The sequence below is a fragment of the Astyanax mexicanus genome, chromosome 21 (genome assembly GCF_023375975.1).
Source record: "Astyanax mexicanus isolate ESR-SI-001 chromosome 21, AstMex3_surface, whole genome shotgun sequence".
Lineage (NCBI taxonomy): Eukaryota > Metazoa > Chordata > Actinopteri > Characiformes > Acestrorhamphidae > Astyanax > Astyanax mexicanus.
In genome coordinates, this window is record NC_064428.1 from 37368133 (window position 1) to 37512311 (window position 144179).

The 144179-nt window shown below is 35.5% G+C and overlaps 5 protein-coding genes and 1 pseudogene across 5 annotated transcripts; 3 read left to right on the forward strand and 3 right to left on the reverse strand.

Annotated features, from left to right (window-relative positions):
- Positions 1-29315: 29315 nt before the first annotated feature.
- Positions 29316-30912, forward strand: LOC111197467 (GTPase IMAP family member 9-like; the record flags this gene model as incomplete). Its single annotated transcript, XM_049469727.1, has 2 exons — positions 29316-29482; positions 30185-30912. Coding segments are annotated over exons 1-2 (741 nt in total), but the record flags the coding sequence as incomplete, so codon positions are not given.
- A 10226-nt stretch (positions 30913-41138) lies between these two features.
- On the reverse strand, positions 41139-43448 carry LOC107196967 (GTPase IMAP family member 7-like). Its single transcript, XM_049469503.1, has 2 exons — positions 43433-43448; positions 41139-41944 (listed from the first exon to the last, which is right to left on the reverse strand). The coding sequence occupies exons 1-2, from the start codon at positions 43446-43448 to the stop codon at positions 41139-41141; spliced, it is 822 nt and encodes a 273-aa protein (XP_049325460.1).
- Positions 43449-56010: 12562 nt separating this feature from the next.
- LOC125785606 (GTPase IMAP family member 2-like) lies at positions 56011-57514 on the reverse strand. The gene is made up of 2 exons (XM_049469504.1): positions 57505-57514; positions 56011-56792 (listed from the first exon to the last, which is right to left on the reverse strand). The coding sequence occupies exons 1-2, from the start codon at positions 57512-57514 to the stop codon at positions 56011-56013; spliced, it is 792 nt and encodes a 263-aa protein (XP_049325461.1).
- A 2166-nt stretch (positions 57515-59680) lies between these two features.
- LOC125785607 (GTPase IMAP family member 9-like) lies at positions 59681-62674 on the reverse strand. Its single transcript, XM_049469505.1, has 2 exons — positions 62659-62674; positions 59681-60300 (listed from the first exon to the last, which is right to left on the reverse strand). Exons 1-2 carry the CDS (start codon positions 62672-62674, stop codon positions 59681-59683), a joined length of 636 nt encoding a protein of 211 aa, XP_049325462.1.
- A 15876-nt stretch (positions 62675-78550) lies between these two features.
- Positions 78551-88475, forward strand: LOC125785609 (uncharacterized; annotated as a pseudogene).
- Positions 88476-106759: 18284 nt separating this feature from the next.
- On the forward strand, positions 106760-110666 carry LOC125785610 (GTPase IMAP family member 6-like). The gene is made up of 4 exons (XM_049469506.1): positions 106760-106772; positions 107342-107883; positions 109052-109058; positions 109876-110666. The coding sequence occupies exons 1-4, from the start codon at positions 106760-106762 to the stop codon at positions 110664-110666; spliced, it is 1353 nt and encodes a 450-aa protein (XP_049325463.1).
- The last annotated feature ends 33513 nt before the right edge of the window (positions 110667-144179 follow it).

Sequence of the window (144179 nt, forward strand, 5' to 3'; positions counted from 1 at the left end):
ATAATAAATATAATATCTCTGACAGCTGGCGGTGGAATATTTAGTAGTGCTAAAATATGCATCCTATCACTGCTGATTTTATTACATACCTGTGAACATGGAAGAGAGTGTGTCCTCAACCTTTTCTACCTTACGGCCCACATGTTTACAACTTGAAAGTGTCAAGAATTTCATTTTACATTTCTTACATTCATTATTTTATTTGCATTTAAATGTCCACTGTAAGCAATTGCAGCTTAAGAAGAACAAGTCAAAGTCAAAGATATAGACAGAATATTATCGTGATTAATTGGATTTTTTTTTTTTTATCAAAACCACCTATATATATTTTAAAGCTGTAATTTCATGCTTATTTGGCAGAAAGGAGTTTTGATTTATAGCATTAAAAAAGTGTTTTAAATAAAATTATTCCTTATCAGGGACTACATTTATATAAAGAAGTTTCCACTTTGTAGGTAGGCTCAAGTGTGTCCAACTGGTTTTGTTTTGTATGTGCTCATTTTACAACAAATAAATGTGGGGTGTTACAATGCAATGCTGTCTTATTGCTGCTGGTTTTAGCTAGTTTAGTTTTTGTTTGGTTCACAGGTTTAACTGAAATCTCGTAAAAGGACAAATGGCCTCCAGTGAAGGTATGTGTGATTTAAATTTTATATTAGAATGGTTCTGATAGGCCGAGTCAAATATCACTTGAACTAAATGTGTGCATTAATTGGGGTATCTTTGTATAAATCATTTATGAATTTAGACAGCAGTGTTTGTTAAAATATAGAAAACCATGATCACACTTACAAATATATAAGCTTTGGCTTTTAAAACTAGATCTAACTGACTTATTTGATATTTATTACTGTGAATAGCTAAGCGAGCAAATATGATTTCCAAAACTTGAAGATTGTACACTGATTAGGACAGTTCTTCTTTTGAGATTTTTTTAACCTATTCTCTCTATTAAAAGGTTTAGATAGTGCTTTTATACAGGCATAATTTAAAACTTTACCAGTTCTGCTTTCTTTTTTCCTTTCTTCTTGAGTCTGAGACCTCATGTGAGGGATGTGATGATGGTATACCAAACTATAAACATTCTAATCCTACCTCTATTGTAACATTTGGTGTTGTGGAGTTTCTGAATTGTAAATACTTAAAACATGGCATAGAAAATCAGGATACTGAATATATTGCTCAAGCAGTAAGAATAGTTTTGACTGGCTGCAGATATCTGTCAGTCATTATTATGCTTGTTGCTGGGTGGGGGGCAGGGGAGTGTGGCGGGTGGCGAAAGAGAGAGAAGCTGCTTCATATTGAAATATAACATAAAATACACAATGCAAAATCAGAAGCTATTGGTTGTTGAGCGCAAGGATAGATAGTCTGGGCCCTTGTTGTTTTGACATAAGTGAAATCACATCCTGGCCAAATTCACTCAACTTAATCTGTGTTTAAGATAGCATTCATCATATAAATTGCTTGTCTTAAATTAAAATAATTGCAAAATTGCAAAATTAATTTGTGTCTGTGTTTAAGAGAAATTGAACATAATTTTGAAACAATACAAATTCAGAAACATTAAAGAAGGACTCTTATTAAGGACACTCTGGAAGCAGTGCAAATGAGAGACACAAGACCAAGTGTATGTAAACTCAATATATTAGCAAATTTAGATTTGATTCCACAGTAGAAAAACAAATAAACATTAAAAAGTGTGATGTAAACAAAATGTAAAATATTCCCCAAAAACTATAAATAAAACCCTTTTAACAATTCAGTTCAGTATAAAACAACAAAATACATAAAAATGTCAGGTAAGTACTAGTAATAATCAGAGTAACACAAAGTATTTCAAATAACCAACATAAATCAGAATACCCCAAAATATAAATAGTAAATCAATATTAAACCCAATAGGAATCAATAAACCAGATAGTTCTGAAACAATTAAATAATCAGTAATACACACTTAACGGGATGTATTAAAGTGTTCCTGAGTACAAATAGCTGTTACTCGAACAACTACAGTTCCTGTGATGGTTTTAGTTCCTGCAATTTTTTGTTTGTCCAGTAGGTGGGAGTGTACACAGTTCACTTGTGGGGGAAAAAACTGTCCACGTGGGTGAAAAAATAGGAAAACTCAAGGTTTAAAGCTCAGAAATGGACTTCCACCGGGCTTTGGCTCGCCATCTCGTCTCCTGCACGACTGGGGTTCTTGTAGCCAGGCGGCAGATCTCTATTAGCAAATTTCCATCCACTCAAAACTGGCCTGTTCATAGTTACTAATCACCATTTTCTCTTCACTCAGGACTATACACACACACACACACATATATATATATATATATATATACACACAGCAGTTTCCAAATTAAATAATTACAGTTAACATTCACATACTCAAAAATACAGTATCAACTTACAATAATAACTAATCAGTAAAATAGTGCTCTCAAATTAAAACAATTAGCTTATCCCTCTGATAGAACATTACAGTGTAAGCTTAGAAAAATAGAACTCTCAAATAAACAAGTAGCCTAGGTTAGCCCCTTTGTTTAGCACATTAGATGATTAGCTTAGCAGAAAAATATAACTTTTAAGTAAAAAATAATAAGTTTACCACGCTTTTAACACACCACAGTAAGTTACTACTTTAGCAGTTTTAGCTTTCGTTTTTAGTAGTATTTTACCGAAATTATTAACTTTAACAAGTTTATCATTCACCAAATCCAATCCGGGTGTTTAATTCCCGCCAATCTGGCAACCCGCGCGCGGCAGCGAACAAAGTCACTCAAAGTCGGTTTTAAGTGGCTAAACTAGCCTAGTTAAGCTTCCTAGCTTTACTTTAGCTGAAATTAGCACTTAGTTTTCGAAAATTTACTCTGAAACACTCAAAATCCTGAATAGTTTCTAGCTCTGCTCCTCAGCGAGTAGCTGTGGGGAGATCTCGTCTGCTCGCCCAATCACCAGAGAATGAGGTGCTCCGACGCTGCGAAGCTCATTGACCACACCCACTTGATTCCTAATTGGCTAATATTTTGCGCAGTGGGCGGTCCCAGGGAATCCTACGGGATAAGCTGCTGATTGGTTCACATTTTGCGCAGTGGGCGGTCTTAGTAGTGGCACTCAGTTTAAACACAATTAATATTAAGATATTATTATTAAAACGCTAAATATTACATATTTTTCACAATATTTTTCACAAAATTCACAATAATCAGGATATTTTATAGAGAAATTATTTCTTTTAATACCTTAAATTCTTAATTAAGTAAATTAATAAAAAATAATTATTAAGTAAAATTTATTTTCTAATATTAAGTATTTATTTGTATTGTGTAATAATTCATTATAATTAATTAACTACTTTGAAACCTGGGTTACATTTTAAAATACAGTTTTCTTGAACATTCACGGTAAACTACACATATTTTATATTGTGTAAAGTTTACTATAAAGAATGAAATTATACATTGTAACAACTTATTTGAAATTCTACATATCTGACGTAGCCATGATATTGACATAAGGCTTAACTGTAATTTTCTTGATTTTAATGTTTTAATAATACAAATGTTAAACAAAATGCTTTTAAATATAATCAGACAATCAATATAATTAAATAAAATCTGTCAGAAAATGATGGGACTTTTATTTGGTTGTTTGTTTGTTTTGTACATTTACCTTCATTAAACACACTTTAAACTACTCATGAACATTCAACCTGGAATTTGTATATAGGTGTATCTCGTTTTTCAATATCACATTATATGTGGTGAAATATTCAAAGCTCTTACAATCGCCTACAAGGTGATCACAGAACAGGCTCCTTCCTACCTGCACTGATCACTCCTGAAGACTTACGCTACCTCCCGTCTTCAAAGAGCCTTTACTCTCCTAACTCCTCTAACTAACTACCTTCTACTACCAGATCAGGAGAATCTCTCGCTATCTTTAATAAACTCCTGAAGACAGAGCTCTTCAAAGAGCACCTACTCTCCTAACACCTCTAACTAACTACCTTCTACTACCAGATCAGGAGAATCTCTCACTATCTTTAATAAACTCCTGAAGACAGAGCTCTTCAAAGAGCTCTTACTCTCCTAACACCTCTAACTAACTACCTTCTACTACCAGATCAGGAGAATCTCTCGCTATCTTTAATAAACTCCTGAAGACAGAGCTCTTCAAAGAGCACTTACTCTCCTAACACCTCTAACAAACTACCTTCTACTACCAGATCAGGAGAATCTCTCACTATCTTTAATAAACTTCTGAAGACTGAGCTCTTCAAAGAGCACTTACTCTCCTAACACCTCTAACTAACTACCATCTAACCTCATTTGTTTCTTCTTCCCCTCCTTTCCTCCTCTATCACACTATCCTTACACCATCCTTAAAAAACAAGCATTTAAGGTGGATCTATCTTCTAAGCCTGTAACTTAAGAAAGTAGGATATGTTACAGAGTTTTGGAGGGCAGAAAAGTCACTGTGATTGACACTCCAGAGCCTTTCGATACACATTCTTACAACACAGTAAAAGAGCAAATAAAGTAAAGTGGATTCTGGAAACCCTTGGAGAAGAGGCAAAAAAACACATCATTGTGTTGTTTACTCACAGAAATGTGTTAAAGGAGACAAATATAGAAGAACACCTGCAAGGAGAGTCAGTTCTGAAGGAGATAATTGATAGTGTGGCTGAATATCATGTGTTTGAGAATGAAAATGAGGCTGATGAGACCCAGGTCACAGAGCTGCTGGAGAAAATCAACAAGGTGATGAATAAGAATGAAAAAACAGATTTACACCAGAGAAAAGTACATTGAGGTTCAGAGAAAGAAACAACAAAGTACATATATGGATCATTCTGGTGTAACTAGAGCTGTGGTACCTACAGTATCTACAGTACTAGGGGCAGTAGCAGTAGCAGCAGCAGCAGCAGCAGCAGTAGCAGCAGCAGGAGCAGCCAGGGCTGAAGTTTCTGTTATAACAGGAGCAGCAGCAGCATTGGGAGTATTAGCATGGGCATTGGTGAAAAAAAACAACTGAGGACAAAGAATAATAAAAAAAGATGAGATAAACGATCTTCTTCTCAGGGTACTCATTTAGAAGATTACTGTGTAAAGATTACTATTAAGTATGAAATTATAAAATGTATTTTAATATTACAATAACAGTCTGTAAGCATTTTTGTTTGCATCCATTAACTGATTTTTTAATTCTATCTGTCAGAATTAACCATGATATAGGTATGACACTGATAATAGATATAATGCTTAACTGTCATTTTCTTTCTTGAATTTAATGTTTCTTTTTTTGCATGATGTTACTCACTATACAAATGTCATGAGATTAATTGTGTTACTGAATGCTGTACATTATAATCAGATAATCAATATAATCAATAAAACCTGTCAAAACACAGTTTGTCTGTTTTGCTATCTGTTTGTTTGTTTTTCTTCATTAAGCATACCTAAAAGCACCTGTGAATATTCATCCTCTAAACTGTATATACTTGTCATATTTCTTATTATATCATTATATGTGTTATATATTATTTGGACAGTGACACAATCTTAATTTTTTGGCTCTGCATGACACTACGCTGGATTTAAAATTAAATAAATGAGACGCAGGTCAAGTTTAAACATTTAGATTTAGTTCAAGGGGTTGAACAAAGAATCTTAAGAATCGTTTAGAAATTACAACCATTTTTTCATAAATCCTCCTCATTTCAGGGACCTAAATGTAACTGGACAAATGAACTTTACTATACATAAAATGATAATTTTTAATACTTTGTGGAGAAACTTTTGTAGGTGATGACGGCCTGAAGCTTGGAACCCATGGAGATCACCAAACACTTTTATAATGCTTTACCAGGCCTTTACTGCAGTGTCTTTAGTTGTTGCTGGTGTGTGAGTCTTTTTGTCTTTAGTTTTGTATTAAGTAAGTAAAATTCTGCTTAATCAGGTTTAGATCTGGTGATTGACTCGATCACTGCAGAATATTTCACTTCTTTACCTTAAACCTGGGTTACCTGGGTTGTTTTCTCAGTATGTTTTGGGTCATTGTCCATCTGTACTGTGAAGCACTGTCCAATCAGCCTTCTGCGTTTGGTTGAATCTGAGCAGAAAGTAAATCTCTTTACGTTCAGAATTCATCCTTCTGCTTTTATCACATCTTCAATAAACACTAGTGACCCAGTGCCAATGGAAGCCAAGCACATCCATACCATCATACTACCACCACCATGTTTTACAGAGGATGTGGTGAGCTGTTCCAAACCTTCTCCGTACATTCTTCATTCACAACAAGCAAATGTAGCCTCCAACCACTAAGCCTACAATGCACCTTCCATTAATTATTCCAAATAATCAACTATAAACCACAGCACCCCCTTGAGGTCGTAGTAAACTAATCAATACTATTAGTTCTATTAGGATTTGGAGGGTTACCGAAGGTGAATTAATGAGAGAATGATGACTTTTCACAAAATATTTTATTAGAAAAAAAATCTAAAACTTTACACCAGTAGGAGAACTGACAGTGTTACAGTACAACAATCTTAGGCATCAAATGACCGTGAGATTAACATATCCAGTAGAACAGTAGGACAACCATAAAATGAGTGATAAACAAGGGTTTAAACAACAAAAAAACACCAAAACAAAGTTAAATGGCAAAAAATAAAAATAGAAATAAATAAATAAATAAACATAATCATAAAAAGCTGTTTTACTTACTACTGCCACACAATCTAACCAATAAGTGCATGCTTTAATAAAAGTCAAACCATTAAATGGTAGCTCAATACAATTTTGGCTGCTTATGCACTGCAAAAATCCATTGGCGAAAACTAGACAAAATATATGTAAATCGAGATGTTTATGCTTATGTTAAGCAAAAAAAACTGCCAGTGGTGTAATCTAATTTTTCTTAGTAAGATTTATTATAACAAGCAATCGCAAAGTCTCAAAATGAACGAAATTACGCCAAAATCAAGCAAATATCACTGTTTTTTTGCCTTACATTATGACACAAGCACTTGTGTGTGACTAGTGACTGTTTGTGTTTGTTTTAATTTAAATTACTTAAAATAAGGTAAAAATTCTAAGTGAGTCTGATTAAGATCATTATTCCTAAAACAAGCAAAATAATCTTACATTTACACAATGCTTAGTAAGACAAAAACTCTTATTAAAATAGGACAACATATTATTAAATATTGCATCTGTTTAAGCAGAATTAGTTTGATATCATCATGTACTTTAAAGATATGTGTGACGATAAGTAGATGATTTACTGTGTTTTTGGAAAATTATCAAAACATATAATCAATAAGAGGTTATATAATTTACCACATAGTCAAAAATCGAATGGGTCTATTTTTGGCGCCCAAGTACCTAATTTCACATGAGTCATTAACCACAAGGGTATGGTGTATTTTAAAAAATATATTCTGAACAGAGGGACATAAATTGCATTTTATAAAAAAAAAAAAAAAAAAAAACATCTCCACTCTCTCTCTCTAATGAATTTCTTATTTAGTTTTCAGGCTTATGATAATCTAAATGCTTCCAAATGAAAATGCTATACCTGAAATCAGCTCCAGATCTTTTAATTATTAACTGATGATTAGTACATGTTTCTACATTATCCATATTATGTGCACATCACATTTTTTTGGCATTCATAAATTAGTACCTGTTACATTAGCATTAGCTATAGCTCCACATTATCTCTCTGTTATGTTATTTTTTATTTGGTTGTACTGAGCAGGTCTACCTGAGCAGGATGGGTTCCCTTGACTGAGTCTTTGGTTCCTCCTAAGGTTTCTTCCACTTAATTTAAGGGATTTTTTTCCACAATAATCTTTTTTTCTGTAAAGCTGCTTTGTGACAACTTCTGTTGTAAAAAGCGCTATATAAATCAAATCAAATTGAATTGAATTGAATGATGGATTAACGAGGGAACAGCTCAATAATATACTTTATTATCATATACTTTACTAATGTTTGGTAAACAAGTAACAACTGCATTAGTTAATCTTCATGTCATATTTATATTTAAGTAAATATTAGTCAGGATGGTGATCATGCTTCATTACATCACATATATGTGTTTTGTTTGTTTGTTGGAATTCAATTTACATATAGAAATTGTAAATATAAACCATGATTAACCAGTAATGCCTTTGTTAAAGCATTATTAACATCTGTTAAACGTTACTAAGCACGTATAAATATAAATATAAGTGTAAAATAAATATACCTGATGTAAATTGAAATTTAAATAAATCTAATCTAAGTAAAAATGTAAAATATATAATACTATATTAGTTAACTGACATCAGTAAATAAAACAAGTGACTGGCTACCACTGCATAAGTGTTATCACAGCCAAATATATTTATAACTAATTTATTTAATTAATAAATATTTAACAATTACTGTATTTATAGCTGCAGCATACTGTGTAAGTAAATGAAAAGAAGAGCAGTTGTTACTTGTTTACCCAACATTAGTCAACATTATTAATAAAGTGTATGATTTATTTATTTATAGATAATCTTAACAAATGCTTTACTTCTAATGTTAACATGAATTAATGCTGTACTTCCGTGTTTAACTAACATTACCTAAGCATTGTTAATGTATTACCTCATGTCTTATTCATGGTAACTAATGCATTAATTCATGTTAGTTAGTCAAGAAGGTCACTTAAAAGTGATTAAGGGAGCTCCTCAGGGAGAAGTGCACATGTGAAGGGTGGAGTAGAGGATTGGGAGGGGTCCAGCCCCGCACGAGGAGAGAGAGAGAGTACGGCGGGGAGTAAAAAGTTCCTCACAGGCTGAAGTAAATTCACTAATAATCAGTATTTATTTGCTCAACCGGTAATTTTAAGGACACTAAAATGTGAATACTGAAAGAGTGCTGGTGGATAAAGCTGGGAAAAACTATCTTAGCGAAGTTCTGTTAGCTCTTAGCACTGTTAGCTTAGCCAGCGCGGCTAGCTGTGTTTAGCCTTGTGTATTAGCTGCTCAGCGCTAGCCGTGAACTCTCCGCTGCAGCGACGCTCCGACAGACTGTTCCCCGGACTGAGTCCTGCTCTCTCCGCCTTCACTGAACACCAGGACCGCTAACACTGCTAACCAGATCATTTAAAGTTCCTCTGGCTCTGAGGGAAAAACGCTCCGTGCTGCAGGACCCCGCGCTCTGCTCTCGCTCATATCCACCGATTCTGAGGTAAATCTGAAACTCTTATTTCTGCTCGTTAGAGTGAAGCGGCTATTTAAGGAGAACTCTGGTGTAAAATGGACTTTTGTTGTAGTAAAACATGATAAAAGTTCTTATCTTTGATGAATAGCACACCTCCGTTCTCCCGCAGCGTTCAGAGACCTTCAGACTGGGTGATACGGGACATAATTTACCCTGATAAATCACTTTTTACACCGTTATCCAGCTTAAAGTAGCTCCACACCTCCTTACTAGAATCCGGAGAGCCCTGACATTTAAAACGAGGCATTAAAAACTTAAAAAAGTGCAGAAGAAGCTTATTAAAAAACTATTTACATCCTATAACGCTAGCCTTAGCTCCGAGTGTAGACTCCCGCATAGTGTAGCAGCCAGCGCCAGCTGAAGCTAGCCTTATAGGATGTAAACAGAGGTTTTTAACAAGCTTCTTCTGCACTTTTTTAAGTTATTGGTGCCTCATTTTAAATGTCAGGGCTCTCCGGATTCTAGTAAGGAGGTGTGGAGCTACTTTGAGCTGGATAACGATGTAAAAAGTGATTTATCATTTTATGTCACCCAGTCTGAAGGGTGTTTGTACAAACTGTTAAAATTTCTGGATCTCTGAACGCTGTTAGAGAACGGAGGTGTGCTATTCATCAAAGAAAATAACTTTTTTTTATCATGTTTTACTACAACAAAAGTCCATTTTACACCAGAGTTCTCCTTTAAGTTTCAGGCCACAACGCAGGACAGCTTCGAACCAGGCCCGCTTTGTTTTGTTTTAATTTTTTTGCTTATTCTGGTGTTTGAGTGTTTTTCAGAGTGGGCCCACATATATAATTTAAGGTGCTATTTTTATATTTACAAACCAACTATTTCAAGGTACATTTCTGATTAAGGGTGTAAATATATAGCTGACAGTGTAGTTCTAAAAGAAAGATAAAGGGGTAAATTAATCTAAAGCTAATCCTAAACTAAAGTCTAAAATAAGATCTAAACCTGAAGCATAATTCCTGCCCTATAATAATAATTAAAATAATATATATATTTTTTTATAATTAGTGTACTGTAAGAAAGCTAGATTATTAATTGGTGGCTTAAATTTACATTTGAGTATTTATACACTGAATTTATGTACTGCATCTGGAAAAGGTCTTAAACTGCTCTGTTTTGAAAAAAAAGACACTTTATTATTTTAGATTATTTGTAGTCTGCTATTTTTTGTTGGGAGTACTAAAAAGGACACTCGGTTCTATACCTTATTTGACTTACAGCTTTGATACACTCAGTAAACTACTGTCAATGTTTATATACCTTTGTGGTAGGTCTTTTATTGTCTTTTATATGTTTTGTTATTTTATTTAATTGACACAAACATAGAAAAGGAAAGAATAGATGTAACTCGGGCCCTTAACACCAGGGGGAAGTGTTGCTCTTGACTTGATGGTTTTAACTTTTCTTTTAGGCTTTAAGCTTGATGTTTAGACAGGATGTGTGATTCTAATTCTCTAATTCTAAAAAAATATCTTTAATACTCTAAAAGGTGTCTGAAATTTGAGATCTCAAATGCTTTTAACTGAATTGTAAAAGCAACCCAATCCAAGTTCACTTCTGTCGCAGCCCACCAAGAAAAAACCTCTTTCTTTGGTCACCCCAAACAACAGTTCAACATCAGTGGGTCCAGTTGCAAGCTTTTTCTCATCTGCCTCTTTTCTGCCGGGAGATATCAACCCCTACTGCATCTAGAAGAAGGCATGCTTAGTTTTAGAACCAATTAAATCTAAAGATAAGAAAATTAAAAACGCTTAAATATTTCACGCTCAGAAATTGTCTCTAGAACGGGATGTTTTACAGGTGAGTTTTTGATAACAGGTTCTTGAGTTCTTTCATTTCTGGAATTTCCCTTTAAAAAGACTGAAAGCATAAGGCAGCTTTTTTTAGAACTGGTTTGACCACACATTGATTGGATCACATACTGCTGCCACCTTAGTCACAGTTTCACTGCTGGTGTGGATAGTTATTGGAGAGTTGTTTGTTCTTGAAATATCTAGCTTTTTTCACCTCCAGCTTTTCAGATTTCTTCTGTCCTTTTTTGAGATGCTTTATTTGTACTGGGTAAGTATTTCTACTGAAACTATTCTACATTTTCACTTCTATTGTTCGATTTATGTGTTCTGTATACGCAGCCATGCTGATTTGGGAACTGACCAAAAATCATGTTGTACTATGTCTCTACAGCCCCATCAGGACAGGACTAGTTTCTTAGGGAGTTCTTGGGTAAGTTTCTCTTTTATGGGGGTTTTATCCTCTGTGATTTTATTCCCGTCCGGAACAACCATGTACGTGTTTAATTTAAGTCCCGTCCGGATGCATCTCTGAGTTTCGTCTCCTTGCGTTTAATAAAATAGCTATTTGTCCACTTTTTTTGCCACTCACCGTAATTACACTTTGGGAACACAGTTCCATGGAGATCCACATAAACACAACAGTGAGTGGAAATGGAGGAGCTACTGAACATGATGTGATGTGACCGAGAAAAAAAAAATAAACCCTCACTGGTCCTCCTGTGTTTTTTCAATTGCAGTCAGGATACAGGATTCTTTTACTGAGTAGAAGTATGGAGCTCCCCCTGAGAAACTAATCCCATTCGGGTACGGCTTAAATAGTCTAATATTGTCTAACTGTCAGGTAAGAATATGTTGTTGAAGTTGTTGTCAATTATCAGTGTAATAATTACTTCCTACTTTAATACAATTACTGAATTTCTCTCTTGTAGAGATCAATTTTCAGTAAGTTTTATGGGGACAAATCTGTGGAAGAATGTAACTTGGCCAAACACACAGTTTATTAATAAAGGATTAAGATTTACAGGGGAAAGTCGGAGACAGGCAGGGACAGAAACAAAATGGCAGCAATAAATAACAACACACCAAAGTGAGAGAGCAGACAAAAAGGGTCATACATGTGTAATTCAAACAAGAGAAGGGCAAGGCAAAAAGAGAAGTCTTATAACAGAAATAAGAGTCTGAATAAACAATACCTACTAGGGCTAGGCAAAACGAAGTAGTCAAAAATAAAAAACAGCAGTAAACAAAAGAAACACAAGATAGAAGAGCTAGACACTTGATGTAATACCGGGCAAGGAGGAACAGAAACAGGGAGTATTTATACTAACAAGACTCAATGTGGGTAATCAGAAGCTTGGCGAGGTAGAATGCCATTGCATCACATGATCAGCAGAGTCTGGAAAGTCTAGGGTTATTGCATGCTGGGAGTTGAAGTCTTTAGTGTCTGTGCAACAGAAAAATTATTTTAACCATTTGGCAAAAAATGTTCATCTACAAAACATTCTAAAAGATATATGTATATGATAAATGTATTGTAATTACTTTTCTTGTATGCATATACATTCACTCTTAATGCTTTTTTTGCCTTATATAGATGGAATTTAATATTCATTTGTTGAAGTTATGTTTGTTATAATTTTTTTTATTTTAAATATTATTAAGGTATCGGTTTTGTATAAGCCCTTATCAGGTCTTTGCCGCTACCTACACTGTATGTTATGCTAAATAAAAGAGAGTGAATTATAATATTCATACAGTTGCTCTTAGAAAAGTCATTTCCCCCTCTCACTGAGAATGTTAACATGTTGTGTTCAATAAAACCATGGAAACATAATGTTTTGTGTGGTTTTAGTTTAAGCAGACTGGGTTTGTCTATTGTTGTGATTTAATTAAAGATCAGAACATATTTAAAGACCAATTTATGCAGAAATCCAAGTATAATCCCAAAGGGTTCACATACTTTTCTTGCAACTGTATGTTTATACACAGTCATTATTATTAATGTATCTGTGAACTGAGCATGTTCACAGATCTCCATGAATGTTCTTAGTTCATGATATTCAGGCTCTTTCTGTAGCAGTATAAAGGCATCAGTTGGTTTAAAGTAATGTATGCGTCCCAGCAGTCCAGTATTAATTCAAGATGGAAACCTCCCAGACCTCACTGGGCTACACTGCATGCATCCACTTCATCCAATTCATCCACTTCGCTGGATCTGTTGAGCAACTTTAATCATAAAAAATAAGTATGAACTCACAGCATAAATATGAACATATGTATTTCTTGATGATCTATATTATTTTAAAGCTAAGAAATCAAAAAGTCTACTCACATCAATTTTCTGCTGGATCTGCTGAACATATGGATTTTCCTTGTTTTTATCGAGTTCTTCCTGGATCATCTGGAACAGATTCAGCATTCCATTTCTGTTTGTCTCAAAGTAGATTCTGGCCAACATTTCTGCATTTCTGTCAGACTGATTTCTCATCAATGCTTCAGCAAATTCCTTCAGATATTCTTTACATTCCTTCAGATATTCTTCTAGATGAGGATTCTGTGCAGCCGCCTCAATGAACTTAAACATCACATCCAAAGACTCTCTGGAAGCCAACTGTTTAATAATGTTCTGAATGATGGAGTGGAGGGGAATTCCAAACTCAATAATATGCTCTTTGTTTCCATCAGTTAAAAATCCTCCAGTGTGCATCGCAACCAGTTTGCAGGGTTCATCAAAGACAGGAGATCCAGAGGAGCCGTGAAGAAAGCAGGTGTTGTATGTTGCGATGAAGGAATGTTCTCCTATGACTTCAAACTCTGAGTAATTAGGAGAGAATTTCAAACTGACTCGAATACTTGAGTCTCCTGGAGCTGATCCGGTTGCTTTATGTGGAACAATGCAGGACACATCCATTCTTTTCACGTCAGATCCAGGGTGACCAATGATACAAATTCCTCCAGCATGTTGATTTGAAGTGTACTCTTTCAGAATTCTAGGCAGATTAGGAATGTCTTCATTCTTCATTATTTCTTCACTGTCCTGCAGCTTTAGAAGAGCAAAGTCAACATATCTTCCAGCATCATCTCGTCCCTTTAAAAACGCAAAAACATCTGTGCACAATAGAAATTCTCTATCTAAAGATGTTCCACTTCCCTTGTTGAAATTAACTGTAGCTTCACTTTTAAGAGAGAGAGTTTCTTCAATGACGTGAGCGTTTGTGAGGATGAAATTATCAAACAGAAGAAAGCCTGTTCCCTGCATATTTGCAGTCTTGACCGTACAGACTGAAGTTCCCACATTTACTAATTTCTCCAGTTGACACATTGTTGAGAATGCTCGTGTGCTTTGAGCAAAGTCCTCCTTCCTCAGTTTTAGGTATTCTTTAGAGAGTTTAGAGGACTTTCTTGCTTCCATGCACTTCACTAATTCAGGAAACTGGGAACGCAAGATGCCATAAATTTCTCCAAAGTCCGGCATGTTGCTTGATTTCTTGTGTGTCTTCTTTTCTTGATTGTCGGTCTTCCCTGATTTCGTCATTGTGGACTCTTCTCTACTTTCAGATTCAGTGTCACCAACTGTAGAACTCAAATTTCATAAGAATGCCCTTTAAGAGCTCTGACATTTTGACGGATCTCAAATGTTGTTTTGTCATTAAGATGAAATTCACATCTGTCGTCAAATACAATGTCAGCAAACCGTCCGTCTCTCTTTAAGGCTTCTTTGATGGTGTCCTCACTGTACGCGTACACACCGAGAGTTTTAAATTTCTTCAAAATTTTATTTCTTACAATTTGTTTGGTCTTTGTGTCTTTACCCCCCTTTGATTCTACAGTAAAGGTGATCAATTCACCACTAGCTGGTTTTGTCTTCTGAGCATCCTCAGCATCTTGTGCTCCTTCATCCTTAACTTTTGTGCTTTCATCTTTTTGATCTTTCTCCTCTGTAAATGTGTGTATGCAAAGCAATTCTTCCTCTGTGATTAAGTGACAGGGAAAGTGATCTGCGATGACGCCACCAGTAGAGCTTTTTTCTCTTTCAATGATAAGTCTGGTTATTCACAAGTTTTGTGAAATGGCGACTTGTTTGAAGAGCCTGTAGTACAGTTCCAGATGAGGTACAGTCTTTTTCACAGAACTTAAAAGAATGAGAATGTGCCATCTAATAGAAACAAAAAATAAAACATGAAAAGGTAAATCGCAGCTTAATACATATGATAAATATATTGTTTGTATACACTCTAATCCAGAACAATGGAACAATGAGGCCAATCTATTTATTTCTACTGGAGACTGAAAACATTTAGGTTTGACATTAAAAGATGAATATGAGACAAAAGACCAACATTATAGCTTTTTATTTTTATTTACATCTGGATTTAATACACAGTCCAGAAGATACCACCTTCTGTCCAAACCCAACCATTGTTTGTGAGCAAAAGTTTTGAAACAGATAAACATAAAAAAAGATTGCAGTGAATATGACTTAATATTTATCTGCTGCATCAAGCCAGGGATCCACTGACATCACTTAACTTCTGCATTCTTCTTTTGTGATTCTTTTCCAGCCTCTTTTAAATGCTGTTTGTTTTGGAGAGTTACTCCCTAGGTACAATAGGTAAAATGCATACTGTCTGGAGTCTGGTTGCCTAGGCCAGCCTAAAATCTTTCACTTTAAGACCCTGATAAATTTATTTTTAGTTTTGAAGAACAATATACAATGCAAGCCAAAACCATGACATAACCTGCACTGTTTCACAGAGCGGGTTTTTTGAAGTCATAAGCAGATCATTTCTTTCTCTAAACTTAAGCCTTTCCAGCACATTGGTAAAACTTTTCCCAGAATATATCAGGCTTGTCTCTGTACTTCTTGGCTAATTCCAGCCCGGCCTTCTATTCATCTTACATTAGCACTTACATTGTTTCTGTCATCAGCTGCTGTGGTTTTTCTTGATCTACCTGTTCCAACATCTGTTGCTTAGTACACCAATGATGACTTTCTTCTTCAGTATATTCCAAAAGAGTGTTCTGGCTATGGCCAATATTTAAACTCTAATAACTTGGATTGATTTTCCATCTTCTCTCAGCTTTACAGCTGCTTGTATTTCACCTATAGACTATCACGGCTCTCTGGTTTTCATGTTACTGGTTACTCCTCTAACTATAAATGCACAGCACAAATAAAACCCAAATCTGAAACTGAGCGTTCACACTTTCAGCGCTGTTTATTGTTTTGAATAATTAGTGTATCAGGACCCACCTGGACAATAAAACACATCTGACTGTCACATGATGTTCCAATACATTTACCAAGAATAAAAATGGGTGAGTTCAGACAGAAGCTTCTGCATTGCAAAAAATCCATTGACAAAAACTAGATAAAATCTATTTAAATTGAGACATAAATACTTAAATTAAATAAAGAAATCTGCCAATGGGGTAAGCAAAATTCCCTTATTAAGTATTCTTAAAATAAGCAAAAGACAAAGCCTCGAAATGAGTGAAGGAAAACTCAAATCAAGCAAAAATATTTTATTTTCTAGCTTACATTTATCAGAATAACTTGACTTGACTTTTTTACTTAAAATAATGTAAAACTTCTAAGTAAGACTGAATAAAGATAATTATTCCTAAAACAATCTTACATTAACAATGCTTCGTAAGAATTAAAATTCTTATCAGAGCAAAAAATAAGATTTATTGCTTTGAAACTACATAATTTCACTTGCTAAGACTGAATCATTTTAACTGTGTATCAGATCCAAATGTAAATACCTGAAAATAAAAACTGTATTGTGGATATTTTGTCTCATTTATCTTTTAATGTCAGAACCTATTGTTTTCAGTCTACTTGATTGGAACAGAAACCAAACCCAGGAATCTGAACCATTGTCTGTAGGTCAAGTCAACACACACTCTACAGTGTAGCGTACGCAGATAACCTACACCACTTGGAGTGAATGGTCCGTTGAGCCTCGTGTTCTCTCTATCTCCATCTCTCGTGTTCTATATCTCTATCTCTATCTAATTAAAGTCAAAGTTTAACTCATCTTACGTCTGCTGTTTGGCAGCTGCTGCACAACCCGTGCCATCAACAACCTTTTACCAGGTTGGCAGGGACAGTGGGTGTGGAGCACGAACCACAAGATAATGTAAAACGATGGGATTGGACCACGTTCACATCTATGAAATCAATCATTGGCCAGATCTTTACAGCCAGATCAAAGGTGACATGTTAATGGCATCTTTTACAGAAAGGTGTGTTCACTGAGAAGAAATATATCAGACACACAGTAGATAGACTGGCTATAATATCATTAAAGTTAAATTCCCAGATATATATATCATATATAATCAAGAGGAAGATGGATGATCACAAGCCATCAAACCACCAAACTGAACTGCTTGAATTTTTGCACCAGGAGTAAAGCAGCATAAAGTTATCCAAAAGCAGTGTGTAAGACTGGTGGAGGAGAACATGATGCCAAGATATGGATTTCTGAACTCTTTATGAACTTTATGAATATGAACTTGTCTTCTTTGCATTATTTGAGGTCTGAAAGCTCTCAGGCATTTCTCATTTTCTGTAAATAAATGCTCTAAATGAGAATATACGTATTTATTTATAATTTATGAGAAATGTTGTCTGTAGTTTATAGAATAAAACAACAATGTTCATTTTACACAAACATAAACCTATAAATAGCAAAATCAGAGAAACTGAAGTGATTTCTTAATTAAATTAAAAGATCTGTATGTGAATATATATATATATATATATATATATATATATATATATATATGTGTGTGTGTGTGTGTGTGTTACAAATTGATAACATTTTCACAAATAGTAAAAATAATCGTACAAAGTATCACAATTATAATCGGATATGGCGTCACATCAATGTCAAAAGTTGTGGCTCAAAAATACCAGGTGAAAAAAAAATGCGTGTTTTAATATTTAGCATGTGTAAATTTACTTCTTGCGTAATAACCAAATAAAAAGAATTGTGTGCACGCTGAAAAAAAGCTTCACTTTTTCCTCTTGAATTCACAGTTCACAGAATCCTGCAGCTGTTGTTTTTGCTCGAGTGAGTTTTTTGCGCTTGAGTTTGGAAAGGGCTGGTTTTGACAGTTTGGGGGCGGGGTCAGGGTCGTCTCCCTCAGCGAACGATATTGGCTGATATCTCCAGGATTCGCGATGGGCCACCTACTACCAACAGCCGTGGGAGGGCGGAAAAGGGCGAGAAAGAAGGACAGCAGGAGAGTTAGCTAACCATGCTAAAATCCAAACTTAAGCACCTGAAACGAGCCTCTCTCTCTCTCTCTCTTGCTGTTAGCAGCAGGTCGCTCCAGGCGCTGAACCCAAGCAAAAAGCTTTAACAAAAATGAGCGACAATATTTTTGTAATAAACATGGGAGCTAGGGAATGCGGAGGCACATGCTGAATGTAGAAAGAGAGTTTATTTACAAAGTAAATCAAATATAAACATAACAGGGCAGCAGTAAAACAGGACATACCAAACTCATAGTGGGACAGGCAGGGGTTCAGCAACAGGGAGACAAAAACAACAAAGAAGGACTAGGCTAAGAGAGTAGTCAGGAAAAAGAGCAGGAGGTCGATAACAAAAGATATTAGCTAGAGGACTAAAGAGTGATCTAATAACAGAAACAGGTCAGGAACTAGAAAACAGGAAAGCAATGGTGGAACACGCGTTGTATAAGAGCTGGAGAACCAGGTAATACTCAGCGGACAACAAGAGGAACTGGGGGAACTATATATATAGGAGAGTAATCAAGTAATCAACCAATCAGAACACTGGAGAGGAAGAGCGTGACAGTGTCACACTCTCAGCAAAGTCATTGTAGTTCATAACAGGAGCATGCTGGGAGTTGTGAGGCAACGAAAAACAAACTAGTATTCAATCCTTTAAAGTCCACAAGGCTTTACAGTGAAACATGGGAATGTGGCTTGCAAAATCTTGGTTTGATAACATTTTCTTTCCAATAAATAGTCACTATATAATTATAAATAAATAATATTGTCAAAAGCGTATAAACAATCGTGTTAGATCTCGTTTTAAGAATTAATCCAAATTGTTCATTGTAAAGGGCTTTTAATATTATTATTTAATAATATTATAAATTACATATATTAATAATGATTTAAATTACAAATATAACAGAAGCCTGTGCCTCATTTCTTGTTGTTGACCGAAATATGAAATGTTTTCACTACCTGAAATAACCGTAACTAAAATAAACATAACTTGTAAAGTTTAAGTGGATTATCTCCGCTTTTATCAAGAAGATGGTACATACGTACATAAGTCCCAATAATTCACTTCCCTACCTGATTATTACCCTAAACCCAATAGCCCATTTTTTTGTATAAACATGTATAAACACAAAAGAGACTAAATGCTGTTGCATTTTTTAAATGCACCAATGTAATGAAGTACCATAACAAACAGCACACTGACATATTTAGACAGTTACTAAGTTGTCTATTACTCACAATTCATAATGATGGTTTATATGATTATGATTTAATTTGATCCGATTATGTGATTATTATTATTATTATTATTATTATTATTATTATTATTATTATTATTATTATTATTATAAACAATCAAATCCAAAAATAACAAATGCAATGACCGCTTAATATACATGTACGGCTATTATGAACTAAGACACATGATACAAGGGTAGGGCCGAACAGAGTACATTAAGATAAAGGGTCACATGATTGAAGGGAAACTGGTTTTTATGACTGCCCCGAACCTTTGACTGTAACACAGCACCACAGGAGTCAGTTCTGCCATCTCTGCACTTCACAGTGAGTATTCAAACATTCAAACATCACTTTTTATTGTGGATCATGCTGAAGATGGATGGGATTTCACTGTTGTAAAAACACAAAATCGTATTTCAGTGTTTTATGACTTATTTTTATTATTTTACTACTATATATTTGGTGTAAACATGCTTCTAAGATTCATACAGAACTTGAAACTGTATATATAGACCGTCTGTTAATTAAATATAGGTGCACAGTAAAATTAGCAGTGCAGGATCAACACCTAAAGTGTTAATTTTACACTACTTCAGAGCATATATATGGTCCCAAACTACAGAAAGTAAAAATGACACTGATAGCAGTGTTTTAAATGTTCAGTGTTAATATCACACTGTGCAGTGTACCATTTATTCATGCTAGTGTTATTCATTAGTATAAAAGCAACACCTATTGAGTTCATTTTTACACTGTTTGGTGTATATATGGTCCCACTCTACAGAAAGTAAAAATGACACTGATAGCAGTGGTAAATGTTCAGTGTTAATATCACACTGAACTCCCGCCCACTCTCAAATCTGATGGGCTGATAGAAACGGAACACAGAATCTTATTGGCTCAGGAAGAGAAAGAAAATAAAGTCTATTACTAGATTCGAGCAACACATACAATGTACTGGAACACGTATCAGAACATATAACAGTTTTTAAAATAGAAAAGATATAAGAAGCAAAACCTTAGTTTTAAGCAACATTATATATGCTAAGAAAAGCCTTTTGAGTTTTATTTTTTGGTTTGGGTTACAGGTTTCAGTGGCACCACTGCTTCACTGCTCCTTTATCTGAAATCTGCAAAAAGAAAAAAAATGAATCCAAGAAGTAAGTAAAATAATATTTATACATAAATACACTACTTACCATTACATTTTGAAATGTAAAAACTAGGTAAAATTCTTTGAATTTGATCATTTAAGATCATTTAAGTTGCATTTTCCTCTAAAGAATACGGAGCACTGTGGATGTGGGTAAAGCAGCCATGCTGTATTATAGGTTTATTAGAGGTTTAATCACTTTCCACAGATAACATAGAATACGTAAAAGATAAAGAATGTTTGACAGAAACATATAAAGTCACAATATTGTAACCTAAGCTTTTTATTTAAGTAAATGTATTTATTAAAGAAGGAATGGGACTGCACTTTCTTTATAGTACCGGATCTGAGGATTGTACTGCTGGGTAAAACTGGATCAGGAAAAAGTGCAGCAGGAAACACCATCCTTGGTAAAAGATTATTCAAGGAGAGTATCTACCCTGAGTCTGTGACCAGTAAATGTGAGAAGCACCAAGCCGCTGTGGAGGACATGACCATCACGGTGATCGACACTCCAGGACTCTTCCATACATCACTTTCTGAAGATGAGCTGAAAGCTGAAATAGAGAGATGCCTCTCTCTGTCTGATCCTGGTCCTCATGTGTTCCTGCTGGTGATCAGAGTGGGGAGATTCACTGAAGAGGAGAGGAACACTGTGGAGTGGATTCAGAAGAACTTTGGAGAAGAAGCTCTGAACTTCACCATGCTGCTCTTCACTGGAGGGGATCTGCTAGAGGAAACTGATGAGATTCTTAATCATTGTCCAGACGTGAATAAAATCAGAATTCAGCACATTTTCAACAACAAAGAGAAAGAAAGTCGCACTCAGGTCACAGAATTACTGGAGAAAATTCAGAGTTTAGTTAAAAGCAATGGAGAAATGCACTACACCACCGAGATGTACCAGAAAGCTCAGAGAAAGCTTCAAGAGGAGGAAGAGGAGCGCAGGAAAACAAATACACAAATAATAGAAAAAAAAGAGGAGAATAAGTGGAAGCGTATTTACAAGGGAAAGAATTTTAAGTATATGTTTATAGCAGGACTGATAACAAGCTTAGTGCTGAGCAACTGGAATTTTTTGTGGAGGCCTAAGTCTAACATGGCAAATTTTAATTGGTTTTAAATACAATGGGTATAAGGAGTTCAGAAAATAAAATAAAAATGAAGTATAAATAAATGTAAGTTAACATAATGACTAATAAACTAAAATCTAAAGTCCTGCTCGGATGGAACTAGTTTTACATGAGGAGGAGGGGAATTTGTGTATCATTCATTCTGTTGATATTTAATTAAGAATCCAAAAACGAGATTTTTCATTTTTCGGCTTTTCACTGTTAAAATCCGCCATCTACAGGCAGCCACATGTAACTGCAGTAAGCATTTAAGGTGACTGGTATTTTATTTATAAAACTGTTTTAAGAACGCAAAATAGAAGCCATTATTATTATTTTTTTTATATATTATATTCAAAAACTAAATAATGAATAGTTTTTTTAATTTTCTGTGTTTGGATTCTAAATTGAATATCAAAAGAATGAATGATGCATGGTTTAAGGGGTAGTGTAAATATAGAGTTTCTCAACATTTATAAGTCTGTTAGAATGCACCATGTCAGTCCTTTTTTTGTCATGTTAGTTTGCAGGCTCTTTTATCAATACAATTTCCTGCCTTTTGATTACTTTTAAACTTATTAAACTTAATGGACATTTAGAAAAGTATGTTAAATGTATCAATCTGTGAAACATGATTGATTTATTTCTCATCACTGCTTAAAATGGCAATTAAAAATATATTCTACAATGTTGACCTATAATGAATTAAGAGATTGAGTAAGTGGAGGCTAAATAAACATTACAATCTTCCTGCAGAGTCTGAACTGAGGATTGTTCTGGTGGGTAAAACTGGAGCAGGAAAGAGCTCAACAGGGAACACCATCCTGAACAAGAAGAGCTTTACAGCCTCATGCTGCTCTGAGTCTGTAACGAGGAGGAGTCAGAGTGACCACAGAGATCTGAGTGGAAGAAGAATCATTGTGATTGACACTCCAGGGATCTGTGATACATCTATGAAAGAATCTGCAGTGAAAGCTGAAATTAAACGCTCTGTTGGGCTTTGTGGTGGTGGAGCGGATGTAATTCTACTAGTTATCAGAATAGGTTCAAGATTTACAAAGGAGGAAAGTGAAGCTGTGGAGTGGATCAAGAAGAACTTTGGAGAAGAGGCTCCAAACTACACCATGGTTCTGTTCACTTGTGGAGAATTATTAGAAACATCAATAGAAGACTACCTGAAACATGGGGAACAAATCGACAAGCTAGTTGGTCAGTGTAAAGGGGGATACCATGTTTTTCAGAACAGAAGCAATGATCAGACACAGGTCACAGAGCTTCTGAAGAAGATAGATAATCTGATCAGAATGAATGCAGCCAAGAAGTATGATAAAGAAATGTTTGAAAAGGCTCAGAGAAAAATACAGGAAAGGGAAAACATAATGTTAAGTGGAGCTGCTGGAGGAGCTGCTGGAGGATTAACTGGAGGTGCAGGTACAGCATTAGCTGGAAAAGCTCTAGCAGTGGTAGCTGGAGCAACAGGAGTCGGATTGGCAGTAGGAGCAGTAGCAGGCGCTGGGGCAGCATGCACATACTATTATTTTAAATCAGACAGCACCAAACAGGAAAGTAAAAAAAACAACTGAAAGAATGTGTGATATTTCTACATCACCCATTGTTTCACTTTGTGCAAAATGCTTCCCACTTTCTGTCACAAATTGGGTGATGATATAGAGCTATATACCTATAATTTAGAGTTTCAGTCATGTGATTTTTCTTTTTTTACAATATTCATATTTGAGATGACATTTCTGGATTTGTTATTCTGTGTTAATGTCGATGGTGAAAGATAGATTAGATCTCTTAAATGATCACTGTATGTAGTCAAAAATGTAAAAGTTTTTACATATAATGTTAAATATATGGAAGGGAAATGTGAACAGGAAACTAAAAATATGTTATGCTGCAGTAGAACCTAATGAGTAATTAGTTACTCAGATGAGTAGTTTTACACCATTGAACTGGCCTGTTATAATTTTTTATGGTAAGACTTATTTTCTATCTTTTTATTGGGCTACTTTGAAAATGAACAATAGCCAAGCTTTCCTACATCTCCCCTTCACATTTAATACTTTACTAACAGAGTCGAGATATAGGCTTGATGAATTAAAATTTAATGACGAGAAAGCTGATGAAAGATAGCATCCAATAGCATTGTGTGCGTTTTACACACAATACATTATACATTATACATTTTTAATTAAAAAAAAAACAGATGATTTTGGATCATCAAGTTCTTGACACATATTCTGTTGATGATGATGTTCTGGTGATGATAATCTTTATAATCTTCAAAAAAACATGGATACAAAAAAGGTACAGCCTTAGCGACAAGCTTTGTACTCGTTTAAGTACAAATCTGTGCTTATTTTTATTAGTGTGTAGTCTGAATGTTCTTTAGAGTCCTAATCTAATGGAAATGTGCTTCTTAGCAGCTCTATGCATTGACACACCTACAATGTTGTTATGGGTTTTTCACGCTTTTGTTTTTCTATGCTGCATAAAGGCAATTTGACACAGAATGACCTAATCTACCCATCTTACACATTAGTGCCCATTCCACCAGTAGAGAAATTACACATACAACATATCAAAAAGCATATTGGATTTTTATTAGCTTAACTAAGGACATTTGGCATTAAAATGGTGGTGAAAGCTGAAATTTCAGAATCAGAATCAGAATTGCCTTTATTGTCACACGGTCACAAGTACCAGCAAAATTATCCGTCAACCCATCCATACAATAACATACAAGGGGAAAACAGGACAGGACAGGAAGTCAGGGTAAGTCGCAGCGTGTGCACGCACAGCCATCATTTCTTCAGTTAGAGGGATACAAGGGGAAAGAAGAGGGTAAAAAAACATACCCCTAGACTGTGCCCTAAAGAGCACAGTGTAGGAACATCAAAAAACCTCAGCACATAGGCACATACAATATACACAAGAGACCAAGCAATGAAGGCGTGGGAAAGGGTACAGGAGGTGGGGGGTCGTTAGGTAAACAGGGAGAGATTCAAGTCACAGTGTTCTTTGGAGGAATGTTCCCTATCATCCACAAGGCCGAGTGCTGATAGGGCGGGAGCCGAAAGCAGATAAGACTTCAGTTGTTTAGGCGAGTGACCGCTCTCCAGTTTAGCATGGTCACTCTCTATTGTCCATCATGGTCTCAATTTTCTCCACCTTCCTTTGCAAAGCCGTTTGCTTCTCCGAGATGTTTTCCATGTTGCGGTTAAGAGATCATTTGATCAAATCCATTTCTTTTGGTTTGAAGAGCAGTGTGAAGAGAGTCTCTTAAGGAATAGCAGTACCAGACGAGACAGGAGAAGCCAAGCAGGAGTGATAAGGGGAGGAGAGGGAGAGAAAGAAAATGCGACCGCCTTCAACGAGAGCAAGAGCAGAAAGCCTGCGTGGCCGTTCTTAGTTGGTGGAGGGTTTTGTCTGGTAAATTCCGATAACGAACGAGATTCCTCCGTGCTAAATAGTTACGCGGCCCAGTGCAGCGACATTTCTGTGTAAATGCTTCCCCCAAGCTTAGCAGTGATTCTGAGTCACATATTCTGTTACTGATCATTCTTAGTCTTGAACATATATGTCCTACTCTTCCCTCCACTCCAGAGACTATTTAAGTTTGTGGTGGGAGTCTATCGAGTTAGTCTGGGAGAGTTGAAAGGTCGGAGAGTCGGGGAAAGCGCTTGGCTGCACTATCACTATACTATCAGGGTTCTTAGCTTTGAACAAATCATCTAATAAATCTGTAACAACATCCTGCACTGAGGGCCTCCTTTCTTCTGCAATCTACATCTGCAAATGTTTGGTTAGATGAACAGCAGATGACTAGATGACCACAAGGTCAGAATCATAAAATAAATACAAAGATATGTAAGCTGTTTATTTTTTTTTCTTTCGAATAGCACCATCCATGGTCCACCCAGAAGGTTGGTTTACTTTAAACACTGGGAGATTTTAACATTCATTATAAAATTCATACTGTTTACTGTTACTATACAAATTAAAATATCTTTGAAAAGTTACTTTATTTCAGTAATTCAGTAAAAAATGTGAAACTCATATATTATATAGATGTATTACATACAGAGTGATCTATTTTAAGCGTTTATTTATTTTATTGTTGATGATTATGAATAACATGTCTCCCCAAACCATCACTGATTGGTGGAAACTTCACACTAGACCTCGAGCAGCTTGAACTGTGTGTTTCTCCACTCTTCCTCCAGACTCTGCTCCCTTGATTTACTTTAAATGAAATGTAAAATTTACTGATGATCAGTGATGGTTTGGAGAGACAGGTCTGTCATCTGCTGGTGTTGATCCACTGTGGTTTATTATCAAGTCTAAAGTCAGTGCAGTTTTGTTTCCCCACAAAATCTTACAGCACTTCATGCTTCCCTCTGCTGAAAACAACTTTTATAGAGATGTGGATTTCATTTTCCAGCAGGACTTGGCACACTGCCCACACTTCGAAAAGTACCAGTTGGTCTTATATAATATAATATAATATAGTATTCTTATTTTCTGAGACACTGATTTTTGGGTTTTCATTGGCTGTAAGCCAAAATCATCAACAATAAAATAAATAAACGCTTAAAATAGATCACTCTGTGTTTAATACATCTATATAATATGAGTTTCACTTTTTGAACCGAATTACTGAAATAAAGTAACTTTTCAAAGATATTGTAATTTTTTGAGATAGCCCTGTATTTTAAAAACTTGTTTGATTTAATCCAGTAGTGTTACAATTTGAGTGCTGCTGGGTTTTGAGGCAAATTCTTTTATGGTACCATTGTTGTGTCTTCGCTTTATCTTGATGTTTCTCAAACCTAGTCCTGTCGGTTTAAAATATTTCGTGACACTGACAGGCAGTGCGTGTCTGAGATGAATTTAGGTTCAGGTTTTACGTTTGAAGATTTAGAATAATCCTTATCTTCACCACTTATCACAACAGACTATCAGTGCAGGTGTAGTTTTATTTTCAAATAATGGAAAACACCCTCAATCTACCTTTTATATTTAATAATGTTAATCTTTTTTTTAAACTTAACTTGACATGTTTCTCTCCTGTGCCAAACAGAGACAATGAGTAATGAATAAATGTATCTATTTAACTTTCACAAAAGGAGATCCTTGGGATGTCAAACCAATGGTAAAATACACAAAAAATATATGTTTTTATTTTGCTATTGGTTTGATTTCCCAGGGTCACATTTTAAGAAAGTTTAATGGTTTTATAAATTGCTTATTTTGTCTGTTATGCCCTGAAGACGTGGTGTGTGGCAGGACTGTGCCTAAATCTTGGTCAAATATAATAATAAAAAGGTTAAGTTTAGTCAAATTAAAGTTCAGTAATGATGGTAATCACAGTGTAGCTGCTTACTAACATTTGAACCACTCTCTGACGATCTTTAAGAGTTCCAGTCCCAAACACAGTATAGCACCACTCTCACAACACCCAGGTTAACAACTGCACTCTATCTGAAGTTAAAGGATATTAGTTAAGTCATTTAATATCTGTACCTAACACAAATCTGATGATGTGAGACAATTTCTCCAAATAGTTGTCATTTACTGCTGTTTCCACTTATTGTCCTTTTGTTTATGTAGGAGCAATCCTCAGTTCTTCTAAATAAAGAAATAGCAATCGACAGATGTCTTGAAATTTATAAATGAAGAGCACTGTAACTTTTGAACATTTCAGTACAGAGGGATCAGAATTACATTTTTCAGAGCCTGCTGGGATGATGGCCATGAGATAATAGTTACTCGCCTTACTGGTTACTGCAAACCAAAGCTGCACAGAGTTAAATCTAATCTAATCTATCACACAATCAGTATATAACCTATTGTTTTGTTGACAAAACTCGTGCTTTGGCCTATTATCTTTGACGACTTGACCTTGAATCTTGAATCTGATAAAGTCTGAACCTGATATGCAACATTTTGGTATGACAGTATGAACCCAAGATATTTCATCTTTGATCTGCTCAACTGAATTGTGTTTGCTAATATACATCTAGTCCTGAAAGTTTGTGCATCACTACTTATAATTTATTTAGTCTTTTACCATCATGGCTGCTTCAGGTGAGTATGGAGACAGAGGTAGAAATGAGATTAAATGTCAAAAACAGCATTTTATGATCAATGTTGAGAAGCCTTTAGTGCATTTACAAATCATGTGTGCAGTACCTAATAAAAACTTTGGCTCAGAGTGGTCCAGTGGGCTAAATGCTGCACTTTGATTGTGAGATTTCTTGTTTTGAATCCTGCTGTCAGCTGCCGGAGCCCCGAGAGAGCACAGTTGGCCTTGCTCTCTCTGGGTGGGTACAGTACAGTAGATGGCGCTCTTTCCCCTCATCACTCCTAGGGTGATGTGGATCAGCACAAGGCTGCATCTGTGAGCTGATGTATCAGAACCGAGTCGCTGCGCTTTCCTCCGAGCGCGCTGTGTGAATGAATAAGACTTTTATACACAGTGTTACTCAGTTAGAAACAATAACCATTGATGTCAGAATTTGATAATCAGTCATTTATGTCTGAAAAAAAATCCAACTCTCAAGGTTTTTACATTATTTCAGTGTGACTTTTTTTCAAACAAGTAAAATGAACTTGAATCTGACTTATATTGGTGCCTGATATGTTTATTCATACAATTAGGATTATTTACTTATAATTACCAATATTTTCTGAAGTTATATGAGTATGCACGATTGAAAGCCTGAAGAGACAAGGCGGCAAAAAGCATTATAGTAAAAAAAATATGTAAGCAAACTGGAAAAATGAGTCATAAATAAAACCCAAAGCCAGGAAACAATTTTCATTATGCACCAGGAGACACAAACAAAAAAATACTGCACAGCAATGTAGATGCTATACCTATTGGTTGGAATTGGAGTAGAATGGTAAGTATAATGGTTGATGTTAATGCAATAGTACAAATGCATCAATAAAAAATGGTATGCTTTTATTGAAGTAACTGTCTCTACTGTCCAGGAATATCAGTCAAGCCATTGCCTGTCTACAGTTTAAATCTAGCCCAAATGTTCGATTCACATCCAGGCATAGTGCACTATGTACCCTAACCCTGGTTGCTGAGTATAATAAGACATTTTGCTCCACTTGATTCACTTGTGCCAAGTCTTTAATTGCTGAATATAAAAGTTCCCATAAAAGCTCCCAGGAAGCTCAGTCACCTTTTCTTTGTTGTGTTATGTGTATATTAAATAGCTATAAAAAATTAAACAAAACAGTGTTATTAACTATCACCTTAATAGTACTCTTCATAGTATAATTAATCATTTGTATGCATGTGGGTATTTGCATGCTTTCAGTGTGTGTGTGTGTGTGTGTGTGTGTGTGTGTGTGTGTGTGTGTGTGTGTGTGTGTGTGTCTACAAATAGTAAGGTTGAGTTTCAGTTGAAACACTTGAGGAACTGACAGCTGTATCAGACACATCTCTAATAGCAGAGAAAGCTTTATTATTACACCAGAAAGCATTACTGCTCAGACACCTGGACAAGATATCCAGCTCATCTTCAGTCTATTACAACAGGCTGCAGTGACTGCTATCCCCTCAACTAAGAATAAAAAGAAGAAGAAGATAAAAATGGCAGCTTATGGTGAGTAAGAAGGGTTAAGATAAATCAACGTTGCTTAACTGAATTTAAGTTTACAACATTTTTGTTTCTAACATCTGTTATGCAGTATACAGTTATAGCATGATACTAAGTAATCAAAGAGTAAAAATACATTTTAAAGTGTTTGAAAACTAAATAGAAAAACAAACAAACACTGCTTTATAGACCAAGCATGTATAAACCGCTCCCTTCACAATGTTATCAACAAGTTCAGGTATAATCCAACATCCTTCAAAACAGCATTCAAACAATATATAAAAATATATTAGGTATCACTTAGCCATTTAAATATTAAATATTAGACATTTCATTAGATATTAAAATTCACAATACCTTGACAGACCTCAGGGTTTTTACAGGCAAGGGTTTTACCATTACCAAACTTATGAAGTTAAATGTTGGTATCATGTCCCAAATTATTAAAGCTACCCTGAGATTTTTTAACTTTATTCCAAGTTTGTGTTTTTCTTGTTTGGTTTTACCGTAAAGTTATGATATTTTGTCATTACAATTAGACTTTTCTAATTAATGCTATTTTAGAGGTGCCTTATACCTGAAACTTGCTGATAACATCCATAGTACTGTTGGCTGGTATATTGTACAGTAATCATGTGGAGGAATGCATACAGACATTCTAATCTAATCTAATCTTGAGTTTTGATGTTGTATTTGTATAATATTCAGGTTCTGATCTGAGGATGGTGCTGGTGGGTAAAACTGGATCAGGAAAGAGTGCAGCAGGAAACCTCATCCTGGGAAGAAAGGAATTTAGTGTTAGCATGTCGTCAAAGTCGGTCACCAGGAAGTGTGAGAAACATGAAACCACAGTGGGCGGCAGGAAGATCTCAGTGGTTGATACTCCAGGACTGTTTGATACTGAAATTACTGTAGATAAACTGAAAGCTGAAATAGAGAGGTGTGTAGAGCTATCTGTTCCTGGTCCTCATGTGTTCCTACTGGTGATCAGACTGGATGTCAGATTTACAGAAGAGGAGAGGAACACTGTGAAGTGGATTCAGGAGAACTTTGGAGAAGAAGCTTTAAAGCACACCATCGTACTGTTCACTCATGCAGACGCGTTAAAGACAGTGCAGATAGAGCAGTATATTGGAGATGATAAACACTTAAAACAGCTTGTTGCAGAGTGCGGATATCATCTGTTTAATAATGAAGACATGGAGAACCGTTCTCAGGTCCGGGAGCTTCTGAAGAAGATTAATGTTTTATCCAGCACCTATTACACCAACAAGATGTACCAGGCAGTTCAGAAGAGACTAGAAGAAGAAAAAGAGAAGAAGAGAAAAGAGGAGGAGGAAAAGAGAAAACAATGGGAGGAAAAGATTCGAGCAGATGAGAGAAAGAAGTTTAAGGAGAAGGTACACAAACAAAAACAACAGAATCAAGAGGAAGAAAAAAAGAAAAGAAATAAAAAAATTGCTTTAGGAGCTGGAGCTGGATTAGCTGTAGGAGGTGCTGCATCAGGGGCTGCAGTAGCAGCAGCAGTTGTAGCAGAAATTGGATTAGTGGCAGTAGCAGCTTCTGTTGCACTCGTAGCATTGCCTGCTATAGGGGCAGTCATTGGCTGGGCTGCATATAAGAAAAGTAAGAATAAGAATGGTTATGAGCGTTTATCAAACTCTCAATCAGACATCTCTGAAACAGAAACACAGGAATCACAGAACTAAATCGGCAACATCTTGTTAGATATTGTGTTAACTTGATTTGAATTGTGCATAACTCTCTAATAAAATATTAGGTACACTGGTACAATAACATGGAATAGCATAGAAGCATTGTGAACCCTGAAATTTCTGCCTTATAAAAGCCTTTTTACATCAACATGTTTTAACAGGAATAACTGCTTTATATCGTATACCCCATATTACACATTTTATATACAAATATAGATTTCACATTTTACATTGAATAAAAAAACAATATTTAATTTTTTATCTTTATTTAGCTTTACACACTGATTTATGATTTATGAAATATGTATTTTAGGTTTTAGGTGTAGGAGTGGGACAGTAGAGTAAAGGAGGGGGAATTGAATGGGAATGGGTCATATAAATGAACTTTTTGTTATGTGCAGGATTTTGTCCTTTATATATTTTTACTTGTTTTTATAACCTCAATAAAATGGCTTTACAAACTCGTTTGGTGTGATTTGTGTAATATTTATCATCTTTTAAAAGTTTAGGAATGTTTTGAAAAATGTTAGCCAAAAATGTGAACTTTGGCTAAGGAAACTAAAATAATAAAATAATGTGAATGTGAATAATCTGAGTGAGTACTGTAGTTTAGCATGCCGTCCATATTACTTAACGTTCAGATTAAAGAATTAAATACTTTTCCTGAAAGTGAATTATACTGTAGTGGTAGAATGTATCAGAATGTGTTAGTTAGCCTTTATTCTGACATTAAATAGATAGAGACAAATATATGCTATTATTTCAAATATTGGTGACAATTAGTATATATTGATATATTTAGGTATATATTGGTGCCCGGAAATATGATGTGATGGAATTTCTATTATTGCAGTGTTTTTAAGCGTCACTAGAGGGCGCTCTTTGATCAATTTTATGCAGTTTGAACCAAAATGAAACTGAAAGTAATATTTGAAATGTCTACTTTTTCTGAAGATATAAAGTATTTTAAAAAAACAAGTGCAGTGCATATGGGTGGTTGACATGACGTGATCTTTTTTGGTCCAGTCTGTCAAATATATATGAATTATAGAAGAATATGTTAAAACTGTGATGATATTGTTCAGAAAGTGCTGTTTTACATGAGCTTACAGAGCATTCATGGAATTAATATAATTTAATTTTTCACAATTTTCAGTCAAACCAGAAAAAGCTCATATGGGGTGAGCTTCCCAAACACATTTCACAAAGTTAGATTTTGAATAAACACAAGCAAATTAATTTATTATTCAGTCATATATTAGTAACCAAGGTGTCTACTTGTGGGTCTACTTGGCTAAAAGTTCAGACTTAATATTTTAAAGCCACCCTTAACTATAACATTTTGTCCCAAAAATGAATATCATATGGTGTGACGCCATACTCCTTAAATGGGCAATTAGACCTTTAGGGAGTGGGGGTCCTCCTTCTTTCAGGAGGAAGAACAACACCTCAGAGGGACACTGAAAGTTACAGGGTGTGTTATCGCTCTTTATTCTTTTAGAAAAATCAAGTATATCTAGCACTCCTGCTTCAGTTCTTGCTTCAGTCGTTTGGTGTGACATATTTTACAGAATACATAATTCAGTCAATATTAACTTTAAAACTATAATTTCATATTGAAGTTCGTATGGTTTTATGATGCTAGCATAAAGCCCCATTGCTTAAAGTCATGCTAAGAACATGAAACATCACATGGTGTGACACAACGACATACGGTGTGACAGGGGTTTCTTGTCACACCATATGACTGTTTTGTCACACTTTATGATAAAAACTGCATTTAAATACATAAATAATGCTCTTAGATACACACGTTATAGCTAATAGATAAGTGTTTTAAATATATAAATCATATTTAACACATTTTTATAGTAAATTCTTCACAAATGTAATGTTTATACAGCAACACTCACTCATTCATGCAGATTCAGTTACTCACTCAGACTCAGTTACTCCTGAAAGTAAAAGTAAAAGTTCAGATTGACCCAGCTGCAGTTCACTGTAGCACCTGAACATCCAGCTTTAGCAAAACACCAGGAAATTTATAATTTATAAATACATGGTTCTTCTGTTTATTTCTTTAAGTAGAAGCCAAATGTGTCACAATATTTATTACCAAACTGTTTTTATACATCAACCGTTTTCTGGTCTATCATTGTTTTGCTCATTATCTTTTTAAAAATAAATGATGCACTAAATATAAAAAAGTTCAATGATTTACTAAAGATTATTAGAATTCCTGTAGCTTACATTCGACTGATAAAAAATAAAAAGTGCAACATTTAATAAATACAGTAAGTGGATTAGTTAATGTCTTATAAACGTTCTTCACTATGCTGAGTAGAATTCACTTGTTCTTCAACAGTTTTGTGATTCTGCTGTAACTAAAAAATATTTCAATCACTTGTATGGGGAATAACACCAGCAAAGGTTACACAAATTTTGGTACTTTTATAAATAGGTATTCCCAAAATAATTAAAAGTATAGTGAAAGAATTCAATTAAACGTCTTTCTATGTTTTAGATATGCAAAAGCAATGTGAGCAATGCTTTATTTTTATATAGTAATGATAAAGAACCAGGATAAATTGACTTACATTATCACATTATACCCAATTTTAATACACAATAACATTCATGTCACACCATATAAAATAAGAGTTGGTAGAATATAACCCAGTGATTTCCGTGACTTAATTTAGATTTTTTTTTCAGCCAAATATATTACCAACCCATATACTATTGATGAAAATCTTTTTTTCAGCACAACAAATAGCAATTACAAATACTTTTTATGCATTGCACCAATAAGCAAGGATTTTTTTTTGGCTAAAACCATCCCTGAAGTTTTTGGCTTCCACAATGAAAAACAAAACAAACAAAAAAATAAATAAATAAAAGTTTAGTATCTTGTGTTTGGTTAGGTTAGGGGGAGACACATTTGGAGCACAGCTAAATAAAAAAACATATACCCTTACTCTTCTAATCCACCCAATAGAATGTGAGCCTGGAAGTTGAATTTACTTAAAAACTTGAGGAAACCGGTTGCCTTAAAAAAAAGTTAAGTAATGGGGAATAAAAACTTGAGTTAGCATAAATTAAAACATCAAGTTTTTACAACTAAAGGGGAAGTTGATTTATTTGTAAGGTAGCCCATGCGGAATCACTATGGTCACACTGATGGTGAGTGTTAGTCAGAAACTGTTGGACACGCCCAGTATGCAAATAGATTGTGACAGAATCCAATAGAAAAGAAGCTGTTAATGACAAAACAGACTAAACTCAGTTATTATAAATTGTTTTAACTCAAAGATCTTAGTTTGAATAGTACAGTATCTGTGCCCACAAATGTTCAACTAACTCAAAATAGTTGAGTATTAATTAGAAATCTCCAATTTAATGTAAAACAGATTCAGTTCCACCAACATATGGGTTTACAGTGTAATGCCAGACTCTTCTTCCTCCTGTTTCCTCCGTCTCTCCTCCATCTCTCTCAGATTTTTCTGGGCCTCTTCATAAAACTCTTTCCTGTAGAGATGATTTCCATTTGTCTTCACCAGCAGATCAACTTTCTCCAGCAGCTCTGTGACCTGAGACCTGTTACCTGTCCTGTCCTCGTTACTGATCGCCTGAAATCTCCCTCCACACTTATTGATAATTCTGCGAAGGTCTAAACTTCCTCTGAAATAATCTTTCACTGTTTTATCCTTCAGCTGATCAGCGTGGGTTAACAGAACGATGGTGTAGACTGAAATATCTTCTCCAAAGTTCTCCAGAAACCACTTCACAGTGTTCCTCTCTTCCTCAGTGAATATTAATATTAATATTAATATGTTGTTGTTTTTTTAAAGTAGATAAATTTACATAAAAACATTGCATCACAAGAAGCCTAAATGTTTCCTATCATATTGTTTATAAATAATTTCCATTCCCCCTTTTTGTTGTTATGACTAAAATCATTGTCAATGTAATTAGCTTTATTTAACAATGATTTTATAAAACAATAATAAAGTAATTGCCACTTAAATAAAAATAAATAATGTGATATAAATAATTGTATAGATATTTACCCCCTTTAAAGTGACTTGCATAACTCATTGGAGTTTTTTCTATAAATAAATTAGCATTGTTTAATTAAACAATTAATACAATTTACAAACAGTAAAATGATACCATAGAGATTTTTAATGTTCAACAAATTACTCTTTAGTTATCAAGCAAAAATCACAGCAGACATGATAAACACTAACACAAGGAAAATACATCACAAATTAAAGTACATGTAAAATGTAATGGATCTATGTTCAACATCTAAAAATCTACACTATTTTAAAACTAACACATTCAATTATTTTTACGTGACTTTATTGTTTTTTTTATATACATACACAATTTCTATTAATGATGCGTTAATGTTATGATTAAATATAAATATTTTTGAGTTAATGATGAAATGTTGATTAAATATAATTGGACAGTGCTTAAAACTTGGATCTGTGCACACAACTGAGAACTGCCAAATTCACCAATAAAATTTGCCAAAGTCAGAATGTCATAAATTTAATTTTATAAGCACTAAGAAAATAGCAGAATTCGTACACAAGTTTTGAAGGACAGAAGAGTGCTTTTATTTTTAATGATAACTTGATTTTTCATTCTTTTCAAAAAGTATTAAATTGTAATCTACCAGGGAACAAAATAAGCTTTTATACTGTTGGTGTTTTGTTGTTTTGGGTAGTCTTTTTCAAAGAAGTCTTCCTTATAGTCTAGATGGAAACAGGGGTCCACGAGCACATAGTGGATTTTTTTTCGCCACCTGTTTTTTCTTAATCTTTGAAGTGTCTATTTTAAGGTTCTGACAGGTAACAGGATGAAATAATGTCCCATGATATTTATTTTTAACCCTTTAATGCATCTATGCTAATTCCGAACCGGAAAAAAATTATGAGGAAAATGCCATATCTCCTTGAGTTAACAACCTATACAGACAAATGAGCACACTTTTCCATACAATTCTGGGCCAAGGAATTTAATGGAATGGTTATTTTAAAGTTTTTTTTTTTTACATATTTTGACTTAATTCTGGGACAAAAATATAAAAAAAAATCAGAAAATGATAATTTTCCTGTATGTTTTCACATTACACTAAAATCCTGTGCATTAAATAAAAACATCTTGGGATTTTTCTTAATCTTTGAAGTGTCTACTTTAAGATTATGACAAGTAACAGGACAAAAAATGTCCTGTGGGGCTTATTTATAACCCTTTACTACACCTATCCCAATTTCGAACCTGAAAAAATATGAATTAATTGGCATAGCTCCTTAAGTTAACAACCTATACAGACAAATGAGCACACTTTTCCATACAATTCTGGGCCAAGGAATTTAATGGAATGGTTATTTTTAAGTTTTTTACACATTTTGACTTAATTCTAGGACAAAAATATCAAAAATTTGCAAAAAATGTTAATTTGCCTGTATGTTTTCCTATTATACTAAATTCCTGCACTCTAAATATAAACATCTTGATATTTTTCTTAATCATTAAAGTGTCTACTTTGAGATTCTGACAGGTAACAGGACAAAAAATGTCCTGTGGGGCTTATTTATAACCCTTTACTACACCTATCCCAAATCCGAACCTAAAAAAATATGAAGACATTGGCATAGCTCCTTCAGTTAAAGCCCTATACAGACAAATGAGCACACTTTTCCATACAATTCTGGGCCAATGAATTTAATGGAATGGTTATTTTGAAGTTTTTCACACATTTTGACTCAATTCTGGAACAAAAAGATCAAAAATTAGCAGAAAATGTTATGGTCGCCTGTATGTTTTCACATTATACATTATATTCACATTATGAAAAGTCTACTTTTAGATCCTGACAGGTACCAGGATGAAAAATGTAATTAGCTGCAGAACTAATTGATGATAAAATCCAACAATGTACTAAAAATAAAAGTATTAGCATAGTGTGGTACTAATATTTTTAATCCTCATTATCACCATTGAAGAGATCATCAAAGTCTATCTTTTAAATCTCTGTCCCTTCCTCCTGATCACCTGTCCCCTCTCCAATCAATTCTATCTCTTCTGCTCTTGCAAAAATGTCAACAAGAGAAGTAGGGAAGATAGTCTTCTCCCAACCCGTGCCCTGATCGTAAGGGTTTGGCCTTTCAGATTTTGGCTGATCTGTCCTTTTTTAGCAGGCATCCCTGTAGTTTACGCTGTCTACTTTAAAACTTGCACCCAGGGCTCTGTTAACACCCACCATCTTTTGCAGCATCTTGGTTCTCACAGCATCAATGGAGGTCAGTTGGCCAATGGACATACATAACATCATCTCCTGCTGGAGCTCACTGTCCTGCCACAATGTACAAAGCTGCAGCTTCTTCAAGGGAGCAATTTTGCCCTTGAGAGCACTGGTGCAGCGTAGTGTCCCAGAAGAGTGTTTCAGTATTTAGATCCCAGAGGTTCAGCTAGCTCAGAGACATTAACAAGTTTACTATGCAAGCCAGTTCCGTGGTCAAGAATCATGGTAAGGTTGACACTGCTGACATGGTAAAGGAGGTTCAGTAATATGTCGGTGTTCGGGGTCCTCATCACACTGGACTTGCTTGGTGGAGGTACAGGACAACACGGGTGTCTGTCTCCTCCTTGTTTGACTGCAGGGCATGGACCTCTGAAGCCTGAACCCTTAACAAAATTTACAATTTTTAACACATACCTGTATATTGAAGACGCTACTACTCTAGCGCTCCATTCAAATGTTTTAATACCGTTGGATATGTGATGACAGCTACTGTTAAGCACCGATAACTGTAGTCTGAGCCTTTTTCAACTTACTTGGACATTTGTTGAAGTTAGGCAATAGGATCTCATATCAACCCATGATGAGGAGGTCACCTACCCAAAGGATGCACTCTTCATACTAGATGTCAATGCTCTTTTCCATATGTTGACTAACTAACACTGAGGCAGCATCTGGGCTAGAGAAGTGAGGGCAGTGGTATGGGTTGATATGAGATCCTATTGCCTAACTTCAAAAATTGTAAATTTTGTTAAGGGTTCAGGCTTCAGAGATCCACGCCCTGCAGTCAAACAAGGAGGAGACAGACACCCGTGTTGTCCTGTACCTCCACCAAGCAAGTCCAGTGTGATGAGGACCCCGAACACCGACATATTACTGAACCTCCTTTACCATGTCAGCAGTGTCAACCTTACCATGATTCTTGACCACGGAACTGGCTTGCATAGTAAACTTGTTAATGTCTCTGAGCTAGCTGAACCTCTGGGATCTAAATACTGAAACACTCTTCTGGGACACTACGCTGCACCAGTGCTCTCAAGGGCAAAATTGCTCCCTTGAAGAAGCTGCAGCTTTGTACATTGTGGCAGGACAGTGAGCTCCAGCAGGAGATGATGTTATGTATGTCCATTGGCCAACTGACCTCCATTGATGCTGTGAGAACCAAGATGCTGCAAAAGATGGTGGGTGTTAACAGAGCCCTGGGTGCAAGTTTTAAAGTAGACAGCGTAAACTACAGGGATGCCTGCTAAAAAAGGACAGATCAGCCAAAATCTGAAAGGCCAAACCCTTACGATCAGGGCACGGGTTGGGAGAAGACTATCTTCCCTACTTCTCTTGTTGACATTTTTGCAAGAGCAGAAGAGATAGAATTGATTGGAGAGGGGACAGGTGATCAGGAGGAAGGGACAGAGATTTAAAAGATAGACTTTGATGATCTCTTCAATGGTGATAATGAGGATTAAAAATATTAGTACCACACTATGCTAATACTTTTATTTTTAGTACATTGTTGGATTTTATCATCAATTAGTTCTGCAGCTAATTACATTTTTCATCCTGGTACCTGTCAGGATCTAAAAGTAGACTTTTCATAATGTGAATATAATGTATAATGTGAAAACATACAGGCGAACATAACATTTTCTGCTAATTTTTGATCTTTTTGTTCCAGAATTGAGTCAAAATGTGTGAAAAACTTCAAAATAACCATTCTATGGAATTCATTGGCCCAGAATTGTATGGAAAAGTGCACTCATTTGTCTGTATAGGGCTTTAACTGAAGGAGCTATGCCAATGTCTTCATATTTTTTTAGGTTCGAAATTGGGATAGGTGTAGTAAAGGGTTATAAATAAGCCCCACAGGACATTTTTTGTCCTGTTACCTGTCAGAATCTCAAAGTAGACACTTTAATGATTAAGAAAAATATCAGGATGTTTTTATTTAGAGTGCAGGAATTTAGTATAATAGGAAAACATACAGGCAAATTAACATTTTTTGCTAATTTTTGATATTTTTGTCCTAGAATTAAGTCAAAATGTGTAAAAAACTTAAAAATAACCATTCCATTAAATTCCTTGGCCCAGAATTGTATGGAAAAGTGTGCTCATTTGTCTGTATAGGTTGTTAACTTAAGGAGCTATGCCAATTAATTCATATTTTTTCAGGTTCGAAATTGGGATAGGTGTAGTAAAGGGTTATAAATAAGCCCCACAGGACATTTTTTGTCCTGTTACTTGTCATAATCTTAAAGTAGACACTTCAAAGATTAAGAAAAATCCCAAGATGTTTTTATTTAATGCACAGGATTTTAGTGTAATGTGAAAACATACAGGCAAATTAACATTTTCTGATTTTTTTTATATTTTTGTCCCAGAATTAAGTCAAAATATGTAAAAAAAAAAAACTTTAAAATAACCATTCCATTAAATTCCTTGGCCCAGAATTGTATGGAAAAGTGTGCTCATTTGTCTGTATAGGTTGTTAACTCAAGGAGATATGGCATTTTCTTCATAATTTTTTTCCGGTTCGGAATTAGCATAGATGCATTAAAGGGTTAAAAATAAATATCATGGGACATTATTTCATCCTGTTACCTGTCAGAACCTTAAAATAGACACTTCAAAGATTAAGAAAAAACAGGTGGCGAAAAAAAATCCACTATGTGCTCGTGGACCCCTGTTTCCATCTAGACTATTAATCTTTTTTCTAGTGGTACGAAACTGCAGAATAGAAAAAAGATTAAGCAAAAATCTATGTAGCTATTATGTTCTTTACCTGGCAACCTGGAATTAGGACTGGTTGCTGAGGTGTTGCTAGGTGGCTGATAAAGCATTGCTATGGTGTCCGGGGTGGTTGCTATGATGTTGCTGAGCAGCTGCTTGGTGGTTGCTAAGCAGTTGCTAGGTGGCTGCTGTGGTTGCTTTGATGTTGCTAAGCAGTTGCTAGCAGTTAAAGCATTTCTATGTTATCCATGGTGGTGGCTAAGGTGTTGCTAAGATGTTGCAAGGTGGTTGCTAAGATGTTACTAGGTGGTTGCTAAGGTGTTGCTATGGTGTGGTTAAGTGATTGGTAGGTGGTTGCTAAGTAACATATTTGCATAATTCAGGTTATAATGTGTTTGGCATAGCTATGTCTATATGTCCATAGCTATGGACGCTAGGGTGCTCTGGCCATGTGGGGTGTCCAAACTTTTAACTGATAGCTTGTTTATCCAATAGCTCCTCCATACACTCACTATACTAGAGAGCAGGGTACAGAATGGGTTTAGTGGGAAAACTTTGTACGACAATTGTATGAAATCTGTGCATCGTATTGTTTCATACAGCATATTGTCGGAAAGAATGCGATAAGTTCTATAGGTTTTCAAATTTGGTCTTTGTGATGTACACAGCCTTGCAAATTTTCTCCCCATTCATTCTTAATGGACCCAAAAATTGTACGTTTACAAAGTTTTAAGAAAACTGTACGTCTGATCAAAAAGCTGTATACAAGCACACATTGCACCATCAGACCGCACATTCTGGAGTTGGAACATGTAATGCACAACCATGATGATTATGATTACAAGAGAATTTACTAAATTGCATTCATTTTTCCATGAATATGTCTACAGCTTGTGCAGCAGGCTTGCTAATTGTTTTTCTTTGCTACCTCATCATAAACTATCTTTCCTACTGCTGCCCCAACAGTTGCTATGCCAGAAGTCACTGCAGCAACAGCTGACAGTGCAATAAGCTCTGGAGCAGCCAGCGCAACCACTCCAGCTATTATTCCTGCTCCACCTAGTACTCCTGCTCCCAGTGCAGTGTTCTTTGCATATTTCTTCAACTTTATCTCCTGCTGGGCTTTTTTGAACATCTCATTAGTGTAGTACTCTCCACCATTAAATTCCACCATCTTATCTATCTCCTCCAGCAGCTTCATGACCTGAGTTCGGTCATTTCTCTCATCGTTATTAAATGCGAGATATCTGTTTCCGCAGGCGTTAATTAAGAGCAGAAGATCTCTGTTTTTGCTGATGAACTCATCCAGAGGTTTCCCCTTCAGCTGATCAGCGTGGGTGAACAGAACGATGGTGTACATTGAAGCGTCTTTTCCAAAGTTCTTCTGAATCCACTTCACAGCGTTTCTCTCCTCAGGGGTGAATCTTCCTATTCTGATCACCAGCAGGAACGCATGAGGACCAGGAACTGACATTTCCACACACTTCTGCATTTGCTCTGTCATTTCCTTTCCTTTCATTCCACCAAAAATCCCAGGAGTGTCAATAACTGAGATTGTTCTATCTCCATTTATCTGATGCTGTATTTCACAGTTTTCCGTAACTGAATCTGAAGACATTTCTGATCTAAACACATCTTTATCCAGGATGGTGTTTCCAGTAGCGCTCTTTCCTGCTCCAGCTTTACCCACCAGTATAATCCTCACATCAGTCTCTGTGAATTAATCAATTACAAGTAAACTTGTTATAAAACCACACCACAGATAAAACCGAAATTGAGGCTTCTGGCAAGAGACACAAATACACAACAAACTGTGAAGGAACAGTTTTTACTGCCTGATGGGAAGATGCTTAGTTAACAACTTCACTGGTTAATTTAGTCTAAATAAGGCTGCACTGGGGCACTTGTTCAGACCAGGAATAATGCATGGTTTTGTACTGTAATTGGGCACAGACATACAGCTACTGTATCTACATTATGCTTCCTTTTTGTCTCTGCTTCTTAACTTTCTGTTTTCTTTTTGTGGAAATTTCCTTGCATGACATATTTCTTTGTATTAATACACCGCTCAAAAATCAACAGAACATTTTAATCACACTCTGGACCTCGATAAACAAAAGATTACAGTTTAACCCTTATGCCCTCCTCGGGCATTTTTGTACGTTTTTGTCTACTTTTTTTTCATTTGCTGATAATTTTGGCTGTGTTGCAGCAAGTGCCATGATTTTTTGCAGAAAACCTCCTTTTTCCATTATATTTTTGAAATCTAATGTCTTTTACTCGTACACGTCATTTATACTCTCTGGATGCATTTTGCACCCTCTGGACACCTTCGTTGCAAAAATGTACACACCCCAAAAAATAAATCATTATACATTAATATTTCTTTTTTTTTTTTTTATGCAAAATTTGAAATCTGGCACTACATAAAAAGTAATAATGCAGTTAAAACAATTTTGTTGCAAATCTTTGACATTTCCAAGACTCTAATTACCACCAATGCCCCATTTGTTTTATGAAAAATAACTTTGTTTTTTGCAACAAAAAAATGCAATAATTCAAATAATTAAACTGTCATTTAAAGGGTTAAAATCCTAGTTGTGAGTAGGTATGAAATTTGATTTAGTGAATTTATAAATATATATATATATATATATATATATATATATATATATATATATATATATATATATATATATATATATATATATTAATGTATAATGATTTAAGAGCAGTTTTTCGGGGCGTGTACATTTTTTGCCACGAAGGTGTCTAGAGGCTGCATAATTTAAGGAGGGTATGAGGGTTAAATATTTTTAAATTATGTATTTATCTAAGAATAAACAGACCTGTTGACTTTTCATTTGGTTGGTTCAGGACTATTGCCAACAGCAACATGCATAATCAGGTTATTGCTATTTGGTAATAGTAGAAATATTACATAAAAAAATACAAATAAAGAACCTCCAGAATAATTTATTCTTTGATTAATGTGCATGTATGTTAAAGTTTGCACAAATTAAAAAAATTAAACTTGGAATCTTACCTGATGATTGAGCTTCTTCACATCTTCCATTGTCAAATAGGGGTTCTGTTATTTATATATACTTATATTAAAATTTGCAATTGAAACATGAAATATGTGTAATAAATCAGATTTTTGGTCTTGCATTCTGGATAATTATAGAAATATGTACTTACGTGAATCTTCTGACATCAGGTCTCAAGTGCCTTAATCGAAATTCTGAAAGTTGAGGAGCTGCTACGGTCCTTTACTTTCTTCAGTAATGAGGAAGCGTTTGTGCTGGACACTTATCTAGTGTCATCAGACTGTCATACATAAAGAAATCTTGGGGTCAGTTTGATGGTGTATACACAGCATTTTAGTAAAAAGAGCGCTGATCTAGAATCAGTGTTTGTGACCATGATTGATCTGGGGTGTTGTTAAAGAGTGTTTCCCAAACCCGTGCGTAACTAAAGTACTACGTAAACTCGCTCACAGATTAACGAGTCCCCTGACCCAGTCGTTAATCAGAAAGAGCTTCTTTAAGGGATTTTTGCTTGCAGTTCAGCACCTTAAACACCAGGGACTGGCAATTTTGAGGAAGAAAAAATATTATTTCCGTGGTTGATTATATTATATTATATTATATCATTTTATAATGCCAACTTTGTCTGATGCTTGTAGTCTAAGTGGGCATTTTGGAATTGACCAATCAACCCCACAAATAAATATTTAAAATCCAGATTAGCGATGGTAGAGTTCTTGACATTAATGCTGAAATGAACGCAATCAATGAATTCCTGCAGATGATGCTCACGGTCTTAGCAAGTCCGTGCATTCTGTAATCAGGCTGTTACTGTGGAATACACACATACAAACCGTATTCCAAAAAAAGTTGGTACACTAAACAAATTGTAAATAAAAACTGAATGCAATGATGTGGAGATGGCAAATGTCAATATTTTATTCAGAATAGAACATAGATGACAGATCAAAAGTTTAATCTGAGTAAATGTAACATTCTAAAGGAAAAATATATTGAATCAAAATTTCACAGTGTCAACAAATCCCAAAAAAGTTGGGACAAGTAGCAATAAGTGGCTGGAAAAAGGAAATTGAGCACATAACGAACAGCTGGAAGACCAATTCACACTAATTAGGTCAATTGAAAACATGATTGGGTATAAAAAGAGCTTCTCAGGATGTCAGTGTCTTTCAGAAGCCAAGATGGTAAGAAGTTCACCAATTCCACCATTGTTGCGCCAGAATGGTGTTACCCAGCATAAAATAGCAAAGACTTAAGTTATCATCATCAACCGTGCATAACATCATCAGAAGATTCAGAGAATCTGGAACAATCGCTGTGTGTAAGGGTCCAGGCCGTAAAACTCTACTGGATGCTCGTAATCTCCGGGCCCCTAAAACATCACTGAACCTCAAACAGGAATGCCACTGTCAAGAAAATAACAGAATGGGCTCAGGAATACTTCCAGAAAGCGCTGTCACTAAACACAATCCACCGTGCCATCCGCCACTGCCAGCTGAAACAGTGCAAAGAGGAAGCCATTTCTAAGCAGTGGATTATGGCAAAATGGAAGACTGTTCTGTGGTCAGATGAGTCACGATGTGAAGTTCTTTATAGAACACTGGGGCGCCATGTCATCCGGACCAGAGAGGACAAGGATAACCCAAGTTGTTATCACTGCTCCGTTCAGAAGCTGCGTCACTGATGGTATGGGGTTGCATGAGTTCTTGTGGCTTGGGCAGCTTGCATGTCTGGAAAGGCAGCATTAATGCAGAGAACTATGTTCAGGTTCTAGAACAAAATATGATCCCATTTAGACGTCATGTCTTTCAGGGAAGACCCTGCATTTTTCAGCAAGATAATGCCAGACCACACCCTGCAGCAATCACAACATCATGGCTACGTAGGAGAAGGATCCGGGTAGTGAAAAGGCCAGATCTTTCACATATAGAGAACAATTGGCGCACACAGTGGAGAAAATGGCCTTGTCCCAACTTTTTTGGGATTTGTTGACGCCATGAAATTTTTAAACAACATATTTTCCCTTAAATTGATACATTCTCTCAGTTTAAACTTTTGATTTGTGTTCCATTCTGAATAAAATGTTGACATTTGCCATCTCCACATCATTGCATCCAGTTTTTATTCGCAATTTGTTTAGTGTCCCAACTTTTTTGGAATCCGGTTTGTACTTATATACAATTCACACCAGCCCGGGAATTACAGCACAACACAATATATTTCCATGCTATTGGGAAAATCCCTGGTACTGTAGGTCCGGTGCAGGGGACGCCTGCGGTGTCTTTAATCACACCTACACGTATTGTAAAGGGTATCGGTGAATGTGCAGGTAATATTTAATATTATTCCTTAATCAGGTGCTTCTAACCAACACTGTGGCCGTTCATCTGGGTAAACTCTGGGGTGTGTCAGCTCCCCAGAATAAACAAAATTTTTATGTCACTTATTTTCGACATTGTAGATTAATATTAAACCCATGAAAACTATTAATTGACTCATATGAAATTATCTAGTAAACAAAAACGTGCATGGCCTCCTCAATCCCCTGACCTAAACCCAACTGAGATGGTGATTTGAGGTGATTTAATTGGGATGAGCTGGAGCTTCACAGCATGAAGGAAAAGCAGCAGCTATTGTTCAGCACCTTCAGGAACTCCTTCCTTCAAGATGCTGAGAAAACTATTCCAGGTGACTCTAAATCATGAAGACACTGAGATTAAAATCTCACCAAGAGTCTGCAGATCTGAACTCAAAGATAAATGTATGAAGTAGAAAACATATTCTGGTTGGTTTAAAGTTTTTGTTTATAAAATCATGTGTTCCTGTAAGTAAGTAAGCAGGTGAGTAAATAAATAAATACATTTAGTACATACTTAGTTCGTTCATTATCTGCTAATATTGATCGTTTTCGGGAAATCCACCCCTGAGCCTGGCTGGTCTAGGCTGGTCTAAAACCTGTAATGTCATGCTGTCGTATTTTGCAGTATTAAATTAATTGTACTGTTAGATTGTTGCTCCATTGCTAACACTAAAATATCAGTCTATACATCAAGTAAAAAGTAGATGTAAGATTATAAGATTCTCTTTTTAATTTTTTTTTTGGGAAGTAGAAACGTGTAGAATATTCTCTGGTTATATAGTCCATTGTTGTATAATCACATTAACCTAAACCGAAATACCTATTAACCTGACTGTATACACTTTTACTTTCCATATTCACCCATCTCAGGACATTGGTACATTGTTTTGTAGTGGTAGCTTGGTTCTGTTAATGCATATTCTTGCAAGTTAACCCTGAAGAAAAAAGTGTTTTAAAGAAATACCTAAATAACCAGCATATATGGGTTCACTGGCTTGGTACAGTAAGTTTGGCTGCAGTTTGCCTCTACCGGCCATCTTTAAACCATCCAGATAATTATCATGTATACAAACTCTAACCTTTTTTATGATGTACAAGTTAAACTTCCATTTTCAACCCATGGTATACTCAAATCACTCAGTTCTTTACACAACTAAACTCAACCAGTCAACTGCTCAACTTTTCAATTACTTAAATAGTTCACTGTTTTCCAAAATCTCTGATTTAAATATAACTGTAGAGCATGGACAAACCGAACTATTACTTCTCATTCACATCAGTCATTTTAGAACATTTATAAAAGATTACATTACATTACACTACATTACATTACATTACATTACATTACATTTGGCAGACGCTTTTGTCCAAAGCGACTTACAATAGTAAAGTACAATGTAAAATAAGTTTAAAGGAAAAACATCTTTGGATAGGGATAAAAGGAGGAAAAAGGGGAATAATAGGATAGAGGAGTGAAGGAGGAGAAGAAGGAAATGAGGTTAGAAGTAGTTAGTGTGTTAGAGGTGTTAGGAGAGTAAGTGCTCTTTGAAGAGCTCTGTCTTCAGGAGTTTATTATTAAAGATAGCGAGAGATTCTCCTGATCTGGTAGTAGAAGGTAGTTAGTTAGAGGTGTTAGGAGAGTAAGTGCTCTTTGAAGAGCTCTGTCTTCAGGAGTTTATTAAAGATAGTGAGAGATTCTCCTGATCTGGTAGTAGAAGGTAGTTAGTTAGAGGTGTTAGGAGAGTAAGTGCTCTTTGAAGAGCTCTGTCTTCAGGAGTTTATTAAAGATAGCGAGAGATTCTCCTGAATGTTTGATGTTTGATATTTTAGTTTCAACTTGCAGAATTCCCAGAATCAAATGATAAATAGATCATGTCATCCCAGTACATAAGGGAGGGGAAGGATCAGATCTTAAACAAATATTTAAGTTCCTTGACAGGATTGTTTATTCAGCTTTAACATTAATCACTGGACACTCCCATAAAACTCATCATTACACACTGTACCAAAATGTCTTACACAATGTCTTAACTGAGATTTGTACAGGAATTCTCTAAACCTTCACTAGCTTTAAAGTATTTTTTATGTAAAAGTTTTAGCTTAATATTTACTGTTTTTTAATTAATGTATAATTTTGTATCAATAAATAATCTTCTTTTAATCTTAAATTCTTATCAATTAAAACTCAAGTTTTATTTGTTTCTATTTTTCTTTTGTTCACTGTTATTATTTTTTGTAATTTAAAATGATTAAATGATTTATACTTTATCATGTTTAATTCTTTCTGTATAAGTTTGGCTACACTGAAAACGAGCTTTATGCATGGTCATGTCTTCTGAGTTTTAAAAAAAGGTGCACTGGTTTATTATGTAATTTGCAAAATTATTGGGGAATTTATAATATAGCTAAATTTAATTGTCAAGCGGTTACTTACCCTAAAGGAATTGCGTTTTTTCAAACTTTAAATTCTCTTTTTTTCTTACCAATCTTTCAGTATGGTTTCAGTAGAACTGTGCAGATCCTCCCACCTCTTTATCACCTGAAAACATGTAGTACAATTTAAATACTTATAACCATGTCTGTGAATTTCAAACAAATGTAATAATAAAGCATTACATGATATTAAGCACAATCTACTGTCCCTTCCCATGCGTAGTTTCATTTTTCATTTATAGATTAAAACAATGTTCATTTTACTGAAACGTGTACCTATAAATAACAAAATCCGAGAAACTGATTCAGAACATTTTCTTGTAAAAAAAACAAAGCTGCATTAAACTGTGGGCACTGGTTACACAGCAAACATCCACCTCAGGGTTTATAGCAGGACAAAGGAATTTTAAGGTATTTGCTCTATGGATCCAGTTGAAAGTGTAAGTTAATTCTGAATAAAATGTAATGAAGTGTGAATAAAAAATGCTCATATAAATATATATATATATATATATATATATATATATATATATATATATATATATATATATATATATATATATATATATATATATATATATATATAATATGAGGCCAGTATTCTACGCCCACCTGACATAAAACAGATTATAGATAATGTTTTTTGCAACAAAGATTGACTGATTATGCAAATCTATTTTTACACATGTTTCTAAATGAAGACACCAGTAATATGTTTAATATCATATACAGTGCAGTTCTAACAGTTTCTGGACTGTTTACTCTTCAGTACTGTGCTTTGTTTCAAATCACAATACATTTTTAGTTCCTACTAATTATAATGTATATGTATTATTGCATATATTACATGTATATGTAAGTCCAGCTGGAATGTAACTAAATTTAAAATATGAAATATAAACCTACCTGAATGTTCAGATGCTGCTCCTGATGCTTCAACTGTCTCTAATAATAAGAAACTGATAGACACTCCCCGACTGCATCAGTCTTTATGCCAGGTTGTTGAGTAAACAAAACATGTAAAGTAGTCTGTGCTTTATTTCCGTATATTTACTGTTTACACATAATTTAATAATGTAAAAGGTCTGAAAGTGTTACTTAAAAAAAAAATATATATATATATATATTTATATATATTCTTTCATATTAACAATAATCACTGCAGAAATCAACTTGAACTTAGTAATATTGCAAAGCCTTCAGTTACTCCAACAAAAGTAACATAAACTCTTTTAAATAACCTTGACTTTAGAGGAAACAATGAATAATGAGCAAATGCACATATACTTTTGTTAATATTGTATATTTGTGCATAATGAAGGAGAAAATGCCATGGAACCATTAACAACCATCGAAAATACCTTCTACTAGATAATCATCACTTAAAGTGATGCCTCTTTAGGATGTTAAATATTGTCCAATATAATCTAGATTTTTTATTTTGTAGTGTATATCTCTATTTTTCTGCACAAATAAAAAAAGGCCTACTTAGCATGTCTTTCAGAGATTTCTTCTGTCCAAATTTTTGTTTGTTGTCAAATTTCTTCTTTTCCTTTAAACTCGTATTTATTATGCAGAAACGTTGTGAGCGAATAATGAATAAAAAAGGAAAATGTACTTGTGGTGTTGAATATGTTTTGTTACACCAGTTCACCACTAGAGAGAGACAAAGACTTTTTATAACTTTCTCTTTTTTTGTCCTCTTTTTTGGGTTAGATTTCACATCTAAAAGCTGGATGACTTAAAAGGGTGCTAGATTTGTAAAAATACATTTTAATAAACGTTTTACTGCTATTGGCATCATTATTTAACTGCGTCTGTGTAAAAGCGTTTTAAAAAGTTTTATAAACATTTTAATAGAAGAACCACCAGCAGTAGAGATTTCTATTTTATGTCAAACCCTAAGGTGGGAAAATTAAGTCAACATGTAGAAGGTTTAACATAATTTTATATTTTATATAAAGAGTCACGTGATGCATTTCCTGGTGAGTTAACTAGTTAGATAGTGGCAGGGACGGAGTGGGCCCCTTTTTCAGCCCGGGAGTTTCATGCCCAAATCCAGCCCATTTTTTCCATGGAGCAGGAATTTGAATAAATGAAACAGCAGCTAGATCTTCCAATGCCTTTTTATTGCATATAAGTACAAGTATATGTTGGTAAGTTAACAGAACACCCTTCACTTAAACATGTTTCATTCAAATTTAAATCAGATATAAAATTGTAATTTTATGGATTAATATTACTTAGAAGTAGTGCTGGGCGATATGGGAAAAATCATAAATCAGTATATGGAATTTGTTATATCACGATAACGATATATATCAAGATATACCACATTTATATTAATCAATTATAAATAAATGAACAAACACGAAAATTAGGGTATTCAATCTGTAATTTCAGTTCGTTTTAGTTTTTCTTTTAATTACCGTTTTTATTAGTTTCAGTTAAGGAGAATTATAATATATAATATATAATATATAATACTTGGTTACTTAGCTACAGTGAGTCCAAGAAGTATTTGATCCCTTGCTGATTTTCTTTGTTTGCCCACTAATAAAGACACTATCCTTCTGCACTTTTAATGGTAGATATATTCTAACATGGAGAGACAGAATATCAAGACAAAAATCCAGAATATAATTTTAAAGAATATATTTTAATTAATTTGTATTTCAATGAGGAAAATAAGTATTTGATCCCTCTTGCCAAACACACTCAATACTTAGTGGCAAAGCCTTTGTTTGCAAGCACAGCGGTGAGACGTTTGTTGTAGTTAACCACAAGTTTAGCACACGCACCAGGGGGAATTTTGGCCCACTCTTCTTTGCAGATCCTCTCTAAATCATGAAGGTTGGTGGGCTGTCGCTCGGCAACTCTGACCTTCAGCTCCCTCCATAGATTTTCGATCGGATTGAGGTCTGGCGACTGGCTGGGCCACTCCATGACCTTAATGTGATTTTTCTTGAGCCAATCCTTTGTTGCCTTTGCTGTATGTTTAGGGTCGTTATCATGTTGGAAGACCCAACCACGGCCCATTTTCAGATCCCTGGCAGAGGGGAGGAGGTTGTCCCTCAGGATTGTGCGGTACATGGCTCCATCCATCTTCCCAGTGATGCGGTGAAGTAGCCCTGTACCCTTGGCAGAGAAACACCCCCAAAACATTATGCTTCCACCTCCATGCTTGACGGTGGGCACAGTGTTCTTGGGGTCATAGGCAGCATTTTTCTTCCTCCACACATGGCGGGTGGAGTTGAGGCCAAAAAGTTCAATTTTGGTCTCGTCTGACCACAAAACCTTCTCCCAATAACTTGGTTCATCTTTCAAATGATCATTGGCATGCTTGAGGTGTGCCTCCACATGTGCTCTCTTCAGCAGGGGTACCTTTCGGGCACTGCAGGATGTGAATCCATTGTTGCGCAAAGTGTTGCCAATTGTTTCCTTGCAAACTGTGGTCCCAGCTGCCTTCAGGTCATTTGCTAACTCCTGCCGAGTGGTTGCAGGACGATTTCTGACCGTTCTCAGCATCATTGCCACCCCACGAGGCGAAATCTTCTTTGGAGCACCGGGCCGAGGTCTGTTGATTGTCATGTTATACTCTTTAAACTTTCTGATAATTGCACCAATAGTTGTTACTTTCACATCCAACACCTTACTAATCTTTTTGTAGCCCATTCCAGCTTTGTGAAGGTCAACAATTCTGACTCTGAGGTCCTGTGACAGCTCTTTGGTTTTACCCATGTTGGAGACTTGAAATCTGTGTGATCTGTCTGAGTCTGTGGACAGGTGTTTTTCACACAAGTGATTAGTGAGAACAGGTGGCTTCAGGTCAGGTAACAAGTTGATTGGGAGTGTCTAACTGGTCTGTAAAAGCCAGAACTGCTAATGAATACTAAGGGATCAAATACTTATTTCACTCCATGAAATACAAATCAATTAATATATATTCCTTAGATTTATTTTCTGGATTTTCTTTTTAATATTCTGTCTCTCCATGTAAGAATACATCTACCATTAAAAGTATAGAATGATCATGTCTTTATTAGTGGGCCAACGAAGAAAATCAGCAAGGGATCAAATACTTCTTGGACTCACTGTATATGGTGAGGAAAGTGACGCGCTCATCCGGGCATTTAAAGCTCCGCAGGTGGATTAATGGGTGTGTGGGATCTGGCGCTAATTCTACTGCTTTGGGGCTGCATGACGTTCAGTCTCTCAGCCTGCCACTCATACTACAGTGTCAGCATATAAATCAGGTGCGTTTTTGTACAGGACAAACCATTCAAACATTAAAAAATCACACAGTGTCTGTCTGGCTTAGATACAGCTATTAAATGAATAAATCAACATTCATTTAAAAGACCAGGGAGACGTTCTGTATGCTAACAAGCTAGACGCTAATAAGCTAATAACATTTACAGTTTTTCCCAAATGTTTACACAAAAAATGTGGAACTATGCACACAAATCCAAAAACATGAAGCTCATGTGTCAACATTGTGACTCCAAACTGCTAAACTCTAAACACAATTCCACACGTTCTCACTCAAATATCATTCTAAATCACAGCTTTGCAAATCACTAAACACAAATTTCATCATTTAGAAAACATTGGTCACCTAAGAATCACTGACCTTCAAATACAAAACCCTTATTACCAAATAGTCTCACACAAGTTGCAGCTATATAAACTTAAATAGCAGAACGTTTCAATCATTTGTCAGAGTATAAAAGAGGACTCACGTGACTGATACAGCCCTCCTATGTTTTCATCTGGGATAATGTAAGTTTCTACTGGGCAGCTCTGGTCAATGATTGGTTCTCTAAATCCACAGTTTGTTGTGCTGCACCTTCCACCATATTCCCCATTTCTCAATCCAATAGAGGAATTCTTTTCTGCATGGAGGTGGAAAGTGTACGGACACAGACCCCACGAGCGTGTGGCGCTACTTCATGTAATGGGGGAGGCATGTGATAAAATCCACGCAGATGATTGCCATGGATGGATCTGTCATGCAAAGGCATTTTTCCCACACTGTTTGGCGAGAGAGAATATTGCAGCTGATGTAGATGAGGTCCTCTGGTCTGACTGAGATCAGGGGTCTGATGAACAGTGATCTGTTTCTTTGCATTTTGCAATAAATATATTTTTGTGTCCTCTTTGTATGTGAATTTTCCTTATCATGTTTCTCATTGTGAAAATAGGTGAAAATTACAGTTTTGCAACATTTTACATACAGCACATATAGCTTATATTTGTGTAGTACTGTAAATGGGGGGGGGGGGGGGTCCTACACCACAACAAATAAATAAAAACAACAGAAAGACAACATATTTCCATGGACTTGTATGCATTTGAATTTGTACAGCGGCCTCATGAAGTCAAAAACATAACCAAATACTTCTGATAACAGTGCTCTGAATTGATCTTGTCAGTGTTTATTTGATGCTCTGTAAGAGATAAGCTTAAAATAGTTGTGTGTGTTGTTTTGGTGGAAGGAATCAGTTTTGCTGGAGATTTGTGGAGTTTTAACAAAGGAGTTAATAATTTTCAGTTTGTGTTTAGAGTTTTGAGAAACTGAGCCAAGTTTTTAGAAATGCGTTTAAACATTTGGGAAAAACTGTAATGATGTGTATTGGACTCTACAAAATAAACTACCCTAAGTTGAGGTTGCAAACGTTGTGCAATAGCTGACAATTCAAGATTATTTCCATCTCTGTTTACCGGCTGCAGCTGGAGTCTGTCCTCTGGAAAACTTTGGAAAGTTTGTTAATTTTGCACATTTGGCTGCTTCTTCTTCCATCTTCTTTCTTTTTTTAATCTGGCCTTTTTTCGGCTCAACTGGCCACTTTTTACCCTCCATCTGAGCCGACTGAGCTTCGTGTTATTCTGTTGCTGAATTTAATTTAAAAGACCACTCGAGGGCGCAACCAACTCAAACATTTGGGAGAGGAGAATTCCCTCAGATGGTTAAACCCATCTAATCTACTGCGAATAGGGGCTGTGCTGTCAGACGATTAGATATAGATTGCACAACTTAGGTGTTCCTGAATGTCTTCACAGGTATATAATAGGATAGGATGCATATTTTAGCACTACTAAATATTCCACAGCCAGCTGTCACAGATATTATATTTATTATATTTATTATGGACTTGGTATAAAAGTGAGTTTTCACAACAAATGTTCACACACAGCAGCTTTACAGAGATACGGGTCCAAGCCTTTTATGAGTAAACACCAAGGTGGTGGCGACAAATCTGCAGAGGTTGCCAACTTTCTGCAGCGTCAATCACTACAGACCTCCAAAATTTACACAGAGAGACAGAAAACTAACTATGTCCCCATTTAGATTTTATTCAGTTTAGACCCAAATCACCAAAGTTATAGAAACAAAATGGATAAAACACAAAAATTATTCAGAAATTCTTTTAAAAAACTAAATCATTAAGGGTTATAATCTCACAGTTTAGATGAAGGAATGTCAATACGTGGTTTTAAAAATACCTTATGAAGGGAAATGTACAAAACACAAAGGAAACATCGTTTTTATTACAGATCTAATTTGATTATATTGCATACCTGTCAAGTTTTAGATTTATAAATAAGGGATATTTTCCTATGTACGCTTACAGCCGTCCCACCAGCCCAAGGAAGGTTCAGTATCCCTTACATTTTAAGACAGGTTTACAAAAATTTTTTTGATACAGCCAAATTAAAAACCCTTTTCTATATATTTTTTAAAAAAGTTAAGATTTCATGTCTTTTTTTGGCATAAATGCACTCTTTTATATGATATATTTTTTATTTATTTAATGGATTTAAAATTGAACAAAGAGTGCACAAATTCTGCAAAATGACTGTAGGTGACCTAAAAATAGTATTATGAGCTTTTACTAAAAGGACATGGACCAGATATATTGCATCAGTAAAAATTAGTCCTAAGTGGCCTACACAATTAATCATTTTTAATTAATACTTCTTCCTTTTGATCACTCCACCCCTGATCAGTTCAGTTAATTTCGGTCCTCGCCACATTTCTAGTTAAACCGAGTCACAAGCTGTATTTTTTTATTTTAAAAGGTTTAATCTGTGTGTTTTATTTTGGAGACGAGTATTTTTAAGCAGCTGTCAGAAAAATCTCATCACAGTTTACATGATTAACCTACCGTTACCTTTCTTTTAGAAAAATCGCTGTATATCCAGATATGTTTTAACATCAGCAGCTCCGACGAGCTGCCTGAACTCACAGCGACGGGGGGGGGCTTCCCCACACTGACCCTCCTTTGCAAGCTGATTGGCTGTTTCTCCTGAAAGGCGGGACTTTCTCCTTGAACCGGCTCCACGATTGGTTAAGAGAAACAGAGCAGTCAGTGCCCTGTCTCCTCAATAATATATATGTTTTTTTATCTTAATATAATACGGGAAATTTACGGGAAAATACTAATACGGGAAGACGGCGGGAAAGAGGAGTAAAATACGGTAGTTTCCCGGCCAAAACGGGAGACTTGACAGGTATGATATTGATTAACTGATTACATTGTACAGCATTTGCAGATCTGTTTGATTATGATTAAACTATAGTGTAAATACTGTACATCTACATAAGAAAAGCTTAATTCAATAAAACTCTCCATCCTATTTAATTTGTATATTAAGTACAACCATGCAGTAACTGAAATTAAAAGATTAAAAAGAAAAACAAACAAAAAACAACAGTTAAGTCCCATTTTTAGAATTCCAAAATCAATTAACAGATGTAACAAGAATGTTCACATGCTTCAACATTATTACCCATAATAAGCTGTTGCATTGTTTAATTTCATACTTTTAATTCATCTTTACAAAATAAATGTCAAAAAGTCTGTAATATTGAATGTTCAAGCAATCTATTTAAGAAAATCCTGATTATTTCATCTTAATAATTTTATTTTTAATTAGCTGTCTTTTTTCACCCATGCCATTACCCCAATTGCTACTGCTGCTACTGCTACTACTCCTCCTACTGCAACTGCTGCTCCTGCTGCTGCTCCTACTACTGTCCAAAGTGTACCACTGACTGCTGCTGCTGTTGCTGCTGTCCCTGTTACAACACCTCCCACAGTTGCAATATATTTTACTTGTTTCTTTCTCTGAACCTCAGTGGACTTTTCTCTGGTGTACATCTGGTTTCCATTCTTTTCCATCAGGTTGTCGATCTTCTCCAGCAGCTCTGTGACCTGAGTCTTATCATCCTCATTATCATTCTCAAACACATGATAACCAGCCATACTATCAACTATTTCATACAGAACTGAATACTCTTGCATGCATTGTTTTATAGTTCTCCCCTTTAACTGGTTTCTATGAGTGAACAACACAATGGTGTGTTTTTTTGCCTCTTCTCCAAGGGTCTCCAGAAACCACTTTACAGTTTTCCTCTCCTCCTCTGAGAATCTCACACCCAGTCTGATCACCAGCAGAAACACATGAGGACCAGGAACAATGGCCTTCTCTATCTGCTCTTTCACTGTGTTGTAAGAATCTGTATCAAAAGGACCTGGAGTGTCGATCACAGTGATTGTTCTATCCCCCAGTTTCCCGCAACATTTCTTACTTTCTTTAGTTACAGACTCAGAAGATAGCTCCACCTTAAATGCTTGTTTTCCAAGGATGGTGTTTCCTGTTGCGCTCTTTCCTGATCCAGTCTTACCCAGCAGCACAATCATCAGCTCAGAATCTGTAGAAGGAGAATTTATTCAAATTATAATCACCAAACTGTTCACTAAGCTTTAGCTGTTAAATCCAAGAAATCCTAATCTTAACAACCCCTAAATTCTTCAAATCTATTTACTGTAAGTATTGAAAGTTAAAATGCCATGTTTTATTACGGATATAATGTCAGATTGTCACTCTCACTTTATCAATCTTTTAATAGAATGTCATTAATGATCATAAGTCAGGCAATGATCATAAACACAAAACACTGATTTTAAAAACTTCCATTTATCATAAGAAACAAGCTGATTATTTTTACTTTTTTAAAGTTTGAGTCACAGATTTATTTGTTGTAATTTAGTTACGAGTTTATGTTTAATAAAACATTTAGCTTACACATAAAATTAAACCTGGATTCTAATAAGTATGTTCTGTTCCTCCTTAAAAGCTGAAGACAAGACAGTTCAAAGCATCTAAAAATGCATCTTTAACCTGAATCTGTTTCACCACAGCAGCATTTAAGCTCATCTTCATTTCTTATTATGAAGCCCTACACCTTGTTTTCCAGCGCCACTGTTACCCAGGTAATGGGAACTATAAAATAATGCTGTGATCTGTGGTACAGTGTATAAATGGTACACTCTATTTAATCTGTATATTCCCTGTGTTGCAGTAAGCTTTCTTTTTCTTTTGTTTAAAAGTCATTTTTCACCAGCTGGTATTGTCTTTCTTACATGACCACATCTTTCTTACACAAAGAAAAAACATTAAACTTTGCCCTGAATCCGTTCAGAAGTGTGTTTCTTGCCTATACAATCATGATGACTCAATTTCTAACTGTAGGGGAGCCCAGGAGCAAGAACTAACATCTCTACAGTAGAAACGCCTCCAGAGGTGCTTCCACAGGTCGGAGCTGTATTTATGATTTAGGACGGTGTTTTTAAGTTATTATTTTGAGATATTGAGCCAGAGAGTATGAATAATTATTCTGAGCTGTTCTGTCAGAACCATCAGCTTCCTTTGTTGGAAGTGGCTGGAGCTTTAATTTGCTGCTGGTCAAGCTCCACTGTAAATTATATCATCATAAAAAAAAACTAAAACCAACAAACAATGACTTCAAATTCATCACATTCTTATATTTACATGAAGAATGGGTCACCTTCATAAATGCAATGGAATTGCTAATATTTATATTTTGATAGAATATTTTGTAATATTATTAATATTCACAATATGTTTTTAAGTAATTGCATTTATTCGTTAATTATATTAATAATATTAATTCAGGTGGAAATTACAATGTGAATAGCCTTAAAAATAAAACAATACCAAGATGTAATTTACAAATGTATATTTTGGCATAATAGTGCTCAGCTTGTAAGCTTTTGCAGAAAACCTTGTGACCGAAATTATGCTATTAATATTATTATTAAATATTATACTTATTATAATTTATCTTATACTTAACATTATCAATATTAGAATTAATTATTATGTAATGTTATAATTAACATGATTGGGGTCAAGCAGATCTTCATCACTGAAGACCAGAGTAACATCATTCTGATATAAATATAAATATCTTTTATTCTGGGCTTGATCTTACGGATATTTGGTAATGGTTTTATAGATCAACATTTCTTCAGTCTCAGGTCTCTGCACTCTATCAGTAGAGTAAAGGGAATGCAGGATTGTATGAGTTTCTCCTGCAGGTGAGAAAGAATGATGAAGTTCTGTTTAGGATGCTATTCTAATAGAGGAGTGCCACCGGTGGATTAAATCCTTACACACACACAAACCAACAACATCAACAATAAACAGAACAGTAAATAAAATATCATTGCTGTTCCCGTAAATGAGCTGCTGGAGCTCCTTCACAGCGTCAACCAGCAGCTCAGTTTCCTCTGCTGAGAAGAGTTTGTTGAACACGTCCAGGTAGCTGCACCGTTACAATAGCAATCCACCAAAGACAGAGCTCACCTGATCTACTCTTAAAGAGAATGATGAACAAGAGACACTCTGATTGATTTATTTCACGTTACGTGACCCATTATACTAAACTAAACACAGCATTATACATTTCACCACATATAATCTGATATTAAAAACGAAACATGTCTATACAGTTTAGAGCAGGAATGTTCATAAGTGGTTTAAAGAATGTTTAATAAAGGCAAATGTACAAAACAATCGAACAAAAAAAGATCCATAATGTTCTGACAGATTTTATTGATTACATTGATTGTCTGATTATATTGTACAGCATATGCAAATTAGTTTTTGTATGATTAAACTATAGTATAAATGTATCCTGTTACCTCTGTGTAGTGATTAACACCATGCAGTAAACTAAATATGTAGAATTAAAAAACAAACCATTACACTGTATAATTTCATCCTTTATAGTAAATGTTACACATATTCCATTTAATTATCTATGTACACCATGTATGTAGTGTACAGTAAATGTACAAAAAAACTGTATTTTATATCTAAATCCCTGAAGTGCTGTAATAAACTTTACTCTGATCACTCTGAATGTAGAGTTTATTTCATTTGATCTTTTTCTGCTAATCCTATTGCTGCTACAATTACAAATATTCCACCATTTCCCACTTTGCTAGTATTGACCCACACCCTTGACTGGGCAGAGAAGAAGAAAAGACGGGGAGTGAACTCAGAGTATTGGGGTGGAGTTCAGGGCAGCTTCACTGTAAAGTGTGAAGCTGAACCCCCCCCCCCCCACCCCCTCACACGAAGAGAAACATGAGGAAAAAGAATAAAATGAAAGAAGGAGGAAGATGGGGAGGAGGTGGGTGCGAGGTTGGTCAACGAGCAGGTAGAGAGGAAGTGACGGTTTATAAAGGGAAGGAAGTGAGAGGAGTGAGGGCGTGGATCAATCTCCCAAACCTAAGCTAAAATACACACTCTTTGACTCTCATTGTACATTTTCCTGGTGTAAGTCTGATTTGTATTATTTTCTACTACCTCATCAATCTTCTTCAGCAGCTCTGGAACTTGAGTCTCATCATCCTCATTTTCATTCTCAAACACATGATAACCAGCCATACTCTTCACTACACCTTTCAGTTCTGTGTTTGAACCCAGGTGTTGTTCTATAGTTTTATCCTGTAACACGTTTCCATGAGTGAACAACACAATGATGTGTTTTTGGATCTTTTCTCCAAAGTTCTCCAGAACCCACTTCACAGTTTTCTGTTCCTCCTCTGTGAATTTCACATCCAGCCTCATCACCAGCAGAAACACATGAACTCCAGGATGTGCCAGATCAATGGCTTCTTCTATCTGAGCTTTCAGTTCATCTTTAGTCGTTTCTCCATCAAACAGTCCCGGAGTATCAATCACCGAAACCATTCTTCTATTAACAAGCCTGTAACCTCTCTTACTTTCCTTGGTTACATGCTGAAAGGTAGAGTTCACATCAAATTTATTTTTATTAAGGATGGTGTTTCCTGTTGCGCTTTTTCCTGATCCAGTCTTACCCAACAGCACAATCCTCATCTCAGAATCTGTAGAAAGGATATTTATTGAATCAAAATCCAAAACTGCTCACTGAGTTTTTTGCTGTTGACGTAGTAATGACTTTCACATGACTTTGCAGCTTTAAAAAAAAATTAATAAAAAATTCTAAATAATGTAAATGTATTTTTTTAACATTTAAAAGTCTGGGCCCTGTTTGTTACCTTCTATTGTGTATATATGTGAGAAAAGATACAGTTTGTTACTGCTTCTTTTACATATATGTTGTGACAGAATAATACAACAATAACCAACAAACAGTATTTATTTATGGATTTTTATAAAACGATTTGATAATGTCATATTCAAATGTGTATATATTAATATTTCTAATAATAAAATACTTTTTTCTTGAATATAAAGCTGTTTGTGGGACAAAGATATTTAACTTTAAAGTTTTTAACACTGAATTCAGGTGAACGTGAGGACAGCAAACCCTAAACTCACTTAAGTTTTACATTCAAACATGTGTTTGATGCCATGACTCACGCAGTGATACTAACAGAAGTTCTAATTAATTTATTGAGCTTGTTTTGGTTATGAGTCTCCATTTTCCTTCTTTCTTTTATTTTCTTCGACCTTTTCTGGGCATTCTAGCTTTCAGTTTCAGTTTTTCCTCAGTCAGTAAAGTATTAAACAGGCTTGGGGCTCTATGTTAGTGATCTATAGGCTAGATGTCAATTGTGGATCGTGAAACGCAAAATTCATGTACTAATTCTCTTAATTAATCATGGGTGTGGTTAATTTTGGGCGTAACGTGAAATAAACCAATCAGAGTGTCTCTTGTTCATCATTCTCTTTAAGAGTAGATCAGGTGAGCTCTGACTTTGGTGGATTGCTATTGTAACGGTGCAGCTACCTGGACGTGTTCAACAAACTCTTCTCAGCAGAGGAAACTGAGCTGCTGGTTGACGCTGTGAAGGAGCTCCAGCAGCTCATTTACAGGAACAGCAATGATATTTTATTTACTATTCTGTTTATTGTTGATGTAAAGACTGGGTTTGTGTTGCTGTGTGTTCATGTGTGTGTTTCATGAGCAGGGATTTACAGTTCAGCACATGGGTGAGGCTGTACAGAGACCTGGGCTTCAGCCACTGAAGAAATGTTGCTCTTTGAAATCTTTACCAAATGCCCATAAAGTCGAGCCCAGAATGAAACATTATATTAATATGCAAAGACACTTTAGAATCCATGATGTTCACCGGAATATGCACCATTTTTTCCAGCACACATCTCTTTTTCCAGCATTCATAGAAAGCATGCAGTCTTTTTGCATTTGTGCCAAAACTATGCAAAATAATCTAAATGTTGTTTTCACAAATAATATATTTTCTGATACAATTTACACAAGGTAATGAAGATAAAATACCACATAAACCCCACACTATGTCATAGGATCAAGTAATGTAAAAAATGGTTTAAGATTTAGTACCTCTTTAAACACTTTACTGAAATGCAGATAATATAGATCAGAAGAATCAACAACCGGACTCAGACTAGACTCTACAACCTGATTAAAGTCTTCATTCTGAGGGGAAGATTCACGGTCTCTCATTATCTGCTGTGTCAGAACATGATCTCTGCTCAATAACCATTGAGTTTTTGTGTTATATTCCAACAAGAAGCAGCTTCCCTGTCTTTAGTCTTACACCGCACTTCCCTGCCCCCATTCAAGCATAACAATGATTGACAGATATCTGCAGCCAATCAAAAATGTTCTAAATTCTTAAGCATTATATTCAATCTCCTAATTTTCTATACAATTTAAGCATGTTTAAAGTGATACAGAAACTCCCAGTGTTACAATGAGTAGGATTAGGATTTTCATAGTTTGGTATATCGCCATCACATCCCTCACATGAAGTCTGAGAAGGCAGTGCTGGTATAGTATAAAATAATGCCTGTATAAAAGCAGTCAGTGAAGTTTTTAATAGGAAGAATAAGTAAAAATCCCCCACAGAACTAAGATACTCTCCTTATCAGTGTCTCATCTTTAAGTTTTGGAAATCAGGTCATCTTTTGATCGCTTAGTTATTATATCAGTTAATATAAAATCAGTCAATTAGGTCTAATTTTAAAACACAAAGATTTAGGGTAATCATAGTTTCCCATTTTGTAATTAACATTGTCTTCTGAACGCACAAATAATTTTATACAAAGAGACACCAATTCATGCACACAGTTAGTATGAACATGAATTATTTGTGTAATATTAGTCTCTTCTTATCAGAACCACCTCTCTCTCTCTCTCTCTCTCTCCCTCTCTTTCTCTCTCTCTCTCTCTCTCTCTCTCTATATATATATATATATATATATATATATATATATAAACTGGAAATCACACATACCTTCACAGGAGGCCATTTGTTCTTTTATCAGATTCCAGTTAAACCTGTGAACCAAACAAAAACTAGCTAAAACCAGCAGCAATAAGACAGCATTGCATTTTAACACCCCACATTTATTTGTTGTAAAATTAACACATTATTATAATAAAAACACAACCCACCTCCAAATGTATTGGAAATTTCTTTATATAAATGTAGTTTCTGAAAAGAAAAACTTTCATTAAGATGATTTTAAAATACCTCTTTTTAGAACATTAGATTTCAGAGTACTATAACGTGTTAAGATAAGGAAAATAAAAGTACTATAACATGTTAAGATAATGAAACTAGAGTACTATAACGTGTTAAGATAAGGAAACTAGAGTACTATAACGTGTTAAGATAATGAAACTAGAGTACTATAACGTGTTAAGATAAGGAAACTAGAGTACTATAACGTGTTAAGATAAGGAAACTAGAGTACTATAACGTGTTAAGATAAGGAAACTAGAGTACTATAACGTGTTAAGATAAGGAAACTAGAGTACTATAACGTGTTAAGATAAGGAAACTAGAGTACTATAACGTGTTAAGATAATGAAAATTAGAGTATTATAACGTGTTAAGATAATGAAAATTAGAGTATTATAACGTGTTAAGATAATGAAAATTAGAGTACTATAACGTGTTAAGATAAGGAAACTAGAGTACTATAACGTGTTAAGATAATGAAAATTAGAGTACTATAACGTGTTAAGATAATGAAAATTAGAGTACTATAACGTGTTAAGATAATGAAAATTAGAGTACTATAACGTGTTAAGATAATGAAAATAAAAGTACTATAACATGTTAAGATAATGAAAATTAGAGTACTATAACGTGTTAAGATAAGGAAACTAGAGTACTATAACGTGTTAAGATAATGAAAATTAGAGTACTATAACGTGTTAAGATAATGAAAATTAGAGTACTATAACGTGTTAAGATAATGAAAATTAGAGTACTATAACGTGTTAAGATAATGAAAATAAAAGTACTATAACATGTTAAGATAATGAAAATTAGAGTACTATAACGTGTTAAGATAATGAAAATAAAAGTACTATAACATGTTAAGATAATGAAAATTAGAGTACTATAACGTGTTAAGATAATGAAAATTAGAGTACTATAACGTGTTAAGATAATGAAAATTAGAGTACTATAACGTGTTAAGATAATGAAAATTAGAGTATTATAACGTGTTAAGATAATGAAAATTAGAGTACTATAACGTGTTAAGATAAGGAAACTAGAGTACTATAACGTGTTAAGATAATGAAAATTAGAGTACTATAACGTGTTAAGATAATGAAAATTAGAGTACTATAACGTGTTAAGATAATGAAAATAAAAGTACTATAACATGTTAAGATAATGAAAATTAGAGTACTATAACGTGTTAAGATAATGAAAATTAGAGTACTATAACGTGTTAAGATAATGAAAATTAGAGTACTATAACGTGTTAAGATAATGAAAATAAAAGTACTATAACATGTAAAGATAATGAAAATTAGAGTACTATAACGTGTTAAGATAATGAAAATAAAAGTACTATAACATGTTAAGATAATGAAAATTAGAGTACTATAACGTGTTAAGATAATGAAAATTAGAGTACTATAACGTGTTAAGATAATGAAAATAAAAGTACTTTAACATGTTAAGATAATGAAAATTAGAGTACTATAACGTGTTAAGATAATGAAAATAAAAGTACTATAACATGTGTTAATAAGATTATAACAATAATATTATTTTACTCTAGGTGTAGACCTGTATTATAAGGAATGTATCTGATATCACAGATCAGTTTCACATAGTCCTGATGTTTCACTCACTTAATAACAGGACATTATGAATAAGATTTTTATAGCATTTTCTATTCTTCTGTGTTTTAATTTATGTTATGTACTGTCGGTTTCACTTGACAGTACAACACTTATATTTGTCACTCACTTAGTAGCAGGTCATCATTATGTCTATTTTCAAAATAAAGCCAATTTAAATTGTTCAACTTTTATCATTTTATCTTTTTTTTTATTAATCATAATAATCACAGTACCCCCTGTTTGGTATTTAGTAATTGTTATAATTTAAAGGGCCTTTAATTTAAATATACACATCCAAATGTCATCCAAAAAGTGCTGTACTATCAGGACTAAGCAGAACTTATTTTTTAATGTTTGAATACTCACTTTGAAGTGCAGAGATGAGTCCTGTGCTGTTCTATTACAGATTTCAGAGACGTTAAAGGTTCCCTGACAGCATGAGCATTTATATATATATATATATATATATATATATGTACTCTGTTTATGTAAGAATAGTTTGGCCCCACCCCTTTGACTCACCCCTTTGACCCACCCCTGACACCCACCTCTGAGACCCACCCCTGAGACCAGTGATGTCAGTAACGCGTTACTTAGTAACGCGTTACTCTAATCTGACCCTTTTTTCCAGTAACGAGTAATCTAACGCGGTACTATTTCCAATCCAGTAATCAGATTAAAGTTACTTATTTAAGTCACTGTGCGTTACTCTCTCTCACTCTCTCTCTCTCTCTCTCTCTCTCTCTCCACCTCATCTCCTCCACACACACACACACACACACACACACCGCTCCCTTATCCCCCTCCGCTCTTCCCCAATCACACGCGTCTCGCTTTCTCTCCTGTCTCTCTCTCTCTCGCGCTCGGCGTGTCTTTAGTTTCCGCCCGTTTTCGTTTTTCGCCAGTTCTCGGGTTTCGCCAGTGTCTTTTTATAAAGGCGTTTTTTTGCGGCCGCGTCCCAATTCACTAGCCAGGGCAGCGGTCTGCCACAAATTTCCGGTGCTTTAAATGAACACTGTCAGAATTAAATCCTTCTCAGTAGTTGGGTCCGGTATGGGTCCGTATTGGACAACGTCTGGGTCCCGACCCGGACTGCAGTCTGCAAATATGTGATCCCTGGTCTAGACCATATACACGGTTCTGTTTTATAAAAGCAGTCCTTGCTGCCCTGCAGAGAACAACAGGTTCAATGTTCAGTTTTACAGTGTTAAATATGTCAGGTCAAGAAAGACTTTCTTTATTTTATATATTTTTATAAAAACAAGTATTTATGTTTAGTAAAATCAAGAAAGACCATATATGTTTTTTTAATATGTTAAGTTAATTTATTTATTTTTATTAAAAAATATATATATTTTTTAGGAAATAGTTCAACTTAATAGAGATAAATTGTTGCTGTTAAAAATGCATTTTCCAATAAAGGGAGTATTGGCAAAACTGGTTATAATGTTTATGTTAAGGCGGTGCCGCGGCGGGAGGTGGTGTCTGCAGCTGCTGAAAGTAACTAATAAAGTAACTTGTAAAGTAACTTAGTTACTTTTAAAATGAAGTAATCCATAAAGTAACTAAGTTACTTTTTAAAGGAGTAATCAGTAATCAGTAATCGGATTACTTTTTCAAAGTAACTATCCCATCACTGCCTGAGACCGACCCCTTTGACCCACCCCTGAAAGTGGCTTTTAAAACTGTCAGAATATCTTGCTTGCCTTAAGTATCGTGTGGGTGTAGACAGCCACAGCCTCAACCATAGTTGAGGTGCTATGTATTCCACCTCTCAGATAAAAATAACTTGCACTAGTATAAAAAGTGAGGTAACTCACTTAAAGCCTTGGTAGTCATAGCTGCTAGGTCTGTGCTGCGGGGCTTTACTGCCAAGGGGTGTTTGCTTCGGTTTCAAAGATGCAGATGTGCTCTGTCTCTTCTCCTTCCTCACTGTAACAGTAGGCTATATTAGCACCAGCATAATTGCATGGTGGTGTGTGGCTGGGTGTTTTGCCAGAGGAATACACTCCTGAAGGTGTGTGGGATTGACGTGCCAGAATACAGGTGTGTTTGGGTGTCTGCCTGCTGGAATACAGGTGTGTTTGACTGTCTGCCTGCTGGAATACAGGTGTGTTTGGGTGTCTGCCTGCTGGAATACAGGTGTGTTTGGGTATCTGCCTGCTGGAATACAGGTGTGTTTGGGTGTCTGCCTGCTGGAATACAGGTGTGTTAGGGTGTCTGCCTGCCGGAATACAGGTGTGTTAGGGTGTCTGCCTGCTGGAATACAGGTGTGTTTGGGTGTCTGCATGCAGGAATACAGGTGTGTTAGGGTGTCTGCCTGCCGGAATACAGGTGTGTTAGGGTGTCTGCCTGCTGGAATACAGGTGTGTTTGGGTGTCTGCATGCAGGAATACAGGTGTGTTAGGGTGTCTGCCTGCCGGAATACAGGTGTGTTAGGGTGTCTGCCTGCTGGAATACAGGTGTGTTAGGGTGTCTGCCTGCTGGAATACAGGTGTGTTTGGGTGTCTGCCTGCTGGAATACAGGTGTGTTTGACTGTCTGCCTGCTGGAATACAGGTGTGTTTGGGTATCTGCCTGCTGGAAAACAGGTGTGTTTGGGTGTCTGCCTGCTGGAATACAGGTGTGTTTGGGTGTCTTCCTGCTGGAATACAGGTGTGTTTGGGTGTCTTCCTGCTGGAATACAGGTGTGTTTGGGTGTCTGCCTGCTGGAATACAGGTGTGTTTGGGTGTCTGTCTGCTGGAATACAGGTGTGTTTGGGTGTCTGCCTGCCAAAATACAGGTGTGTTTGGGTATCTGCCTGCTGGAATACAGGTGTGTTTGGGTGTCTGCCTGCCAAAATACAGGTGTGTCTGGGTGTCTGCCTGCTGGAATACAGGTGTGTTTGGGTGTCTGCCTGCTGGAATACAGGTGTGTCTGACTGTCTGCCTGCTGGAATACAGGTGTGTTTGGGTGTCTGCCTGTTGGAATACAGGTGTGTTTGGGTGTCTGCCTGCTGGAATACAGGTGTGTTTGGGTGTCTGCCTGCTGGAATGCAGGTGTGTTTGGGTGTCTGCCTGCTGGAATACAGGTGTGTTTGGGTGTCTGCCTGCTGGAATACAGGTGTGTCTGACTGTCTGCCTGCTGGAATACAGGTGTGTTTGGGTGTCTGCCTGTTGGAATACAGGTGTGTTTGGGTGTCTGCCTGCTGGAATACAGGTGTGTTTGGGTGTCTGCCTGCTGGAATGCAGGTGTGTTTGGGTGTCTGCCTGCTGGAATACAGGTGTGTTTGGGTGTCTGCCTGCTGGAATACAGGTGTGTTTGGGTGTCTGCCTGCTGGAATGCAGGTGTGTTTGGGTGTCTGCCTGCTGGAATACAGGTGTGTTTGGGTGTCTGCCTGCTGGAATACAGGTGTGTTAGGGTGTCTGCCTGCTGGAATACAGGTGTGTTTGGGTGTCTGCCTGCTGGATTACAGGTGTGTTTGGGTATCTGCCTGCTGGAATACAGGTGTGTTTGGGTGTCTGCCTGCTGGAATACAGGTGTGTTTGGGTGTCTGCCTGCTGGAATACAGGTGTGTTTGGCTGTCTGCCTGCTGGAATACAGGTGTGTTGGGTGTCTGCCTGCCAGAATACAGGTGTGTTTGGGTGTCTGCCTGCTGGAATTACAGGTGTGTTTGCGTCTGCCTGCCAGAATACAGGTGTGTTTGGGTGTCTGCCTGCTGGAATACAGGTGTGTTTGGGTGTCTGCCTGCTGGAATACAGGTGTGTTTGGGTGTCTGCCTGCTGGATTACAGGTGTGTTTGGGTATCTGCCTGCTGGAATACAGGTGTGTTAGGGTGTCTGCCTGCTGGAATACAGGTGTGTTTGGGTGTCTGCCTGCTGGAATACAGGTGTGTTAGGGTGTCTGCCTGCTGGAATACAGGTGTGTTTGGGTGTCTGCCTGCTGGATTACAGGTGTGTTTGGGTATCTGCCTGCTGGAATACAGGTGTGTTTGGGTGTCTGCCTGCTGGAATACAGGTGTGTTTGGGTGTCTGCCTGCTGGAATACAGGTGTGTTTGGGTGTCTGCCTGCTGGAATACAGGTGTGTTTGGGTGTCTGCCTGCCGGAATACAGGTGTGTTAGGGTGTCTGCCTGCTGGAATACAGGTGTGTTTGGGTGTCTGCCTGCTGGAATACAGGTGTGTTTGGGTGTCTGTCTGCTGGAATACAGGTGTGTTTGGGTGTCTGCCTGCTGGAATACAGGTGTGTTTGGGTGTCTGCCTGCTGGAATACAGGTGTGTTAGGGTGTCTGCCTGCTGGAATACAGGTGTGTTTGGATGTCTGCCTGCTGGAATACAGGTGTGTTTGGGTGTCTACCTGCTGGAATACAGGTGTGTTTGGGTGTCTACCTGCTGGAATACAGGTGTGTTTGGGTGTCTGCATGCTGGAATACAGGTGTGTTTGGGTGTCTGCCTGCTGGAATACAGGTGTGTTTGGGTGTCTGCCTGCTGGAATACAGGTGTGTTTGGGTGTCTGCCTGCTGGAATACAGGTGTGTTTGGGTGTCTGCCTGCTGGAATACAGGTGTGTTTGGGTGTCTGCCTGCTGGAATACAGGTGTGTTTGGGTGTCTGCCTGCTGGAATACAGGTGTGTTTGGGTGTCTGCCTGCTGGAATACAGGTGTGTTAGGGTGTCTGACTGCTGGAATACAGGTGTGTTTGGGTATCTGCCTGCTGGAATACAGGTGTGTTTGGGTGTCTGCCTGCTGGAATACAGGTGTGTTTGGGTGTCTGCCTGCTGGAATACAGGTGTGTTTGGGTGTCTGCCTGCTGGAATACAGGTGTGTTTGGGTGTCTGCCTGCTGGAATACAGGTGTGTTTGGGTGTCTGCCTGCTGGAATACAGGTGTGTTAGGGTGTCTGCCTGCTGGAATACAGGTGTGTTAGGGTGTCTGCCTGTTGGAATACAGGTGTGTTTGGGTGTCTGCCTGCTGGAATACAGGTGTGTTTGGGTGTCTGCCTGCTGGAATACAGGTGTGTTTGGGTGTCTGCCTGCTGGAATACAGGTGTGTTTGGGTGTCTGCCTGCTGGAATACAGGTGTGTTTGGGTGTCTGCCTGCTGGAATACAGGTGTGTTTGGGTGTCTGCCTGCTGGAATACAGGTGTGTTTGGGTGTCTGCCTGCTGGAATACAGGTGTGTTAGGGTGTCTGACTGCTGGAATACAGGTGTGTTTGGGTATCTGCCTGCTGGAATACAGGTGTGTTTGGGTGTCTGCCTGCTGGAATACAGGTGTGTTTGGGTGTCTGCCTGCTGGAATACAGGTGTGTTTGGGTGTCTGCCTGCTGGAATACAGGTGTGTTTGGGTGTCTGCCTGCTGGAATACAGGTGTGTTTGGGTGTCTGCCTGCTGGAATACAGGTGTGTTTGGGTGTCTGCCTGCTGGAATACAGGTGTGTTAGGGTGTCTGCCTGCTGGAATACAGGTGTGTTAGGGTGTCTGCCTGTTGGAATACAGGTGTGTTTGGGTGTCTGCCTGCTGGAATACAGGTGTGTTAGGGTGTCTGCCTGCTGGAATACAGGTGTGTTTGGGTGTCTGCCTGCTGGAATACAGGTGTGTTAGGGTATCTGCCTGCTGGAATACAGGTGTGTTTGGGTGTCTGCCTGCTGGAATACAGGTGTGTTTGGGTGTCTGACTGCTGGAATACAGGTGTGTTAGGGTGTCTGCCTGCTGGAATACAGGTGTGTTTGGGTGTCTGCCTGCTGGAATACAGGTGTGTTAGGGTGTCTGCCTGCTGGAATACAGGTGTGTTAGGGTGTCTGCCTGCTGGAATACAGGTGTGTTTGGGTGTCTGCCTGCTGGAATACAGGTGTGTTAGGGTGTCTGCCTGTTTTATTGGTTGTATATTTGTTTTATCTTTTGCTTTTTTGTATATTGGCTGCAGTGTTTTGAGGGTCTGCTTAATGTAAAGGTAGCTTATATTTAGAGATGTATAGTAAGGAAGTAAACTAGTTCATTACTGTACTTAAGTAGTAAAATGCTGTATCTGTAACGGAGTGAATCTTTGTCTGCTACTTCGACTTTTACTTCACTACATATTTTCACTGAGTTTAATACTTTTACATTTTTAACCATCTGCCTCATTACTGGTTACCAGGGGCTTCACCAGTTCTTTTTAGGAGCTTAGAAACCGCCAATGATAATGTACGTTTTCTCTGCTGAGCACACGCACGCACACTACATTAAACAGCGCTCTTTATACTGTTCTGTCCCACTCCTTATACGTCCTGATTGTGCCCGAATGTGTGTGTGAGCGCATGTGTGTGTGTCTGCGCATGTGTGTGTGTATGCGTGCATGTGTGTGTTCGCACATGCGTGATATGTGTGGGTCTGAGCGTACGTGTGTATGCACAGGGATTTGTGTGTGCCTGTGTGTGTGTCCAGCCAGTCAGTCAATCATGGATATTGGGCTGATTTTCCAAAATAAAGGGCCATATTGAGGTTCACGTATATGAATAAGATAAAAAAGGTAAAGAATAAACAGTATTTCATTACTCAGTGTGAGCAGATGTCCTGAATATTCCATACTGTTTTGAGCAGCTTTCCACTTTTAGCTATTTAAATTTGACCAGATAACGAAGCTTCAGAAGGTATTTTGATAGAAATATGATATGATATATATACTTTAAGTGCTTGGAAAGACTGGTTGTGTCCCACCTGAAATAATGCCTGCTTTCAACAAAGAACCAATCTCAGTTTGTCTAAAGGCTGAACAGGTGAACCCAATTCATCCACAGTTGCAAGTTACTGCAAAAGCTTGATTGAAGTTGTTCCTGCTAAGAGTGAATTAAGGGAGCAAACACTTTTTCACACAGGTCCATGTAGGTTTGAATGTTTCTCCCTTAATAGTGAAAACCTTCATTATTCACCTTCATTATTTTGTGTTTACTTGTATTGTCTTTGACTTTATATTTAAGTAAGTTTGTAAAATTGGAAGTTTAAACATATGTTTTATTTGATATGAACATCAGTTTGCTCTGAAAACAATTTAACACAAATTATTCTTTATTAAAACCATATATACAGTGAAACAGAACACAAGAATCTGATAATCTGAGAATGAAATAAATTTGTCCCTACAAGTGATAATGCTCCACTTTGCCCTGAGCTGAAAAATTCAGTTGAAAAAAAGTAGTGAAAATAAAAATTAGAAACAAAACTCTTTATAATATTAATAGTTTTATTGCTTTTCACATTGTTTTGCAGTTGTGTTTTCTGTTACCAAGATAGCAATACAGAAATGTACCTGAACACACCTCACACCTCATTTCCAGACCACCACGCTCATTAGTGTAGATATATTCAGAAGCTCTGCTAGAATAGCAATGAGCATTGTGACATGCCTTGCACAGAGTGTAAGGTTTGGGCCCAATTTGTTCTAAAAATCTATTTATTTAACAGGAACACTCTAATACAACAAATACACATTTGATTGTACCAATTTGTATTTTTAGTATTTATTTAGATTGTAGGGTTTAAAATATTTCACGAATATTGTAGGGCATGGGAGTTTAACATAATCTTTTGCTTTGTACCAAATATATCTAACAAAAATTCCACATCTAAGTAAATAGACTGAAATAATCCACCTTGCAAACCAGAGCAACACTGGGAGAGTCACCATCATGCAACTGTACACAACTCAAAACCCCACAGTGTCAAAATAAAAGACCCCCAAACATAAATAATGCATTAACTAAGTTAAATTTAATCTAGTCTATTACACACTCAATCTGGCTCATTATTTAAACATATTGCTTGGGAAATCTAAACGGTGCCTCTGTTTATTCGGCCCATTTCTCAACCGAAATGCAGAAACATCATTTATTTCAGACAGATCCAGTTTCAGTCGTGGAACTTCTGGAACTTTCCATCACCAAGTTCCTGGTTTTGAATCATTGGTTCCTTTATGGGTTTGTGGGCAAAAACTCGTGCCTTTGTTTAGTTGTCTTTGATGTGTTGACATTAATCTGAAAAAGCAGCGTTGCTGATATGCAGCATTTTAAGATAAAAAGATATTTAATGTTTTATCTTCTTAACCTTATTTAATTTATAAATATACTGTACATCCATTCCTGCATTTCCGACCTGCAATATATTCCAGGATAGTTTAAACATTTTGGAGCATTTGTACAACTTTAAACACTGGAACTGTTGGAACTGAGTAAAGTGTTTTAGGTGTTTTGTTCATTCCTTTTAGTAGCAGTATATATGGCCCATTTTCATTTCAAAATTGCAGTCAGATCAGGACTGCAAGCAGGCCAGGACAGTAGCTGTACCGTCTTTCTCCACAGCCATGTCTTTGTAATGTGTGCAGCATGTGGTTTGTCTTGTTAAAAAAATCATGGACATCCTGTAAAAAATTAAGTCTTAAAGGCACCTTATGTAGCTCAGTGTATTTTTCTGCATTAATTCTGAATCACAGATGTGTACTGAGAAGCCCCCAAACCATGACAGAACCAGGCTTTTGGACATGTTGCTAAGAACAGATTGGATGCTCCTTTTCAGTTTGGTGCACACAGCCAGTAGTGGACTTAGCAATTTGGGGCCTCAAGGCGAATTTAGCTTGGGGGCCCATTAATAAAAAAAAAATATTGATCAATAAAATACTAAAAATATTGAAAATGAATAAAAAATAATTAATATAAAATAAAAACTCATTTAAAACACAATCAAAAGCTATCTAATAGTGCGCAGAATAATATCAGTTTCAGTTAGTTTCCGTTTCAAATAATTGAAACAGCCCCCCAAAACCTCAACCTATCCTTTATATTTGACAATATTTGATTAACTTTACAGGTCCTCACTCATCTTAATTTATTTAACTAAACTGAGTTTTCAAATTATTTCTAGCCTCCCGCTGAATTCAGTTCCGCGCTGCGGGAGAGAGAGAGAGAGAGAGAGAGCAGCGCGGTGCATTTTGCCTGATTTCTCTTGTTTAAATATCAATAAATATGTGAATTCAATATTTTTTACTACCATATATTTTACTTCACTTAAGAGGACCTTATTTATTAAAACTTTTTTTAAATGCAGCGCGCTTTCCTTGTGACTGATGCTAAACTGTTTGATGCAGCTGTTATATTATATTATGTTATATCAATACCATTTTAAAGTTTTTCGTTTCTATGTTTTAAAATTCGTTAGATTATATTTTTGTCAACATTTTGGGTTTATTTTCGTTTGTTATTTTTCTAATAATAATAGAATTTACATAATTTAAAGTAAGTCAATTACTTTTACTAGTTACATTTATAGTGCGGTAACTCCGTTAGTAACTAGTAAATATAACTGATTACTTTTTCAAAGTAAGCCCAACACTGGTTAACAATGAGCAAGTTTCCAGACGCACAACGAGCATGCTTATTCTATTTGCCTGAATAACATGAAGTGTTTAATATTAATACAGACATGTAGAAAAAAACGAAGACAAGCTGTAACCTAGATATAAATAATAATATCTTAATAATAATAGAATAATAATAAATAATATAATAATATGCCAATTAGGCATATTTATAGCAGTAGGGTATTTTCATTTTCATCCCTGACTCTAATTCATATAAGTTATATACCTGATTTGATATTTTTCCATACAATCCCTGCTAAAGTTTTAGGTGAAGGAGACCCAAAGAAGGTCAGTGCATGTTTCTGGAAAAACAAAAAAGTGGGCGTGGCAGCACAATGGTTACCATCCATCGCGATGTTGGGTCATAAATGACGATATGGCACCTCCTCGTCCTCCTCCTCCACCAAAACCTTTGGGTCCGGTGGTGCTGACACACTAAAAAAAGCTTATCAGTTTTGGAAGAGCATCTGTTTTTAGTTTAGCCTCTTCCTTCTTTTTTCGCTCACATCCCACTTGTACACTTAATTTCACCTTAATTCCGTCTTTCACAAGCAGCGCGTGGCGGTTCATGGCATGGCCACAAGGCATGGATGGAATATTCCATTTTAACGTGAAAGGAGGGTGTGGACGGAATCTGTATTTCTTTGTAATTTATTGTGTTGTCTTTGTTTCCATTTTAAATATACAAGAATCACCATTTATGAACGCACTATGAATTATCTGTGAATTACTGTCCAAAGGGCCCCAATTACCAGCTGTAGGCCTATGGGAAGTTTGCAGCTAGTCATGGGGCCCCTACAGTGGGCTGCAGTGGGAGGGGCCCAAGGCAGTTGCCTAGCAATGCCTCTATGCAAAGACCGCCTCTGCACACAGCAATTTATTCACTTGAAAGGACAAACAGAAAAACAGAATGCTTTTTCACAAAGAGGTAGACCGTGCTTAAACGCCAGGTCTGTGGAAACCAAACAATTGAAATCATAATTTTAATGAATCTACTGAAATTCGACCCAAAAAGTGGTTAAATATCCAATCAGAATTCTTGTTGGCTACCAAAAGCATCTGATCATGGTGCAACAAAATATTTGTTCTTAAATGCTGCATATGATTAATAAACTTTTATTATGTTTGATAGAGCGGGTCGCTCCGAGAACTAAACTCCGGCACGCTGGAGAACGGGTTGTTTGGATGTTAGCATAGCCAGCTAGCTAACTCTCCTGCAGTCTCTCTTCCCCCCCTCCTCCGGCTCGTGGAGGTACGTGGTCCGTCACGAACCCTGGAGATATCAGCCAATAGTGTTCGCTGAGGGAGGTGACCTTGGCCCCGCCCCCAAAATGTCAAAACCACCCCTTTCAAAACTCGAGCGCAAAAAACTCAGCCGAGTACAAACTGATGCTGCAGGTAATTCACACAGCGCGCGAGGGAAAAAAAACACCCGAGAGGAGAAAAATGAAGCTCGAGAGCAACATTTTCTTTTTTTTTTTTTGCTTGCTATTTTCACATTTCATTTCACACAAGTTCATTTACACACGCAATCTAACCCAAATGTTTTCAGTCTCCTGCAGAAATTAGGGGATTGTCCTCACTCTTCCAAAACTTTTACTTTTACTTTATAACCGTAATGACTCTTTTTATACACGTAAATTGAGGTAAAACCCATCTGTCCAAAGGTGATTGTTTTTTTTTTCATGTATGTGCACTGATGGGCATTAACATTTAAAACTGAAAGATTTCAAATGTCAGAGGATTCATTTAATACATTACTTATGATACATGGAATAAATGATAAAACGCCAATCTCTGACTTGGTTTATGTTGGGGAAAGTTGAAATATGCAAGAAAAAAAAGGGTTTAAAAACAAGAAAACCAGCTTAACAAGAAGCAAAGCCACCTGTTCATCATTCAGTCTCTGAAAACCAGTTTAGTAACATTCATATTCACCAGGGTAACATCAGGAACTTTTACTGGTCGACTAAACCGGATGGTGGGACTCAGCTCTAGAGTGTTTTTAGTTTAGTTTTTGAAGAGAGTAGAGGATAATACACTGGATGTTTACACTGCAGATAATACAGGCTAATATACAGTAGCTTATACACTATATATTTAATGCTGTTGTGTATTTAGACATTATAAGGGGATGGGATTTGATTTTTGTGTAATTTTTGTGTACTTTTTGAAGAGAAAACAGTCCACATGCCAGTAAAGATCCAATAAGAGTCGCCCATTCTGTGGTAAAGGTGTGATTTTTATTTGGAAGTAATCAACACCTGGACGGCTTCAGGTTACCTGAACAAGACTGATTCAGAAGCAGTTTAACAGTTTATTCATCTACCAAACATTGTAAAGTAAGTACCATAACGTAAAGATTTCTTGTTTTCTAATAACTTTTAATAGTAGTAGAGTTAAAAATTATTAAAACATGAATGTATAACATGATATTATTGTAGTATTACTGTATTATTAATGATGTATATCAATTTAATACACAGATATACAGCAATAACTGCCTGTCAAATATTATGTTCTTTACATGAGGTCCAGTGATGCCATTGGGCGTTGAGTAGAGGATTGCATTTGATTATTATTTCATACCTAAATACTGTATAATAACATATTTACTAATCTTTACAAAAGCATGATGTTTAGACGATGCTAAGGAAGTTTCTATATTTTAAAAGTGTTTCTTAATTTTTGAACTTTACAGTATGGAGAATATGAGCTGGTTTTAGGATTCAGTTTGTCGGCCATTATGCTTATTTAGCTAGTTACTTTAAACATGTTGCGTGGGAATTGTAACATATGTTTCTGTTTATTTAGTATTTGTGCTCAACCGAAATAGCAGGAACATCATTTATCTCAGATCCTGTTTCAGTTGTGGATCACCTGGAATTTTCCATCACCAAGTTCCTCTTTTTAAAGTCACTGGATACTTTCATTGGTTTGTGGGCAAAACTCGGGCTTTGGCCAACAGTCTTTGATGTCCAGCAGTCTGTACCTCATTTGCAACATGTTAAAAATATTTTCTAAAATGTTTAAAAATATACATAATAATGGAAAGAGAGTTAAAGCTATAGATGGAAGCATCAAGTTACAGAATGAATCAGTCATGTAACCGCACACGCCGCACAGGGAGCGGATAGCTTCCACACCTGCAGTGAAACCGGCCAACATCAGAGCCAGCTTAACCCGAATCCCTGATCACTGATTTCAGGAGAACCAGAATTCAGTACTCTGGACCATTCCCAATATTCAAATCAACTTTTACACTTTACCACATGTTCAGAACATATGGAGAAAATAACCAATACAGTTTAGCCTCATTAGCATGTCTTTCAGAGACTTCTTCTGAGCACATTCTTCTTTGTTGTAAAATAATTTCTCTCCCTTTAAACTCGTCAATCAATCTCAATCAATAAAACCTTTATTTTGATGTACATTGAAGAAAACCCTCATTTTTAAATGTAGCCGAGCATTTACAAAAACAGGGATTGACATGATGAAGAAAATAATAATAATATAATAATAACTAAATTTAATCATTTTAAAATAGCAGTAAATACTAGATAAAAATAGATCAAAATAAAAAAAATAGAATTAGAATAATAATAAAAAAAATAATAAAAAACTTGGTTTTATTGATAAGAGCTTAAGAACAGAATAAGATTAATAAAAGATTAATAAAAACTGTTAAAATGAAGCTTAAACTTTTAATAATAATAGCAATAATAATAAAAGAAAATATAAATAAGTTCAAAAGCAATAGTACAAAACTATTAATTGACTATTAACTCTTGATTGATTGATTGATTGATTGATTGATAGAAACTTGTCTCTATCAACCATAAACGTTGTTTGTGCTTGCTTTTCTATAAACAATAAAAAAGAAAGAAAGGAACAATGTATTTGTGATATAAAACAAGTTTTGTGACATCAGATCACCATTAAAGAGAACCAAGGGACTTTTAAAACTTTCTCTTTTTTTATTGGGTCAAATTTCACACCTGTAGGCTAGATAGCCTGAAAGGGTGCTAAAGTTATTTGTAAAAGACATTAAAAACATGCTGTTGGCACCAATATTTAACTATATATGTGTATAAATATATGCTAAACTTTACTTTTTACATGTAAAATGTCTAAAAGTTTACATTAACATAATGCTATTCAGACATTTGAGATTAATGTCCTTTAAACAGTGGCAGGTGCATTCAAGCTAGTTAATAGTTAATAGATTTTTCAAAAGGATCGTACAAAATTATTGACTTTTATCAAACTGGATCAATTGAAAATATAATTGATTAGTGTTAATATAGTCTTGAGATATATTAAACTACATTTACGCAAATATAAAAGTAGACATGATAGCTACAGTAGATATGGAAGATGAATAATACACTGGGTCTAAAAGTCAGGATAAAACTAAACCTTTTATCTAATAGATTTGAGATTAGAAACCAACTATAGGCAACAGTAAAAGTCTAAAAGCTTGTCCTGTATAAAGGTGTTAAAGGTCTTGCGAGTGTCTTGTAGTTGTTTTAAGCCAAACGTCTCTCTTGAATCTTAAAGAATTGCTGCTACGAATCAGATTTTGAGCACCAGGTACATTAGGGCTGATCTGCAGATTGGGTTTGAGATTGAGTTTCACCTTATTTAAAAAGTACATTCTGTTCTTTGCGCTGATCATGAGCACCAGAATAACAGTGTTTCCAGGAGCACCAGGTTCAAGGTTAATTCAAGGTCAGGTTTGATTGGCAGGATCACCTGTATCAGGAGCACTTGTGACCTGATGGATATCAGTTGTTATCAGTGGGTGAGAACATCACGCCTCATTGAATTTAAAGAGATACGGGCGGGTTGACCGTTTTTGTAATTTTCCCCCTACAAATTACAAGTTTTTATTATACTTAAATTTTTCAGATTATCAAACAAGCTTTAATATATAAGACAAAATAACCTGTGCAAATTTAAAAAGCATTTTTTTATTATATTTTCATTTATTCAAGTAAAAAACTATCCAAACCAATCTAGTTTTTGACCCCTAAATCGAATAACTTGGTTGTTTTACTCTTGGCGGCAACAACTGTAATCAATCTTTACTGATAACTGGTAACGAGTCTTTCTCATCTCTGTGGAGGAATTTAGTTCCACTCTTCTTTACAGAATTATTTTAATTCAGATACATTGGAGGATTTACCAGCATAAACGTCCTGATTAAGATCATCCACAACATCTCAATCAGACTTTAACTAGACCCTCCTAAACCTTCATTTAGTACTTTTTGAGCCAATCAGAAAGTGGACTTGTTTGTGTGCTTTGGGTCATTGTCCTGTTGCAGAACCCAAGTACAGTCATATTCTTATTATTGAATTATTAACACTGTTCTTAACTGAGGCGAGTGAGACCCTACAGTTCTTTAAATGTTGTTCTGGGTTCTTTTGGGATCTCCTGGATGAGTTCTTCATGCCCTTTTGGAGTAATTTTGTTCGGCTGGTCACTCCTGGGAAGGTTCACCACTGTTCCATGTTTTCTTGGTTTTCTGGGTTTGTGAATAATAGTGAATCACTGTGGTTCTCTGGAGTCTCAAAGCTTTAGAAATGACTCTAAAAGTAATTTGTAACCTTTTTCAAGATTCATTTCTTTAGATCAGGGCATAATTTGTTGCTTTTTGAGATAATTTATCTTGCTTTATGTTGTCAAACAGGTTGTATTTAAGTGAATTCTTGATTTCTTTACTTTTTTGGAAGTTTGGTTGAATTGATTATTTATATTACAAAAGATTCGAAATCTACATTTATTGTAAATAAAGGGAAGTGCTTTGTTCACACAAATACATGGTTTTCAGGGGATACATCTGTTTTAATATCCAGGACTTTAAAAGTAAATGTTTTTTTTTTTTTTTTTTTTTGAGAATTACAGTTTTTGTTACTTAGGCGCCCCCCAGTGGCAAGACCTTTGGAATTACAAGGGTATTAAGTGCCAAGCAGTGCAGTGATCGGGCTTTCTCTAGGCTTGCTCCCTGACTAAGGAATTCTCTTCCAACTCTTCCAATATTTAAATCAAATCTTAAAACTCTTTTCTCTCTTGCTTACGGTCTTTCTTCTGCTTAACATTCATTATTATAGGCGGAACTGGCCAATAATAAGGGCTGCATGTTTTATTTATGCTTTTATTGTTTTTTCTCTTCATTTTTAACTCTTATAACACAGTAATTATATCAGACAGACACATGCCCTGATCTCTTTTACTCCAGAAGTCATTCGGCTGCTCAAAAATATCATCATTTAAAATGTAAAAGGAAGCAGAATTGTTCTATTTTCCTGGAACTGATCATGTTTTGCTCAAAATTTTACCAAGTGCCTGTTTTCCTTATTTTTGAATGTATAGACTTTTAGTATATTTACATCTAAGATATCTTTCAAACATGGTTAGACTAAAGTGTTTATGAGTTTAAACAGCATAAGAATATTGATGATTTGAGTTCATTACATGGCTTATTAATTATTACTTTGATAAAATACATAGAGAAACAGCATCAGGTGGAGTTATTTGTTTTTCTTGATAATCAATAATCACACCTATAAGATACATGTAGATTAACTTATTAAAAACCTGACACTCAGAGCAGCCTATGCCTTTAAGCATTTTGAGGATCAGGACACACTACAATACAAAACTACAATATATACAAAAATGTAAACTTTTTTTTTTTTAGTCTATAAAAATTTAGTTTAGTGCAAAAGTAACTACTTAGTAAAAATGTGCAGGACAAACTATATAAAGTAGTGCGCACACCATACCTAGCTTTAGTTTGAGTAAAGCAGGTAGTTTCACACTGTTTTTTCTGTGGACACGTTTGAGTCTTTATTTGCTGATATTATTTGGTTTGAAACATCATATAAATATGTTTGAAGCACTAAAGGTAAATAATATTGGTTGGGGAAGGAGATTTTTCACTTTTTTATGTTTTTTTTCTCAATGGGTTTCTTGTAGATTTAGCTTTACTGCATCTATTTTTAGAAAGAGTAAGCTCCGCCCTTTCTAACCATATATGGATTATGTTAATGTGTGAAGGGATTCCTGAGTAATTAAGCTGAGAACACAAGATGCGATTTTGGACGGAAAATCCATCCGAATGGTTTTAAGGGTTAATATAATTTTAATTATCGTTTTTTTCCCACAGTGTCTGTGTTGAATATTGTACTGCTGGGAGAGAATGGAGAAGAACAGCGCTCTACAGGAAACTCCATCCTGGGAAAAGCAGCGTTTAGAGAAGATTTCTCCAGCGGTTCTCTGAACAGACAGTGTGAATCCGAGAGACAGGAGGGAACGGTGGACGGCAGGAGCGTCTCGGTGATCATCTCTCCAGGACTCTTAGACTCTTCAGTGTCTGAAGAAGATCTGAAGGCAGGATTAGATCAGTGCTCCTCCCTCCTGGCCTCGTCTCCCGGTCCTCACCTGTTCCTGCTGCTGATCAGGGTGGGGAACTTTCTAGAGGATCAGAGGAACACTGTGAAGTGGATTCAGGAGAACTTCGGGGAGGACGCTCTGAACTCCACCATGGTGCTGTTCACCGGCGCTCTTCACCACTTTCTCACTTTTACACTCTCTCTCTCTCTCTTAAGTTTTGTCTTTCACTCTCTTACACCTCTCTCTTATGCTTTCTATCTCTTACACTCTCTCACGCTTTGTCTTACAATCTGTCTCTTCTACTGTCTAGCCCTACACTCTCTCACTCTTTTACACTCTTTCTCTCTTATACTTTCTCTCTCTCTTATACTCTCTTTCTCTTACACTCTCTCTCTCTTACATTTTGTTGTACACTTTCTTTTATTCTCTTTTACACACTCGTTTTTATGCTTTGTCTAACACTGTCTCACACTCTTACACTCTCTTACACTCTCGGTCACTTACACTCTCTTTCACACTCACTCTCTTACACTGTTTCTTACACACTCTCTCTCACTCTTTCTCTTTCACCACTGTTCTCAAGTCTCACGCTTTGAGCATGTGTCATGGTATTTCTCACGCTTGCCAATCCATCGGCTGTATATTATAATGTACTCTCGTTGAGCCAATCGGAATATAGATCGCTCTGTTGTTAGGCAGACCTAGTCAAAGAGGGTGGAGTTTCAGCCAGAGTGTCAGGCATGAAGAACTGTCCGATTCAAAAGTTCTGAAACACACGTAAGATCAACTCATGGATTCACATTATGATAAAAAGTGAGAGACAGAAAACATGGAAATACAAGCTTTTTGCACAATAGAGAATTCGGTACCACTTTAAAATAAGACTACCTTTATAAAGGGTTTACAATAAGTTTATTAATGGTTATTAATTAGGTTGTAAATGCCTTAAAATCATTAATAATCAGTTATAACACATACATAAAAAGGACAACAATATAGATGGCTGTGGGTTCACTATTTGGCAAACAACAGGTCATTGTTGTTATAAGTGATTATAACAAGTGGTAATATATAACAAGTGATTATATACAAGTGTTATAACTGATTATTAATTACAACCTATTTAGTAGCTATTAATAAACTAATTATAAACCCTTTATAAAAGTAGTCTTATTTTAAAGTGGTACCGAGAATTCTTGTATATATTGAAAAAGTATTAAAAAGTATTGAATAATTATAAATGGATACTGTACTATTTGGACAAACAGATTGGGACACCTGATTGCATTGTGCATTATAACTCTGAAATCAAGGGTATTAAAAAGATTTTACTGCTAATCTTCTTGAAGGTTTTACTAATATATTCTTAATATTTCTTAGTTTAAAGCTGATGTCTGTAAGTTTTGTGATTTAGAGGATTTAGTGCCTCTCTGGTGAGAATGGGTAATTTAGCACTGAGCATGCGGAAGAATCATTTTAAACTGGGCGGGTGTGATGAGGTCTCCTTCAGAGCGGATGAATCCGAATCCAGGTTATGTTCAGTCAGAGAGAGACAGAGAGAGAGAGAGAGAGAGAGAGAGCTCAGTCAGAAGCTTCACTCCTTCATTTCTTTGGTTTTACTCTGAGTAAATGAGCTACTGAGCTCTGAGTTTCCTCTTCTGAAGTCTCCATTGCTCCACCAGCCGCTCGCGTTCAGTAAAACTGAGCCGGATCTTCTTTTAGAGGCTGTACGTGTGACGTAAGCACGTAAAGACGATGCGTTACATGACCAGAAGACCAAAAAGTGACACAACACCCCAGAATGAATTTTTAAAATGAATATATTGAATATATTATTAGGTTTACCAGGGATGGTACATTCAGCACACTGATACCATTAAACACAATGTTTTATCCATATTCTTCTCCACTCAGAAATGCTTCTGCTTTCAGTTTTGAAACAAAATAACATGAACTTCCACTTTAAGATTATTTATCTTAAGAAATATCATAAGAAAAATTAACTTACTTTTAATTTTATTTGTACTTGTTTACTATAAAATATCTGTGAATGGAATACGACACTTTCAGTAGATAAAATAACTTAAGTAACTAAAGTCAAAATATGCTACTAATATGCTGAGGAATATTTAGTTATGCATAATATTCAGACCAAAACTATGCAAACGTGAAACTAAACTAAATATCACACTTTTAAAGCTAAGAATTCACTTTTTTACAGTGTTTATCCTTATTTTGTTGGAATGTGACTATCTGTAACTGTCTTTAACTGTCTGTAATTGGATGAATTTCTATTAGATTTGTGATTAGAGCATTGCTGTGAGGATTTGATTGCCTGCAGTGTTAACATAAGAGCATCAGTGCTCTAACCACTGTTGCAGCAGTTCAGGATATATAGTATCCTGTGTATATGAATGTGAGTTCTGTACTATTCATGTATCATTTAAGGTTTAAACTGTTTTTTTTTATTATTTGATTGTTATGAAGTTTGATCTGACTAATATAAAACACTTTAACACAATATTATTCTTTATAAACCACATATACAGTGTATCTAAATGAAGTTCTTTGTTTTCTGTATAACCAGTAGGGGGCAGTGTAGACTAGATTGTAGTAAACAGCGCTTCAAAATCGAAAGTGAAACTAATGTCAGGACGTTTCAGAGAAGAACAAACCTTCGTGAATTTCTCCCTAGAAGTGATAATGGTCCACTTTGCCTTGAGCTGAATAGGTCAGTTGGAAATGAGGGAAAATAAAAGTTAGAAACAAAACTTCTTATAATACTAATAGTTTTATTTCTGTCTTATTTCTTTTGAAGCTCCTGCTCATCCCAAATCACCATCAGTTCATCAGGTTTAGATCAGGGGATCAATGTGGAGGAATACCTGTTTTACTGTTTACTATGTAATTCCATATGTGTCCCTTAATCATTCTCATGTCTTTAATATTAATCTACAATGTAGAAAATAAACTAAACAAAGAAATAAAGATAAACACTGATTGAGAAGGTGTGTCCAAACTTTTGACTGGTACTTTGTGTAGTTTTTTTTTGGTATTAAAATGCAATATTATCAAACAAAATATCTGTGTTTATTATGTGTACAATAATTATTGGGTATATATGTTGCTTGACAGTTGTAGTCAGATGTTTTAGCAGTTTCCCATTTGATAAAATAGAACTACAATATTCCACCCCTTTAAACTGTTGATCATTTATTTTCTGTATATATACAGCCCTGGAAAAAAATGAAGAGATAACTTCAGTTTCTGAGTCAGTTTCTCTGATTTCCCGAATTCCAAATAAAAATATTTTAGTCATTTAGAACATTAATTTGCAGAAAATGAGAAATGGCTGAAATAACAAAAAAAAAGATGCAGAGCTTTCAGACCTCAAATAATGTGAAGAAAACAACAAGTTCATATTCATAAACTTTTAAGAGTTCAGAAATCAATATTTGGTGGAATAACCCTGGTTTTTAATCACAGTTTTAATTCATGCATCTTGGCATCATGTTCTCCTCCACCAGTCTTACACACTGCTTTTGGATAACTTCATGCTGCTTTACTCCTGGTGCAAAAATTCAAGCAGTTCAGTTTGGTGGTTTGATGGTTTGTGGTCATCCATCTTCCTCTTGATTATATTCCAGAGGTTTTACATTTGGTAAAATCAAAGAAACACAATTTTCAACTGGTCTCTAATTTGTTCCAGAGCTGTATATATATATATGTATTCATAAATGAGCTGCTGGAGCACCTTCACTGCGTGAACAAGCAGGTCAGTTTTCTCTGCTGATGAAAGTCTGACTGTTGATGTACCTGTTGAGGTTCAAACTCCAGAAATGTACCTGAACATCAGTGTAGATATATTCAGAAGATCTGCTGCTATTTAAACCAGACAGGAGGAAGGAGTGTAAATTGACTGTTGGTGGGGTGTAAGATAGGAATGAACACCACAATGTGTCTGGTGCAGAGTGTAAGAATGGGCCATATGTGTTTTTGAAAATGAATGGCAATGAATCAGAGGAGAAATGGAAAAAAGAGAGCTCACTTACCTGAAGGAGTTCATGACATTACGTTGTTGAGAATGTCTTGAGCAATTCTTAATTGATACTGATTAAGGCAATTTTCATCAATGCCATAAACATGACTTAACAACTTAATGTTTATTACTAATGTAAGTACTGGCACTTTTGACTCTTATTGTGAAGTGTCATCGCTTCATGGTTACAAGATATTTTAAGATAACAAGCATTTAAATATTCTGTTGGAGGTTTCAGTTTTTACTGTAGTGTGTTCATGAGTTCATGAGTGTTCACCATACGGGAATGTTCTTGGTAGACGACGCTGCTGCTGCTGTTTAAAGTAAGTACATGACCATTAAAATCAAAACTATTTCTAAAGTCTTACTTATAAAGGAAAGTGCCTAAAATTAGTTAAGCACTCACAAAATGTAGGTAGTTTACTGGTGTGGGGACTTAAAAATAATACAAAAATAAAGTAAAAATAATTGTGTGCACAGTGATTACCTACATATGTGTTTATTAATGTAATCTTGGGAATATGGAGTCATTTTAACTGTAGTTTTATAATGAATAACACACAATAGTGAGTGCAATATTTTACACGCTTCAAAATGTGCATTATGATGCTCATTGCTATCTTACACCCCACTAACAGTCTATTTTCACTCCTTTCACTTGTATTGTTTAAATAGCAGCAGAGCTTCTGAATATATCTACACTGATGGGCGTGGTGTTCTGGAAATGAGGTGTGTTCAGGTACATTTCTGGAGTTTTATCTTGTTTATCTTGGTAACAGAAAACACAGGAGCTCCACTGACTGAATACAACCTAGACAGACGCCAACAGTCAGACGTTCATCGCTATCTCGGCAACTTTTACATCAACAATAAACAGAATAGTAAATAAAATAACATTGCTGTTCCCGTAAATGAGCTGCTGGAGCTCCTTCACAGCGTCAACCAGCAGCTCAGTTTCCTCTGCTGAGAAGAGTTTGTTGAACACGTCCAGGTAGCTGCACCGTTACAATAGCAATCCACCAAAGTCAGAGCTCACCTGATCTACTCTTAAAGAGAATGATGAGCAACAGACACTCTGATTGGTTTATTTCATGTTACGCCCAAAATTAACCACACCCATCATTAATTAAGAGAATTAGTACATGACTTTTGCACGTTTTTACATAAATGGAAATGACAAACTGGGACTTCAAACACACAACCTGCAATTCACACTATGAATTTATAAATGAGTAATCCAAATATTATGTCTGGAGTGGTGTACTGCAATGCATGCTGAAAATCTGAATTTAATTACTTAAAGAAATAAGAAATTACATCTTTCCACGCATTTGAAGCATAGCAAAAAGATCCAGACCTTTAAAATGTAAAATATGAAAGCGTTTTTAGAAAATGTGAGTTACTGTGGTCTTAATTGTTAGTCCCAACATTAGAAGCTCGGTAAACAGTTCAGTGATTCTGTTTTCAATAAATATCTTTTCTACAGAGCTGAGGATTGTTCTGCTGGGTAAGACTGGATCAGGAGAGAGCTCAACAGGAAACACCATCCTTAGAGAAAAGACATTTGAAGTGGCTTCTACCCTTCTGGGAGGAAATAAGGAAAGTTTAAGAGTTTGCAGCACTGGAAGAAGAGTCTGGTTGATTGATACTCCAGGACTTTTTGATCCAGGCATGCCTAAGGGTGAAGAGCAAGTTCTGTTAGAAGAAGCTGTTGATCTGGTGTATCCTGGTCCTCATGTGTTTCTGCTGGTGATGAGGCTGGATGTGAGATTCACAGAGGTGGAGAAAAACACTGTGAGGTGGATTGTGTAGAACTTTGGAGAGGAGATCCTAAAACACACTATTGTGTTGTTCACTCATGGAAACGTGTTACAGGATAAAACTATAGAAGAATACCTTTGTTTAAACGCAGAGCTGAAAAGGGTAGTGGAGAGTATGGCTGGTTATCATGTGTTTGAGAATGAAAATGAGGATGATGAGACCCAGGTCACAGAGCTGCTGGAGAAGATCAACAAGATGATGGATAAGAATGGAAACCAGGCGTACACACAAAAAACATATGAAACATACAAGAAAACAAGGACACAAGAAAATACATACATGCAATATGTTAAACAGGCCATACATGTAGGACTGGCAGCACTAGGCATCGCAGCTACAGCCACACTTGTCCAACAAGGTGTTCCACTGGATTTAGCTGGGGTTGTAACTAGAGGTGTGCGGATCGATCCAAATATCGATAATATCGATACCAACGCTGGTATTGGTATTGAGCAATACTCGTGTAAAAATATCGATATTCAAGCTTTTTTCTCTGCCGCACGCACTGACTGCTGCGCACGAGGATTCACCACAGTCTACTCTCTGGTCTCTTGTTGTTGCACATGCGTCACATGGCTCAGCAAAGCCAGCCAAACCGCCACGCAGGTAGGCTCAGCCTGGACCCGCCCAGAGTCGACACGCCTCTACCTCAGGAGATTTGTGTTGAGTGATATTTTTTTACACTCTGTTTATTTAAGAAAAACTTGCATTTGAATTGCACTGAAAGGAAGACAATTCCTTATTTTTTATTGTTTTTCCAAATGACAATTCTATTAAAAAAAAAAGAAACAAAGAACTAGAAAAGATGTCTAGTGAGGGGAGAATTTTTATTTTTTTAATATTTTTTTATTTTATATTTAAACTTTGTTTTGTTACTCTTCCATTGTTTCTAAACAAAAAATGTTGATTGTGATACTAAAGTATTTTGTTATCACTTAAAATGTTTGGTGAAATTATATCCTAGGTTTTTGGATCATTTGGATCTATAAAGCTTAAATATTAAAAAGTATCGGTATCAGTATCGATATCGGCAATACTGGCCCTGCGTTTACTTGGTATCGGATCGATACCAAAATTCCCGGTATCGCCCACCTCTAGTTGTAACATGTGCAGGGGCACTAGCAATCGGAGCAATAGCATGGGTAAAGAATTGGAGAAACAACAGAGGAGGAATGAAATAATAATAAAAACAGAAGCTAAAATAAGCTAATTTAGATATATTGTATCCAGTAACTGTATGTGTATATTGAAGTTGGCTATGATATAATGCTTACCTGTCATTTTTGTATTTGTTTTTGGTTTTCTTGATATTATGGACAGTTTTGTCGGATAGGGATTGAGCCTAGTCTTGGGCTACACAGCATTTTTAATAGAGATTTTCCCTGGATAGGAAAATACAGTCTAGGACTAGAATTAATCTCTGTACGGGAGACTGAGGCCTCCCGTAGCCGGATATTTTTAAAAATGTTTTCAGAAATATCTTTGTCCACACAAAAACGCCATACCACTCAAAAACGCTGAAATGTTCAGGGATTCTCTAGACATTTGGGCGTTTTCTCGTCATTCCTCAGCAAAAACTACTACAGAGTTTTCAAAAATCTCCACCTTGAGGCGTTTTCGAAAAACCTCCGTTTTCAGTGACCGAAAACTCCATTTTTGTGTGGACGGAAGGCCAAAAACAGAGACAAAAACCTCAGTTTTCAAAAATACCCGGGTTCGTGTGGACGGGGCCTGAAGCTTAGTCTTTTACCTTTAGTTTAATACATGGTGTTAATCATTATATAAATGTAAGAAGAGTCTATTTTAGAGTTTGATTGTTTGTATGTTTTGTTCATTTACCGTCATTAAAATTTCTTAAAACCTGAGTTTATCATAAATTGTATACCATTGTCTTATTGCTCAATATTTTATTTAGTATGTGTGTTGCATTAAACAGTGTTGTGGTTAGAGTCACCACCTTCCTCATGGCCAGGGCTGGACTGGGAACTAAATTCAGACCTGAACCAGCTCACTACAATCACAGAAACTCCAAAGTAAAAAGAAAAAAAAAAACAGTTCTCTCCATCAGCCCTTGAATATGTGCATAAAGAAGTAGAACACAAGTAACTAAACGACCAAACATATACTATAGTACAGCCGGAGAACGGATAAACTCAAGAACAGGATACCATTATAGGCCATAGTGTATTTTATTGTGTCATTTGTGTTTCCCCATTATTGTATTAGTAAACTTCTAGACTCTGTCAGAAACAAAGCCTTAATTTTCATGTTCGTCAGAAACCACTAAGCCTTGACACGTCTTAAATCAAACTGCACAGTGTACTGTTGACAGCTCTCCTACAGATCACTAAAATAAAGTTTCTCTTTAGTGAGTTTTCTGGTTGTCAGTTTCAGTGATAAAAGAGTTCAGCAGGGGGAGCTATTTCTACAGTGTTAAACATTATGTACAAATATATGGTTAAATAGATCAACATAACATTTTGGTGTTTATTTTCTCCTTTCAATGTTTAACATTCCTAAAATGTAAATATGATAATATGATAAACATATTTATACAATATTATTCTTTATTGAAATCACATGGACAGGCTTTTCCTCTGTTCTCTGTTCTCTGTTTAATATAGTAACCAGTAGGTGGCAGTATAGAGCTGGTTACTTTAAAGAATGCTTAAGAACTGAAAGTGAAAGTACAGTCAGATACTGTTAGAGAGGAACACGCAGCCATTTACTGTACATCACTAGTTTATTACTATGTAATAAGATGCAATAAGTGTAAAATAAGACTGTATTCTGTGGTTTATTCTGATTATTTGTATCAAGTATGTTTACTTTTGTTTTATGTGTATATATTAGTAACACAGAAGCAGATTTTAAGATTTTATTGTTCCAGGGAAATATATAAATATATATAAATATATGTATTGAATATCTTTTTAGGAATACCAGTATTGCACATTCATAAGGTGCACTACAGCATGAATAGGTCTTTAAAAATGAAGCCTTCGTGTTGATTATTTAACCGTTATTAATTTTAAACATAAATTATGTAACTTAAAGTATATATTCAGAAATAATTCAACAATTTACATTACATTACATTACATTTGGCAGACGCTTTTGTCCAAAGCGACTTACAATAATGAAGTGCAAATAATAGAAGAGGTTAAGTTAAATTAGTTAAATTCAACTAATTTAATTCATTAATTTTTAATTTAGATAAAAAAAATGGTAACAGTAAAAAAAAAAAACAACACGAAAGCAAAATTTCATACAAAATTTCATAGATCTTGGATCTATTAGAAATCGAACTTTCCACTGATTTCGTAAACCAAACCAGCATTTCAGCAAAAAACCCTGTATCTACTGTGAAGCATGGTGGTGGAGGTGTCCTGGTTTGGAGCTGATTTGCTGCAGCCGGGCCTGGAAAGCTTTCTATCATAAAGTCCAGTATAAAATCTACACTGTATCAGAGGGGGTATCGGAGGCGGAAACTGGATGTGGACTATGCAACATGACAACGACCCAAAAGATCACTGTCATGAAGCAAAATCATCAAGGAGTAGCTCAAAAGATTGAACTTGAGAGCTCTGGGATGAACAAATCAAAGTCTGGATCTTAATCATTTTGAGATGCTGTACACTAAAAAAAATGATGAGTAAAATTTATTTAAAAAAAGTTTTGCAACTTTCTGCATTTGCTTTTTTTAAGTAAATTTAATTTCAGATAAATATAAGTAACTTCAACTCGGTTTCAAGATTTAATGTTACACTTATTTAATGTTAGTAAATAAATGAACTGAACTTCAATCAATCCTTCAGTCAATCCTTTCTTTTAGCAAACTTTACTTAATATCTGCATACAATATTACCTAATTACAATTACTTAAGTTATACGGTATTACTAAAATTTAAATATTTTTAGTTAAAACACACATTCAAATATTTACATAATCTCAAAGATTTATTTTGTAAACAGACCAAAGTCTAAAAAAAAGTAAATTTTACTCATCATTCTTTTCAGTGTGAGATGATGTGTAGCACAAATAACCCCTTTAAACATCACACAGCTGAAAGAATTCTGCATGGAGGAGTAGAAAAAACAACTAATAGAGCATGCAATGTCCTAACCTTTCTCTAGTACTTCTGTTCTTTACTATTCACCTAATATGTTCATTTCTAAGTTCTTCTGTGCCCAGGTTATAAAGCCCTCAGGAATACAAAATATTATGTCCCGCCCATTAACAAACACAGTTTTTATATTAATTGATATTGCACTTTTTTTTAGAACTACAGGTTCAAGCCTCTTTTGAGTAAGCAGAAACACACATCTTACTGTTCCTAAACTAAAAAAAAAAACAAAACAAAAAAACACAAAACTTTCTACAGATTGCAATAATTTATAAGGATATGTATGGGCCTTTTGTGTCTTTATATATTTGTATATATTTCTGAAGACTCTTAGTCTGTGGGATCTTCTGGTTCTTTTGGTGAAGCTTCTTGGGCCTCCTGCCCTCCATGGGTGCCTGGCATCTCCAGCCATGGAGGAGTAGGGAAATCTATGTCTTCCTGCAAAGGCTGATGTGTGTTGGGCTGTTCTCTCCTCTCCTGGGGTTCGGCAGAGTTTTGATCATTTGGAGGAGGAGGTGTGGCCATGATCACAATGAAAACCCTGAAGTTTAGAACAGGAACAGAAAAGATATGATTCTGTAATTGATGTGATTATTCAGTAATTATAACTAGACTAACCTGCCTACATTTAGTTGCTTGTATTTCAGGTCAACCATCTACTGAGATGTGAATTTTTAATGTTTTAAAAAATTGTGTCGTGTTTTCTTGCTGTGCGTCGAGAAACACACTGTATAATTTTTATATTTAAAGCTCTTTCTGGCCATAAGCTACCGTTCATCACAAAAATGCTTATTATTAATAATAACACAACTTATCAGACTTGCTCCAGTGATTGGATCACCTTTACAGAGGTACCAAGAACTTTTACAAGAACTTTTAGTAAACTAGGAGAATCTGTTTTTAGCTACAGAGCAGCAGGAAGCTGGAATTCACTACAGGAAACTGTAGTTTACAGAAAACTCTAAAATTATTTTATACTCCTAGTCTCCAACCATGTTCAGACAGCCTGTCACTGTTATAGTTCATTTTAGGGGTTTTTGTTTTGTCATATTTCATTTTAGTTCATTTTTTATTTTGGTTTGTTTTAGCAGTTTTTTAAATTGTTTTTAGTTAATGCTTATTATATTTTTACTCTTAAATGTTCTCAGTTTTATTTATTAATCTGTAGTTGCATTCTTATCATTTTGATTACCTTTTATTTTGTTACCTATGATTTCATGATTCCTACTAAATTCTTATTTGTATCTTTTATCTATTATTTTTTATCTTCTTTTAAAATATATCTTATACATCTTATTAAAATGCTGGGTCTTTTTATTTATTTATTTGATAATCACTTCCCTGTGTATTGGCTGAGATACACTGTAAATGAGGGAAACCCCTTCATGTACTGGTTGATTGATTGATTGATTGATTGATTCATTGAGTGCTTATGTTACTAATATAGTCAGAATTTATTACATTTAATTTATTTGACTAACAGTCAATATGAAAAACAACATTTAGTTACAGAGCTGAAAATCATCTCTGATTTCACAATTAAATTAGATTTCTGATTTGATTTAGATTCAATATTGATGCTCTGAAACACATTAAGAGACAAGAAATGGATTTCTTTACTGTCCCATAATGTATAAGAATGTATAACAATAATAGAGTAACAGTTGTTGGACCAGTTTTTAAGTTGGTAAAAGAGGAGGAGCATTGTTTGCAAACAGGTTTATTATGGATACATCTTTTAATCCCTTAGAGACTCAGACCTTCATCTGTATTGCTTTTGTTCTAAAGCATGATCACATGATCTCCTGTTGACATTAACTAACTGAAATCATGCTTTATTTCTTTATTTTGTTCTACTTTCTATATACACAGTTACATAATAATTTACATTTAGCAGTGCAAACAGTATTTAAACAGTAGATAGTGAATAAACTACTACTCTCCAGTTAATGTCAACAGGAGATCATGTGATCATGCTTTAGAACAAAAGAAATACAGATGAAGGTCTGAGTCTCTAAGAGATTAAAAGATGTATCCACAATTAACCTGTTTGCAAACGATGCTCCTCTTTTACCAGCTTAAAAACTGGTCCAACAACTGTTACTCTACCATTTTTATACTTTACATGGCTCAATACATCAAAACAAAAATACTAAACGTTGTATACATCACATACATGTTATTACTAAAAACAAAACAAAAAAACAACAACATAGCAACCAAGAAGATCACACAAATTAATATCCCACAATATCCTCAATTTGTATCGATAGCATAAAAAATTTAATTCTCAGTGTAGTCCATGTGCACTCTCATATCAAAAAACCCATAAACAATAAACGTGTCAGAAAAGTCATGGTTAATCACTGCCTCACTGTGAACTAGTGAATTATGCTACTGAACTCTAAGTTAATTCCTTATTTTTCTTATCCAATGCACTCTGTACTGTAAAACACTGTATGTTATGCTATGAGATGCTTATTGATACTGTTCAGTGTGTCACAATTTCTGAGGGCATTTCATCCCAAAGCCGAGACGAGACAAACTCTAACTGGCATCGAGATCGAGACATGACTGAAACCGCTTGTTTACTGTAGATTATTATCTGATGCACTCATATTTCAGGATATGATCTCCACTAGCAGTATAGGGCGTTTCCAGTAAAAGGCTGGTACAGTCCTGAGGCATGCATGAGAAGAGCCTGCACACGGATGTGCCTCGAGAAGTTTGCATAAGAGTCCTTTCATTGTTTGTTTTGCATTTGGCTTCAGAAGGTACAACTAGATTTGTTTATGTAAAAAAGATCCTGGATGAAAAACTGAAACCTCATGTCTAAACAAGTAGGGACATATTAAAAAAAACATTTAATTTATTAAAGCTAAACATAGCAGAAAAAGTAAGAAAATGTGTTTTTGGTAGATTGTTTCCTTGTTGGTTCTTGGTAATAAATGTTATGCCACTGGAAAGTCTGTTATTCTCCCTTTTATAGAAATATTAGCTTATTTTATGTTAGTTGCCAATTTTAAAAATTCCTGCATGAAAAGAAGAATTCTGTTGTGCAAAGCTGCAGGAGCGGAACAGCAAGTTTGGTCTGTGATTCTAGTATGGTATATTGTCATACATATTTATATAAGTTTTAGAAAAATGTTTAAAGAACTAAGGTTTCAAGAAGAATATTTTTATATAGTTGTAGAAGTTAGTTATGACCCATCTATCCGTTATGGTTGGGCTCACTCTAGTAAGAACTCTGAACCAGATACTAAACAGACCCAAGTGCAGAACAAAAGACCTTAAAGCAGGTAAACTTGAAAATAAAACACAGAACCCAGATTGGGATGTGGCTGAGAAAAGCAACTCAAGAGGAGTTGATTCTCAAAATAGGTGGACAGACAAAACATCACAATGAGCGCGGGGAAAGCATGTGGGAAAATAAACATAAGAACACCAGGGGAGGACTGGCTGCCCTTTATCTCCTGGGGTAAACGTAAATGGAACCTTTCCAAAACAAACTACTAAATTAATGGGTGCTCTTAGAAACTTAGGTAGTGATCCCCTTCCTAACATGGGTGAGGGGAAGCTACTAAGAGTAGTGAAAGAGAGAGGGAATGCCACTCAAACTCTCAGAAAGAGAAAAGGAAGAGAGGAAGCTCGAGAATTAACAAGTGCAGGGGTGTCCAAACTACGGCCCGCAGGCCATTTGCGGCCCGTTTCCTTTTTTGGAGCGGCCCGCGAGGTATTTTAGAAATAGAATGAAAGTTGGCCCGCTGTTAAGCAGGTTTTTATAATGTGAGATTCAAAGTTTGAACGCTAGGTGTCAGAAACGGGCCAAAGAGTCTAAAAGCGGAGAGAGTGCGCATTTCTAGCGCAGAAAAACGGGCAAAAGAGTCTAAAAGCGGAGAGAGTGCACATTTCTAGCGCAGAAAAACAGGGCAAAAGAGTCTAAAAGCGGAGAGAGTGCGCATTTCTAGCGCAGAAAAACGGGCCAAAGAGTCTAAAAGTGGAGAGAGTGCGCATTTCTAGCGCAGAAAAACGGGCCAAAGAGTCTAAAAGCGGAGAGAGTGCGCATTTCTGTGGCCCGTGACTTCAAATATATTTCTCCTTCTGGCCCCCAACAAAAAAAGTGGAACATGGAAGAGAGGAAGAGAGGAAGCTACTAAGAGTAGTGAAAGAGAGAGGGAATGCCACTCAAACTCTTAGAAAGAGAAAAGGAAGAGAGGAAGCTCGAGAATTAACTAGTGCAGGGGTGTCCAAACTACGGCCCGCGGGCCATTTGCGGCCTACAACTTTACTACTGTACACAACACACGCCTTATGTTCACCATGACCAGAAGAAGCTCCGCCCACTTCTCTACTACAATACAGAGTTACTATATTCATTAATACCACTTTACTACAACTTTACTACTGTACACAACACAAGCCTTATGTTCACCATGACCAGAAGAAGCTCCGCCCGCTTCTCTACTACAATACAGAGTAACTATATTCACTAATACCACTTTACTACAACTTTACTACTGTACACAACACAAGCCTTATGTTCACCATGACCAGAAGAAGCTCCGCCCACTTCTCTACTACAATACAGAGTTACTATATTCACTAATACCACTTTACTACAACTTTACTACTGTACACAACACAAGCCTTATGTTCACCGTGACCAGAAGCTCCGCCCACTTCTCTACTACAGTACAGAGTTACTATATTCACTAATACCACTTTACTACAACTTTACTACTGTACACAACACAAGCCTTATGTTCACCATGACCAGAAGAAGCTCCTCCCACTTCTATACTACAGTACAGAGTTACTATATTCACTAATACCACTTTACTACAACTTTACTACTGTACACAACACAAGCCTTATGTTCACCATGACCAGAAGAAGCCCCGCCCACTTCTATACTACAGTACAGAGTTACTATATTCACTAATACCACTTTACTACAACTTTACTACTGTACACAACACAAGCCTTATGTTCACCATGACCAGAAGAAGCTCCGCCCACTTCTCTACTACAATACAGAGTTACTATATTCACTAATACCACTTTACTACAACTTTACTACTGTACACAACACAAGCCTTATGTTCACCATGACCAGAAGAAGCTCCGCCCACTTCTCTACTACAATACAGAGTTACTATATTCACTAATACCACTTTACTACAATTTTACTACTGTACACAACACAAGCCTTATGTTCACCATGACCAGAAGAAGCCCCGCCCACTTCTATACTACAGTACAGAGTCACTATATTCACTAATACCACTTTACTACAGCTTTACTACTGTACACAACACAAGCCTTATGTTCACCATGACCAGAAGAAGCTCCGCCCACTTCTCTACTACAATACAGAGTTACTATTTTCACTAATACCACTTTACTACAGCTTTACTACTGTACACAACACAAGCCTTATGTTCACCATGACCAGAAGAAGCTCCTCCCACTTCTCTACTACAATACAGAGTTACTATATTCACTACTCCCACTTTACTACAACTTTGCTACTGTACACAACACAAGCCTTATGTTCACCATGACCAGAAGCTCCGCCCACTTCTCTACTACAAGCCTTATGTTCACCATGACCAGAAGAAGCTCCGCCCACTTCTCTACAACAATACAGTTACTATATTCACTAATACCACTTTACTACAACTTTACTACTGTACACAACACAAGCCTTATGTTCACCATGACCAGAAGAAGCTCCTCCCACTTCTCTACTACAATACAGAGTTACTATATTCACTAATACCACTTTACTACAACTTTACTACTGTACACAACACAAGCCTTATGTTCACCATGACCAGAAGAAGCCCCGCCCACTTCTATACTACAGTACAGAGTTACTATATTCACTAATACCACTTTACTACAACTTTACTACTGTACACAACACAAGCCTTATGTTCACCATGACCAGAAGAAGCTCCTCCCACTTCTCTATTTCAATACAGAGTTACTATATTCACTAATACCACTTTACTACAGCTTTACTACTGTACACAACACAAGCCTTATGTTCACCATGACCAGAAGAAGCTCCTCCCACTTCTCTACAACAATACAGTTACTATATTCACTAATACCACTTTACTACAACTTTACTACTGTACACAACACAAGCCTTATGTTCACCATGACCAGAAGAAGCTCCTCCCACTTCTCTATTACAATACAGAGTTACTATATTCACTAATACCACTTTACTACAGCTTTACTACTGTACACAACACAAGCCTCATGTTCACCATGACCAGAAGAAGCTCCGCCCACTTCTCTACTACAATACAGAGTTACTATATTCACTAATACCACTTTACTACAACTTTACTACTGTACACAACACAAGCCTTATGTTCACCATGACCAGAAGAAGCTCCGCCTACTTCTCTACTACAATACAGAGTTACTATATTCACTAATACCACTTTACTACAACTTTACTACTGTACACAACACAAGCCTTATGTTCACCATGACCAGAAGAAGCTCTGCCCACTTCTCTACTACAATACAGAGTTACTATATTCACTAATACCACTTTACTACAACTTTACTACTGTACACAACACAAGCCTTATGTTCACCATGACCAGAAGAAGCTCCTCCCACTTCTCTATTACAATACAGAGTTACTATATTCACTAATACCACTTTACTACAGCTTTACTACTGTACACAACACAAGCCTTATGTTCACCATGACCAGAAGAAGCTCCGCCCACTTCTCTACTACAATACAGAGTTACTATTTTCACTAATACCACTTTACTACAACTTTACTACTGTACACAACACAAGCCTTTTGTTCACCATGACCAGAAGAAGCTCCTCCCACTTCTCTACTACAATACAGAGTTACTATATTCACTACTCCCACTTTACTACAACTTTACTACTGTACACAACACAAGCCTTATGTTCACCATGACCAGAAGAAGCTCCGCCCACTTCTCTACTACAGTACAGAGTTACTATATTCACTAATACCACTTTACTACAACTTTACTACTGTACACAATACAAGCCTTATGTTCACCATGACCAGAAGAAGCTCCGCCCACTTCTATACTACAATACAGAGTAACTATATTCACTAATACCACTTTACTACAACTTTACTACTGTACACAACACAAGCCTTATGTTCACCATGACCAGAAGCTCCGCCCACTTCTCTACTACAATACAGAGTTACTATATTCACTAATACCACTTTACTACAACTTTACTACTGTACACAACACAAGCCTTATGTTCACCATGACCAGAAGAAGCTCCGCCCACTTCTCTACTACAATACAGAGTTACTATATTCACTAATACCACTTTACTACAGCTTTACTACTGTACACAACACAAGCCTTATGTTCACCATGACCAGAAGAAGCTCCTCCCACTTCTCTACTACAATACAGAGTTACTATTTTCACTAATACCACTTTACTACAGCTTTACTACTGTACACAACACAAGCCTTATGTTCACCATGACCAGAAGAAGCTCCGCCCACTTCTCTACTACAATACAGAGTTACTATATTCACTAATACCACTTTACTACAGCTTTACTACTGTACACAACACAAGCCTTATGTTCACCATGACCAGAAGAAGCTCCGCCCACTTCTCTACTACAATACAGAGTTACTATTTTCACTAATACCACTTTACTACAGCTTTACTACTGTACACAACACAAGCCTTATGTTCACCATGACCAGAAGAAGCTCCTCCCACTTCTCTACTACAATACAGAGTTACTATTTTCACTAATACCACTTTACTACAGCTTTACTACTGTACACAACACAAGCCTTATGTTCACCATGACCAGAAGAAGCTCCTCCCACTTCTCTACTACAATACAGAGTTACTATATTCACTAATACCACTTTACTACAGCTTTACTACTGTACACAACACAAGCCTTATGTTCACCATGACCAGAAGAAGCTCCGCCCACTTCTCTACAACAATACAGTTACTATATTCACTAATACCACTTTACTACAACTTTACTACTGTACACAACACAAGCCTTATGTTCACCATGACCAGAAGAAGCTCCTCCCACTTCTCTATTTCAATACAGAGTTACTATATTCACTAATACCACTTTACTACAACTTTACTACTGTACACAACACAAGCCTTATGTTCACCATGACCAGAAGAAGCTCCGCCCACTTCTCTACTACAATACAGAGTTACTATTTTCACTAATACCACTTTACTACAGCTTTACTACTGTACACAACACAAGCCTTATGTTCACCATGACCAGAAGAAGCTCCGCCCACTTCTCTACTACAATACAGAGTTACTATATTCACTAATACTACTTTACTACTGTACACAACACAAGCCTTATGTTCACCATGACCAGAAGAAGCTCCTCCCACTTCTCTACTACAATACAGAGTTACTATATTCACTACTCCCACTTTACTACAACTTTACTACTGTACACAACACAAGCCTTATGTTCACCATGACCAGAAGCTCCGCCCACTTCTCTACTACAAGCCTTATGTTCACCATGACCAGAAGAAGCTCCGCCCACTTCTCTACAACAATACAGTTACTATATTCACTAATACCACTTTACTACAACTTTACTACTGTACACAACACAAGCCTTATGTTCACCATGACCAGAAGAAGCTCCTCCCACTTCTCTATTACAATACAGAGTTACTATATTTACTAATACCACTTTACTACAACTTTATTACTGTACACAACACAAGCCTTATGTTCACCATGACCAGAAGAAGCTCCGCCCACTTCTCTACTACAATACAGAGCTACTATTTTCACTAATACCACTTTACTACAGCTTTACTACTGTACACAACACAAGCCTTATGTTCACCATGACCAGAAGAAGCTACGCCCACTTCTCTACAACAATACAGTTACTTTATTCACTAATACCACTTTACTACAACTTTACTACTGTACACAACACAAGCCTTATGTTCACCATGACCAGAAGAAGCTCCTCCCACTTCTCTATTACAATACAGAGTTACTATATTCACTAATACCACTTTACTACAGCTTTACTACTGTACACAACACAAGCCTTATGTTCACCATGACCAGAAGAAGCTCCGCCCACTTCTCTACTACAATACAGAGTTACTATTTTCACTAATACCACTTTACTACAGCTTTACTACTGTACACAACACAAGCCTTATGTTCACCATGACCAGAAGAAGCTCCGCCCACTTCTCTACTACAATACAGAGTTACTATATTCACTAATACCACTTTACTACAACTTTACTACTGTACACAACACAAGCCTTATGTTCACCATGACCAGAAGAAGCTCCTCCCACTTCTCTACTACAATACAGAGTTACTATATTCACTACTCCCACTTTACTACAACTTTACTACTGTACACAACACAAGCCTTATGTTCACCATGACCAGAAGCTCCGCCCACTTCTCTACTACAATACAGAGTTACTATATTCACTAATACCACTTTACTACAGCTTTACTACTGTACACAACACAAGCCTTATGTTCAACATGACCAGAAGAAGCTCCGCCCACTTCTCTACTACAATACAGAGTTACTATATTCACTAATACCACTTTACTACAACTTTACTACTGTACACAACACAAGCCTTATGTTCACCATGACCAGAAGAAGCTCCGCCCACTTCTCTACTACAATACAGAGTTACTATATTCACTAATACCACTTTACTACAGCTTTACTACTGTACACAACACAAGCCTTATGTTCACCATGAGCAGAAGAAGCTCCGCCCACTTCTCTACTACAATACAGAGTTACTATATTCACTAATACCACTTTACTACAGCTTTACTACTGTACACAACACAAGCCTTATGTTCACCATGACCAGAAGAAGCTCCGCCCACTTCTCTACTACAATACAGAGTTACTATATTCACTAATACTACTTACAACTTTACTACTGTACACAACACAAGCCTTATGTTCACCATGACCAGAAGAAGCTCCGCCCACTTCTCTTCTCTACAATACAGAGTTACTATATTCACTAATACCATTTTACTACAACTTTACTACTGTACACAACACAAGCCTTATGTTCACCATGACCAGAAGCTCCGCACACTTCTCTAAATCTGACACAGGATACAGAGGTGGGGCCAAACTGTTCTTAAATAAACAGAATGATAAATGATCATATGATAAAAGTTACATTGCTTGTTGTGAGAGATCTTTAACTTCTCTGAAATCTGCAACAGAACATCAGAGCGCAGGACTCTGCCATCTCTGCACTTCACAGTGAGTATTCAAACATCATTTTTTGTAAAGTCTCTATCTTTATATATATGCCATTCAGTTTGGTCAGTAATGTAATATAATTAAAAATGGTTAATCATGTATATCCAGTATAAATGCAATACATTATTGCCTACACTATAGTCTATAACTATAAATAATCAATACAGTATTATACACCACTTTCAGAGGGCTTATGTCTCATACTTTCTGGTATTGTATTATTTGTATTGATTTTATTTAGTTTTAAAAAACACAATTGTGCTTACTTTTTTTTTATTTCCAGCTTCTCTATACCAATTAGAATTTAACAGGATGTTAAGACTAATATTAGTGTTACATATTGATAAACTAGAGGCAACCATTACCCAAAATTTAGAAAAGTGTCTGAGGCTGTGTGCTCAGTACTGAGTGTTTGTGTGTTTCATGGAAATGTAAAGGTTGGTGTGAGTGAAAATGATTAAATAATAATAAAAAAAAAATAATAAAAGTAAATAATCCCTGTTCTGGTTGGCTCTATATTTTAAAACCATGTTGGGCTAAAAACGTGATATCACAAAAAGATTTTTTCAGATTTGTTTCTTCAGATAAAACAATGTATCATTAGTTTGCAACAAGGTGCTGAGTAAACAGCACATACAGTATGTACTGGAATGCATAAACACACTGAATTACATTTTAATATATATATTATAGTAATTTTCATTATCCTAATATATATTATAATAATGTCATTTTCATTATTCTAATATATATTATAATAATGTAATTTTCATAATTTTAATATATATTATAGTGATGTAATTTTCATTATTTTAATATATATTATAATAATGTAATTTTCATAATTTTAATATATATTATAATAATGTAATTTTCATTAATGTAATATATATTATAGTGATGTAATTTCCATTAGCTTAATATATATCATAGTAATGTAATTTTCATTAATTTAATATATATTATAATAATTTAATTTTCTTTATCCTAATATATATTATAATAATGTAATTTTCATTAATTTAATATATATTATAGTGATGTAATTTTCATTATTTTAATATATATTATAGTGATGTAATTTTAATTTTTTTAACATGTATTATAGTAATCTATGTTTTGTCATGATCTTGCTATATATTATATGAGGGTTATTTGTGAAAATGTTATATAAATACATGAATAAATAAATAATTAATTCAAACGTTAAATAAATATCTAAAATTAGATTTAATTAATTACATTACTAATTTAAATGTAAAAACTAAGCATAAATAATTTAATGTAATTATTCTTTTGTTAGTTGATTGTGATATTTATATTTAATTAAAGTTTTAACTTAAATAATTTAAATAATTATTTAATTATTTTATGCACACCATTGCACTATGGAATATTTCAATCTGTCAACATCAACCATCAAACTCAGTGGGCGGGACATCATGATGTGTCATTTCAAAATAAAAGCCCTTTAGATTATAACAATAATATTATTTTACTTTAATAAATGTATTAAAATGAATCTGTTTTCACAGATCAATTGCACTTAGTCCAGATAGTAGAGTGTTACTCACTTAATATCAGGACACTGATGTGTAAATTCTAAATAAATGTTTAAACTGTTATTAAAAGGAGTTCACCTGTTATCACAGATAAGTTCTACTTAGTCCTGATAGTACAGCACTTTTTGTGTCACACACTTAATAACAGGACATTTGGATGTGTATATTTAAAATAAAGGCCCTTTAATTTAATTTGATTATTATTATGATTAATAAAAAAAGAGATAAAATGATAAAAGCTGAACAATTTAAATTGGCTTTATTTTGAAAATAGACATAATGATGACCTGCTATTAAGTGAGTGACAATAGATAGATAGATAGATAGATAGATAGATAGATAGATAGATAGATAGATAGATAGATAGATAGATAGATAGATAGATAGATACTTTATTGATCCCAAAGGAAATTTAGGCATCCAGCAGCAACAACACAATATAATAATAAACATATTTAACATAAATTAAACACAGAAGAATAGAAAATAGGCTTGTTCGACTTAACCCGGCGCTGCGCAGTCCGATCGCCGCCTGGCTCGGTATGGTGCATGCTGGTTAGTTTTTTTGTCCGACTTGCGTCTGCGCCTTCATCACGTGACGATGACTTCCGGCGTTATAGTCCCGCGAGTGAAATCTGCCTGCAGCCGTCTGACCCAGGCGCTGCAGTTGCTTCCCACCAACTGCGGGAGCCTAGAGCCGCCCTGATGACGACAGAGCTTAATCCCTATTGGTTAGAAGATCCACCGACACCTATCACGTGTGAATCTTTTTATTTTAAAATATATATCTCCTCTAAAACCCCTTAAAAAACACAGTATTGACACTGTCATATCTAGTAGCAAGACAGTTCATTTTCATGCAGTATTCAAAAATATTTATTTGTTCATAATCTGCATTTTATATCATAATAAAGCTCAACTGCTATCATTTTTACTGTTTTATAAAGCGCCCTGAACTGCTCTTATTAATTATCTTTAAACCTACATAACTATTATACTGAGATCTACTTTTCTTTTCTTCTATTGTTTTTGTGTTGTGAAATGCGCTAAACAATTAAAGCTGTGTAAATGAGCATGATGTATTTATTTCCAAGAACAAAGGACAGAAAAGCTGGTCTGCAAATAAAAATTTAATCCCATTATTAATTTAGTGCTACACAATACATCTGTAACATGACAGTATGTTTTGGGAATATTTATAACAAGTTTTTATCTCAATTTAATAACACTCATGTTATCTCTGTTTCACTTTTGCGATTTTATTCACACCAGAAGTAAACAAACAGCGCATTCATCGCGAGATCCTGTGTTGTTCACGTGGGCTGCAGGTGGAGACTGTCCGACCTGACTTCTCCGCTCCTCCACCCCGCCCACCTGCACGCGGCTGCTCTCGCTGACCAGCAAGGCGAGGCGCAGCCGCATCTCAAACAAGCCTAATATATAAGGCTATAAAAATCTTACTCATGATGTCCTGTTATTAAGTGAGTGACACATACACAGGGTCTACTATCAGGACTATGTGAAATATATCTGTGATATCATATAGATTCCTTTTAGTACCACACCACAACAGAATAACTTGATATTGAGAAAGGGGGCTTTTATTTTGAAATTTTCATTATCTTGACACGTTATAGTACTCTAGTTTCCTTATCTTAACACATGTTATAGTACTCTGAAATCTAATGTTCTAAAAAGAGGTATTTTAAAATCATTTTAATGAAATTTTTTTCTTTTCAGAAACTACATTTATATAAAGAAATTTCCAATACATTTGGAGGTGGGTTGTGTTTGTATAATAATGTGTTAATTTTACAACAAATAAATGTGGGGTGTTAAAATGCAATGCTGTCTTAGTGCTGCTGGTTTTAGCTAGTTTTTGTTTGGTTCACAGGTTTAACTGGAATCTGGTAAAAGAACAAATGGCCTCCTGTGAAGGTATGTGTGATTTCCAGTTTATATATATATATGTGTGTGTGTGTGTGTGTATATATATATATATATAGAGAGAGAGAGAGAGAGAGAGAGAGAGAGAAAGAGAGAGAGAAGGAGAGAGAGAGAATGGTTCTGATAAGAAGAGACTAATATTACACAAATAATTCATGTTCATACTAACTGTGTGCATGAATTGGTGTCTCTTTGTATAAAATTATTTGTGTGTTTAGAAGACAATGTTAATTACAAAATGGGAAACTATGATTTATGAAATATGATATGATTTGTGTTTTAAAATTATACCTAATTGACTGATTTGATATTAACTGATATAATAACTAAGCGATCAAAAGATGACCTGATTTCCAAAACTTAAAGACAAGACACTGATAAGGAGAGTATCTTAGTTCTGTGGGGGATTTTTACTTATTCTTCCTATTAAAAAGTTCACTGACTGCTTTTATACAGGCATTATTTTATACTATATCAGCACTGCCTTCTCAGACTTCATGTGCGGGATGTGATGGCCATATATCTTAAACTTGTATAGAAAACTAGGATCCTGAATATAATGCTTAAGAGTTTAGAACTTTTTTGATTGGCTGCAGATGTCTGTCAATCATTGTTATGCTTGAACTGTCCTTATTGGTGCTGGGGGGGGGGGGGGGGGAGCTGCTTCTTGTTGGAATATAACACAAAAAAACTCATTATATTATCTGCATTTCAGTAAAGTGTTTAAAGAGGTACTAAATCTTAAACCATTTTTTTAACATGAATTGATCCTATGACATAGTGTGGGGTTTATATGGTATTTTATCTTCATTACCTTGTGTAAATTGTATCAGAAAATATATTATTTGTGAAAACAACATTTAGATTATTTTGCATAGTTTTGGCACAAATACACAAAGACTGCATGCTTTCTTTGAATGCTGGAAAAAGAGATGTGTGCTGTAAAAAATGGTGCATATTCCGGTGAACATCATGGATTCTAAAGTGTCTTCGCATATTAATATAATGTTTCATTCTGGGTTTGACTTTATGGATATTTGGTAAAGATTTCAAAGAGCAACATTTCTTCAGTGGCTGAAGCCCAGGTCTCTGTACAGCCTCACCCATGTGCTGAACTGTAAATCCCTGCTCATGAAACACACACATGAACACACAGCAACACAAACCCAACTTTTACATCAACAATAAACAGAATAGTAAATAAAATAACATTGCTGTTCCCGTAAATGAGCTGCTGGAGCTCCTTCACAGCGTCAACCAGCAGCTCAGTTTCCTCTGCTGAGAAGAGTTTGTTGGACACGTCCAGGTAGCTGCACCGTTACAATAGCAATCCACCAAAGACAGAGCTCACCTGATCTACTCTTAAAGAGAATGATGAGCAAGAGACACTCTGATTGGTTTATTTCATGTTACGCCCAAAATTAACCACACCCATGATTAATTAAGAGAATTAGTTCATGCCTTTTGCGTGTTTTGAGCCCCACAAGGTGTATTTTTTTGTTCATCACGATACCAAAGACACTCCCACATGCCCTAAATCCAGCTGCACGATCCACCATTGACATCTAGCCTATAGATCACTAACATAGAGCCCCAAGGCTGTTTAATACTTTACTGACTGAGGAAAAACTGAAACTGAAAGCTACAATGCCCAGAAAAGGTAGAAGAATATAAAAGAAAGAAGGAAAATGGAGGCTCACAACCAAAACAAGCTCAATAAATTAATTAGAACTTCTGTTAGTATCACTGCGTGAGTCATGGCATCAAACACATGTTTGAATGTAAAACTTAAGCCAAGTGAGTTTAGGGTTTGCTGTCCTCACGTTCACCTGAATTCAGTGTTAAAAACTTTAAAGTTAAATATATTTGTCCCACAAACAGCTTTAAATTCAAGAAAAAAGTATTTTATTATTAGAAATATTAATATATACACATTTGAATGTGACATTATCAAATCGTTTTATAAAAATGAATAAATAAATACTGTTTGTTGGTTATTGTTGTATTATTCTATCACAACATATATGTAAAAGGAGCAGTAACAAACTGTATCTTTTCTCACATATATACACAATAGAAGGTAACAAACAGGGCCCAGACTTTTAAATGTTAAAACAATACATTTACATTATTTAGATTTTTTTTTAAAGCTGCAGTGAAAACCATTACTACAGCAAAAAACTCGGTGAGCAGTTTTGGATTTTGATTCAACAAATATCCTTTCTACAGATTCTGAGATGAGGATCGTGATGTTGGGAAAGACTGGATCAGGAAAGAGCGCAACAGCAAACACCATCTTTAATGAAAAGAAATTTGATGTGAACTCTACCTTTCAGCATATAACCAAGGAAAGTAAGAGAGGTTACAAGTCTGTTAATGGAAGAATGGTCTGGGTGATTGATACTCCGGGACTGTTCGATGGAAAAACCCCTAAATATGAACTGAAAGCTCAGATTGAAGAAGCCATTGATCTGGCTCATCCTGGAGTTCATGTGTTTCTTCTGGTGATGAGGCTGGATGTGAGATTCACAGAGGAGGAGAAGAACACTGTGAAGTGGATTGTGGAGAACTTTGGAGAGGAGATCCAAAAACACATCATTGTGTTGTTCACTCATGGAAACGTGTTAAAGGAGAAAACTATGGAAGAATATCTGTGTTTAAATGCAGAGCTGAAAGGTGTAGTGGACAGTATGGCTGGTTATCACGTGTTTGAGAATGAAAATGAGGATGATGAAACTGAAGTCACAGAGCTGCTGAAGAAGATTGATGAGGTAGTAGATAAAAATACAAATCCGACTTACACCAGGAAAATGTACAATAAGAGTCAAAGAGTGTGTATTATAGCTTAGTTTTGGGAGATGGATCCACGCCCTCACTCCTCCCACTTCCTTCCCTTTATAAACCGTCACTTCCTCTCTACCTGCTCATTGAACAAACCTCACACCCACCTCCTCCCCATCTTCCTCCTTCTTTCATTTTATTATTTTTCCTCATGTTTCTCGTCGTGAGGGGGGAGGGGGGGGGGGGAGGGGGGTGAGGGGGGGCTTCGGCTTCATGCTTTACAGCGAAGCTGCCCCAAACTCCACCCCAATACTCTGAGTTCACTCCCCCTCTTTTCTTCTTCTCTACCCAGTCAAGGGTTTGGGTCAATACTAGCAAAGTGGGAAATGGTGGAGTATTGGGAACTGTAGCAGCAATAGGATTAGCAGAAAAATATGAAATTAAAAAAACTCTACATTGAGTGATCAGAGTAAAGTTTATTACAGCACTTCAGAGATTTAGATATAAAATACAGTTTTTTTTGTACATTTACTGTACATTACATACATGGTGTACATAGATAATTAAATGGAATATGTGTAACATTTAATATAAAGGATGAAATTATACAGTGTAATGTTTTGTTTATAAATTCTACATATTTAGTTTACTGCATGGTGTTAATCACTACACAGAGGTAACAGGATACATTTATACTACAGTTTAATCATACAAAAACTAATTTGCATATGCTGATCAATATAATCAGACAATCAATGTAATCAATAAAATCTGTCAGAACATTATAGATCTTTTTTTGTTCGATTGTTTTGTACATTTGCCTTTATTAAACATTTTAATATCAGATTATATGTGGTGAAATGTATAATGCTGTGTTTAGTTTAGTACAAAGGGTCACGTAACGTGAAATAAACCAATCAGAGTGTCTCTTGTTCATCATTCTCTTTAAGAGTAGATCAGGTGAGCTCTGACTTTGGTGGATTGCTATTGTAACGGTGCAGCTACCTGGACGTGTCCAACAAACTCTTCTCAGCAGAGGAAACTGAGCTGCTGGTTGACGCTGTGAAGGAGCTCCAGCAGCTCATTTACGGGAACAGCAATGTTATTTTATTTACTATTCTGTTTATTGTTGATGTTGTTGGTTTGTGTGTGTGTAAGGAGCGGGGTGAATGCTGTTTATCCCATCAAGAGGCACCTATCTGGAACCACATCACATTTAATCCACTGGTGGCACTCCTCTATTAGAATAGCATCCTAAACAGAACTTCATCATTCTTTCTCACCTGCAGGAGAAACTCATACAATCCTGCATTCCCTTTACTCTACTGATAGAGTGCAGAGACCTGAGACTGAAGAAATGTTGATCTATAAAACCATTACCAAATATCCATAAGATCGAGCCCAGAATAAAAGATATGTTTTATTTATATCAGAATGATGTTACTCTGGTTAGTATTAAGTATAAGATACTTATACTTGTTACTCTGTTAAGTATAAGATAAATTATAATATGTATAATATTTAATAATAATATTAATAGAATAATTTCGGTCACAAGGTTTCCTGCAAAAGCTTACAAACTGAGCACTATTATGTCAAAATATACATGTGTAAATTACATCTTGGTATTGTTTTATTCTTAAGGCTATTCACATTGTAATTTCCACCTGAAATAATATTATTAATATAATATAATATAATATAATATAATAAAAATATAAATATTAGCAATTCCATTGCATTTATGAAGGTGACCCATTCTTCATGTAAATATAAGAATGTGATGAATTTAAAGTCATTGTTTGTTGGTTTTAGTTTTTTTAATGATGATATAATTTACAGTGGAGCTTGACCAGCAGCAAATTAAAGCTCCAGCCACTTCCAACAAAGGAAGCTGATGGTTCTAAGATTTCTTGGATTTAACAGCTAAAGCTTAGTGAACAGTTTGGTGATTATAATTTAAATAAATTCTCCTTCTACAGATTCTGATTCTGAGCTGAGGATTGTTCTGTTGGGTAAAACTGGATCAGGAAAGAGCTCAGCAGGAAACACCATCCTTAGAAAACAAGAATTTATGGTGGCTGTATCCTCTGAGTCTGTAACTAAAGAAAGTGAAAGATGTTACAGGAAACAGCGAGATGGAGCAGTCTGTGTGATTGACACTCCAGGGCCCTTTGATACACATTCTTACAACACAGTGAAAGAGCAGATAGAGAAGGCCATTGATCTGGCTCATCCTGGAGTTCATGTGTTTCTGATGGTGATGAAGCTGGGTGTGAGATTCTCAGAGGAGGAGAAGAAAACTGTAAAGTGGTTTCTGGAGACCCTTGGAGAAGAGGCAAAAAAACACACCCTTATTTTGTTCACTCATGGAAACGAGTTAAAGGAGACAAATATAGAACAACACCTGCAAGGAGAGTCAGTTGTGAAGGAAATGATTGACAGTATGGCTGGTTATCATGTGTTTGAGAATAAAAATGTAAATGATGAGACCCAAGTCACAGAGCTGCTGAAGAAGATCGACAACCTGATGGATAAGAATGAAAAACAGATTTACACCAGAGAAATATACAGTAAGGTTCAGAGAAAGAAACGAGTAAAACATATTGTATCTGGAACTGTGGGAGCTGTTGGAACAGGGGCAGCAGCAGCAGCAGCAGCCAGTGGTAAATTTTCTGGGATAGCAGTAGGAGTAGCAGGAGCAGCAGGAGCAGTAGTAGGAGCAGGAGTAGGAGTAGCAGCATCAATGGGGTTAATGGCATGGATGAAATAAGACCGCTAATTAAAAATAAAATTATTAAGATGAAATAATCAGGATTTTCTAAAATAGATTTCTTGAACATTCAATAATACAGACTTTTTTTACATGTGACATTTATTTAGTAAAGATGAATTAAAAGTATGAAATTATACAATGCAACAGCTTATTATGGGTAATAATGTTGAAGCATGTGAACATTCTTGTTACATCTGTTAATTGATTTTGGAATTCTAAAAATGGGACTTAACTGTTGTTTTTTGTTTGTTTTATTTTTAATTTCAGTTCAGCGCATGGTTGTACTTAATATATAAATTAAATAGGATGAAGAGTTTTATTGAATTAAGCTTTTCTTATGTAGGTGTACAGTTTTTACACTATAGTTTAATCATAATCAAACTAATTTGCAAATGCTGTACAATGTAATCAGATAATGAATATAATCAAATTAGATCTGTAATAAAAACGATGTTTCCTTTGTGTTTTGTACATTTCCCTTCATAAGGTATTTTTAAAACCACGTATTGACATTCCTTCATCTAAACTGTATACGCTGGTCTTGTTTTTAATATTACATTAAAAGTGGTGCATTGTACAATGCTGTTTTTAGTTTAGTAAGGTATATAATAACACCACTTTCCTCATGGTAGAATAGGATGAGATTTCTCTGTCAATAAAGCTCAACACATTAAGAGTTCTTGAGTTGGTCATTCTACATCCTCCTGGCTGACATTTACATTATTCTCATTTACAGATCTGAATAATATTTTGTAATAAATGCTGTAAATGTAATGAGATTATAACCCTTAATGATTTTTTGTTTTAAAGAATTTCTGAATAATTTTTGTGTTTTATCCATTTTGTTTCTATAACTTTGGTGATTTGGGTCTAAACTGAATAAAATCTAAATGGGGAAATAGTTAGTTTTCTGTCTCTCTATGTAAATTTTGGAGGTCTGTAGTGATTCACGCTGCAGAAAGTTGGCAACCTCTGCAGATTTGCCGCCACCACCTTGGTGTTTACTCATAAAAGGCTTGGACCCGTATCTCTGTAAAGCTGCTTTGTGTGAACATTTGTTGTGAAAAGCGCTACATAAATAAAATTTTATTTGAATTGAACCTCAGCATCTGCTCACTTTTATACCAAGTCCATAATAAATATAATAAATATAATATCTGTGACCGCTGGCGGTGGAATATTTAGTAGTGCTAAAATATGCATCCTATCACTGCTGATTTTATTACATACCTGTGAACATGGAAGAGAGTGTGTCCTCAACCTTTTCTACCTTACGGCCCACATGTTTACAACTTGAAAGTGTCAAGAATTTCATTTTACATTTCTTACATTCATTATTTTATTTGCATTTAAATGTCCACTGTAAGCAATTGCAGCTTAAGAAGAACAAGTCAAAGTCAAAGATATAGACAGAATATTATCGTGATTAATTGGATTTTTTTTTTTTTATCAAAACCACCTATATATATTTTAAAGCTGTAATTTCATGCTTATTTGGCAGAAAGGAGTTTGGATTTATAGCATTAAAAAAGTGTTTTAAATAAAATTATTCCTTATCAGGGACTACATTTATATAAAGAAGTTTCCACTTTGTAGGTAGGCTCAAGTGTGTCCAACTGGTTTTGTTTTGTATGTGCTCATTTTACAACAAATAAATGTGGGGTGTTAAAATGCAATGCTGTCTTATTGCTGCTGGTTTTAGCTAGTTTAGTTTTTGTTTGGTTCACAGGTTTAACTGAAATCTCGTAAAAGGACAAATGGCCTCCAGTGAAGGTATGTGTGATTTAAATTTTATATTAGAATGGTTCTGATAAGCCGAGTCAAATATTACTTGAACTAAATGTGTGCACTAATTGGGGTATCTTTGTATAAATCATTTATGAATTTAGACAGCAGTGTTTGTTAAAATATAGAAAACCATGATCACACTTACAAATATATAAGCTTTGGCTTTTAAAACTAGATCTAACTGACTTATTTGATATTTATTACTGTGAATAGCTAAGCGAGCAAATATGATTTCCAAAACTTGAAGATTGTACACTGATTAGGACAGTTCTTCTTTTGAGATTTTTTTAACCTATTCTCTCTATTAAAAGGTTTAGATAGTGCTTTTATACAGGCATAATTTAAAACTTTACCAGTTCTGCTTTCTTTTTTCCTTTCTTCTTGAGTCTGAGACTTCATGTGAGGGATGTGATGATGGTATACCAAACTATAAACATTCTAATCCTACCTCTATTGTAACATTTGGTGTTGTGGAGTTTCTGAATTGTAAATACTTAAAACATGGCATAGAAAATCAGGATACTGAATATATTGCTCAAGCAGTAAGAATAGTTTTGACTGGCTGCAGATATCTGTCAGTCATTATTATGCTTGTTGCTGGGTGGGGGGCAGGGGAGTGTGGCGGGTGGCGAAAGAGAGAGAAGCTGCTTCATATTGAAATATAACATAAAATACACAATGCAAAATCAGAAGCTATTGGTTGTTGAGCGCAAGGATAGATAGTCTGGGCCCTTGTTGTTTTGACATAAGTGAAATCACATCCTGGCCAAATTCACTCAACTTAATCTGTGTTTAAGATAGCATTCATCATATAAATTGCTTGTCTTAAATTAAAATAATTGCAAAATTGCAAAATTAATTTGTGTCTGTGTTTAAGAGAAATTGAACATAATTTTGAAACAATACAAATTCAGAAACATTAAAGAAGGACTCTTATTAAGGACACTCTGGAAGCAGTGCAAATGAGAGACACAAGACCAAGTGTATGTAAACTCAATATATTAGCAAATTTAGATTTGATTCCACAGTAGAAAAACAAATAAACATTAAAAAGTGTGATGTAAACAAAATGTAAAATATTCCCCAAAAACTATAAATAAAACCCTTTTAACAATTCAGTTCAGTATAAAACAACAAAATACATAAAAATGTCAGGTAAGTACTAGTAATAATCAGAGTAACACAAAGTATTTCAAATAACCAACATAAATCAGAATACCCCAAAATATAAATAGTAAATCAATATTAAACCCAATAGGAGTCAATAAACCAGATAGTTCTGAAACAATTAAATAATCAGTAATACACACTTAACGGGATGTATTAAAGTGTTCCTGAGTACAAATAGCTGTTACTCGAACAACTACTGTGATGGTTTTAGTTCCTGCAATTTTTTGTTTGTCCAGTAGGTGGGAGTGTACACAGTTCACTTGTGGGGGAAAAAACTGTCCACGTGGGTGAAAAAATAGGAAAACTCAAGGTTTAAAGCTCAGAAATGGACTTCCACCGGGCTTTGGCTCGCCATCTCGACTCCTGCACGACTGGGGTTCTTGTAGCCAGGCGGCAGATCTCTATTAGCAAATTTCCATCCACTCAAAACTGGCCTGTTCATAGAACACAGGGCCTTAGTTACTAATCACCATTCTCTTCACTCAGGACTATACACACATATACATATATATATATATATATATATATATATATATATATATATATATATATATATATATATACACACACAGCAGTTTCCAAATTAAATAATTACAGTTAACATTCACATACTCAAAAATACAGTATCAACTTACAATAATAACTAATCAGTAAAATAGTGCTCTCAAATTAAAACAATTAGCTTATCCCACTGATAGAACATTACAGTGTAAGCTTAGAAAAATAGAACTCTCAAATAAACAAGTAGCCTAGGTTAGCCCCTTTGTTTAGCACATTAGATGATTAGCTTAGCAGAAAAATATAACTTTTAAGTAAAAAATAATAAGTTTACCACGCTTTTAACACACCACAGTAAGTTACTACTTTACCAGTTTTAGCTTTCGTTTTTAGTAGTATTTTACCGAAATTATTAACTTTAACAAGTTTATCATTCACCAAATCCAATCCGGGTGTTTAATTCCCGCCAATCTGGCAACCCGCGCGCGGCAGCGAACAAAGTCACTCAAAGTCGGTTTTAAGTGGCTAAACTTGCCTAGTTAAGCTTCCTAGCTTTACTTTAGCTGAAATTAGCACTTAGTTTTCGAAAATTTACTCTGAAACACTCAAAATCCTGAATAGTTTCTAGCTCTGCTCCTCAGCGAGTAGCTGTGGGGAGATCTCGTCTGCTCGCCCAATCACCAGAGAATGAGGTGCTCCGACGCTGCGAAGCTCATTGACCACACCCACTTGATTCCTAATTGGCTAATATTTTGCGCAGTGGGCGGTCCCAGGGAATCCTACGGGATAAGCTGCTGATTGGTTCACATTTTGCGCAGTGGGCGGTCTTAGTAGTGGCACTCAGTTTAAACACAAATAATATTAAGATATTATTATTAAAACGCTAAATATTACATATTTTTCACAATATTTTTCACAAAATTCACAATAATCAGGATATTTTATAGAGAAATTATTTCTTTTAATACCTTAAATTCTTAATTAAGTAAATTAATAAAAAATAATTATTAAGTAAAATTTATTTTCTAATATTAAGTATTTATTTGTATTGTGTAATAATACATTATAATTAATTAACTACTTTGAAACCTGGGTTACATTTGGATTTGGATTAAAATACAGTTTTCTTGAACATTCACGGTAAACTACACATATTTTATATTGTGTAAAGTTTACTATAAAGAATGAAATTATACATTGTAACAACTTATTTGAAATTCTACATATCTGACGTAGCCATGATATAGACATAAGGCTTAACTGTAATTTTCTTGATTTTAATGTTTTAATAATACAAATGTTAAACAAAATGCTTTTAAATATAATCAGACAATCAATATAATTAAATAAAATCTGTCAGAAAATGATGGGACTTTTATTTGGTTGTTTGTTTGTTTTGTACATTTACCTTCATTAAACACACTTTAAACTACTCATGAACATTCAACCTGGAATTTGTATATAGGTGTATCTCGTTTTTCAATATCACATTATATGTGGTGAAATATTCAAAGCTCTTACAATCGCCTACAAGGTGATCACAGTACAGGCTCCTTCCTACCTGCACTCACTCCTGAAGGCTTACGCTACCTCCTGTCTTCAAAGAGCCTTTACTCTCCTAACTCCTCTAACTAACTACCTTCTACTACCAGATCAGGAGAATCTCTCACTATCTTTAATAAACTCCTGAAGACAGAGCTCTTCAAAGAGCACTTACTCTCCTAACACCTCTAACTAACTACCTTCTACTACCAGATCAGGAGAATCTCTCGCTATCTTTAATAAACTCCTGAAGACAGAGCTCTTCAAAGAGCACTTACTCTCCTAACACCTCTAACTAACTACCTTCCACTACCAGATCAGGAGAATCTCTCGCTATCTTTAATAAACTCCTGAAGACAGAGCTCTTCAAAGAGCTCTTACTCTCCTAACACCTCTAACTAACTACCTTCTACTACCAGATCAGGAGAATCTCTCACTATCTTTAATAAACTCCTGAAGACAGAGCTCTTCAAAGAGCACTTACTCTCCTAACACCTCTAACTAACTACCTTCTACTACCAGATCAGGAGAATCTCTCACTATCTTTAATAAACTCCTGAAGACTGAGCTCTTCAAAGAGCTCTTACTCTCCTAACACCTCTAACTAACTACCTCCTAACCTCATTTGTTTCTTCTTCCCCTCCTTTCCTCCTCTATCACACTATCCTTACACCATCCTTAAAAAAACAAGCATTTAAGGTGGATCTATCTTCTAAGCCTGTAACTAAAGAAAGTAGGATATGTTACAGAGTTTTGGAGGGCAGAAAAGTCACTGTGATTGACACTCCAGAGCCTTTCGATACACATTCTTACAACACAGTAAAAGAGCAAATAAAGTAAAGTGGATTCTGGAGACCCTTGGAGAAGAGGCAAAAAAAAAAAAAAACACATCATTGTGTTGTTTACTCACAGAAATGTGTTAAAGGAGACAAATATAGAAGAACACCTGCAAGGAGAGTCAGTTCTGAAGGAAATAATTGATAGTGTGGCTGGTTATCATGTGTTTGAGAATGAAAATGAGGCTGATGAGACCCAGGTCACAGAGCTGCTGGAGAAGATCAACAAGGTGATGAATAAGAATGAAAAACAGATTTACACCAGAGAAAAGTACATTGAGGTTCAGAGAAAGAAACAGCAAAGTACATATATGGATCATTCTGGTGTAACTAGAGCTGTGGTACCTACAGTATCTACAGTACTAGGGGCAGCAGCAGTAGCAGCAGCAGCAGCAGGAGCAGCCAGGGCTGAAGTTTCTGTTATAACAGGAGCAGCAGCAGCATTGGGAGTATTAGCATGGGCATTGGTGAAAAAAAAAAAACAACTGAGGACAAAGAATAATAAAAAAAGATGAGATAAACGATCTTCTTCTCAGGGTACTCATTTAGAAGATTACTGTGTAAAGATTACTATTAAGTATGAAATTATAAAATTTATTTTAATATTACAATAACAGTCTGTAAGCATTTTTGTTTGCATCCATTAACTGATTTTTTAATTCTATCTGTCAGAATTAACCATGATATAGGTATGACACTGATAATAGATATAATGCTTAACTGTCATTTTTTTTCTTGATTTTAATGTTTCTTTTTTTGCATGATGTTACTCACTATACAAATGTCATGAGATTAATTGTGTTATTGAATGCTGTACATTATAATCAGATAATCAATATAATCAATAAAACCTGTCAAAACACAGTTTGTCTGTTTTGCTATCTGTTTGTTTGTTTTTCTTCATTAAGCATACCTAAAAGCACCTGTGAATATTCATCCTCTAAACTGTATATACTTGTCATATTTCTTATTATATCATTATATGTGTTATATATTATTTGGACAGTGACACAATCTTAATTTTTTGGCTCTGCATGACACTACACTGGATTTAAAATTAAATAAATGAGACGCAGGTCAAGTTTAAACATTTAGATTTAGTTCAAGGGGTTGAACAAAGAATCTTAAGAATCGTTTAGAAATTACAACCATTTTTTCATAAATCCTCCTCATTTCAGGGACCTAAATGTAACTGGACAAATGAACTTTACTATACATAAAATGATAATTTTTAATACTTTGTGGAGAAACTTTTGTAGGTGATGACGGCCTGAAGCTTGGAACCCATGGAGATCACCAAACACTTTTATAATGCTTTACCAGGCCTTTACTGCAGTGTCTTTAGTTGTTGCTGGTGTGTGAGTCTTTTTGTCTTTAGTTTTGTATTAAGTAAGTAAAATTCTGCTTAATCAGGTTTAGATCTGGTGATTGACTCGATCACTGCAGAATATTTCACTTCTTTACCTTAAACCTGGGTTACCTGGGTTGTTTTCTCAGTATGTTTTGGGTCATTGTCCATCTGTACTGTGAAGCACTGTCCAATCAGCCTTCTGCGTTTGGTTGAATCTGAGCAGAAAGTAAATCTCTTTACGTTCAGAATTCATCCTTCTGCTTTTATCACATCTTCAATAAACAGTGACCCAGTGCCAATGGAAGCCAAGCACATCCATACCATCATACTACCACCACCATGTTTTACAGAGGATGTGGTGAGCTGTTCCAAACCTTCTCCGTACATTCTTCATTCACAACAAGCAAATGTAGCCTCCAACCACTAAGCCTACAATGCACCTTCCATTAATTATTCCAAATAATCAACTATAAACCACAGCACCCCCTTGAGGTCGTAGTAAACTAATCAATACTATTAGTTCTATTAGGATTTGGAGGGTTACCGAAGGTGAATTAATGAGAGAATGATGACTTTTCACAAAATATTTTATTAGAAAAAAAATCTAAAACTTTACACCAGTAGGAGAACTGACAGTGTTACAGTACAACAATCTTAGGCATCAAATGACCGTGAGATTAACATATCCAGTAGAACAGTAGGACAACCATAAAATGAGTGATAAACAAGGGTTTAAACAACAAAAAAACACCAAAACAAAGTTAAATGGCAAAAAATAAAAATAGAAATAAATAAATAAATAAACATAAACATAAAAAGCTGTTTTACTTACTACTGCCACACAATCTAACCAATAAGTGCATGCTTTAATAAAAGTCAAACCATTAAATGGTAGCTCAATACAATTTTGGCTGCTTATGCACTGCAAAAATCCATTGGCGAAAACTAGACAAAATATATGTAAATCGAGATGTTTATGCTTATGTTAAGCAAAAAAAACTGCCAGTGGTGTAATCTAATTTTTCTTAGTAAGATTTATTATAACAAGCAATCGCAAAGTCTCAAAATGAACGAAATTACGCCAAAATCAAGCAACTATCACTGTTTTTTTGCCTTACATTATGACACAAGCACTTGTGTGTGACTAGTGACTGTTTGTGTTTAATTTAAATTACTTAAAATAAGGTAAAAATTCTAAGTGAGTCTGATTAAGATCATTATTCCTAAAACAAGCAAAATAATCTTACATTTACACAATGCTTAGTAAGACAAAAACTCTTATTAAAATAGGACAACATATTATTAAATATTGCATCTGTTTAAGCAGAATTAGTTTGATATCATCATGTACTTTAAAGATATGTGTGACGATAAGTAGGTGATTTACTGTGTTTTTGGAAAATTATCAAAACATATAATCAATAAGAGGTTATATAATTTACCACATAGTCAAAAATCGAATGGGTCTATTTTTGGCGCCCAAGTACCTAATTTCACAAGGGTATGGTGTATTTTAAAAAATATATTCTGAACAGAGGGACATAAATTGCATTTTATAAAAAAAAAAAAAAAAAAAAACATCTCCACTCTCTCTCTCTAATGAATTTCTTATTTAGTTTTCAGGCTTATGATAATCTAAATGCTTCCAAATGAAAATGCTATACCTGAAATCAGCTCCAGATCTTTTAATTATTAACTGATGATTAGTACATGTTTCTACATTATCCATATTATGTGCACATCACATTTTTTTGGCATTCATAAATTAGTACCTGTTACATTAGCATTAGCTATAGCTCCACATTATCTCTCTGTTATGTTATTTTTTATTTGGTTGTACTGAGCAGGTCTACCTGAGCAGGATGGGTTCCCTTGACTGAGTCTTTGGTTCCTCCTAAGGTTTCTTCCACTTAATTTAAGGGATTTTTTTCCACAATAATCTTTTTTTCTGTAAAGCTGCTTTGTGACAACTTCTGTTGTAAAAAGCGCTATATAAATCAAATCAAATTGAATTGAATTGAATGATGGATTAACGAGGGAACAGCTCAATAATATACTTTATTATCATATACTTTACTAATGTTTGGTAAACAAGTAACAACTGCATTAGTTAATCTTCATGTCATATTTATATTTAAGTAAATATTAGTCAGGATGGTGATCATGCTTCATTACATCACATATATGTGTTTTGTTTGTTTGATGGAATTCAATTTACATATAGAAATTGTAAATATAAACCATGATTAACCAGTAATGCCTTTGTTAAAGCATTATTAACATCTGTTAAACGTTACTAAGCACGTATAAATATAAATATAAGTGTAAAATAAATATACCTGATGTAAATTGAAATTTAAATAAATCTAATCTAAGTAAAAATGTAAAATATATAATACTATATTAGTTAACTGACATCAGTAAATAAAACAAGTGACTGGCTACCACTGCATAAGTGTTATCACAGCCAAATATATTTATAACTAATTTATTTAATTAATAAATATTTAACAATTACTGTATTTATAGCTGCAGCATACTGTGTAAGTAAATGAAAAGAAGAGCAGTTGTTACTTGTTTACCCAACATTAGTCAACATTATTAATAAAGTGTATGATTTATTTATTTATAGATAATCTTAACAAATGCTTTACTTCTAATGTTAACATGAATTAATGCTGTACTTCCGTGTTTAACTAACATTACCTAAGCATTGTTAATGTATTACCTCATGTCTTATTCATGGTAACTAATGCATTAATTCATGTTAGTTAGTCAAGAAGGTCCCTTAAAAGTGATTAAGGGAGCTCCTCAGGGAGAAGTGCACATGTGAAGGGTGGAGTAGAGGATTGGGAGGGGTCCAGCCCCGCACGAGGAGAGAGAGAGAGAACGGCGGGGAGTAAAAAGTTCCTCACAGGCTGAAGTAAATTCACTAATAATCAGTATTTATTTGCTCAACCGGTAATTTTATGGACACTAAAATGTGAATACTGAAAGAGTACTGGTGGATAAAGCTGGGAAAAACTATCTTAGCGAAGTTCTGTTAGCTCTTAGCACTGTTAGCTTAGCCAGCGCGGCTAGCTGTGTTTAGCCTTGTGTATTAGCTGCTCAGCGCTAGCCGTGAACTCTCCGCTGCAGCGACGCTCCGACAGACTGTTCCCCGGACTGAGTCCTGCTCTCTCCGCCTTCACTGAACACCAGGACCGCTAACACTGCTAACCAGATCATTTAAAGTTCCTCTGGCTCTGAGGGAAAAACGCTCCGTGCTGCAGGACCCCGCGCTCTGCTCTCGCTCATATCCACTGATTCTGAGGTAAATCTGAAACTCTTATTTCTGCTCGTTAGAGTGAAGCGGCTACTTAAGGAGAACTCTGGTGTAAAATTGACTTTTGTTGTAGTAAAACATGATAAAAGTTCTTATCTTTGATGAATAGCACACCTCCGTTCTCCCACAGCGTTCAGAGACCTTCAGACTGGGTGATGCGGGACATAATTTACCCTGATAAATCACTTTTTACACCGTTATCCAGCTCAGTGTAGATCCACAACTCCTTACTAGAATCCGGAGAGCCCTGACATTTAAAACGAGGCATTAAAAACTTAAAAAAGTGCAGAAGAAGCTTATTAAAAAACTATTTACATCCTATAACGCTAGCCTTAGCTCCGAGTGTAGACTCCCGCATAGTGTAGCAGCCAGCGCCAGCTGAAGCTAGCCTTATAGTATGTAAACAGAGGTTTTTAACAAGCTTCTTCTGCACTTTTTTAAGTTATTGGTGCCTCATTTTAAATGTCAGGGCTCTCCGGATTCTAGTAAGGAGGTGTGGAGCTACTTTGAGCTGGATAACGGTGTAAAAAGTGATTTATCATTTTATGTCACCCAGTCTGAAGGGTGTTTGTTGGACAAACTGTTAAAATTTCTGGATCTCTGAAGGCTGTGGGAGAACGGAGGTGTGCTATTCATCAAAGATAAGAACTTTTTTTATCATGTTTTACTACAACAAAAGTCCATTTTACACCAGAGTTCTCCTTTAAGTTTCAGGCCACAACGCACACAGCTTCGAACCAGGCCCGCTTTGTTTTGTTTTATTTTTTTTTGCTTATTCTGTTGTTTGAGTGTTTTTCAGAGTGGGCCCACATATATAATTTAAGGTGCTATTTTTATATTTGCAAACCAACTATTTCAAGGTACATTTCTGATTAAGGGTGTAAATATATAGCTGACAGTGTAGTTCTAAAAGAAAGATAAAGGGGTAAATTAATCTAAAGCTAATCCTAAACTAAAGTCTAAAATAAGATCTAAACCTGAAGCATAATTCCTGCCCTATAATAATAATTAAAATAATAATATATTTGTTTTATAATTAGTGTACTGTAAGAAAGCTAGATTATTAATTGGTGGCTTAAATTTACATTTGGGTATTTATACACTGAATTTATGTACTGCATCTGGAAAAGGTCTTAAACTGCTCTGTTTTGAAAAAAAAGACACTTTATTATTTTAGATTATTTGTAGTCTGCTATTTTTTGTTGGGAGTACTAAAAAGGACACTTGGTTCTATACCTTATTTGACTTACAGCTTTGATACACTCAGTAAACTACTGTCAATGTTTATATACCTTTGTGGTAGGTCTTTTATTGTCTTTTATATGTTTTGTTATTTTATTTAATTGACACAAACATAGAAAAGGAAAGAATAGATGTAACTCGGGCCCTTAACACCAGGGGGAAGTGTTGCTCTTGACTTGATGGTTTTAACTTTTCTTTTAGGCTTTAAGCTTGATGTTTAGACAGGATGTGTGATTCTAATTCTCTAATTCTAAAAAAATATCTTTAATACTCTAAAAGGTGTCTGAAATTTGAGATCTCAAATGCTTTTAACTGAATTGTAAAAGCAACCCAATCCAAGTTCACTTCTGTCGCAGCCCACCAAGAAAAAACCTCTTTCTTTGGTCACCCCAAACAACAGTTCAACATCAGTGGGTCCAGTTGCAAGCTTTTTCTCATCTGCCTCTTTTCTGCCGGGAGATATCAACCCCTACTGCATCTAGAAGAAGGCATGCTTAGTTTTAGAACCAATTAAATCTAAAGATAAGAAAATTAAAAACGCTTAAATATTTCACGCTCAGAAATTGTCTCTAGAACGGGATGTTTTACAGGTGAGTTTTTGATAACAGGTTCTTGAGTTCTTTCATTTCTGGAATTTCCCTTTAAAAAGACTGAAAGCATAAGGCAGCTTTTTTTAGAACTGGTTTGACCACACATTGATTGGATCACATACTGCTGCCACCTTAGTCACAGTTTCACTGCTGGTGTGGATAGTTATTGGAGAGTTGTTTGTTCTTGAAATATCTAGCTTTTTTCACCTCCAGCTTTTCAGATTTCTTCTGTCCTTTTTTGAGATGCTTTATTTGTACTGGGTAAGTATTTCTACTGAAACTATTCTACATTTTCACTTCTATTGTTCGATTTATGTGTTCTGTATACGCAGCCATGCTGATTTGGGAACTGACCAAAAATCATGTTGTACTATGTCTCTACAGCCCCATCAGGACAGGACTAGTTTCTTAGGGAGTTCTTGGGTAAGTTTCTCTTTTATGGGGGTTTTATCCTCTGTGATTTTATTCCCGTCCGGAACAACCATGTACGTGTTTAATTTAAGTCCCGTCCGGATGCATCTCTGAGTTTCGTCTCCTTGCGTTTAATAAAATAGCTATTTGTCCACTTTTTTTGCCACTCACCGTAATTACACTTTGGGAACACAGTTCCATGGAGATCCACATAAACACAACAGTGAGTGGAAATGGAGGAGCTACTGAACATGATGTGATGTGACCGAGAAAAAAAAAATAAACCCTCACTGGTCCTCCTGTGTTTTTTCAATTGCAGTCAGGATACAGGATTCTTTTACTGAGTAGAAGTATGGAGCTCCCCCTGAGAAACTAATCCCATTCGGGTACGGCTTAAATAGTCTAATATTGTCTAACTGTCAGGTAAGAATATGTTGTTGAAGTTGTTGTCAATTATCAGTGTAATAATTACTTCCTACTTTAATACAATTACTGAATTTCTCTCTTGTAGAGATCAATTTTCAGTAAGTTTTATGGGGACAAATCTGTGGAAGAATGTAACTTGGCCAAACACACAGTTTATTAATAAAGGATTAAGATTTACAGGGGAAAGTCGGAGACAGGCAGGGACAGAAACAAAATGGCAGCAATAAATAACAACACACCAAAGTGAGAGAGCAGACAAAAAGGGTCATACATGTGTAATTCAAACAAGAGAAGGGCAAGGCAAAAAGAGAAGTCTTATAACAGAAATAAGAGTCTGAATAAACAATACCTACTAGGGCTAGGCAAAACGAAGTAGTCAAAAATAAAAAACAGCAGTAAACAAAAGAAACACAAGATAGAAGAGCTAGACACTTGATGTAATACCGGGCAAGGAGGAACAGAAACAGGGAGTATTTATACTAACAAGACTCAATGTGGGTAATCAGAAGCTTGGCGAGGTAGAATGCCATTGCATCACATGATCAGCAGAGTCTGGAAAGTCTAGGGTTATTGCATGCTGGGAGTTGAAGTCTTTAGTGTCTGTGCAACAGAAAAATTATTTTAACCATTTGGCAAAAAATGTTCATCTACAAAACATTCTAAAAGATATATGTATATGATAAATGTATTGTAATTACTTTTCTTGTATGCATATACATTCACTCTTAATGCTTTTTTTGCCTTATATAGATGGAATTTAATATTCATTTGTTGAAGTTATGTTTGTTATAATTTTTTTTATTTTAAATATTATTAAGGTATCGGTTTTGTATAAGCCCTTATCAGGTCTTTGCCGCTACCTACACTGTATGTTATGCTAAATAAAAGAGAGTGAATTATAATATTCATACAGTTGCTCTTAGAAAAGTCATTTCCCCCTCTCACTGAGAATGTTAACATGTTGTGTTCAATAAAACCATGGAAACATAATGTTTTGTGTGGTTTTAGTTTAAGCAGACTGGGTTTGTCTATTGTTGTGATTTAATTAAAGATCAGAACATATTTAAAGACCAATTTATGCAGAAATCCAAGTATAATCCCAAAGGGTTCACATACTTTTCTTGCAACTGTATGTTTATACACAGTCATTATTATTAATGTATCTGTGAACTGAGCATGTTCACAGATCTCCATGAATGTTCTTAGTTCATGATATTCAGGCTCTTTCTGTAGCAGTATAAAGGCATCAGTTGGTTTAAAGTAATGTATGCGTCCCAGCAGTCCAGTATTAATTCAAGATGGAAACCTCCCAGACCTCACTGGGCTACACTGCATGCATCCACTTCATCCAATTCATCCACTTCGCTGGATCTGTTGAGCAACTTTAATCATAAAAAATAAGTATGAACTCACAGCATAAATATGAACATATGTATTTCTTGATGATCTATATTATTTTAAAGCTAAGAAATCAAAAAGTCTACTCACATCAATTTTCTGCTGGATCTGCTGAACATATGGATTTTCCTTGTTTTTATCGAGTTCTTCCTGGATCATCTGGAACAGATTCAGCATTCCATTTCTGTTTGTCTCAAAGTAGATTCTGGCCAACATTTCTGCATTTCTGTCAGACTGATTTCTCATCAATGCTTCAGCAAATTCCTTCAGATATTCTTTACATTCCTTCAGATATTCTTCTAGATGAGGATTCTGTGCAGCCGCCTCAATGAACTTAAACATCACATCCAAAGACTCTCTGGAAGCCAACTGTTTAATAATGTTCTGAATGATGGAGTGGAGGGGAATTCCAAACTCAATAATATGCTCTTTGTTTCCATCAGTTAAAAATCCTCCAGTGTGCATCGCAACCAGTTTGCAGGGTTCATCAAAGACAGGAGATCCAGAGGAGCCGTGAAGAAAGCAGGTGTTGTATGTTGCGATGAAGGAATGTTCTCCTATGACTTCAAACTCTGAGTAATTAGGAGAGAATTTCAAACTGACTCGAATACTTGAGTCTCCTGGAGCTGATCCGGTTGCTTTATGTGGAACAATGCAGGACACATCCATTCTTTTCACGTCAGATCCAGGGTGACCAATGATACAAATTCCTCCAGCATGTTGATTTGAAGTGTACTCTTTCAGAATTCTAGGCAGATTAGGAATGTCTTCATTCTTCATTATTTCTTCACTGTCCTGCAGCTTTAGAAGAGCAAAGTCAACATATCTTCCAGCATCATCTCGTCCCTTTAAAAACGCAAAAACATCTGTGCACAATAGAAATTCTCTATCTAAAGATGTTCCACTTCCCTTGTTGAAATTAACTGTAGCTTCACTTTTAAGAGAGAGAGTTTCTTCAATGACGTGAGCGTTTGTGAGGATGAAATTATCAAACAGAAGAAAGCCTGTTCCCTGCATATTTGCAGTCTTGACCGTACAGACTGAAGTTCCCACATTTACTAATTTCTCCAGTTGACACATTGTTGAGAATGCTCGTGTGCTTTGAGCAAAGTCCTCCTTCCTCAGTTTTAGGTATTCTTTAGAGAGTTTAGAGGACTTTCTTGCTTCCATGCACTTCACTAATTCAGGAAACTGGGAACGCAAGATGCCATAAATTTCTCCAAAGTCCGGCATGTTGCTTGATTTCTTGTGTGTCTTCTTTTCTTGATTGTCGGTCTTCCCTGATTTCGTCATTGTGGACTCTTCTCTACTTTCAGATTCAGTGTCACCAACTGTAGAACTCAAATTTCATAAGAATGCCCTTTAAGAGCTCTGACATTTTGACGGATCTCAAATGTTGTTTTGTCATTAAGATGAAATTCACATCTGTCGTCAAATACAATGTCAGCAAACCGTCCGTCTCTCTTTAAGGCTTCTTTGATGGTGTCCTCACTGTACGCGTACACACCGAGAGTTTTAAATTTCTTCAAAATTTTATTTCTTACAATTTGTTTGGTCTTTGTGTCTTTACCCCCCTTTGATTCTACAGTAAAGGTGATCAATTCACCACTAGCTGGTTTTGTCTTCTGAGCATCCTCAGCATCTTGTGCTCCTTCATCCTTAACTTTTGTGCTTTCATCTTTTTGATCTTTCTCCTCTGTAAATGTGTGTATGCAAAGCAATTCTTCCTCTGTGATTAAGTGACAGGGAAAGTGATCTGCGATGACGCCACCAGTAGAGCTTTTTTCTCTTTCAATGATAAGTCTGGTTATTCACAAGTTTTGTGAAATGGCGACTTGTTTGAAGAGCCTGTAGTACAGTTCCAGATGAGGTACAGTCTTTTTCACAGAACTTAAAAGAATGAGAATGTGCCATCTAATAGAAACAAAAAATAAAACATGAAAAGGTAAATCGCAGCTTAATACATATGATAAATATATTGTTTGTATACACTCTAATCCAGAACAATGGAACAATGAGGCCAATCTATTTATTTCTACTGGAGACTGAAAACATTTAGGTTTGACATTAAAAGATGAATATGAGACAAAAGACCAACATTATAGCTTTTTATTTTTATTTACATCTGGATTTAATACACAGTCCAGAAGATACCACCTTCTGTCCAAACCCAACCATTGTTTGTGAGCAAAAGTTTTGAAACAGATAAACATAAAAAAAGATTGCAGTGAATATGACTTAATATTTATCTGCTGCATCAAGCCAGGGATCCACTGACATCACTTAACTTCTGCATTCTTCTTTTGTGATTCTTTTCCAGCCTCTTTTAAATGCTGTTTGTTTTGGAGAGTTACTCCCTAGGTACAATAGGTAAAATGCATACTGTCTGGAGTCTGGTTGCCTAGGCCAGCCTAAAATCTTTCACTTTAAGACCCTGATAAATTTATTTTTAGTTTTGAAGAACAATATACAATGCAAGCCAAAACCATGACATAACCTGCACTGTTTCACAGAGCGGGTTTTTTGAAGTCATAAGCAGATCATTTCTTTCTCTAAACTTAAGCCTTTCCAGCACATTGGTAAAACTTTTCCCAGAATATATCAGGCTTGTCTCTGTACTTCTTGGCTAATTCCAGCCCGGCCTTCTATTCATCTTACATTAGCACTTACATTGTTTCTGTCATCAGCTGCTGTGGTTTTTCTTGATCTACCTGTTCCAACATCTGTTGCTTAGTACACCAATGATGACTTTCTTCTTCAGTATATTCCAAAAGAGTGTTCTGGCTATGGCCAATATTTAAACTCTAATAACTTGGATTGATTTTCCATCTTCTCTCAGCTTTACAGCTGCTTGTATTTCACCTATAGACTATCACGGCTCTCTGGTTTTCATGTTACTGGTTACTCCTCTAACTATAAATGCACAGCACAAATAAAACCCAAATCTGAAACTGAGCGTTCACACTTTCAGCGCTGTTTATTGTTTTGAATAATTAGTGTATCAGGACCCACCTGGACAATAAAACACATCTGACTGTCACATGATGTTCCAATACATTTACCAAGAATAAAAATGGGTGAGTTCAGACAGAAGCTTCTGCATTGCAAAAAATCCATTGACAAAAACTAGATAAAATCTATTTAAATTGAGACATAAATACTTAAATTAAATAAAGAAATCTGCCAATGGGGTAAGCAAAATTCCCTTATTAAGTATTCTTAAAATAAGCAAAAGACAAAGCCTCGAAATGAGTGAAGGAAAACTCAAATCAAGCAAAAATATTTTATTTTCTAGCTTACATTTATCAGAATAACTTGACTTGACTTTTTTACTTAAAATAATGTAAAACTTCTAAGTAAGACTGAATAAAGATAATTATTCCTAAAACAATCTTACATTAACAATGCTTCGTAAGAATTAAAATTCTTATCAGAGCAAAAAATAAGATTTATTGCTTTGAAACTACATAATTTCACTTGCTAAGACTGAATCATTTTAACTGTGTATCAGATCCAAATGTAAATACCTGAAAATAAAAACTGTATTGTGGATATTTTGTCTCATTTATCTTTTAATGTCAGAACCTATTGTTTTCAGTCTACTTGATTGGAACAGAAACCAAACCCAGGAATCTGAACCATTGTCTGTAGGTCAAGTCAACACACACTCTACAGTGTAGCGTACGCAGATAACCTACACCACTTGGAGTGAATGGTCCGTTGAGCCTCGTGTTCTCTCTATCTCCATCTCTCGTGTTCTATATCTCTATCTCTATCTAATTAAAGTCAAAGTTTAACTCATCTTACGTCTGCTGTTTGGCAGCTGCTGCACAACCCGTGCCATCAACAACCTTTTACCAGGTTGGCAGGGACAGTGGGTGTGGAGCACGAACCACAAGATAATGTAAAACGATGGGATTGGACCACGTTCACATCTATGAAATCAATCATTGGCCAGATCTTTACAGCCAGATCAAAGGTGACATGTTAATGGCATCTTTTACAGAAAGGTGTGTTCACTGAGAAGAAATATATCAGACACACAGTAGATAGACTGGCTATAATATCATTAAAGTTAAATTCCCAGATATATATATCATATATAATCAAGAGGAAGATGGATGATCACAAGCCATCAAACCACCAAACTGAACTGCTTGAATTTTTGCACCAGGAGTAAAGCAGCATAAAGTTATCCAAAAGCAGTGTGTAAGACTGGTGGAGGAGAACATGATGCCAAGATATGGATTTCTGAACTCTTTATGAACTTTATGAATATGAACTTGTCTTCTTTGCATTATTTGAGGTCTGAAAGCTCTCAGGCATTTCTCATTTTCTGTAAATAAATGCTCTAAATGAGAATATACGTATTTATTTATAATTTATGAGAAATGTTGTCTGTAGTTTATAGAATAAAACAACAATGTTCATTTTACACAAACATAAACCTATAAATAGCAAAATCAGAGAAACTGAAGTGATTTCTTAATTAAATTAAAAGATCTGTATGTGAATATATATATATATATATATATATATATATATATGTGTGTGTGTGTGTGTGTGTTACAAATTGATAACATTTTCACAAATAGTAAAAATAATCGTACAAAGTATCACAATTATAATCGGATATGGCGTCACATCAATGTCAAAAGTTGTGGCTCAAAAATACCAGGTGAAAAAAAAATGCGTGTTTTAATATTTAGCATGTGTAAATTTACTTCTTGCGTAATAACCAAATAAAAAGAATTGTGTGCACGCTGAAAAAAAGCTTCACTTTTTCCTCTTGAATTCACAGTTCACAGAATCCTGCAGCTGTTGTTTTTGCTCGAGTGAGTTTTTTGCGCTTGAGTTTGGAAAGGGCTGGTTTTGACAGTTTGGGGGCGGGGTCAGGGTCGTCTCCCTCAGCGAACGATATTGGCTGATATCTCCAGGATTCGCGATGGGCCACCTACTACCAACAGCCGTGGGAGGGCGGAAAAGGGCGAGAAAGAAGGACAGCAGGAGAGTTAGCTAACCATGCTAAAATCCAAACTTAAGCACCTGAAACGAGCCTCTCTCTCTCTCTCTCTTGCTGTTAGCAGCAGGTCGCTCCAGGCGCTGAACCCAAGCAAAAAGCTTTAACAAAAATGAGCGACAATATTTTTGTAATAAACATGGGAGCTAGGGAATGCGGAGGCACATGCTGAATGTAGAAAGAGAGTTTATTTACAAAGTAAATCAAATATAAACATAACAGGGCAGCAGTAAAACAGGACATACCAAACTCATAGTGGGACAGGCAGGGGTTCAGCAACAGGGAGACAAAAACAACAAAGAAGGACTAGGCTAAGAGAGTAGTCAGGAAAAAGAGCAGGAGGTCGATAACAAAAGATATTAGCTAGAGGACTAAAGAGTGATCTAATAACAGAAACAGGTCAGGAACTAGAAAACAGGAAAGCAATGGTGGAACACGCGTTGTATAAGAGCTGGAGAACCAGGTAATACTCAGCGGACAACAAGAGGAACTGGGGGAACTATATATATAGGAGAGTAATCAAGTAATCAACCAATCAGAACACTGGAGAGGAAGAGCGTGACAGTGTCACACTCTCAGCAAAGTCATTGTAGTTCATAACAGGAGCATGCTGGGAGTTGTGAGGCAACGAAAAACAAACTAGTATTCAATCCTTTAAAGTCCACAAGGCTTTACAGTGAAACATGGGAATGTGGCTTGCAAAATCTTGGTTTGATAACATTTTCTTTCCAATAAATAGTCACTATATAATTATAAATAAATAATATTGTCAAAAGCGTATAAACAATCGTGTTAGATCTCGTTTTAAGAATTAATCCAAATTGTTCATTGTAAAGGGCTTTTAATATTATTATTTAATAATATTATAAATTACATATATTAATAATGATTTAAATTACAAATATAACAGAAGCCTGTGCCTCATTTCTTGTTGTTGACCGAAATATGAAATGTTTTCACTACCTGAAATAACCGTAACTAAAATAAACATAACTTGTAAAGTTTAAGTGGATTATCTCCGCTTTTATCAAGAAGATGGTACATACGTACATAAGTCCCAATAATTCACTTCCCTACCTGATTATTACCCTAAACCCAATAGCCCATTTTTTTGTATAAACATGTATAAACACAAAAGAGACTAAATGCTGTTGCATTTTTTAAATGCACCAATGTAATGAAGTACCATAACAAACAGCACACTGACATATTTAGACAGTTACTAAGTTGTCTATTACTCACAATTCATAATGATGGTTTATATGATTATGATTTAATTTGATCCGATTATGTGATTATTATTATTATTATTATTATTATTATTATTATTATTATAAACAATCAAATCCAAAAATAACAAATGCAATGACCGCTTAATATACATGTACGGCTATTATGAACTAAGACACATGATACAAGGGTAGGGCCGAACAGAGTACATTAAGATAAAGGGTCACATGATTGAAGGGAAACTGGTTTTTATGACTGCCCCGAACCTTTGACTGTAACACAGCACCACAGGAGTCAGTTCTGCCATCTCTGCACTTCACAGTGAGTATTCAAACATTCAAACATCACTTTTTATTGTGGATCATGCTGAAGATGGATGGGATTTCACTGTTGTAAAAACACAAAATCGTATTTCAGTGTTTTATGACTTATTTTTATTATTTTACTACTATATATTTGGTGTAAACATGCTTCTAAGATTCATACAGAACTTGAAACTGTATATATAGACCGTCTGTTAATTAAATATAGGTGCACAGTAAAATTAGCAGTGCAGGATCAACACCTAAAGTGTTAATTTTACACTACTTCAGAGCATATATATGGTCCCAAACTACAGAAAGTAAAAATGACACTGATAGCAGTGTTTTAAATGTTCAGTGTTAATATCACACTGTGCAGTGTACCATTTATTCATGCTAGTGTTATTCATTAGTATAAAAGCAACACCTATTGAGTTCATTTTTACACTGTTTGGTGTATATATGGTCCCACTCTACAGAAAGTAAAAATGACACTGATAGCAGTGGTAAATGTTCAGTGTTAATATCACACTGAACTCCCGCCCACTCTCAAATCTGATGGGCTGATAGAAACGGAACACAGAATCTTATTGGCTCAGGAAGAGAAAGAAAATAAAGTCTATTACTAGATTCGAGCAACACATACAATGTACTGGAACACGTATCAGAACATATAACAGTTTTTAAAATAGAAAAGATATAAGAAGCAAAACCTTAGTTTTAAGCAACATTATATATGCTAAGAAAAGCCTTTTGAGTTTTATTTTTTGGTTTGGGTTACAGGTTTCAGTGGCACCACTGCTTCACTGCTCCTTTATCTGAAATCTGCAAAAAGAAAAAAAATGAATCCAAGAAGTAAGTAAAATAATATTTATACATAAATACACTACTTACCATTACATTTTGAAATGTAAAAACTAGGTAAAATTCTTTGAATTTGATCATTTAAGATCATTTAAGTTGCATTTTCCTCTAAAGAATACGGAGCACTGTGGATGTGGGTAAAGCAGCCATGCTGTATTATAGGTTTATTATAGGTTTAATCACTTTCCACAGATAACATAGAATACGTAAAAGATAAAGAATGTTTGACAGAAACATATAAAGTCACAATATTGTAACCTAAGCTTTTTATTTAAGTAAATGTATTTATTAAAGAAGGAATGGGACTGCACTTTCTTTATAGTACCGGATCTGAGGATTGTACTGCTGGGTAAAACTGGATCAGGAAAAAGTGCAGCAGGAAACACCATCCTTGGTAAAAGATTATTCAAGGAGAGTATCTACCCTGAGTCTGTGACCAGTAAATGTGAGAAGCACCAAGCCGCTGTGGAGGACATGACCATCACGGTGATCGACACTCCAGGACTCTTCCATACATCACTTTCTGAAGATGAGCTGAAAGCTGAAATAGAGAGATGCCTCTCTCTGTCTGATCCTGGTCCTCATGTGTTCCTGCTGGTGATCAGAGTGGGGAGATTCACTGAAGAGGAGAGGAACACTGTGGAGTGGATTCAGAAGAACTTTGGAGAAGAAGCTCTGAACTTCACCATGCTGCTCTTCACTGGAGGGGATCTGCTAGAGGAAACTGATGAGATTCTTAATCATTGTCCAGACGTGAATAAAATCAGAATTCAGCACATTTTCAACAACAAAGAGAAAGAAAGTCGCACTCAGGTCACAGAATTACTGGAGAAAATTCAGAGTTTAGTTAAAAGCAATGGAGAAATGCACTACACCACCGAGATGTACCAGAAAGCTCAGAGAAAGCTTCAAGAGGAGGAAGAGGAGCGCAGGAAAACAAATACACAAATAATAGAAAAAAAAGAGGAGAATAAGTGGAAGCGTATTTACAAGGGAAAGAATTTTAAGTATATGTTTATAGCAGGACTGATAACAAGCTTAGTGCTGAGCAACTGGAATTTTTTGTGGAGGCCTAAGTCTAACATGGCAAATTTTAATTGGTTTTAAATACAATGGGTATAAGGAGTTCAGAAAATAAAATAAAAATGAAGTATAAATAAATGTAAGTTAACATAATGACTAATAAACTAAAATCTAAAGTCCTGCTCGGATGGAACTAGTTTTACATGAGGAGGAGGGGAATTTGTGTATCATTCATTCTGTTGATATTTAATTAAGAATCCAAAAACGAGATTTTTCATTTTTCGGCTTTTCACTGTTAAAATCCGCCATCTACAGGCAGCCACATGTAACTGCAGTACGCATTTAACGTGACTGGTATTTTATTTATAAAACGCAAAATAGAAGCCATTATTATTATTTTTTTATATATTATATTCAAAAACTAAATAATGAATAGTTTTTTTAATTTTCTGTGTTTGGATTCTAAATTGAATATCAAAAGAATGAATGATGCACGGTTTAAGGGTAGTGTAAATATAGAGTTTCTCAACATTTATAAGTCTGTTAGAATGCACCATGTCAGTCCTTTTTTTGTCATGTTAGTTTGCAGGCTCTTTTATCAATACAATTTCCTGCCTTTTGATTACTTTTAAACTTATTAAACTTAATGGACATTTAGAAAAGTATGTTAAATGTATCAATCTGTGAAACATGATTGATTTATTTCTCATCACTGCTTAAAATGGCAATTAAAAATATATTCTACAATGTTGACCTATAATGAATTAAGAGATTGAGTAAGTGGAGGCTAAATAAACATTACAATCTTCCTGCAGAGTCTGAACTGAGGATTGTTCTGGTGGGTAAAACTGGAGCAGGAAAGAGCTCAACAGGGAACACCATCCTGAACAAGAAGAGCTTTATATCCTCATGCTGCTCTGAGTCTGTAACGAGGAGGAGTCAGAGTGACCACAGAGATCTGAGTGGAAGAAGAATCATTGTGATTGACACTCCAGGGATCTGTGATACATCTATGAAAGAATCTGCAGTGAAAGCTGAAATTAAACGCTCTGTTGGGCTTTGTGGTGGTGGAGCGGATGTAATCCTACTAGTTATCAGAATAGGTTCCAGATTTACAAAAGAGGAAAGTGAAGCTGTGCAGTGGATCAAGAAGAACTTTGGAGAAGAGGCTCCAAACTACACCATGGTCCTGTTCACTTGTGGAGAATTATTAGACACATCAATAGAAGACTACCTGAGCCATGGGAAACAAATCGAGAAGCTAGTTGTTCAGTGTAAAGGGGGATACCATGTTTTTCAGAACAGAAGCAATGATCAGACACAGGTCACAGAGCTTCTGAAGAAGATAGATAATCTGATCAGAATGAATGCAGCCAAGAAGTATGATAAAGAAATGTTTGAAAAGGCTCAGAGAAAAATACAGGAAAGGGAAAACATAATGTTAAGTGGAGCTGCTGGAGGAGCTGCTGGAGGATTAACTGGAGGTGCAGGTACAGCATTAGCTGGAAAAGCTCTAGCAGTGGTAGCTGGAGCAACAGGAGTCGGATTGGCAGTAGGAGCAGTAGCAGGCGCTGGGGCAGCATGCACATACTATTATTTTAAATCAGACAGCACCAAACAGGAAAGTAAAAAAAACAACTGAAAGAATGTGTGATATTTCTACATCACCCATTGTTTCACTTTGTGCAAAATGCTTCCCACTTTCTTTTACAAATTGGGTGATGATATAGAGCTATATACCTATATTTTAGAGTTTCAGTCATGTGATTTTTCTTTTTTTCTTTTTTTACAATATTCATATTTGAGATGACATTTCTGGATTTGTTGTTCTGTGTTAATGTCGATGGTGAAAGATAGATTAGATCTCTTAAATGATCACTGTATGTAGTCAAAAATGTAAAAGTTTTTACATATAATGTTAAATATATGGAAGGGAAATGTGAACAGGAAACTAAAAATGTTTTATGCTGCAGTAGAACCTAATGAGTAGTTAGTTACTCAGATGATTAGTTTTACAGTAAACTGATGTATTTTAATTTTTAAAGTAAGACTTATTTTCTATCTTTTTATTGGGCTACTTTGAAAATGAACAATAGCCAAGCTTTCCTACATCTCCCCTTCACATTTACTACTTTAACAACAGTAAAAGAGTCAAGATATACACGTGATGAATTAAAATGTAATGACGAGAAAGCTGATGAAAGATAGCATCCAATAGCGTTGTGTGTGTTTTTGCAGGATACACTATACATTTTTCATTTAAAAAACAGATGATTTTGGATCATCAAGTTCTTGACACATATTCTGTTGATGATGATGTTCTGGTGATGATAATCTTTATAATCTACAAAAAAACATGGATACAAAAAAGGTACAGCCTTAGCGACAAGCTTTGTACTCGTTTAAGTACAAATCTGTGCTTATTTTTATTAGTGTGTAGTCTGAATGTTCTTTAGAGTCCTAATCTAATGGAAATGTGCTTCTTAGCAGCTCTGTGCATTGACACACCTACAATGTTGTTATGGGTTTTTCATGCTTTTGTTTTTCTATGCTGCATAAAGGCAATTTGATACAGAATGACCTAATTTACCCATTTTACACATTAGTGCCCATTCCACCAGTAGAGAAATTACACATAAAAAATATCAAAAAGCATATTGGATTTTTATTAAAACAGGTTGTTGTACATGTATTTCATTAGCTTAACTAAGGATATTTGGCATTAAAATTGTGGTGAAAGCTGAAATTTGATATGGATTTGAGTTTTATACTGGTTAAACTGGCACCACCCATTTGGTATTCTACCCAACCTGAAAAATACACATCACCCAAAACACGAGGAAAGTAAGGATTAAAAGCTGCTGTTGGAATGGGCGCTAATTCGTTACCGTCTACTAGTAATTATATATTTTTTGAAGCATCTACTGTATTTGTTTGGAATTGTACTGGAGGATTCATTGTATTTAATTTCTATGTAGGCATCTATAGACACTGAATCCTATGCATATTCAAAATTCATGTATTTACAATAAACTGCTTATGTGGTGTGCTTAGCTGTGAAAATGTTTTAGTGCAAGTTGTTGATATTGATATTGGTTATATGAATTAAAGGTTTTCACTTGTTTAGAATCACAGCTAGAATATGTTTGCTTGTGTTTGTGTGAATAAATAAACAAATTTGCTGTCATAAAAAAAAATATTCTGGCTTTGTCTGTGTCTGTGTTACTGATCATTATTCTCACAGGAATAAATAGTTTAAGCTTGAAATGTTTGCAAATTACAAAGTGGCATGGAAGTTAATACGATATATTTTTAAAAACTTAATTTGATTTAAAGGGAAGGTCAGCAAAACAACTTCCACTCAGACTATTAGCCCCAATGTATTCTGCAGCAAACACCAAAATATCCAAATATTAAATTATGCTGTGTGTATTTAATAATTCTAATAAAAGTTTCATAAAAAATCTGCTGTCCTGAAAAACACTAAACTTGTGTCTCCTTAAAAAAACATAATTTGATGTAGATGTGATATATGATTTATTTGTTGACTTTTCTGTTTCAGTGTCTTTTAAATATATACAAAAACACTTTCTGTAAATGTATTCAACGTTTGTATGCGTCTGTAATGATAAGAAAATAATCAAATTAATCAATATTTAATACAATGTAATAATTAACACATAGCTATGTTAATATAACAGTATTCACCATAAAGAGCAGAACTACTTGATGCATGACAATAGTACCTTCCATTAGCATAGCCTAGCTTAGCATTAGCTTAGCAACTTAGCTGCTAACTGTTGCTAATGCTACATTATGCTGCCTTCAAGTCCTGGAAAATCATTTTGTTTATACTTTGGTCTCTTATTATAAAAAACAGGAGGTTTATTTTGCCCTACTCCAAAATAATAAAGCGAATAAGATTAAGCATTAAGTGATGTTTTTATCCCATCAGAACCGTGAATTATACTAGACTTTTACGAAACTCAGGGCTTATCTTAAAATTCCAGTTTCTCTCTGATAAATATGAGTTTGTGGTGGGGCTCATGTGTTCTCATCTCATAAATACGATATTTCAACATGACTTGAAGGAAGCATTAGTTGACAAAGAGCCACAATTTTGGATTGTAGTCCAGCATTATGGGAATTGTAGTTCTTCTGCCTCCAAACTTTATTTATCAACAAAGAATATATATTAGAATTTACATTAAAGAACACTAATGCACTAACACAAACTGTATTAAAGTAATTAGCACACTGATACATCTTAACTACTGATGTATTATACATTTACTCACTTCTACCCTTTACTGGACACATACATTAAAGCACACTGAAGGCAAATGAGTCATTCTACAACAGGAAGTGACATCAGCTGGTTCTTCTGAAGATCATGAGAAGACTGAAATTACTGAAAGATCCCTCATTAGTTTTTCTGTATATTTGTATATTTATTTATTTTCTGTATATTCTCAACACTCAGTCCTGTTACCTGTTATTAAATAAATTATTGATTAGCAGCGTTATTTAGCTATTTTTCCTGTTTTTACTAATTCTATGCTAAAAGCTCATTCCTGTTACTTTCGTTCCTGTCACTCAAAACATTAAATGTAACAGGAGTGAGTACCAGTAACAGGACTGAGTACCAGTAACAGGACTGAGTACCAGTAACAGGAGTCTCTTTGCACTTAACCAGGAGTACAATCTTTAGGTGTTCCATAACTTTCCAATAACTCCTATTAATTATGTTATTTAAATCATAATCAAGTCAATTGAACTCTGTTAATATGTACTGTGAATATCAATAAAAATATATTATGTAATTATAACACTTACTGGAAATCAGACTTTTTAGAGTAGGGATGAGTACAGATCTGCTAATACTATATATATATATATATAGATTGTGACACAGAAGTTGCAGTTAAATGTACTGCGATTATTACAAGAGAAAAGACATTATTGAAACAAAATAAATTTTATTTAACAGATCAAAACCAGTAGATTCTACAATAATATCCCAAATTTGCTTTTTTTTCGTCCCCGTAAGCCAAAAAAACGAAAAGAGCATACAATAAAGTGATGAATTTAAAAAAGTATATAAACAGATGATCTGCATCCGTTGGTACATGCGTGCACTTTTTGATGTTCTCATTTTCCATTTAGTTACATTTAGTACATTTCTTTTGGATAGAACGACATATAGTTATTCACTTGTTTTACTGAATCATGGTAGTCAATAAATCAGACAGAAATACAGACATATCTGGAGATCAGTACATTAAGATCTTTCTCTAAAAACTGGGAAGTGACACGCTGATTGGTTTGGGTTGATTGCTAAAATAGAGCTCTAACTTTTTAAAAGTCTAAATTCATTCTATAAAATTTAGTCAGCAATTCTTCAACGTGGTGTGCTCTTCATTTGATTAGTAGAATTTAAAAAAAGAAAATAAATGTAAATCTTCCTTTCTAACAACCACAACATAAGAACTAAATAATAAAAGAGAAGAACAAGGTAAAACACATATTCATTAGATAAAAACAAACTTTGAATTAAAAAAAAAAACATTAAAATTCCCAACAAAAAATCCCTTAATAAATTCATTAACAGCTCCAAAAATGAATAACATTTCCAATAATGATAAAACTGACATGCTTATGGCTTCAACAATAGTACACAGTTAACAACAAAAACTTAGCTGAGAACATTTCTCTAAAAGTTAATGATTCTAAAATAAAGATAATAAGTGCATAAATGCATAAATCGTAAAGGTTGATAATCATTTTTAAACCCTTTGGTCGGGTGAATTGTTCTTGAATCACAATGTATCCCACCATTTTTCTTACAGAGCCAGCTTTAAGAGCTGTTTAGTGCTGAGCATGTCAAATAAAAAAACCTTTTCCCCAAACAATAATTTCTACAAAACAACAAATCTACCCGAAAATCCAGATTGAGATTATATAGATAAATATCATAAAGTAAAAAGTGTGAATCATAATGTTCATGTGTTATACACAGTCACATGTTGTGCATGACTAGCACTACGACTGGATCTTAAAAGTGTTGTTTTTTCCAACAACATGGGCACGCAAAGAAGTTAACAAGCGGTGTTTAAGAGCCTCCGTGCTTATGGAAGTAAACAGGGTAAGTGCAGTTACTTCACCCGTTTCCACTAGCATTAATTAGCAGTGCTAGTTAGTAATAAAGCTAATTACACAGCGGAGCTCGCTGGCTTCTAGACTAAAACCAGTTTAGGTATTTGGATTATGGAGATTAATTGAGTTGTTTTCTAAAGTATATCAGCTAGCAGGTGTCTTGAATAGCTCACTGTGAAGTTTCTAAAGTTCGTTATTTACTTAGTTAGCGTTAGCTAGCTAACATAGGTGATGCCTGGCTAGCTCACCTAGATATGTGATAGGTTAATGTTATGCTTTTATGCGTGTGGTTTGACTAAAATGTCAGGAACAGATATTATTGTTGTCTGTTAGTGCTGGGTGGTATACCGGTTCATTCGGTGTACTCTGCGGGGTGAACCGGTCGGTATGTGTTTCTCTCATACCGCCACACCGCTAGAGGGCGCTGCGGAGCGCCGTGTGGAAACAGCACCATCAAAGAAGAGAGTGAAACGCTGGTGGAGCTCCACCCAGCAGAGAAATCTGAACAGCTCCTGCTGCTGTTTCTACTGTATGAGTGTTTTTATCCCAGTAAAATACAGCAGTAACTACAGTTCTTTAAATATGTTAATACTGTAGCTTAAAGTATGATTTGAATGTGTTTGTTACTGGAGAAAGAAGGGAATTGTAGCTGATTTAAATACTGTAATTCCTCTATTGGCTTCAGGAATAACATATAGTAAATTTATATTAAACTTATATCTAACTTGTACAATAGAGATTTTGAGAAATATTTATCTCTTTTAATACTTAAACATTGAGTATTTTAGGTTCAGGTTAGGTAGCCATGTTAAAGTGTTAAATTTGTTAGCGTATCTATTTTTTAAGGTCTATTGTTCACACTCTTTAGCTGTTTTTCTGATAAAAAAGTCTGATTTCTTCATATATTGTGTTTTTATATATTTTGTGGGACAAAGTAAACCCAATATTAATCAAAGCTGAAATTTAAAGCTTTAGTGTGTTAAACTATATGTACTCCTAACAGTACAGTAACTCACAAACCTATATTAAAGCCCAGTCATGCAAAAAAAAAAAAAAATAATAATAATAATAATAAAAATACAGTGATATACTGTGAAACCGTCAGAATCTTGAAAAATACTGTGATTGTGGATTTTTGGCCAAACTGCCCAAAACTATTGTCTATTTTGTTACTTAGCAGGTCCCAGTTCACTCTGCACAGCTCTAGATATAATTATTATCTGGAATTTCCGCAGTGACTTGGGTTTTTCCATTAATTTACTCAAATTTCTTGATTTTAAAGTAAATTAAATATGTCATTTCCATTTTTAAATGACATTTACATTTTTAGAAGCTAAAATAATGTGAAAACTGGGAGGTCCTTTAGATGGTGCTTTAAGGTTCCTGGATAATGTCCTCACTGTGTGCTTGTCCAGGTGCACCTGGTTGTAAAGGTGCCAGTCTGGATGCTGATGATGATGATGATGATGATGATGATGTACTTGGCGGTACTGAGGGTGGGATCAGACAGTATTTTGTGAGTCTCTTATTCTCTGCCACCATATTTATGATGTTTTTAGACCTGGGAAGAGCTCCTCCTCTTGTAGGAATTTTCCATGTGAACGGATCAGAATTGCAGCATCAGTGTTTAGATCTGAAGGTGATCTGGTGCTCGGCTGCTCTATTGTTTCCTCGTTTTTGGGGTTCTTCGCCTTTTTGGACAGAGCTTTAGGTGTCTCTCGGGAGCTTGTAGAGCTGGTAGGCTGTGAGCCGTAATGTCAGTAACTGATGTCAGTAATCTGATCATTTTTTAAATTTGATTTAAATTAACACGTTACCACACTATTTCCAATCCAGCAATCCGATTAACGTTACTTTTTCGTCATTGTCTTTAGTAAAAGGTACTGTAATGTCCGGCTGGACCATAGACTGTATATAAGTATGGACAGCAAGACAGGGGGTGAAAAGTGAATCCACTACGTCTCTAACGCCCTCTGGTGGCTCCAGTACAATTTTAACGCCGCCTATTTCCATTCAACTGAATGAGAGAATCAGAGAATCTTTAATCTAAAATTACACATCCAGGATTTTTATTTGAAAGTTGGGTTCTGTACATTCTGCAAGCCCCTCTCCTGTGTTAACAACCCCCAGTGGTTTTCTTTACAGTTAATACGTTTTATAGGACTTATTCCGTGATATTTAAAGGGGTGTGGCGATGTGGTGATTGACAGGTCGACTGAGAGCGTGAACGTGCACCGCCGCTGTGGCTCAGACACGGAACTCACTTTTGGATTTTACTGTTAAAAATTACATTTCTGAAGTAAAGCAATGACTTGTTCAGCAGTTAACTGTTGTAACAGAACATCAGGAAAACGTTATCTGCAGTTTTTTCATAGTTTTTTTTATTATCTAGGTTAGGTTTTTAACCGAGCGTTAGCTACTTAACGCTAGATAACAAGTTAACTAGGTTATTCGACTCAGGTTAGCTAAGTTAATTACCTTGTTTGGTGAAAATGACGGTGAAATGCTAAGAGTAATTGAGGGGGAACTCTGCCGAGCCAGTTCTGCCTCCAGTTCACCTCTACTGTTCAAACTTATATACCAGAGACCGTAAAAAAAAGATGGACGCCGTGTCGCTGTTCCCAGTCATTCAATGAAAATGAAGCCAAAATCTTCCCCCATGTTGGCGATCCTGAAACCCGAGTCTGTAGAGCGCAGTAGAGACCAGAGGAGGGAGAAAAACTGTGGAGGGACAGCCTACTCATTTAAATAACCCCGCCCCTGAGGGCTGCCTCGAGGTCACAGGCTGCAGAGCGGAGTGGAGCAGAGCTGACGGTCTGTTATTGGTAATAACCACACCTTTTTTGAATAGAGCTGAATAACATTTTTAAATACTAATTCTGTGGGGATATAAAAATTTGACGATATAAGCAGAGGTTACACTAGCTGCTGCATTTAAATAAAGGAGAGTTACAGTATATTAGAAAAAAACGTGATTGAAAGTTGATCTGTTTTGCCATTGAAACCTATGGTAATGGGTGGAGTTACACAGCTTTCTGCAAACGAACAGCAGGGGGCGCCCGACCTGTGCTGGATTCACTTTTGAGAGACGATGCTCTGTCCAGCTATACACAGTCTATGTTATATACAGTCTATGGGCTGGACACTTCTTTGGTTCTTTAGAGATTTAGAGGTTCTGGAGTGAGGTTCTGCAGGCTCTCTGATTCTTGCTGCTGGTGTTCAGAAGCTAAGGCTTTGAGGTGGGAGAAAGCTTGTTCAAATCTTATCAGTGCATGCACATTGCCCTGCACCATCACTGTACCGGTGTGATATATATTCACTGTCACCTTGTTTTCAGGATTCATTTCTTCATCCTCGTATATGTATATCTGCTGAGCGTGGTTGATCCTCGGTTTTGAGGTGTTGGGGAAGTGTGTACTTATAGCTGAGCTCCAGGCTGCTGTAGTGGTTTCAGTGTAGAACAGCAGGCCGGTGGTGGTGCTCTTGTTGTTACGTACAGTGCAGTCTCTCCACAGTTTCTCAGGATTCTCCCTCAATACTTTCATTTTGTGCTCTTTTTTTTTCTCTTTGTCAGACTGGATCTCTTCAGGGCACTCGATGGCCGGGGAACTTAGAGCTGCTTCTGCTGCTGCTGCTGCCGCCATTTTCATACACTGGAGATTTTTGGGAAAATATCAGCAGCTCAGTTCAGCCAATCAGAAGATAGACTCAAAATTACTGTAAGACTAGCAGCTTTAGCATAGTTAGCACAGTCTGTTCATTTAGATAGAGACAGATACAGAGAGAGAGAGAGAGAAAAAGAGAGAGGAGTGATAGAGACAGAAATAGAGAGAGAGAGCAATAAAGACTGATATAGAGAGAGATGCATAAATCTCAATCTATTAATCTCTCTCTCTATCAGTCTTTATGATTTTTTCTATCTCTGTCTCTATCACTCGCTCTCTCTCTATCACCCTCTCTCTCTATCACTATCGCTTTCAGTATTAATCATTTTCTCTCTCTCTCTCTCTCTCTCTCTCTCTCTCTCTCTCTCTCTCTCTATCTCTCTTTCAATTCAGTTCAAATTGGCTTTATTAGCATGACTGTAAAAAAAAAACAATGTTGCCAAAGCACACAAATATCAAAATTGAACATATAGTAAAACAATGATGAAAATGTTAACATAAACATCAATTAATCACAATAACAATAATGATAACAATAGTAAAAACAACAATAGTAATAACAATGGTAATAATAATACTTATAATGGTTATAATGATAAAGTATAATAATATTAACAGTTGTTTATTGGGGAGTCTTTCTCTCTATCACTCTCTCTCTGTCGCTCTCTCCCTT